The sequence below is a fragment of the Varanus komodoensis genome, unplaced genomic scaffold (genome assembly GCF_004798865.1).
Source record: "Varanus komodoensis strain SLA01 unplaced genomic scaffold, ASM479886v1 scaffold23, whole genome shotgun sequence".
Taxonomy (NCBI): Eukaryota; Metazoa; Chordata; class Lepidosauria; order Squamata; family Varanidae; genus Varanus; species Varanus komodoensis.
Genome location: NW_025335627.1, coordinates 593,224 through 736,642, shown reverse-complemented (window position 1 = coordinate 736,642; position 143,419 = coordinate 593,224). Strand labels below are relative to the sequence as shown.

The 143,419-nt window shown below is 43.1% G+C and overlaps 5 protein-coding genes across 30 annotated transcripts in view; 3 read left to right on the top strand and 2 right to left on the bottom strand.

The window, feature by feature from the left end:
• FAM126B (family with sequence similarity 126 member B) overlaps positions 1-23,770 on the bottom strand; it is a 63,190-nt gene extending 39,420 nt beyond the window's left edge. For 3 of the 20 annotated variants that reach the window (XR_006414922.1, XM_044432139.1, XM_044432126.1), the window contains exons 1-2: positions 23,293-23,770; positions 14,581-16,620 (exon numbers count right to left, since the gene is read on the bottom strand). The gene's annotated coding sequence lies outside the window, so the exon portion shown is untranslated. The remainder of the gene's footprint in view (positions 1-14,580; positions 16,621-23,292) is intronic. The other 17 variants (XM_044432127.1, XM_044432136.1, XM_044432119.1 and 14 more) reach the window with 12 other exon arrangements.
• A 146-nt stretch (positions 23,771-23,916) lies between these two features.
• On the top strand, positions 23,917-32,836 carry NDUFB3 (NADH:ubiquinone oxidoreductase subunit B3). Its single transcript, XM_044432076.1, has 4 exons — positions 23,917-24,149; positions 29,435-29,566; positions 29,649-29,693; positions 32,608-32,836. The coding sequence occupies exons 2-4, from the start codon at positions 29,439-29,441 to the stop codon at positions 32,762-32,764; spliced, it is 330 nt and encodes a 109-aa protein (XP_044288011.1). The 5' UTR covers positions 23,917-24,149; positions 29,435-29,438; the 3' UTR covers positions 32,765-32,836.
• A 14,120-nt stretch (positions 32,837-46,956) lies between these two features.
• CFLAR (CASP8 and FADD like apoptosis regulator) lies at positions 46,957-71,365 on the top strand. 4 transcript variants are annotated; one of them, XM_044431695.1, is made up of 12 exons: positions 46,957-47,107; positions 50,663-50,740; positions 52,619-52,688; positions 53,443-54,158; positions 56,668-56,779; positions 58,690-58,825; positions 59,147-59,235; positions 60,725-60,770; positions 61,258-61,307; positions 62,575-62,650; positions 68,978-69,455; positions 70,321-71,365. In XM_044431695.1, exons 4-12 carry the CDS (start codon positions 53,863-53,865, stop codon positions 70,454-70,456), a joined length of 1,419 nt encoding a protein of 472 aa, XP_044287630.1. In that variant the 5' UTR covers positions 46,957-47,107; positions 50,663-50,740; positions 52,619-52,688; positions 53,443-53,862; the 3' UTR covers positions 70,457-71,365. The 4 variants fall into 4 exon arrangements, with proteins under 4 accessions (XP_044287630.1, XP_044287629.1, XP_044287631.1 ...); XM_044431694.1 differs by lacking the exon at positions 52,619-52,688; XM_044431696.1 differs by lacking the exon at positions 52,619-52,688 and having other exon boundaries at positions 50,663-50,744.
• A 3,112-nt stretch (positions 71,366-74,477) lies between these two features.
• On the top strand, positions 74,478-100,109 carry CASP10 (caspase 10). Of its 4 annotated transcripts, none has more exons than XM_044431691.1 (11): positions 74,478-74,648; positions 80,147-80,490; positions 81,591-81,690; positions 83,654-83,789; positions 84,958-85,040; positions 86,107-86,140; positions 91,465-91,536; positions 93,667-93,752; positions 95,050-95,158; positions 96,779-97,304; positions 98,409-100,109. In XM_044431691.1, exons 2-11 carry the CDS (start codon positions 80,177-80,179, stop codon positions 98,575-98,577), a joined length of 1,629 nt encoding a protein of 542 aa, XP_044287626.1. In that variant the 5' UTR covers positions 74,478-74,648; positions 80,147-80,176; the 3' UTR covers positions 98,578-100,109. The 4 variants fall into 4 exon arrangements, with proteins under 4 accessions (XP_044287626.1, XP_044287627.1, XP_044287625.1 ...); XM_044431692.1 differs by lacking the exon at positions 74,478-74,648 and adding an exon at positions 74,671-74,997 and having other exon boundaries at positions 91,465-91,509; XM_044431690.1 differs by lacking the exon at positions 74,478-74,648 and adding an exon at positions 74,671-74,997.
• Positions 100,110-101,862: 1,753 nt separating this feature from the next.
• On the bottom strand, positions 101,863-131,111 carry FLACC1 (flagellum associated containing coiled-coil domains 1). The gene is made up of 14 exons (XM_044431699.1): positions 130,988-131,111; positions 121,702-121,759; positions 119,245-119,384; positions 116,994-117,014; positions 114,206-114,299; positions 113,805-113,866; positions 112,552-112,649; positions 108,872-108,924; positions 108,180-108,279; positions 107,261-107,364; positions 105,622-105,684; positions 104,252-104,341; positions 102,753-102,862; positions 101,863-102,385 (listed from the first exon to the last, which is right to left on the bottom strand). The coding sequence occupies exons 1-14, from the start codon at positions 131,089-131,091 to the stop codon at positions 102,307-102,309; spliced, it is 1,176 nt and encodes a 391-aa protein (XP_044287634.1). The 5' UTR covers positions 131,092-131,111; the 3' UTR covers positions 101,863-102,306.
• Positions 131,112-143,419: the final 12,308 nt, after the last annotated feature.

Sequence of the window (143,419 nt, the reverse complement as noted above, 5' to 3'; positions counted from 1 at the left end):
GGTACCTCAGCTCACGAACACCTTGGTTCACGAACAAATCGGGTCACGAACAAAAATTTCTGAAAAATTTTGACTTGGGTTGCGAACACCTCTTTGGGTAGCAACCAAGATCGCAGCCATTACCCACCCACCCCCCAAAGTGGGGAGAAGGCCACGATTCCAGTTGCTTTCGTGCAGGGAAGGTGTGCCTGATCAGAGGCGTGCAGCCGCAGTCAAGACAGGAGCAGCAAAGCAGAGCCGTGGGGGAGATGGCTGAGATTCTGCCTGTCTTTCCTGCAGGAGTGCGCCTATGATCAGGCACGCCTTTCCTGCATAAATGGAACTGTGATCGTGGCCATCTCCCCACCCCCAGCGCACCATTTGCGCCCATCTCTCCCTCCCCCAGTGTGCCCGCGATCACGCCCCCCCCCCCAGCACGCTGGGATGACGGGTGCCTGCAGGAATGACAGGCGCGTGCAGGGACGACAGGTGCAATCTCGGTCATGCTGGGGGGCAGGGAGATGGCCGCGCTTGTGTTTGGGGCGGGGGGGCGGGGAGATGGCTGCGATCTTTGTTGTTGTCACTTTGCTTCACATTTTTCTGATTTAAAAAATGATTACAGAACGAATTAACTTTATTTACATTGAACCTTATGGGGAAATTTAACTTGGCTCACGACCAATTTGGGTCACGACCAGTGTCCTGGAATGGGTTAAGTTCGTAAGCCAAGGTACCACTGTACTGTAAGAAATAATAGCCCACAAACTAATGTTTTAAACAAAAGCAACACTAGAGAATCTAGATTTTATTTCAGAGCTATTTTATATTAAATAATAACCAGCTGAGGACAGCTACTCTGTTACATCACATTTAATGTCTCCTTATTGGTCTAAGCAGAAAAATGAAAGCACTCCATTACTTAACATATTAACAAATGGGAACTACTAAAAAAATCACACACTAATTATTAGTGACTAATAGAACATATGCATATTGGACCTGAAAGAGACCACTGTTTCAAGCTCACTTTTGGCTTATTATCTACTTTCAACAGAAATATTGCCACTATGGCAATATTACAAGAATATTAGTCTGCTAAAGTCACTCATTTTGGAAATTACAGAAATGCTTTACTGATTTCAGTTTAGGAAGAAAGCTATTCAAGCAAGACAAGACAAGACAAAACAAAACACACCAGTTCCCTCAAGTGTAAATATTTATCTAAGTAACTGCTGTTATCAACTGGCCAGAATTAGTATATTAATATATCTAATCGTTTAAGACTCTTTGCTTTAAAAAAATTGGATCCCAAGTACTGCAGTGGCAGGTTGCAAATATCTCCTTCAAGCAAGATGCTTGAACAGATGGTTGCATACAACTTCAGGTGATTTTGGATGACACTGATTATGTGGATCTATTTCCATCTTGTTTCACATGCAGATTTGGCACAAAAAAACAACAGTGGTTTCTCAGATGAATGACCTATATTGAAAAAAGCTCACGAAGAATGCAACCTCATCTTTCCTTTGGATTTCTCAGCAGCTTTCCAGTCTACTGACCATGGTATCCCTTCTGGATTAGAAATTAGGGGCACAATGTTCTGGTGGCTCTACTCTTATCAGAATAACTAATTCCTAAATGTGGGCTTGATTCTAATCACTTGGACCAAATTAATGTGCCCCTGCAGGATTCCATCTTGATCCTAAGCTTCTTCACAGCTGCATGAATACATCGAGCAAGATCTCCTGGTGTTTCAGAGCTGTGAATCAAGACTATACAGACCAACAAACAACACTCAACCTTCTATTCTACATCTGAGCCTAGTGGATGTGGAAATATTGGCAAAGGTTACATTTCATGATAAGCCAGGGTTTCCATAGAACCCAGCTTCCTTGTTAACAAGCTGCCAAATCACTCTTGCAACATAGGACAGAAACTAAACAACCAACAGACCTGATTTGTTTCATGTGATAAAGAAACCCATGCTCTCTCCCAAAAAGCCAGAGAAATAACCCAAAACAAAACATGGGTTATTCTCTGGATTGTTGGGAAAGAAACAAGCCAGAAATCCACATTCATGTATCACACTAAGCAAACCATGAATGGAGAGCCCTTAGTTTCACCACTCACACTTGCTGCGGGAACCATCAGACAGCATACACAAACATGCTCCTTGTGTACAACAAGCCAGAACTGATCTGGGACCCTGTGATAGGAGAACTGTGTAACTGAATCAACACTTGAAATAAATAATAGGCTGGATGAGGGGAAAGAAACTGAAGTTCAATCCTAACATGTTGAAGGTACAGTTGCTGGGCTATGTTTGCCAGGAAGTAGTATTATTACATTTGCATTACATTTACTACATTCTGCCTCTTTTGGATAGGAATATATTCCTAATGAAAAATCTGGTTCTCAGTGAATAACTAAGTCATCCTTGTCAGTGGGAACCTAGCTGTCATCAATAAAAAGGTGCTCCGTGCCACTAAGTTTGTCATCCACAGCCCTTCCTTGACTTAGACTGCATAACTACAGGTATCTTTCTCTGATAATTTCTATTAGACACTTTAAATGCATTGTATGTAGGTTTGCTACCAAAGGCAACTAAGAAACGGCAGCTAGTTTTAGTTAAGTAAACAGAACCAGTAACTGTAAGTACATCTTTCCAGTGCTTAAAAAATTCAGCAGCTTCAAGGACTGCTTCTGAACACAATTAAAAGTGTTGGTGATCATGTTCAAAGATAAACATCTTGTCTTTGGAATACTGTCACGAGGAAGGTTCACCAGCAAAACAAACCATTTTTGTGTTCCCTGACTTTTAACAATGGATGTTTTAGCTTCATTTTAACTGTTTTATGCACCTGCTGTTTATTACTATTGATATATTAATGCCATGTTTTATTTGCTGTTGTGAAGCAGCCTGGATTTTTTTAAAAAAGGATGTTTTGGAAATGTATAAAACAAAAGTACATAGAATATACATTTACCAGGGATAATTTTTTCAAGACAAAATGAAAACCAAAGCAAAGGGGTTGATTTTTACTTTTAGAAGTTTTCATCTTATTTCAAACTAACAAATGCACACAATTTGCAAACAGTGGAATAGCCCTTAATTTGATACACTGAAACCTTCAAGCAAAGTTATGCAGCTATCAGAGTTGAACACCCTGCGCCCACCCCAGCTTAAAAAAGCCATAGTGTACCTCTGTAGACCCATGACATTGAGATCTGTTAATATCATTGTCCTGAAGGGGGTACCCCAAAGCAAGGGAAAGAGAGCAACATATAACTCTGCTCTGTAGAGATCCCCCATTTCACGATTGCAAATCTTTGCACTGGTTAGGAATGTCTGTCACAAAGTGATTGAATATAGTACTGCAGGTTTCAGGCCCAACACATATAACTTAAAATTAATTAATGCATGTTAAAAATAATTAGATACACATCTCTAAAGCTCCTCAGGTATCTAAGGTCCACAATCTAGGTGCTAGAGCACTAAAAGACAGACACACATCCCTTTTTATAATAGGCAAAAGATTACTGCTTTAGACTTTTACCCATACTTGGAACAGTTCAACATATACCCATGAGACACAGACATTCCAGCACCACCATGGGGGTAGCCTGTTCTACTGCTGGCTTTATATGCTGCACCAGCACAGAAGTTGCCAACAGCGAAGCTTCTGTAACACTGATCAAACACTGTGGGAGGTTTTGTAGTGGTAAAGCAGAAGAGCATGAGAAGCTCTTAACTGAGTGAGTCTACAAGTTTAAATAGGCATTATATAGTCCTGGCCACCTAACGCCAGCAGTAGTACTTTAAAGTAGCAAAGCAACATTTAATTTTCTGTAGGAAATTTCATGTTGACGTTCCTTGGTCCATAATATGATTGTACATATTAGTATGCATTTTATTATAACTAACCATAACCAAACTTTAACATTTTTTCTTATATAATATGGCAATCAGTTCAAATGATCATTTATGCATTTTTGTTCCTGTTATTGTCTTTTTAAAATGTTTCCTCCTGGATTTACTTTAATGCGTGGTCTTGTATAGAAATCTGGAAAGTGATTAAAATGTGTGCAAAATATAACCAAAAGGTTTATTACCAGGTTTAAAATTAACAGAAGACAAGTATCTTGTGTCAACATCTGAACAGTAGGCAAGATGACTACACAAAATGGTATACTTACCATTTTTACTTCAAACCATTTTAAATTCTCTTTCTCATAAACACACACATGCACACATACTTTATACTATCGGTATAAAATGTAATCATTTTGGAAAATGAAATGAACTGCTCAACTTTCTCTCGCCTTTAGCTATTTCTGATACCACACAGTATAGATCTTCTTGCATGTCCCATCAGAGAAGCAGCTACATTTGTGGATAGGCGTAAACATCATTCAGGCTTATTCAGACAGCCAGATGGACCAAATACAATAACGCATAGCTTGGTGAACAGTTGGAACCACTGATGTTGGCCTCAGTACAAGATCCCTCTCACCTTGACATCTGACTATTCCCCACTCCAAAAATATAGCAAATCAGGCCATGAATGGTACAAAGATGGCACAATACCATAAGCAAAATCATTTTGGCAAGTACAACTCAAAGTGAAGCCACAGTATATTCTATCTTGTGACAAATGTTACATAAAAGACACTATGTAGTAAGAGAAGAATCCTGTTATTATCCAACAACTTTTAAAGTTGAAAAACATGCTCTTAAGTATTATACTTCGAAACAAGAAATTCTAGCATGGTAACAGAGGGTTACCACACAAAAACCTGTCAGCTCTCTGCCATGACAAGGAGCATGTCACAACATGATCACAATTTGGAGGGGGGATTCATATAAACTCAACTAAAAAGGCAGGCTGTCACAGTGCTCTAAAAAGTACTGGCTCAGGCTTCAAATAAAGTCACTGAACACTGTGCCTAGCATTTCCCTCCCCCTTAGGCCTACAATCAACTATTTAAGCCGCTATGGAGCAAAAGAAACCTAAACTTGATTTTAAAACCAAAAAGGTAAAAGTCCATCCCTCACAAGAATGGTTGCAATGTTCAGTTCATAACCAAGATACAACCATGCTGGAGAGAAAGGAAAAAAACCTCACACCGTAATTTTAAATTACTAGGCATTGGCATCAATTATTTAGAAGCTTAAGGAATCAGGCACCAAGGATTTTTCCAGCCATACTCATTTGAATGTTCATGTAAATTATTTATATCAAGAAGATCTGTGCCTAATATGTGAACTGCTGTTCCTGCAATTTAAGTAGATGCTAAGAAGAGGTGCCATAGCAAAAGTTTAGAAACAGATTCATTTGTACACATTAAGATTCAACTACAAAAAGTGCAACTTTGCCATTTAAATGTCAATCCAGAAAACATTTCCTAGCATGCGACAAAGTGCAAGATCCTTCTCATCTTGTAAATTGGATTAAAGAATCAAAAATGGTAATAACCAAATAATTTGGGAACAAATTCAGAGCATTTTTATTGACCTGGTTTTTGAATGTTTACAACAGATTATAAAACTTCAAGTCCTACAATTAGGGTAACTATTAACTTGTGAAACTCTGACCTGGTTCACACATAATGCTAACCTATAGTTTTATTTATCTCCAAAGTTTCAGGCAGGAATTTTCCAGACCTATCTAGAGAGAGCAGGGATTGAATCACGGGTCTTTTGCATGCAGAACATGAGCTCTACTGCTAAGCCATAGCCCTTCTCCCAAATAAACCTTTGAAGAATTCAAGCAGTTCCCAGAATTTTGTTGCCCTTCTCATGGCAGTCAATTGAACAAACTGCAGTTAGTTCTCTCAGTCCCTGAGACAATTTGTATTCCTCCTCTTTTGCATGATTCCTTCCTACATTCCAAATGCCTTAATGGCTCTAGCATATACAGCAGCTGGGCTTTTTGACAGCTCCTGCCCACTTCCTCTGTAGCCTAGCAAAACAACTGTGCAGCATTCTGAGTTCACCCATAATGACAATCTGTGCTTTAAAAAACTTGGGAGTCTACAACCCCAAACCCCTTTCTGGGTTGTTAACAAACTATGGTTCATTAGTGTAACTGGGTTTGCACATCACAACAACACCACGTTCAACAGCCATGGACTATACATTGACCAGATCTGACACTGACAATCCTAATGTTATAATTCCAGTGTTATAGCAAGAAAATCTCAGATTTCATAATAATGACAAGCCAAGCATAACCACCACTATAACTACATAAATTCATTACATTCGTACTGCTATGCTACAAATAGAAATGCAACATTTCTCTTTCTACTAGCAGTATATAAAATGAGACTACATTTTTCTTAAATGACTAGATTAAATAATCTGGTTATAAGCATGTTAAGCTATACAGCTAATCTCTAAACTAAATCCATACCTTTAAAGCTGTACAATATTTGTAAAACATTCCATCTATGGGCTAAAAAAAGGAAACTACACGAAGTATATACATTTCAGTATATACTGTACATGTTTGCTCATTGCTTCCATTTTTAATCAAGTTGGTTGATTGCTTATTATCATCTGAACCGAGAACTTTTTTTACACGTTAATGAATCCAGAGTTAACCCAATAATCATGGATGTTTGTTGTTAACTCTGGGTTGTTTAACTCTTTAAAAACCCAGAGTTTTGGGTACAAGCATCATGATAACCCAGGAAAGGGGTGCTGATTGAAAGCGGAGGTGGTAAGCATGTGTGAGGCAGTAGAATTGCTCTTTGTTGCTTTTCTCTGGCAATTATTGGGCTAAACAACCTACCAGTTGTCATTACCTAAGAATCCAAGAAATATGCTAAGTTTGCTTGTAGGGATAAGTGTAACTAATCTAGTTGCAAATTAACTTAGTTTAGTGGTCAAATTTAGTGGTTTAGTGGCCATAGAAATGCATGAAAAAGCTTCAATGGGAAAGTTACCTAAAAAACAAAGGTTTAAATCTCTGTTTTTTCTTGCTGATTTAAATCATGCTTTGAAATCACCAATTTGAATTGCTTTGACCTAAATTAATACATCCCAACAGGGATATAAGGTAAAGTACTTGACCTTTTCTGGAAGAATGTTTTTGATTCCTTTCTCATGGCCTCCTCAGCCCCATTACCCTTCCCTTCTTTCTCTTTCTGAAAGCTGCCCACCCCACTCCTCCCTTTGTTCACTAGACTTTCTCTAACAATATGCTTTCTTCTTTAGCCTTTTTAAAAGTCATGCTGGAAAAAAATCTCCTCCAATGCCACCACTACATCTAACCAAACTGAGAATAGTGTATTTCAATATGTGAGTATAACTCCAAATAACTCTTAATTGCTTTGGGTGATGCATTTGAAACACAAGACAACATTAAGGGGAACTGATGTTAAACTTTGCAACTGTAAAGATGACTTCCTAATAATAATTTGTAGCAAAACAACAAGAAGTACAAAATTCTTTTCAATGTGGAAAACAAACATTTTTATTTTATTCATGCAAATTACAGAGAAAAGAATTTCAAGGCAAGCCAAGTTATATATTCTGCAGTTTTCCTTGGAAGAAAAGAAGTCCCTGATGCTCTACAAACTCTGGACATGCTTCTAGCAGTAGTGATAATTCTCTTCCTGACACACACACTCCTTAAGAATGATATTACACCACAGCAGCTGAGAAATTTCAACTCCTCACCACTGGCTTTTACTGTTTTCAACAACCAACATCTGGGCAGATGTTGCTCCTGCTCCACCTAAAGTGAAAGAAGAAATGCCTTAGTACCTGGACTGCAACAGGTCACTAGAGGTGTGGTGGGGCAGTTCAGCTTGGGCAGTGGGAACTGCAGAGGCAGAGGGTGATCAGGCATGGGCAATTAAAATTTTTGTGTTGCTGCCCTTTGTTCAATAAGGGCTGTGGGCTCACATGCCCTTTGTTGCATGCATCACTGCTGCAGGTAACCCATCTGTGGGACCACTGACCAATCTATCATGGTTTTGACCCATACATCTCTCAAAGGCTTAATCCAAGGCAAACATGGAATCCTGCCTGTGTGGACTCTCTCATGGCAGTGGCCATGACTTAACTGGATTTCCTGGAGCTTCCCCAGAACAAGTGCAGTCCCCTGCATGCCATTCAATCTCCCTGAGATATGGCAGTTCCCCACCCCTACCCCTTTTCACTGCTAACTCTTGGCTGTACTCTACTATTTTATCCTTTTGTTTCTTAAAGCAGGTTGCCCCCTGAACATAAGTCAGAGATGCCTCTTCTTTCAGCTTAGGAGGTGCTTAAGGTCTGGTCCTGGGTTTAAGAACAGAATCTCCTGTATCTTCCTCCTTTCTGAGCTCTCCTTCTTCTACCTGAACTCTTTCTTCCTCCCCATCAACTCTGTGGGAAAAGAAGCGATTTAGTGCCTCTTTTTCTCTTTATAGCAATCCTTGAGGTGTCGACATTTGTTCACCTTGTTCTTGCATCTTTGTCTGTGGGTACTTCTTCCTCAGGAAGGGTCACTATGACTTGTATGATCAGACTAATAATGCTGCCGGTCTGGCAGAATGCTCTGCATTACCTCCTGTTCCAGGGTGAACTCTTTCCCTTCCCTTATCCTATCATTTTATTTATTTATTTATTTAGGAGACTTCTATGCCGCCCCATTTGCCCAAGCCTCGGGGCGGCTCACATCCATAAATAATCATTTCCACTTTCCTTAAAGACTCTTTTAGCAGGCAGATGCTCTTCCCTGGGTTGTTTTTCCTGAGTGGGCGTGTGCCCTTTGAATACTGATATGGACTCTGAAAAACAATCCTAGCTGTCTTACAATTGATTCTGACATTCATTGGGTTCTGGTGTATGGTGGGGGATTTTTATTTAACATTAGTTCTCCGACCAATAATTCCAGGGGAAATATTTTCCTGTACCAGAAAGGACACCCTCAGCACCATCTGTCTGGGAGCTTGGACAGCATAGCTACTTCTGTGGACCTCAGAGAAAGGATGCTAGCAGTTGGTGGCCCTGATACTGTATACGGCTTTATAGGTGTTCCTGCAGCAAATGAAAATGACTTTCTGGATGGTCTCTTAGCCATTTGCTTGAGTCAATCCCATTGCTTCTGTTGCTCTACCAGAGGAATACCACTTGTAGCCATGTAACCAGCTGCAACATCTCTTCTATCCAAGGGGCATGATCCAGGGTTCGATTGTGGAATGTTTATTGTGAGCAGAGACCTCCTTCATGTTCTTTAAAGAATTTGTCTCTTCTCTTGGAGGGGGTAGCAGTATGATGGAAGACCCACAAATACATCTCCTCTGACATCCAGGTGAGGGCAACTTCTTTCTGGGAAGCACTCTAGGATCACAGCTGAGCCTCCAAGCTCATCCAATAATTGATAAAGCTGCCTAACCTTTATCAGTCAAGAACTTTGCCTACAACTGTTGGGTCCATCTGCTAAGTGTTCTAGGATGCAGACACCAGATGTCTACTTGGGAGTCCTGTATATCAGCTTTTACCATGGCTAGATTTGAGAATAGGATGCTCCAAATCGTGGCGAGTGCAGAATGCAAGCAAAAATTGAGGAACTGAAGTTATTGAACATTTGGGTTAGCATAACATTTTCTGTAAATGAACTTAAGATTGCTGTAGTTGCTTTTAACCCTTCCCAAACAATGTCAAGGTAAGACTGGGAATTAGTTGCCTCCTCCAAATATTAACTATGACATAGTGTAAACTATCCTGCCGCCTGCTTCTGATAATCAGTAACAAACACGGTGGCTTGGAAACTGCAGAGAGCACTCAGCATTGCAGCAACAGGGAAATAACTTTCAACTGTCACTTTTGGTCAATGAGAGAATAAGTGCTCGCAGTGACAAGCTGAAATTTCAAGTAGAGACCTACAGAAATATAATTCCATGTCAGGCAGAAAGGTAAGCAATACCTCTCCTCATACTGCAAGGCACTTACTGCATCTGTGTGTGGGCGGGGGGAGATATAAAGGTCAGTGTATGCTTGGCAGAGTTGAGTACTGTACTGTCTGCAATTGTCTTGGCTCAATTGTCCTTTTAAATCCCACTCTGGTCTATCAGCAGCAACAGCGCCAGAGGTGGGTGCTCCACCCTGAGAGGGAGGGACTAAAACCATTCCTGTCTGATAGCCTAAGCATAAAATTTGGCATGACTCTAGCTTGCTAACAGAGTTCCTAGATCAGACACCACACTAAAACCAGAGATGAAAAGTCCCTGGCTTGTTTGTCTGTTCCTACTGGCATAATGAGCCAAACAAAAATAATTGAACCATGTGCAACAGCATGCTGACTCACTGATGTGCAAACCAGGGCAATCAGAACACATAACAGTATGTAAGCCAACAACAAACCATGGCTTCTGTGGTTTATTACTAGAAGGCAAACCATCATTTGGTCAAAAGTAGAAGTCTGGAATTGGTGACAAGCTACTGCTTAACAAACAACAGAATGGCTTAGAAGTATGTGTGAACACACTGTTATGGCAGGTTTAGGGTGACTGATATATTCTATTCTAGGTACGTCTCAAAGAAGCATACTTCTTGCAATAAGCATACCAATACATATCGAGGACTAAACTGCAAGATGCAGCATTTGTTCACATCCATCTTTGTCCCCCATGTTCTCTTCTCCATCTGTTTTTTTTCCCACTAATTAAGTTTAGACTTAAGTTCCTCAGGGCAGCAAATCATAGCTTTTCTTATGATACTCTTTAAGGTCCTACGTATAATCATCTAAGCATTTCAGGACGACTACTGTAAACTGGACACAATGTCAGGAAAATTAGAGGACCTTATTGTATTCATTGTTTCGCAGAATTCTGAGGGGCTATGTTTAGATAAGCAATCAGTTTACTGCACTATCATGGTGGGAAATATTGACCAAGTGCAAACTTAAAATAACTTATCTTCCCCACCCCTCCATCATAATATAAACTATAATTGAAATACAGCCTCCAAAAGTGTAAAAGTAGATTTAAATAGACAAAAGGCATAGCAATACCCAGGGAATCTTATAGACCAACTCAATATGATCTAAGTGTTGCTTTTAAGCGCTTCTCTTGAGAACAGTTTTTCTACCTTTTCACATGCTCCCACCACCAGTTTCCCTAGGAACAGCCTCATACAGTCATCCTACACTAAACCTGAAACTCTCATCAGCTACATACAATAACCAACCAATGCAAAATAACACCAGTTACCAATCCATCTTTTGTTAGCTCGTATAACAGGGTCAGCTCTTCTTACACTTAACATAACACTATTATGCCATTCAAATTAAAAACGAAATCCTATGGTTCTCACACTTGTAATTTTTCTTTCACAGTTGTTTTCTGATAAAAAGATTTCTAACCTTTTAAAGTTCACAGGCTCAGATATATTAAACATAAAGACCCGTAAAGAGAAATGCTTTTAAAATACACCATCCCGACACACAAACATGCATACAAAAATAGGATGAGTTTTAACTCTTCAGTCATACTTGTTTTTTGGAATATGCCATTTGAGTTAAACATAAATTGCAACATATACAGCCAACTACAGCCACTAGATTTCTTTCCTTAAAACAAGATACTGGTGTTATATGACCATTACTCTTCAGTTGCTGCATACAGTGGGAGATGAAAGCTGGAGAGAGAATGGAGCTATTCTGTTTGCCAGTGATATTTGAATTTTCCTATGCTGGAAAGGGTTTGAGAAGTCTATTCAACTCCTCCTGCTGTAAAGAACTATGCAGCAGAAGCTATGAAAACCTCACATTGCTCAACAAACTTCCAAAGAATTTCTATCCAATGCTGGATAATTTCTGACTACTGTTTTCTGATTCTTCAACTTAGCCCCAGAAGCCAGCTTGTCTTAGACATGGCAAATTTTAGTTCTTAGAAGCTATCCTTGTGAGCCAAGAAGCTGCTATGCATATGTCTCTTTATTCTCCAATTCTTCAGCCACAAGCTCTCTGTATAATTCTCCCCCACCCCAAGCCGCATGTTCAAATTGCCACATGGTCATTAAAAAACCCAGTCAGCCATGTTACTCTCTCACTGTCCCAAGAGAATATGCATATTCTCTTTGACACTCACAAAGCATACTCATTGCAGGGCACATATACTTTACAACTTTTGTTTACAAGAGAGTTCACATTCCTCTACAATCAAGTAATATGGGAGGAATTTATACACACCTCAACTTGCAAAGCAAAGATGGTATATTTAGATGCCAACACTGGTTTCCCCCTCATACACACATATCTGCAAATACACAGATCGTGCGTATGTAGCAAGGATGCAAAGGCATTAAAGAAGGTTTCTCCTCAGTCAGGAATAAAGCAGAGGGCTATTTTACTCTTCACAGCTCAGTGAATCCCTTGAGCTTAACCTTGTCCACATATCTTAAAGCACAATGCCTTTTTATTGACTGTGCCAGTCAAAATGAGTTCCTGATCAAAGCAGTGTTGGACCAAACTAACACTATCCATGGGCAAATTTCACAATTTAAATAAGGAAAGAGCAAAGTATACTTGATGGACATTCAACCTCCTGCCTTACTTTATTTGCTATTCAGCCAGCCCTAGCTTCCAGCTAAAGCTGTTGTTGATACTAGATGAGATCGACCTGGTAACTGTGACAGGATGATGTGGCACAGGATACAACTAGTTTGATGAAGCTAAGCAGTCCTGGGTCTGATTAATGTTTTGCCTGAAGTAACCTGGAAACCCATGTACAGCTCCTTAAGTTTCATAATGAAGGAAAGGTAAAACATAAGTGTGGTAAATAAATGAGAGTTTGTGTACTTATTTTAGGGTAATCCAAAGATGCACTGCTTTGGGTTTTCTTATAGAAACGTCCTGAACGATCTAGTTTGAGTGCAGTGATGTGGGGGTGGAACATTTTCCAAAATGGACAATTTCCCCTTTCATTGGTTCATTAGTGAAAATGAATGGGTGCCAGTTGCAAGTACAATATTGGACAAGCTTGGCAGTTTTGACATTGTAATTAATGGTTTCCGGATGGTTACCCCTAACAAGTATGTGACAGAACACATATATTATAGAAATACATACATATCTCCCACTGAATTGAAGTAGTAAAGACAAAACTGAGGGTATGCCAACAACCGTAGTAGAAGAGCTAAATTCTTCCAAGTGATGAGTGGTGGTCAGCATACCAGGCTGCTAAAATTAGTGTGTCAATTGTCCTCAGTACCTTTTCCAATTCAAAATTTTCCACAAAACCCACATCCCTGCTTGAGAATAGAAGCAATTTTGCTCATTACTGAATAGATGTGGGCATATGTGCATGAATAATGTTAACAAGCAAAACTGTGCCAATGATGAATATTCAGTACTTAGTCAACATGAAGTATAAAAGGAACAGACAGCAGATTAAAAGAATCTTAAAAAGCAAGAGACAGGCTGACACCTTAGCCTTAAGCACACTTTGAAAAATACATTTTTTAATCACTTGAGGACTTTCTTATGACTCCATGGGCACAGATTTGAGGAGAATAAATTAGACAGAAGAATAGTACTCAAGAATTCAAAGGCCTCTCAATGGAAGAAATAATCTGTTCAGAGTACAGGCAAAAAAGAGAAATCATAAACATAGCCAAGAGAAATTTATGCAGAAATAGCAAGTTCTATTGCTGAGAAATTATAATTACTCAAGTTCTAATGTCATCACCTGAACAAAATGGATGCATATTGCATCATGGCAAAACTGTTATGAGTTCAGAACTATTAACATATCTGGGGTGGGGGCTGTAATCAATTCTTTCTTTTCATAAATGGAAAGGAGATCATTGGCAGATCAGCTTTCCAATCTACCCACCACCCTTGCCCCAGTAAACCAGACATTTCTCTTTTAGAAAGTTGGAAAATGGGGGCAGGGAGGCATAAAAGGGGGCTGGATAGAAGGACAGAGAAATACCATTGTGTGAACAGAGCTCTGCTCAGGGGACATTGCTCTAGCCAATGTCACATCCATGATTTTACTATAGAACAGCACAAGCAACCCAAAAATAGGCTACATATGCAATAGTTTCTCCTAGTATTTCTGCTGGCTCCTAGTGCATGCTGCAAAGCCACAGAACTGCTTTTTAGGAGCCTTTTACTTAAGACAGACAGCACTAACGACCTTAAGATTTGCTGTACAAGAACTAAAGGCTTGCTAGGGTGCCACAGGGCAATGCCAGAAAACATGAAATTTCTCTATTGCATGAGAGAGGTTCATCAGGCATTGCTAGTAGGTATGCCAGAATAAAGTGTTAGGACTTAGACACAAGTTATACAGCTCTATCAATTGCTTTTATGACTTTCTATCTGGACAGAGAAAGCCTGGCACACTAGTATAGTATACTAGTAGCCTCCAGTTAGATTATTGTAATGTGTTTCATAAAGACTACCTTTGAAGACAGTTCACTAAATTCAAATCAGAGATACTAACTAAGATTGGCTGATAGGATCATGCGATACCAGGGCTTTGTCAACTGCAATGGCTTACAGCCTATTTCAGAACCAAATTCAAAGCACTGGTGTTGACCTTCAAAGTCCTAAACACCTTGGGATCAAAGTATCTAAAAAGAACATCTCCTGTATGTACCTGCTCAGATGCTTAGATTATCTTTAGAGGCACTTCTCCAGGTACTCCCACCAGAGGAAGCTGGGCAGGTGGCTACAAAAGAGTAGGTCGTCTTAGCAATTATGGAATGATTGCTCCAAAGACATTTGTCTGTTACCTTTGTTATTTTTTTCGCAGCTTTATTTTCCGCCCAGTCATTTTAAAAACCTAGTTTTAGACTGTATTATACTTTGTTCTTTTAAATATGTGTATTGTATTTGTATTTTACATTACGTTTTCAACAGTTTTTTATAGTATTTTAGTCTATTAATTGCTTGTAAGCTGTCCGCAAAACACTGGTTATTGGTAGATTAAAAATAAAAATAGAATACATATATCTTAGAACTGTTTTTCCGGAATAAATGTTCTAGTCAGTTTTCTCTCTATCTATCATTTCCATATGTGTACATATTTAGAGTAAGATATACAATATTCAACTGAAGAATTTGTTTTGGAACGCTGACATGAAACAACCTTAGACAGTTTTAGGCATACATATCAAGCTTTTTAGTCAGTAAATATATTTTTTCTTAAATTAATCTGAAGAACAAGGTATAATTTTTCCTAAGATCAATTTTATAATTGTATCCTTGTTATTGTGAATTCATAATCAAATTACAGACAATATCCGATATCCATTGTAAAGTGACTATATAGGAATACAAACTAGAAATAGCAATAAGACTATATCTTTAGTTATGTGTCTATTAGATATTGGCCAGAGTAAAGATACATTCTTCAAAACTCTCTCAGCTTCTACATGCAAGCATCTTCCACAAGAGAACAATCCCTTAATATGTTTTGACCATCAATCATTTTATACTAGTCATGGACCTTTTATAGAAACATTTCCAACCATGGGCCCCTGGTTGTGTTGAACTACAACTCTCATTACCCACAACCAACATGGCCATCAGCTAGAGAAAACAGGAGGTATAAGGTGGTAGGAGGTTGTATCTGGAGACCCAAAGTTGGGAAAGGCTGTTTTAAGTTCTTCCCATACAGGCCACAAAACTAAAATTAAGTAAGGCTTTACTTCCTCAAGCTTATTTCAAGTATTGTATGTTCCTGAAGTATAAATGATTTCCACATGGAAAAAATGCTCATAGTACCTTAGAGTACAACAGATATTTGTATCTCCCTAAAACAACAGAGAACACACTTCCTATCTGGCCAGGTTAATTAAAAGAAGAGGATGCTTCCAAACCAGAGGATACAGACCATGAGAAGCAAAACACCAAGCAGAAGAACAGAAATTACCCATGCTGTATAGACAAATGAATAATTTCACTAATTAACAAGGAGCAGCTCATATGAAGTTAAGTTCACATATCACTTACATGTGAGCTTTCATTATTGTGCACAAGAGGGGTATTAGTCCTTATTTTCAGATATAGCCATTTTAAAAACAGCATACATAAAAACACAACAGAACAGCTTATGATATATTATGGCCTTCCAGCAGCACATAGCATTGCAACAGATATACATTATACTGTAATACATAAATAACTCATTCACCCTCTAATACCAGCTTAATAATTTACTATGCTGCTGAATAGTTAAATACAATACTGCCTCTTGTTAACTCTGCACAGTTATTCTTCAGTTCTGAAGCCAAGAAGGCAACAGTACGGAAACCAGAGATTCTGAGGTCTGGTTCAAATCTAAAGTCTAAGTGTTCAATTTTACTCTAACGTGTAAAACAAACATTAACAACCTATGAACATACAAATGTGGTTTACACCAAATGGGACTTACCAGATGAATCTGGTATTGTCTACTCTGGCTAGTAACGGCTGTCTTAGGTATCAGGCAGAAGTCTTTCCAATCCTTGTTATCCAAGATCTCTTTAACTAGAGTTGCTAGAACTGAATCTGTACTTTCTGCATATAAAGCATATGCTTCACCACTATGTTACGTGGTCACCTTCTTAGGCTTACACACACATCCTCCAAGAATGCTGCTTACCATGACGACTGGGGCACTGTCCTCCAACAAGCATTCTTCCTAAGCATGAAGCTGCAGAGATAGACAGGAATTATACAACAGTTATGGAGCAGCAAGGGTCATTAGACAATGCCAACTCTTCCTAGCATACTCCTTTGAAGAGGATATAGAATTACTTTTCTGACTGCATAGTATTTTTTTTTAAGTTTTAGCACATAGTTTTAAGTCAATGCTTTTTTTGCTGCTGTATACAAGTATGGTATAGAGATGGGCTGTTAGCACAAACAGAAGTTGTAAACAGATGCATTTCTTGCAGATCAAACAATTGATTTAACATTATAATATCTGACATATGAGTAGCTAGCTCGTTGCTCTTTAATTCCATTCCGTACAGGCCATGACATAATTTTGGGCATTTTCACAAGCTGAAAATTTCTAAATATTATGCGACATTTTCAAGGGGATGTGTATTTTTTCTCTTTTTTAACTGCAAGCTGCTTTGGATTCTTTCTTTTAAAAAATGAGGATATACATATTTAAAGTAATTTTAAATAATCATCTGAAAAGCCAGTGACCCCAGTTGATTTTACAAGTGCAGAATGGAACGATTCAGATATTAGTGGGCACAGAGCAGTTTGTTCATATTACACCAATCCTGTGATGCCTTTATTTTGCTGTGCTTTATACAATCCACAGGGCTACACATTCTATTTATGGTACCTCTGAGGGGTTTTTTTTAGATTTTTATTGAATATTATTGAATTTCATTGTATTCATTCTGCACAGTTGTGTTTACATTGTTCTACCTGCTAATTTGAAAGGGTTCTACTACTCTTACAGATAGCCTAAAATTAAATACAGTTTACCTCCAGCTTATGAAGAACACAATTTGTGCATGAGACTGCCAGTATGCTCTACAGGAGTCAGACAGACAGGAGAAATGAAACATCATACACTTCTGCAACCACCCAACAGTTCATGCTGCCCATTCAGCTAAATGAGGCAATTAGGAAGTATAGAGTTGGGAAGCAGCAACTGGACAGTAGCAATGAAAACAGAGTTGAAGGACCACCAGTATTTATGTGGAGGAGAGGCAACATTTGCTCCCTGTATGGGTTGTAATGCTGATTCTGTGGTACCAGCTCTCAGTAAGAGTTCAAAAGACTGCAAGTTTATTATTCACTTTAGGTTACGGCTATTAGTTATTTATTGTTGATCAGTTACTTTTGAAGTACACAGTGTACAAGTAAAATCTTTACACAAAACACAGAAATCAAGCATCACATTTGGGAGTGGGGGGGGGGAATGACAGCATATCACAATGCAAAAAAATTGTAGCCTTCCCTTACAAGAGGTACACTTTGAGCTATGGTTTAGTAAATACTAGGACCAATTCCAAAAACATACTAAGAAAGGGAATCCCTGCAACCACATTATTTCATTGCTTAATAATTCAGGTTAGAGAGCCTCTAGTCAATTTGAATTCTTCCAGCTCTTCATCTCACCATCTGAGCAAAGGACCACAAGACTATTAGATCATTGTACCCTTGAGCTATGCAGCATGACAAACATCAGATGCAGAGGAAAAAATAGAAATTCACTTATGGAGGTCAATGAAATTAAGGTTTTGTGAAACAAATACAATGTCCAATGTAGATATCTGCGTAAGAAAATGCCTGCTCAGTAAAGTGCTTTAAGGCCCTAGCAACTAGACCTCCTATCAGTCCATTATTTAACTAAACATCATACTTCATTGGAGGATAAGTTCTTCTTGCAAGAAGAACTGTGCAAGAACTTGAGGAAGAACTTGAGGCCATTTTCAATTGCAGTTGTATATCCATAGGATATTTTTCTTCCCTTTATGTACTAAAGGGAATACAACATTAACTATCTTTGCAAATTTCTTCTCTAATCACTTTGGTTTTGCAATATACTCAAAAAAGGTGAAGGGATAAAAAGAAAAAAATTAAAGAGAGAAGCATAGGGACCAAATTCTCTGTCTAGTTTGAACTGCAAGATATCCCTTTATCTACAGAAATGCGGTATTTAATTTGCAAAAAATCCTTTCAAAATTATCTATTGTGAGCTTTGACTCTCCAATAAAAATGGAGAATTATTAATAGTGAAAGTGTCCTTAACTAACGTTTTTGCCTACTGCTATAAGAGCTTTCAATAAGATCAGTAAATCTGCTTTCCTCCAGGATGATCTTGTACAAGGACGTATTTGGAAACTCATACAATAGTATGATTTGCAAAGAGGTCCAGAGTTTTAATGTAATTAAGACGACAAAGTATGAATTGAGATTCAAGCAGAGAGAACCATGAAAAAGTGAGCCCATGACAAATTACCTCATAATTTTGGTTCAACCACATATAAGAAACAGAATACTAATTCATGTTTGTAAAGAATTTCACAAATAATTTCTCATGTGATATAATGAGGGAACTGCTTTTTGCGGAAAAAACAGGTCTAAAGCCCCCTTAAAAGTCACAAAACTGGCGTTAGTTTTGTTATTACTACTCTTCTGAGTTATATGCAAAACCTAAATAAATATGTGCAAATATACATAGATATGTTTACACTACTATTCTATAGAAACACTAAGGACTATTTCCACAGTAAATAGGGAGGAGGTTTCAGAAGTGGTTAACCCAGTTTTTTTTAACCATTTGCAGATTTGGCAGGTGAGCAGTTAAAGAAACAAAGGCAGGGAATACTGTACATATAACATCAGTAGTTTTCCTTTCAGAGGCCTGCTTATCAATTCTCAAAATGTTTTTAAACTCTTATATTTGAAGGCTAGCAGCTTTACCCAATTTGTCACCATCTTTACATGTGTTGGAATGTAGGCAGGGATTTATGGGAGTTGCTCTTCAACACGTCCAAAGGGCAGCAAGTTGGAGAAGGCTGGGATAGGCAGCTTCCAAAAAGGAAAGTATGCAAAAGAAAGGAAGAAAATAGATAACCCAAATGCTCTTTCTCGCCTTTGAAATATGGGATCTACAATTTTTACAGTGTTCAGTTCTGGTCACCTCACCTAAATAAGGGTATTATTGAACTGGTAATAGTACAGAGGAGGGGAATGAAAATTATCAAGGGGTTTTAAGAAGCGGCTGAATAAACTGGGACTGTGCAGCTTAAAAAAAGGGTAAGTAAGGAGAGATGTGATAAAGGTGTTTAAAAATATACACCAAGTGGAGAAAATGGAGAGAGAGAGAGAGAGAGAGACCTTTTTCCTTCTCCCATAACACTCCAACCTGGGGTCATCAGGAGACTGACTGGAGGTTCAGGAAAGACAAGAGAAAGTACTTCTTCATACATCATATAGCTAGAATTTTCAAGATATGTTTTTCAAGGGTATAAAACTATATAGTCTTCTGCCTTAGACTCTTTAGCATCTTAATAAAATGTCTTATATAAATGATCGTGCTAAACCAAAGGTCCTCTCACTCTTATTTTATTTCCAAGACTTAAAGATTTTATACTACACTATAAGATAGATCAAATAATACACATTTATCTGCACTGTCCCATTAATACAGAGAAACTAGGAGAAAAAAGATAAATGCAAAAAGGGCAGGAAAATAGCATTTAGTCTACTGAGCTAAGCAGTACAGAATTGTACAAGAGCAATAGATTAGAAGCTCTCAACATTCTCACTGTCAAGAGCAAGCAATGACATTTGTAGGCAAAACATTTTAGTATTTAAAAAATCAGCCTTCTGCTGCTTCTTTTTGTGTATAGGTTGTAACTCAAAAGCAAGATTAATGACAAAAAGGTGGCAGTACACAGCTACTGAGTAAGCTATGAACAAACTTTGGTTGCAGGAATTCAGGATGAACTCATAGCACCTGAGCAACCACATATAGGTCCTTATGTATTTTTGCCTAATGTTTTCAAAACTGGGCAAAAGAGAATTTCAGTAGAACATCCCAATAGCCACTTGATATACCCATTACATCAAGAGTGTGGTGTAGTGGTTAAGAGCATGGGACTGGGACTCAGACGATCTGGGTTCTAGTCCCCGCTCAGCCATGGAGCCAACTGGGTGACTTTGGGCCAGTCACAGGCTCTCAGCCCAGCCTACCTCACAGGTTGTTGTTGTGGGGATAAGATGGAGGAGGAGAAAGATGTAAGCTGCCTTGAGCCCTTTGTAGGAAAAAGGCAGGATATAAATCGAAAAATAAATAAATAAATAAATAAAATTACGTACTCCCATAGACACCCATACCAAAGACAGAATCAGCCTTTGCACAAGTTGCCCAATACAGACAAACACTCTTCAAACACTGTGCTACAAACAGATCTTGCTGACACCTGGAATAAGGCACACATAAAAACTCAAGTGTGGTATTTAGGCCATGTTCAGTACTAGGATAAAATGATAGCTAGACAGAATGGAAAAGAGGACATAAGCAGTGGCTTAGCAGCAGCTAACTCTGCATTGATGTAAAATTGCTATTGTGTGTGTGTGTGTGTAGCTGCTGTCCCACATTTATCATTTTACTGATTTTGTCAAATACAAAATACATAATGTAGGTTCATGTTTTCTATTGCAATCAGAGAAAATTCCAAGCACATGAAAAGAGGCTAACAGCATGTGTAGCCTTATATTACCCCAGAAGGGAAAGAACATTTGTAATACACATAAGGTATATATCTTCTCCTTATTCAATGCTTTTCAAGAAGTGAAGTGCTGCCTATAGCATTCTTTGTTTGGGGAACTATGAAACTATGAATAAAGACTTGTAGGCTGTTCTTTCTTTGGTACTTTTATGTACTACATTCCCAAGCATCTCCTTCCCTCTATCCCATATATTTAAACACAACAGAATGGAAATCATGGAAAAGTTTTCTGAGTAGAAAGAAGCTTCCTAACTCTAAGATCAAGATTACAAAGAAGACAACGACGACAATGTAGTAGTAGTAGTAGTTCTGCTCAGCCTCACCAGGATCCAAAGGCAAGTCAATACTTGTTTATCATGAACACACTATCTAGTACAATTAGATTCAATGTAAATATCTGTCCACTCCAAGGGGACCTGTTCTGTTAAGGTAGATAGATCATGTCCCAGTACGAAGTACTATAAAAAAACCAGTATCAAATAGCATTTGCCTGGGAGATGAACATTATAGATTTAAATACACTTCGGTGACAACAGAACACAATATATATAATTTAGCAGTAGCTGAATAGATATAATGTGCATAGTAGATCAATAAGCATATGGAGGTATTTCATAGATAATCAGCTGAAAATGCTCCTTTTAACTAGTGGATAAAATGGTTATCACATTTCCATCTTACATAAAACCAAGGCTGTGGAGACAATACAACTCTCACCTAACATCCCAAGAAATTGAGAAATTTGTCAAATTGTTCCTTAAAAAAATAAAAGATATGAACTACTAAATAGAACAGAGCCAGCTAACATTAGTCTTGGGTCTTGTTCCTCACCACACTCTTTCCTATCATACAAATTAAAACACTTTAAGAGCTCACTAAACAAAACTATAGTGAAAACTAACTAAACAAAGTATTTTAAAAGTCTAACACAAATATACTAAATAAATGATTTTGCCTATGTTTAATAAATTATCCTATGAGGCATGCCATAGGATATATGAAAGCAGAACAACTATCACGCCAATATGTAAACTTAGCAAGAAGATATGTATAACTTTATTCTGAACCAGAAAGCAAAAACTTACACTTAGTCCTTGTACCAAAAGAAAGATCAGACAAATTACATAGCCTAGGTACATAAGCAAGCATGCCTGCATAACAGCATATGACTTGCAAGTCAGTATCATCTTCTGGGGGCATCTTAGCATAGCTCTTACTCATCCCTTTGAATACCTTCATACACTGCCTATAAGCAATTATTTTAAAGAATAATAATGTAACAAATGTAATGCCCTTGTGCCTACAAAAAACAACACTTTTGCTCACCTCTCACTGTAGACTATAGAATGGGTTCCTTCTGATCTTCCTAAAAAAAAAAAGCTGCTGCCGTACTGAAAGGCTTCTTCTTTTGCATTCTTAAGTTGTGTGATAGCATTTTCTACTCTTGCTTCATAAACACCTACAGCTTTTATAATTACATGTGTGTAATCTGTCAATTTATATACTCTATACAAGCTCTGAAAGCGAACATCAGTATGTGCAATGTAGCTAAGAGGTTACATAACCTGCAGATACAGAATGTCCCTACCAAATTTGCGTACATATTTGCTTTGCTACATTTCTCACGCTATAATAAGATAATGAGATAACACATTAAAAGCAAGAATTCCCAGGAACCAATACAGAGAGGGATGTGAATGCGAAGACAATTGCTTGACTTTTACCGAGGGAGCAGTTAGCCATCTCAATGAACGATATCACACTGACCAGAACATGGAAAAAGAAGTTCATTTTATTATGAGAAAAGGAAGAGATAGAAAGAAATCATGTGTTGCTACGGTTTTCTGGAAAGGATCAATTTTTAGGATGCAGTGAGGCCTCAAGTGCCTACAAAAAAGGAAGACTGAAGTCGGAGTCTTTAAACACAAATATCTATGAGGTAATTAAAGCTCCCATAAAAAGCAGTGGGACGCCGGGGAGAGGCGAGGGGCACTTGCTCTAGAAACAAGTATATACAGGAACGAATGAACGAAAGGAAGCTAGTCTTGAGAGAAGGTGGGGGAAAGAGGTATGAATGAGAGGAGGAGGAGGAGAAAGGCTCCTCTCTATTTACGTACCGTGGCGATGCGGGAGGAATACCTATGGGACAAGACAACGCCAAGGACATCCCATAAGGCTTGTAAGTAGGATACGGAGATTTTATGGGAAGCAAAAAGACGCTCAAAGTCAAAACGGCAAAGGGAGACCGACGCACCGAATCACTGGCGGGTGCTGCCCGCGACGAGGTCCAAAGGAAGGGACGCTGTCACCGCATCTCCGCTCCGCGAGAAAGTGGCGGCGCTTCAGGTGCGCCCCCGCCGCGTCCAGTCAGTCAGTCAGTCAACCCCTCCCGCCCTCCCGAGCGCGGTACCTCACTTGAGCTACTGCCAGCCGGAGAGCGGAGAGAGAGACGTGCCTACCGATGTCCTTCGGAAAGCCTGTCAGTAACCTCAATGGCCTCCTCCCTCAGGAGCCCCCGCCACCATCGCTGCGGCCGCTTATGTCCCCTTCGCCTTCCTCAGCCCCTTGCTGCCGCCGCCGCCGCCTCCGGCCCTACTCAGTAGCCCCCGCAACGTAACAAGTCGCCCGCCCATTGGGCAGCGGCCCGCCCCCAACAAACGCAGCGTTCATTGGCTTCCTTCCCTCTCCTGGGCGCGTGCTCGTGATGAGGAGGGAGGGGTAGGAGCGATGCAAGCGGGCGAGGAAACAATTCCGCGCAGCGACTGGGAAAGGCGCCGCCTGTCGGAGTGCGCAGGAAAGGGGCGGGGCTTATAGGACCGGAAGCAGTGGTCTTCAGTCACCCACCTGCGGGTCAGAGCGGAACCTTTGGGGCGGTGCAGGGTTTCTCGGCGAGTTTGGCAGTTAGGAGGACGGAACGGTTTCCGTGTCCGGCTAAGCTCTCTGAAAGACTGGGAAAGGGTCACCGAGCAACCAGGTATGGGCGATTTCGATCACATAGACCGCCTCTCTATCCCTGCTCCCGCTCGCATTTTAAAACTGTTAGAATAACGCCGTAAAGTAATTGAATGTTACCAGGCTGTAGCCTGGCCTTTTCCTGAACGGGGTAGCCGAATACGCAATTGTAGCTTCTGTATCTTAAAATGTAGAGCATTGCAGTAGTCCGTGGAGCATATGTAGTAACGAGTTTTACAGATAAATCTATGATGAAACCCACCTTGTATGGTTGTTGTAAACAATATAACGGGATAAATCCATGCATGCTGTTGGGAGGAATGGCAGGATGCAGTTGCGATACATAACTTCACGTAACATGGCAGAAACAGCAGTGGGTTTGTTTAGTCATGTACCAAACATATATGGTTATGTATTTCCGCGCAGGATAGGGAAAACACAGTTACTGGAAGTGTTTGAGGAGATGAATGTTTTAATGGTTGCATAGTGCAACTATGCATATATACAGATAGCCCCTAGAATTCTCAAAGCAGAATAGCCTAGTGGGAACAGTGAGGGCACATAATAGATTAGACATTAGATTCTTCTGCAAAGGTCTTATGTTTTAGTTGCAAACTTGCATTGCAAGTCACATTTCAGGCAAGGTAGTGTAACAATACAAAATCTGAAAATGCTTAGACAGAAGGGTGCTACTTCAGTCTTGCAGGTCACCCAAGAGAGGGAGAAACTGAAAAGCAGAATTCTAATAGTTGTGTTATTCTTAGGAGGGGCTTTTTAAGGTGTTGGCAGGGAGAGGAGGAGGCAGGAAAGTAACATTCTACCTAATCCATTCCACTGACAGGTTTGGATCAAACCTCTTATCTTAGGAGCTTCACAAGTAGTGACCTGACACTTCAAAATGGCAGAAACAATTTTGTGCCTAGACAGTATCTGAGGTGATACAGTATATTTCAAATTCCCTGATGCAAGGCTGGAAACAGCTCTCTCAGAGGGGAAAATGGGTGTGCCAGTCCTCATCAACCTCATAGCCAGAATGTAAAGAAAGTCTTTGGGCTATTGGGTGGTTTAAAAAGTGTAATAAATAAATAACCATGCCAGCTACTTTCTGGTGTCAAGAAAGGTGAGGGATAAAAGGGGGCATTTCAATGGATGGAAGGAGAGTTAGTTGATTCTGAGGCTTCTCTAGCCTCCTTTTCTCCCTCTCTGACATGCCTGAGCTAAATAAGCACAAGCAAGCAAACTCCGTCTAGTGAAAAATGTAGGACAGAAGAGCAGAGAAGCAATGTTTGTTCCCACTGTTTCTCCCACCCTGCACAGGGTGCTCATAAGCCTCTGATTTTATGGCATACAAACACAGAGTGCACAACCCTTAGGACTCACCCTAATCTACTCAGCCAGCTTTGTTATGTCAGGTGCTTATATGCTTGCTGCAGCCCCTGGAAGCTTCCTTATGGCTAAACTATAGGACAAATTCTATGAGTTTGGGAAGAAACAAAAAGTGATCTTTTCTTTTTTCTAAGAAGGTCTACTTAGACTTCATGAGCAAGTGCAGGAGTTTGCAATTAGATGTGTCTGTATTTTAAGCCACTGTGCCATAATGAGAGCCAGTGGTGTAGTGGTTAAGATCGCTGGACTGGGACTCAGGCACCCTGGGTTCTAGTCCCCAAGAACCCAGGTGACTTTGGGCCAGTCATAGACTCTCAGCCCAACCTACCTCACAGGATTGTTGTTGTGGGAATAAGACTGAGAGCAGGAAGAAGAGAATTGTTTAAGCCATTTTACACCTGTAAGAAAAAATGCAGGATCTAAATCTAATAAATAAATAAATAAAAGTTAAAGTGTTGGATAGGAACTTGCAAGATCTAGTTATCGTCCCAGTAGTCCATGAAACTCACTGGGTGACTTTGGGCCCATCACTGACTGTCACCCTAACTTATCTCCCAGGACTGTTGTGAAGAAAAAATTATGATGGAGAATTATATGAACCACTTTGTGTTCTTTGCAAGAAAAAAGGCAGCATATAATTATTTTAAACAATCTCTAGCACTTGGATGCTTATGCCTTTTGAGGTACTCCTAAACTGAACATTCTTTAGTCTTTATTTCAGGTGTGGATCTAGTGTCCATCTTTCTGTACTATTGTCGACTACCTGTGATCACTTTTGAGTACTTGGAATCTGCAGCTGGTACTCAGCTGTTGGAGGTGGCATGCTTCAGACCTACTACATTGCTGAGCATGTACACTGGTTGCACATGGTGATTTTTGACCCGTATGAATTAAATGACTCATATCAACATATATTATGACTCCTTTATATGTTTTCCCACTGTCCCAAAATTCCAAGGTGTAATGAAGCATATATACCTGTAACATTTGGAAGCCATACAAATGTTGACTTTCCTCTCTGCTACAAACTGGATGCAGCAGCCAAGAATACCATGAGCTGGGCCAACCACCAGTTCTGCTTGTGCAGACAGTGAGTACTGCTTGCCACCAAGAATTTGGCTGTTCTGTTAAGAAACCCCAAATTGATGAGGATAGCTCATTTCTGGATCAGTGCAAGTTGCTGTAGCCGCCTTATGCTAGCTCTGCCAACCTGCCCAATTCCAGAAATGAATGTTTTTGCTTGTTTCTGTTCCTAGAGTAACTGCTAAATCTCCATTGCACGAGTGGTTGGTGCTGCTTCTGGCTTGCACAATTCTGTACTTGGATACTGCCCTGGTTACTTGTGGCATTCTAGTGAATATGAAAGGGATGATGTAGTTGTTTGTAACAGAACATTTAATTAAGGTTAAGAAGTAACAACCTCTTAATTATTTCAGTGTTCTTAAAGAATGAGTCCTGGTGACTGCATATCAACTAAGAAACTTTAAGTATTTTCTCAGGACCTGGCCATAGCTGCAGTCTTGATGTGGGCAAGTTGATTTGAAGGTGAAACCAAACAAAATGTGAATGATATTGATTGGATGCAGATGTGTTTCTTCTCTAGCATCCACCACCTCAGTTACTCAGCTTTGTAGCTTCTGAGTGCTCTTGCATTTCTCCCTGCATCAGAAATTCTGAGTGGTATTACTGAGTGGTATTAAATACTGAGTAGTATTATATTTCCACTCAGTTTCAGAAGCACTTAGGACAGTGTGCATGGTTCTCTTCTCCCTCACATTCTACTCACAAAGCAAACCTGTGAGGTAGATTATGCTGGAAGACTCTATTGTATTTGTGATGGCAGCAGCAAAGGACCTTTCACCAGGCCTCAAAAGACTCAAAGAGTTTCATTCAGATCGAGGAGCCCTCAGATAGCTTCAGCTGTTGGGCAGTATAAAAATGAAATCAATCAACAAGAACGGGAAATCTGTAGCACTCCAGCTGTTGCACCCCAATAACTTTCATTGTCACTGTCCTTTGGCTATGCTGGCAGGGGCTAGATTCCCCATCTAGCAATCTCTCAGCTGGAGGCTGACCCTGGTGTCAACTGGCTGGGGCACGCTGGAAGTTGTAGGACGTGTTTCTATCACAGGATTGTGCCCTAAATTATCTTATCCAACTGTGCAATTTTATAGATATCTATACAAAGTCTCATAGTTTTCAGAAGCTTACTTGGGGGTATGTATTTGATTGTAGCCCTAAGTGATAAAATACCTAGCCACAATTTGACAATTTTTGACCAATCAAATGCCCAGCCCTAGCTAAAACACAGATTCAGTAGCATAGACTGCAGGGAGGGAAGGGTGTACAATAGGGTAATATTAGAAGCTGTTCCTGTTCCAAAATGAAACATTCCACCCTATTTTTTTCTAGAATATAATGGTTATTGAAGAACTTGAAGCCTTGTCACTATTGATCAAGTCTTAGGCTTCAGATGACAGTTTATATTCCTAACAAAGCACCCATTAAAATACTTCCTAATTTATCAAAATAAACATGCTGATATGTCCAACTACATTTGTTTGCATAGTTCCATACTTCCAAAATCTGAGTCAAATGAATGTTTTTAACAACAGAAGGATGATGGTCTGTAAAACTTCACTTTGCAATTTCCTTTATGTACAGATCTGGAATATCACTAATTTGATTTGGTACATCTTGTTTGCAAGTAATTGGTGTTTCATGATATTGCACAGCAGGTCTTAGAATACAAATCCTTTAAAGACTAGATTAAGATTGTAACTAATAATGCATATTAAAATACAACTTGCTGTAGTTTAAACTACTGAATAATATATTTTCACTTTTGAAGACAACTTTCCTCTTTCCTTGATTAGTTTTGAAAGACAGAATGCTATTGCATATTTGATGTAGCTGTGTGTATGGGCGTGTGCGCGCACATGCAAATATAGCACAGCAATCCTTCTGTGAGTAAACGATATGAAAAAATCTAAATCTAATACAATCTAATATTTAAAAAATAATACAGAATTTATCATATTGATTTATATAATTGCATTTTGAATTAGATTTAAATGTTTTAAAAACTGAATTAACATATATGGAGTCCTTAGGAAAAATCCGGTTCTTCTCTATTACCCATTTTTAAATCATGTTCTAGCACGGCCAAAATACGAATCTCAAAAAACTCCCAGGTAATAATAGGCTCAGTTATCTGTGGCCTCCATTACTTTTTATGAAACAAAGAAAATAGAGTGCAGTTGCAGGAGGCAGGGGTGAGTCAATTTTGCTTCTTCCTTGCTCAGTAAATTGAGAGCACTAAGGATACATAACCCTTTTTTACTCTCTCCCCATAAATGTAACCCTGTGGGAAGAAAAGTTAAGCTAGTTGCAGTAGCAGCAGATTTCAAGCCACTTGCCTAAATCAGTTGTTCTTCAGGTATGGCACTTATTGCTCTCACTGCGTTAATATCTATGTCATGCACACCAAGCTGTGTCAAAAGCCATTTTACATAGGCATATTTGACTGTGTCTCATCTACCCCGCTGTTCTTTGAAGTATGAGAGGGCATTTCCCTTCATAGTTTAAACTTTAAAGGGTCCGACTGTGATTTGGGTGCAATCTCTTGAGGCTGAGATTACCTTTGCACTGATATTTGCCAGGTGAAATGATAATATTTATAAATAAGGAAGGACTAGTATTAATAACCAAAGATAGCTGCATTGGTCATAAGAAAATGTCTGTATTAGGATTTCCAGACACCATATTCCAAAAACTTTTACTAGACCAGCCCACTGTAGGATAAAATAAAGTTTTGTCCACTAATATTACTGAAATTCATGCAATTTGATGGGACAGGCAAGCAGGTCAGGGTTGTGGATAGGAATATCTTGTGGGAGTGACTTAAAAAATATTTTCTAGAAACATGGGACATGGACATGAACACAGCAAAGTGAAGCTTCCTGATTATAGAATGTGGAAGATAGAAGGTACTCCCTTACAGACGGTCCAAGAAATGTTGGCTCGTCGGGGTCTCAAGGATCCGTGGCTTCGGTAAGAGTTGGCAGAAACGCTTTCTTTCACTTGCTTGTAGCAGCGGCAAACCTGTAATATGGTATATGATCTATCTTTTCAGATTGAAGATATGGGCACTTCTGCATAGAATCACTTACACAATAATGTAGGTTTAGGAATAATCCACCGAGACCCTTCACAGTGGGGCTTCTTATCTCGATAGCAGTAGCTCCTTGTCCTACACTGGAAGATGTGATACATCTTTGCGCTTAAGAATCTGAGGGAGCCATCCCATGGTCCCAGATAGAGTCTGAGGGACCGTCAGATATTTTGCACATCCCAACCTGACGGGGAGACAGCATTCCAACTTTGAAGATGTGTCTTGGTATTCCACCTCCCCTCCCCAGCTATGGGGAAAGAACTGTACCAGCTGCTCGCCCAGGTTGGGAAAGCAACTCAAATGGGCAAAAGGAAGATATTTCATGGGCAGGGAACAGAGGAGACTAGAGAGAACAGGATGCCTCTCCAGTTTCCCTCCTTGCTCCTTCAAAGCATCCCAGCTGGATGAGCAAAAAAGCCAGCCTAGCAAAGAAGCGAGTGCGGGAGAATGCTGCTTTTTCTGCCCTGCATAGGATAACCATAAGCTTCCAAGTTCAGGGGATTACAGTCAACAAGGGCACAATCCACAGGACTGCATGTTTTGGATTACAAGTTCCAGCATTTGTCCTCATTGGCCATGCTGGTTGGAGCTGGTGGGAGATTAAGGGCATCAGGATGGAAAAGGTGGGTCTAAGGTATGTTGAGGCTTAGTTGTGCAATTTTAAGTGAGATTCTGTTGACACAGGAGGGGATGCTTGTCCCATGTGAGACCAGCATGGAGCTTTTCAGAACTTTTGCATTGACCTTAATTATGAAGGTCTTTTAAGGAGCCATGGGCTCAGTGCAGGTACAATTGCAGCAGGAATAAAATAATATTCAACTTAGTAGTGAAGAATTCTAGTCATTTTGAACTAAACCTTGTCCCTTTTGGTCAGGTAGGATGGAAAATGCTGTACTGTGCATTATTTCCTAACATAATGCCTGATATTTCTATTAGCCCCACAGTCCTCTGTGTTTCGATATTAGCATTATATTTTTCATTAGTAATCTGGCCCCAAGTGTCACTTATTAATAATTATCTAAATAGAACCCAAGTGAAATCTGCTAGATGTATAACCACTGAAGTTCTTCAGGTATCAGTATGATGCAAAACAGTATCTCTTACACAGTCTCTTCAGCTTGCTGCAGCAGAGACTACCTGCCTCAACAGCACAAGGGAGTTCTTCGAAGATAGTATAAGCTTGGATCCTGGTGACTCATAAGATGAAGTTTCAGATAATACCTGTAAAGATTTTTCTGATATTTCCAATATAGATGCTCTGATATGTATTTCAACTCAAAAGCCTTCCAGTATAGCTTACAAATAAAAGAAGATAGTCCCTCCCTCCAGTCGTACAATCCAAATAGGCACAACACACAAGCAAAGAGGAATGGGGAGGGAAGGGGAAAGAATGTTTACCTACTGGGAAGTAATCTTTCCGTGTCAATAACTTAAAACTGCTGTGCATTTGTAAGCACAAGGTCAATCTCCTTTAGCGCTAGAATAACAGTGCAATGCAATGAATATCTATTAAAAAATAAATCTCAGAGTGAATGCGGCTTAGTCCCAAACAAATGAGTACAGGATTACCATCTAAATCATTAGTAGTGATTTAGTAACTTCTGTTTGTCTGATGGCTGTACTTGTTAATTCACAGGGCAGGATCCAACAGAGCGCTTAGACCCTGCCAATTCCATTGCACAAACTGGCCCACACCACTTGCACAGCGGTGATCCCGTGCTTCTGGCAAAACACTCATCTCTGACAGGAGGCAGGTTGGTGGAGCTTGCATAGGGGAGTTCCACTGACCTGCCTCCTTCCAGGAACAAAGATCTCTGCTTATTTCTGAAACTTCTCCTAAGAAGTGCTAAATCTCCCATATGCAAGCAGCGAGTCCCACTTGTGCAGTGGAACTGGAGGGACCCTCCACTTGCAGAAGGAAATCAGTAAGACAGAAAGGAATTAGCAGGAGCGTAAGCATCCTACTCGATTCTGCCCATGGTGTCTGAGTGTTAAGTACCAAGTGAGCTACATAGGACTTTGGAAAATGGGATGTTATAAAATCTAGCAATGGCATTTCACTATGGATAATCTGAAAAATGTTCCCATTATGACTTTAAAACATATAAAGAGCTGTTATTTCAATAATTGTATCATTCTAAAGTGGCACCAGAAGCTCAATTAGTTTAGTACACAGTCAATGAAAATTATATGAAGCCTTGTGAATATTGCTATGTGGATTTGGATTAGAGGCCACAAACCATAAACCAGGACACAAGATCTGCAATTAAACATTTCTGTGCACTCCCATAACCTAATGCATTTAGGCAGCGGGGAGGAATTGGGAAACTTTCATTCCATGAACTTCCTTAAATTGACTGTTCTTAAGCATAGTTGCCACTTTTCATTGAAAAAATTGCTTCAGAATGCCTGGATTCACGCATAACTGTAACACATAGAATAGGTTGTTGAATTCTGGATTGTTGTGCTATCATGTGTGAATGCAGCTGCACTAAACAAACCAGGTTTGTTAACCACTAATAGCCTGGGAAGAAAACCCATTGTTTGTTGATGGGTGAGCTATCAGTTATTTAAGCCATGCATCATTATCTGTGAACCTGGAACTGTGAGTTGTTTTGCCGAACTACAGAGGCAGTGGGCACAAGTGAACCCCTCCCCTCAGCTGCTTCTGTATGCCACTTCTGCAATGCTTCAAAGGAATTTGAGAAAGAATGAGGCGTGAGAGGGAAACAACTGAAAGACTGAGGAAATAAATCACAGTTTGTTCAACTGTTGGCTACACAAATTGTGGGTATAGACTGTAGATCAAATAAGCCAAGTGTTACATGGAAACTAGATCAGTGTGCTATTAAACTTGGAAGTGAGTACATAAGAGATGCAGAAATTTTGGTTTTCATCTTTTATTTTTGTTTCTATCTAGCAATGAAGCGTGGAGGTACATGGGTGGCTATGCAAAACCTATCACTTTACTTGAAGTTCTCGGCAAAGGATTCAAATGGGGATTTGCAGCCTTTGTAGTAGCTCTTGCAGTTGAATATACTCTTTTCCCGCCAAAGAAAGATGAAGGGCATCACTGAAGACTCTTATTATGAATCAATAGCATTTTCTGACTTTGCATGAAAAGATGCATATTAAAGTTCTTAAAGACATATGTCTATGTACTGTCTTTTTCTGATAGGAGATGGGATTGAAACTCATCCAAGCAGCCTCTGATTGGTAGACCCTATGTGTTTGACTCCATGTACTGCAGTCCCAAACCATTTAGAGCTTTATAGCTTAAAACGTGCATCTTGTGTGGGCAATATCTCCCAAGCACCAATGTCTGGAACCAGCCATCCAAGTAGGAACAGTTGAATGCAGTACCACCCATTCCTAGATAAGATAGTTGCCCAAGAAAGAAGTTGGTTAATGATGCTGAAAGCCAGCAAGATATCCAGGATTATCTAGAGGGTCACACTTGCCCTATTTCTCCCCGACCTAGGTCATCATACAGGGTGATCAAAACTGTGTCAAACTGGCCTGAACTCTAGCTGAAATGGATTCAGCTAACTGGTCTCACCCAAGCTGATTGCCCACCAGTAGTGAGGGACAAGGTAGAAATGCTTTTTAACAAGCAAACAAACAAACACAAACAAACAATAGTTTGAGGACCTTGCCCAGGAAGGGAACATTTGCCACCATCCTAAAGTTGTTGGGATTGTCTAGGTTCAGGAAGAACTTCAGGAGTGGTCTCCCCATCTCCTTCAGGCTCCTTCAACACGGGACTGCTCCCTTTTTCAAGGAGGTATTTATCACCTCCCTAGCCTCGCCAGCTGTTCCCTCTCTTTAGAAGCCAAGAGAGGCACGGTTCCAGTAAGGAGTCGGTTGCACAAGTCTGTCTGAGCATCTTGTCAACATCCTCAAGCTGGAGCAAGTGAAATGTATCAAAACACTGGACCTGGCTGTGCTCCAGGCACCTTATCTGATTCAAATGTTAAGAACTCAGACGTTTCAGCCCAAGCAAATGCTAGGCAATTCCAGGACAAAACCCCTTGCAAGTATGTTACAGTGGGCCTAGGATAGGTTTACAGGGTCCTTAGGGGCAGTATCTAGTAGGCCCCAAATGGTACTAAAAAGCTCAATTGGGCAGCACATAGAACACTGAATGGAGGCTCTGAGATGCTGTTTTGTTGCTGCTGTCACTGCCCCTAAGTATATCTGACGATAGGTACATATCAGGACTCAACTGCATACACTAGGATTTTGTTCTCCATCTATACAAGCTGTCCCCTGTTTATTCAGTTTTATCTCTGGGGAATACCATGCAGCCGTTTGAGCTCTACTACAGAGCAGGTGCTGCACTATGCCCTACCCTGAAAATGTTTATGATAAGGCATTGACCTTCACATGGAACATCTGTAAGTTAAAAAGTGACCTTCTGCATTTTACAGTGTGTGCCTTGTGGCAACAATTCCATCATGACAGCGCTATCCTTCAAGACCTCAAACCTCTTCAGATGTAGTATTATAAATTCCGTTTTCTACAGAAAATAGCGGATACATCTTTTTCTGAAACAATGTTAAAAGGAAAATGCAAATACAGATCAGAATAAATGCCGCCTCTGAAGGATGCAGACAAGGACTGACTGTACTAAGCCGAACATAATCACATTGCCACCCACATGCATATTTTCATAAGGATTGCAAGGCGTTGGGGAAAGAGCCGGATCTGAACTAACGCCCTGAAGAATTACACTGTGGTCTAAACGAGGATATATAAAAGTTTATGACTCTCACTTTGTCTGAAGAAGCAATGCAAGGTTAAGCAATCTTCCTAAGATCCTTTTTATACATTACTGAGGACAAGTCCCAAGAGGCATGCACTAATAATATACGAGGAAGTCCTAGATCAATATTTCCCAATTAAGCAGCTTCTAGATGAGCTAGATTGCAACTCGCATCATCAGTGACCATTGCCTGTGCTGCCTGGAGCTGATGAACATTCTAGGCCAGTGATGGCGAACCTTTTAGAGACTTGAGTGCCCAAACTGCAACTCAGAACCTACTTATTTATCACAAAGTGCCAACACTGCAATAAAACCTGAATTTGCTGACCACCAGCACAAGGGGGTAACGTTTCACTGGCCACCAGCTTTTGGGCAGCCCTAAAAAAGGCATCTGAGTGTATTTCCTACCTATCTTACCTTCTGCTAAAATCACAATGGATTGTGCAGACTCGAACCCACGACCTTTCAGTCAACCAGCCCAGCAGCACAGCAGTTTAAGCCACTGTGCCACCGACCTCCCACTAAAATCACAGTCCATGCAAATCCCTGGCAGCTCACTGACCTGCCATGCAAAAGCTCTGCAAGTCGCAACTAATGAGTGATGTGGTTGCCTGGCACCCTAAATCTTTCCAAATATGTGCATGGCTGCTGGGGCGATTACACAGAGAGGGCTCTGCATGCCCCTTTGGGCATGGGTGCCATAGGTTCGCCATCACTGTTCTAGGCAAAACATCCTGAAGGCAGTAGGCTGAAGAAGGCGCTCTTCCCTGAAGTTAAAAGGTACAATCCAACCAAAATGATTCTACTGATTTGAGTGGGAGAATGTGCTTGGTGTAGGCATGATCAGTTGGAATTAATGTCTGCTTTCCTTTGTGCCCATTCTAGTTTTCCAGTGAGCCAAGAAAGGCCTTGGAGAATGTTCAGGTCTATGCAAATCTTAAATGCAGGTGGTGAATCAATGATTGTTTTATGTAGCCAACCAAGTCCTGCTTTCTCTTTTCCTCTACAGCACAGGCAAGCTAAGCACACCATTTTTAGTACCTGCTGCTAGAAGCAACAGCTTCTGTTTCTAGTTGCCTCTTTCTGACCCTTTATGTGTATCCTAGCCCCCTTTCAACGGTATGATTCTGTGCTATGCCTGAGCATAATACACAGCCTGCTGCCATTTTGAAAGAGGCACTCATCATCTCTTCATTGTTGGTGGTTTGGTAAAAATGTGTTATTCCTGCACTAGGGATGCGGAGCGATTTCCCTGCTGGGAAACCAAATTTAAACTTCCAGTAGCCTTTCCTCCCCTTTGCACTACATACAACTCTGCAACATCAACACCACAACTTTATTTCTTCAGTTTTATTTTTTCCCCTCTCATTTCTCTCTTTAATTACAGAAATAAGCAAATTGGCATATGACGGTGTTAACTGCAAAATGTGTAAATGGTTATCTATAAAGAAGTTAAAGAACAGAATTTAACATATGCCACTGATCTAAAAGAAAGAAACCATGGCAAGTGGAGGCATCCTCACATGCTTGGCATCACCAGCTGTATAACAGGGAAGGGAGAGATTTATTTAAAACAAACCCTGAAGCAAGTGCTGGTACTGGATTGGCCCTGTCAGAATAATGCTGTGGAAATTATTAAGGTTGGCCAAGTAGTGTGGCAAACTCTCCCAGTGTCCAAAAGGCAGAGTATTTTTTTGAGCCATGCCAAAGCCTTATGGCCCTCAGCTTGATGGGATGAGCACCAGACCTAATAGCCTCGAAGCTGCTTTGCCCAAGTATGTTCCTTAGATAAGAGCTACTTTTGTTTGGAACAACCAAAAAAGCTTCCTTTACTGAAGCAACTTTGCTCCCTGCATCCCCATCCCCACTACCCAGGAACAATGAGAGAAAGGAATTTCATAAAATCCATGGCAAGAGGTCTTGTCCTATATTCTCAGCTGGGAAAGAAAAACTGGTGCTCATTGCTCCCCCAGGCTACGTTAGAGGTTCATTGATATCCAGCCTATCTTTAAGAAAACTGGCCATAGCAAGGATCTGTTCTGCTTAATCAGTTCAATGTGCAATCTCATTTGGGGACTCATTTGAGAGGTGTAATTTATTCATTTGCTTCTATCTCATGTGCAAAAGTTTGGGTAATATCTTCAGTTCCTAACTGCCCTTTGAAATTGGACAGAAAGGCTGGGACTTACCTAAGCCACATAAGTAATCTCCATAGCTGAAGTGCAATTTGACTATGATCTTCCCCCAAAAGAGACCCAGAAAACTAGTTTTGTTGTGAAACTGCACCTGGACGGACAAAGCAGCATGTTTGACATGTTGCATTTTGCTTCTCCCAAACATTTTTTAAAATTGGCCACTCTCAGAAAAGCAAAAGCATGGCTGATGCATCCAAAGCATCCTCACTATGCTCTAGACGTCAATAAATACATTTGCACTGGCATTGGTGCACTGTATACCAGCCAATAGCTTGGTTTCAAGTGGACATCCATAAAAGATTTTTTTCTGGACTGAGTGGTGTGGACCAAATTTTCTTAGTCATGAGGACCATCATCATGAAAAGGAGTGACCTTAGGAACCTATATTGAAAGCTGTTACTTTTATTCTTATAATATTTGCAGGCTTCCATTTGATCCAGCCTCTACCTTGCACTGTACTTATAAGATGGATGTGGCATACAGGCTTGTACCATAAGTTTAAACCAAGATTAAGAACCTGTGGCCCTCCAAACAGCAACATAATGTGTCCCTCTACCTGAAGCATGAGGGATGTGCCGCCAGTCACCTCACTGTCACTGGAGAGCCCCCCTTCCCCAGAATGAAAGACTTTCTTTAGGGGGGGCGGTCTCTCCAGAAAGCCACCCTGGCCCAACTATAATGCTATGATGATTTATTTATTTCTATACTGCCCAATAAGTTCTCTGGACAGTGGCCAACCATAATATATGCAATGAAATACAATATAGAAAAATACAATGTACGTCGTCCTTCAGAGTAAGGCATTGAGAAATGGCCCAGAAGAGAACCTGACTGCTGCTTGGAAGAAAGCTCAGATGCCGGGTGGGCGTGCTGCTCCGAAGAGGGCTGCTTAATATTTGCTGTTGCTGCCCCCAAGGGTCCTCTTAGGGGGTGGAGATGTGATGCCCATCCCTCCTGCTCAACTACCTGCGCCCTGATTCATGAGAAGTTGGCCCTGCCTCCAGATGATGCTGGAACCCACCTCTGCATAGTGAATGGTAAGAAGAACTGCAAGTTGGAAGCTGAATCTGACAACATCTGGACAGGGCAGCCACTGTTTGAACAACTCTGATATAAACACTTCAAAAGGTGCTATAGAGATGCGATTGTTATTCAAAAGGGTCAATGTTCTCTCCTTCTGAAACTTGAAATACAGCTTATCGTACCTTTAAAATGACATACCTTTTGAGGAATTAAAGGGGTGTGAACATAAATGGTTTAATAAAGAAATAGACTTTGTTTGTAGCCTTCTGGAATAATCCATTTCAAAATATGTATATTTTCTTCTCTCTACCAACATGGTTTAATTGTGATCTGAGATCTAAGTCTCGAAAGATCTGTCTCCCAAATGATTCTAGATTTATTACGAGTGGACAGACCTAACTTCAGGCTGAAGTAACCCTGAAGCGAGCAAACACAGAACACTGTCCTCGTCCATTAATTGCCTTTTTTCTCCATTGCCTTAGAACACTGCACAACTGCTGGTTTATGCTAGTGCAATGTCATTAGTGCTAGTTCTGCATCGACTCCCCCAAAATATGCTATGTTTCAGATATCTAGGTTTCACAGGCTTGGTGACAGTACCAGCAGATCTTTTATTACTATAGGTCAATTTTATATCTTTTATATCTATATCAGAACAATCTCATAAAAGCATTCATACATAAACAATGCTAAAAGGATGTTTTGTTTCAAGCTCTTCATGTTCTAACAAAACATTCTTTTTTGGTATACGTGCAATTCTCTATTACAGATTTAATTGTAAAATACTAATGTGTATGTGTGTTTGTTTAAATGGCTTGTCAATACAGTAGGAATTTCCTACTATAGTTCCCAGGAACCAGATCTGTCCAGGGCTGTAAATGTTGCAACCATTGTCCTACAAATAAAAGCAGTTCTCTACAAGTAAAGTGTAGATCACGTTCTACAAGAGAACGTGATCCCTTTACAAGATGAAGCTTCATAAACACTGATAGCCTCAGAGACCTGAAGATCTCACATGTTGAGAACAGAACACAACATGAGACTCTGTGCCAGATAAAAGGATCTAAAAATAGCATAGCTGTCAGTCAGACTTCACTGGCTCGTCTAAGCAAGAAGCTGATAGGCTTTCTGTTTATACGATATCCCAATTATTTCACTATAATCTATGCCTAGTGATTTATTCCGTTGTTTTTGCTGTGCAGAAATCTTAGGCAAATCACCCTGGATGTTAACAACCAGCTCATATGGAAGAGGTGGTCAAGGCATGGAAGTCCCGGGCAGTTTACTGTGTTTTACTTATACCTTACTTTTCAACGATCTTCAAAGTGGCCTTAAAGGTTTGTTTGAAAAAATAATGTGCCATTCTTTCAGTGCTCTTGGGACAGTTTACAGATAGCTAAACATTAAAACAACATAACGATAACCAAAAAGAATAAATGAACAATAACCAAGCACAACAAACTAAACAACTATAACAGAGAATAGATAATAACATTAAACCCCTACAACAGAACATTATAATAAAAACCAATTTAAAAACACAACTCAATCAACAATTAAAACAATGGGAGAATAAAAAAGTTTTAACCTGGTGCCAAAACATATAAAATACAAGTTCCTGCTGCCACCTCCCGGGGCAGTTGATTCTAGAAATGGAGAGCCACTACCAAAAAGGCCCTTCCCCTTGTAGCCACCTTCCTTGCTTCCTTTAAAGGTGGCTCTTGAGGAAGGCCATCCATTGAGGATCTTAGGGATTGGGTAGGTATATAAGGGAAGAGATGTTCCTTAAGCTATCCAGGTCCTAAGCTGTTTGGAGTTTTACACGTTAATATGAGCACCTTGAAGTGGGCCTGGACTTAAGCTGGTAGCCACTGTAGAAAGGGGATCTGAAGATGTAAAGGGGTTTACGTGTGTTCCTATCAGCCCATCCCAGTCAACAGACAGGCAGCCCTGTTTAGCTCCAGCATGTTGAACTGAGCCCAGAGGCAGCCACTTAATAATGTTTGGATGTTACTTATAAGCCGCTCTAGAAAGATCAGTATTCTGGCTGTGGGGAGCACAAGCTGACTCCATCTCTGTGTGTGGACAGCTGCACCCCACAGTGGTTCATAATCTTGAAATTCCCCTCTACAGACAAAGAGATGCTCCATTATATCAGGCATTTGGGACTTTTGATCTGGTCACAGTGAAATGAATGCTTGCAAGATTGTAAGATAATGGATAGATGAAGCCGGCCTTGGACTGGAGCTGCTGTCATCCAAATTGCTGCAATAGGATTCTGAATTTTGCAGAAGTATATCTCTCTTTGCCAAGTTTCATTGTTGGTAAAGATGCTTTAACAACAAACAATGTCTCCAGGGGCAGTTTTAAGGTGTGATGCTGCAATGCCATTTTTAGGCCACTGTGTGACAACTCATTAAATTGTTGTTATGTATTGAAAATTGCTAAATCTTCCTGTGTGAAAATATTTAATGGCATATCCTGGCTGATCAGCAAAACGAGAGATCCTTGTAAATCCTCTCGTTTCTAGAATCAAATTTTCTTTATTTTAGGAATACATCTTGTATGCATTTATCTCAAATCTATAAAGCCAGCTTCTGAGGTCTTTCCACAGGTTTCTTTGACAAGTGAGTTGAGCTGGGTTGAAGTGAGACTAATGAGGTCTTTTCCGTGGTAGCCCCATTGTGGAACGTCCTATGTAGAAAGGATTGTCTGGGCCCCAGTGTGGTCTTTTTATTCTCCAAAGCATCTTAGTTTTCCATTTTACCTGTGTGTTTTTAGTTCCTTCTACAGGAAGTGGCCTTTGTGGTTGTGTTTACCATTCTGTGGCTGTTTTAATTTTATATTTTCTGTGGGTGTGTACAACACTAAGAACCATGGTGGTTTTTTGCCAGTGTTGGTCTGTCACGTTGTCCAGACTCTGCCACGGGTTCTCAACACAATACCCTTGCTTTTTAGAAACTGGGAATGGAAACAACCATCTTTGTTGGTGGTTTCATGGGCTACCATGACAGCTAATTGTGTTGTTAGCACCCAGAAAACACAACTCATCATGAGATCCTGTCCAGAGAGAACCAGAACCAGAGAGAACCAACTGAGTAACATGACAGCTCTGATTTTGCCCCACTGCCAGAGTCACCCCCACTCTGCCCAATTCCTGCCCTACAGATCTCTTCCGGGGCAGGAACAGGTGATAAGCTGGTTAGCTGATCCCCTAAGCACCCCTCTTACCTGTGCCAGAAGGGCAAGAATGAGCTGGGCAGCTGACTCCTTGCTCATCCCCCTTTCTTGTGAGAATGGCATTGCCCACCTGAGCACCTTCTCCCCCGTTTTCGCTCCAGCTTGCCAGAGAAGCATCCCCAACCCAGAACCCTGTGCATGATAGAGACAGCAGGAGATTCAGCTGAGCAGCACCCCGCCCCCAGCAGCAATGCCCCCCAGCAGATTCTTGCCCCTTTTTGTTGCATGCATGTAGCAGGCACAGATGGAGAATCAGCAGAGCAGCCCTGCCCACCAGCATGCCTAAGCAGCATCCCTCTGCTGGAGCACGGAGATCAGGCACCCCCTCCTGGAGCAAAAGGTGCCTGATCTGCACCCTCCTCCTTTCTTCTGCACTTCACAGCATGACCCCTGTGTGTGCAGCAGCGACTGCTTGACACCCACAGTGAGCCAGCCTTGTCCTATGATCACAGCTGACAAAGAGAGACGCCTCATTTCACCCCAGGTGGAATGCGTCCTGGAATACCACCTGGAGGACTAAATGGGGAGGAGAGTTGTCAGACTCATCAAGGAAAAGAACCATGAACTGTTCTAACTGTGCACGGTTACTTGTCAAGATGCGCAAACCCAGCCTTTGCATTATTATATTTGTGCATTGTAGGTTCTTAACCAGCATCTCCAAATTGGTGTCCTCTGGATGTGGGCTACAACTCCTATCAGTCCCAAACAGCAAAGTCAATTGGTGTGATGGCTGAAGAAGATGGATCTTGTTCCCAACATATCTGGAGGGCACAGCACAGGGAAAGTCTGGTCTTAATCTTTAATTCTGTGCCCACAGAATATTGGTTTCTAAACAGTGTACATATGCAATACATATTAATTAAATAAATGCAGCAGGACCCATATCCATTTGTACTTAACTGCAGTTGACCTCGATCTGAAAGAGAAGTCATAAAGTGCTTCCTTTAAGTGAACATTCTCAATGTAATAGGAAAAGGAAAAAAATAGTATGTGGAGGTTGCTAGGATATATGCTAAGGATTAATCTTCTATCTGTGAAATTGTGAAAAAAGAAATGTATATGTACAGTATATAGCGTCCACTATTCTCTACAGTTTCAGGCATCCAGTGGGGGGCTTTGAATGTCTCCCCATGGATACAGGGGTCCTGCTGTACATCCTCAACCTGGTGCCCGCCAGGCATTTCAGATTACAGTGCCCAATATTCCTGATCACTGTCCCAGCTGGCCATACTGCCTGAGGCTCATGGGACTAAAACATCTGGAAGCATCCAGCTGAACAAGGCACGCCTAGAACTAATACTTTCTAGGGAGGGAGGGAGGGATTTAGGTGGGTGCGGGAGGGAGGGATTTAGGTGGGTGCGGAGAGAAGAAAAGGCTCGAATATAAGCCTCCCTAGCCTCTTTTCCCCCACCTCTGAAATGCTACAAAAAAGCCCCTCTGGTAAAAACACAGGGCAGGAGGGCAGGGAGGTAATAATCACCTCTGCTGCTCCCCATGCCCTGCATAGGATGATGGCAGGTCTTGAAGTTCAGGGGTTTATGAGCATTGCAGTCAGCCTGCACCCTAGGTAAGCCCCGGGCACAGTTTCCCAGCACAGTTTGGGCCCTCCAACATGGTAAGTGGTCAGAGGATGAGGGAAGCACTACTTCAGACCTTCTGGAGAACACCAGCTTGGGAAAGGATGGCCTTGAGCAACTTAAAATGAGAAGTTTTTGGGTGAGAATATATATTGCCATGAAGAACACTTTAGCCTGTTCCAGAATTACCATGGACACTGCATTACCAGACCACTGCCCCTTCTAATACCTAAATACTTGGAACTTGACTGGCTTGTTAATGGGCCATCTGGACTGCAGAATATATAAATGATTAACATTTTTATCTATGTAAATATTTGAAATTAGGGTTTGACTGTTTGAGCAAGGAACACAAGAGTCCATACTACACTTTCCTAGTAAATTACACATTCACATCTGTGAGCAAAGTCTCTATCATTATTCTTTGAATTTAAGGAAAGATTTGCCTATGTGACATAAACAGAATGTGAAGAGTGAATAAAACCTCATCTTGTATTTTAAAGGAGAAAGAAAATGAAGTGTGAGTACCAAACCATTGAATTGTCTTGCACACAGTAACTTTGTTGTATTACTTTTTATCCTATTTTTGCAGGCAAATGTTGTTTCTCAATTCAAATATAATACCTTAACAGATTAACTTGGAGTAGCAAAGTAAAGGCATTTCAGGAGAGGGTCCCAGAGTCCACAGATTTCTTCAGAGTTTTCCCTCCAAGGGCAAAGGTAGTGCTAAGACCTTGGAAGAGAAAACCTGGAATCTGATCTCTCCCATTCACTGCTACAAATGGAGAAACTCGTGCCACTTGCTTTCCAAGGTCGCAAAAGCAGCTTCAGAGATAAGAAAGGGGATTTTTGGACAGGGAAAGGAAAAGCCAGGATACGTGTTTCTCATGGTTTCTCCAACCTCACTCCCCAATCCGTACAACCACTCTGGACATTTTCATAGGCCCATCTAGATAAAAAGTGGGGAGGGGGCAGAGCAATGTGCCACTTCTGCCCTGCTGGTGGCAGCACGCCAATGCACTGGATACTCGGATGCTTCTGAGACTTCCACCCATCAAGGGCACAACCCACAACTCAACCCTCACAGTGCCTAACTGAAAGAAATCACATTACAAACATTCTTCTAAAATGGGAACAGTTTATTCCACAATGTATTGGTCAGTCTTTAAGGATGCCATCTTAAGTGAATGCTTGTCACCCTATGAATTCAGAGGATCCTGTGCAGGACAGGAGAAGCATGGAGGGAAAGGGCATCTTCATGGTACTCAGATGGCAGGCTTAGGCTGTGTAAGTGCAGCAGTTTGGAGGAGAGAAGGCAGCTGAGGCACTGCTAGGATGCATCATATACTGACGGCAGCACTCTCCTCCTTCTCTGACCCCCTGAAATCCCCCCAGACCCCTTCTCTGAAGCTGCTCTTGCAGTCTTAAGAGAAGCAACCTGTGCGGTTCTTTCTGCCCCAACTGGAGGTAGGGAGGGGAATCCAGTGTGGATCAACAGCTATGAGCTCAGAGAGCTTTTCCAGCCTTGTAGCTGGGGATTTGAAAATGGCTGTCCAGCAGGCATGGGATGTCTAACATGCCAAAAGAATGCTGCTTTTACTACAACACACACACACACACACACACACACACACGTACGTACTGCCTCTTGGGGAAGGAGACCAACATTGTCTTACAAAATGGTAGTTACTAGTATGGGCAAGTATGATTTGGCAAGTGGAATGTAACATAGCAATATAAAAATAATGGAAAGCTTGGAACGCACTTTGCATGCCAAACATGTACTGTTAATAATAAATGTGCAGGAAAGGTGGGGAGGCATTCATGGCCATTAGTTCTGCATCCCTCTGGAAGCTGATCTGGTGTATGATTACTGTGAGGAAAGTTTGCAGAGTTCAGTAAGGTTTGTGCCCAGGAAGTTTTACTGTAAAAGGGAGGAGGAGGCATGGGAAACCCCCAGAACAGAAAGCTGTGAGCACCTGAAGAGGGGGAGAGAATATTTTAGGGTTATTCTCTTGCTTCTGATCTTGCCTTAGCCAAAATGGTATCATCCATGCATTCAAGCATTTGTTAGGAAACCACCACCACCACCCAAGAACTGGGTGAAAACAAGAGCATACCCAGTGACTGATTTTGCGGCATGGAATATCCTGAAAGAAGGTATGGCTAGCAGGTTGGCCAGGGACACTCCATACTGCAACCTCCTGTTGCAGTCCTGTTTGCCCTTCCTTGGGCCAGGTCTCACAGGTATAGCAGCAGTGACTGCAGTCCAGCTTTTGTTCCTCTTCCATGGCTGCATCAGGTTTCTCAAATAGAAACATTGGCCAGGATTCAAAGAGCCATTACAAGAGTGCCATAAGCCAAGCAAGAAGGTCTGCATTAATTGAGCTGCATCTCCCCCCACTTCCTTCAAGTCTTGTGCCAGGTGCTGAGTGGAGTTTCAAAAGCTGTTGCTGTGGAACAGACTTGTGGACGCCAACTGATTAAAGAAAGGAGAACAGTCTAGGGCCTTCCAAACCTCCTGCGTGAATGTAAAGTAGCTCCTTAGATTTTGGCTGACAGCCAGAGATCGGGGCAAGTAAGACACAAGCATTGTTAGGCATAACCTATGTTTCAAATACTTACTGGGTGCAAGCTTTGGAAGCACTGAGAGCAACAGAAAGGGGGAAAATGAGAAAGAACGTAAGGAGAGCCCTGCTGAGGAGACCAAAGGTCCATCTACAGATCAACCCTACATGCGTCCAGTCAGAAGTACCATAGTGTTCAATGGGGCTGATTCCCATGTAGGCATTCAGAGCTGCAACCTGGATTACGTAGGGTGCTAAGATAAGGCTCCCATTTGCAACTGTGGCAGATCAGGTGCTTCTGGGAAACCCACAAGCAGAACATCAGGGCAAGAGACTGGGATGCCATCAGGGTAGGGCTCTGTGACAGAAATCCAGGGCCTTCCTCCACAGAATGAGCAGGAGAGTGCTCAAATGTAGCTGAGCTGGCTTACCACATTTTGAAGCAAGTGAAGGAATACCCTCAAAAGCCAGAAAGTGAGGAGAAAGGCCTTTTCGAGTATAGACATGACTAACTAAAGAGTGTTCTCTAAAACCATTAGGTCCAGGATAAAATTAGCTAAGAGCTCCAGTGTGTGTACCTTCAGCTATACTGCTTCAGAACATGGAGGATCTATTTGGCCATTCTGTCTAAATGGCATTGCCAGATTATGCATTTGTTTAATTCCCTTTCAAAGTCACTTAAGGTTTTCACCATACCTTATGATAGCATAATTCAGATGTACTTCTCAGTGTATGTGTTTCTTCAGAAGTAACTTGTTTTGTGCTTAGCACAACTTATTCTCACATAACTATACACAGAACTGCAGCCGCTCACACCCTGCATGTATGTATGTATGTATTACGTGAAGAAGTACTTCCTTTCAGCAGATCCTGATTCTGCTAGCACTAGTCTAATGGTATGGTTTGAGTTTTAGCTTTTGTGAGAGAAGCTCATTTAAGAACATTCAAGCCATCCAACATTCAATTCCCACAGCAAACAACCAAAAACAAGCAAGCAGGTGCCACATTTTGCATATTCTTCAAGGGCAGCCCTACAGAGATCACAGGGCAGTAGTCTAAACAGGACAGCTCCTAACAACAAGAAAGCTCCACTGAATTAATTGGAGCTTGCTTGTCAGTTAGATTGCCCTGAGAAGCCTATTTGTTTTCTTAACTTTAACAGCCCCACCCCTTCTCATATTAGATTATTTATTTCAAGGCCCATAAATCCTTTTATTTTCTACAGTGTTTACATCATTGGTTTTGGGTCACATTTTTTTTTGCACCTTCTGGCTAGCCCTATTAATTTTACATTCTTTGCATTGGTGAGTTTTTTTAGGGGACAACAAGGCAGGTCATTCCAAGCACTTTCAATATTTTACCATGAAAAAAAATCTGTATAGATATATACACATATATACACATCACTAGGTTGACCCCAATCCAAATGTTGTCCCATTCATCCCAATGGGACTACTCTTAAGTAGGACTAACAGATTCAATTCACAATCTTAACACCTTTTCATTAACACCTTCCACAATAGCCCCTGATAAGTGTGGGTTTGGGACTCGAGATCTCGGTCCTACTCCTTGCTCAGCCATGGTACCAACTAAGTAACTTAGACCAGTCACAGCCTCTCAGCCCAACATACCTCACAGCGTTATTATTGTGGGGATAAGATTGAGAGCAGGAGGAGAATTCTGCAAGCTGCTTCGAATTCTTAAAGAAAAATATGGTATATAAATCTATTAAATAATGAAATAAATTACTACTCTTTTGCACGCTCGCGCACGGCTCGCCAAAAATTATAACCGTTGCAAAACTGCACATAGAGCCAGTTCCGCGCCTTCGCTGTGCTTCGCAACCTTCTTACGCGCAGCAGGGAAGTATAGTCCTCCTTCTGGGCTAGGGAGGAGCTGCCTTGCGTCGCCATCCAAGCTGCGCGTCTACCCAACCCGAAAGTCCAAGCAGCGGAACTGTGCTCAATGGCGATGGCGGTGACCGGAGTTGCGAAATGCCCGTGCTGAGAACCAGCAAGGGGGAGCTCGGGCGATAGGATCGGGCGCGCTGGATGTGAGTAACGCTGGTCCAGGAGTGACTTGTCCCTGCAGCAGGCTGTCGTGTGAAGCTCACGGCCCCAGGAGGGAAGGAGGAAGCGCGGCGCGTTTGTCTTGCCTTGCTTTGTAACAGCCCATGAAAAAAATGTCAACCCCTTTCAGCGCTTTCCTCGTATATGTAGCTAAAAGCAGGGATGTTTCTAAGAGCTCGTTTCGGTGTAGCTGCTGCGCGGTGTAAAAGGCAGTGGGGCTCTTTTTTCTGTGGCCTTTGCGCAGTTTTCCACAGCTTCCCCTAGCAGCTCGAATCACTGAGTTTAGGAAGTATGTGTCATGTTATCCTCCATTTTAAGTGAGCAATGCAAAAAGGGCGAAGGCTGCTATTTTTCGCATATTTCTTTACGCTGTCAAATAAAAGGGGGCTCACTCCTCAGGCACATAGGATTTATGCTGCAAAAGTGAAGTTTTATGACGGAATAACGAGAACTCCCCACAAAGTGCAGCTACATTCCGTGTGGCGGATCTTTTGGGAATGAAATTGAAAACAAAACTGACAAGATCCATGCTGCTCATACACAAAGCTCTGCTGCGGCCACACTTGAACACCGCCGAAAGGAGAACTGGAGCTGCAGAAAAGGGCATGCAGGCAGACCAGGGGCTGGAGTAACTCCTTCACAGGGAAAGCTTGCGAAGTTTGGGACTGTTTACCGTAGAAAAAAGCTGACTGGGTGGAGACAAGATAGAGGGCTGTGCTCCACGAGGAGGCGGCACTTCTATCCCTCATTATACAAGCACCCAGCGAAGTCCAGTGGTGGGAGATTGGGGGCAGAACGAAGCGCTGTTTCACTCCGCTGGCACAGGGCTACAGGGTGTGCGAGGCTCTCAGCCTCATGAGGCCCGCATGCTGCTGCTAGTATCAGCGGGGGCTTGCCTCGGTATGCCCCTGCTGGGAAGCCCGAGTGGGAATGAGCGCCCTCATCTGGAGGGACACCGTGGGAATGGACTGTGGGACGCGATGGGCGTTTGGTTTGACACGACAGGGTGCATCTAATGCGCGTCTGATACGTGCTCCAGCAGACACTGAAAGCTTGCTTCAGAGCAGAAAAGCACGCTCATATATGTCACGGCTGATGGCTGCTTCCTCACATTAGCCGAGGGGCTAAAACTATTATGTGCTGCCAGAATTATAGATTTTTCTTTTGGTTTTTTATGGCCTTATTTCTGCCTTTTAAAAAATGTTACTAATCAAAGGAGGGTTCTGAAGCTGTGATCAAGAACAAAGGAGGGTGAAGAGGGGGCGCTTAATTATTTCCCTTCTTCTATCCTTGCGGTTGGGGAAGAGATGGGAAGTGTGTTTTAACTTTTGTGAAATTAAGAACCCAGTTCGGTTTATATGTTTCACTCAAAAGTTAAAGTTAGTTTAATGTGAAAGTAAATATATAAATATTAATTTATTTGTGTACCACCCAATAGCCAAAGTTCTTTGAGCAGTTCACAACAGTTTCTCAAAACTACAAAAAAGAATGTTAATGTAAAAAGGTTAACGTAAGGTATTTCCCCACAAGGACTGTAATGCCTGATAATTTACTGGCATCTTACTCTAGAGTCTAGACCCAGTTACTTGAAAGGAATTTTGTCTGGATAGAGCTGTTTACAATTAACAGCACACTCTTATGTGTGATACTCAGTAGTAAGGCTCATTGAATTAAATGAAGTTTACTCACTTGTCAACTAGATAAACAATTGCAGCCTCAGTATACTTGTGATAATTTTTTGGTTTTTTTTTTGGTCATTGTAATTAATAGTGGCCATAGTGAACAGGTACTTTTGCTGGGATTTTGACTAAGGTAATTTATATAACAATTCGTTGTTTCAGTTTAGATTCTTCTCAGTATCACATATAGTTAGTTGAAGCATTCTATTTGAGTTACAGCTACATTCAAGAGCAGGCTTTTTTTGCATATGGGATTTCTTTCTATTTCCTTTAAAGAACATGAAATTAATGAAGTGACTGTGAATCATAAAGATGAGCTGTTCCGTGACTCGGAGGGTCTTGTAAATCGCTTAGGGAAAGCCCCCTCAGGGCGTGGGAGGAGCGAGACAGTGCTGTTCACTCACATACAGGCCACAAAAGCTCCAGCTAGAGTTCAGATTACAGCTGATGGGAGTTGGAGTCTGAAACATCTGGCGATCCTAGCATGGGAAAGGCAGGTATGACCACACTATTTAAATAAAGTATTTACAAGGCAGCTGCAGGAAATAGGTGCCCTTTTGTTGTCATATAAAAGCCAGGAAGCAGGGAGGAGGTGCAAAAGAGCCAATCCTTTCCTTTTTGCTGAGTTGCTAGAGAAAACAATTACATTTCAAAGAAGCATCATGGTTACTGATCTGGACTTTAAAAAAAGAGTTAATATTTTTATCAGTCTGGATTGAGAACTTGAAGTATTTCCAAGAAAAAGAGTCATATGCTGTAAAATACACATGAAGATAATGAAGATCTGCTTCCAAACTTTAATTTACCATGAGCAGGGTATCTTTTGGGGACAAGAATGAGGGCAGATTTTTCAATGTTTTCAGCTTTCCTTCTTGTATTCTGCCTTGATGCCTAGACCTGAATAGGAGCTATATAATATGGAGGAACTAGGATATATGCTTTCAGATAAATCCTTATGCTGTGGGAATAATATAAATGCAGATAAATAGGAATACTAATTCTTAGATTAGTGTTCATCACATGGCTTTGGCAAGCTCATAAATTCAATATTCCTACAAATATAACGTTTTTAGTTCTGATGTTGACTGAGAAAGTTGCATGCTCTCTGACACCTGCACACACACACACACACACACACACGTACGTGGTGGTGGTGGTGGTGGTGGTGTTCTGTGTTTCCCTAAAGCCTAACCAATATTTCAGGTTCCTGGCAGGTCAGTAACTGGCATCCTTACAGGGAATTCCCATTGAGTTCAGTGGGTGTAGAACAAGCAAGCCTCCTGAATCCTGAAACGAAAGTTATGTTGTTCCCCTTTGTGGTGTTCCATGTTGAACACCATTGCTTCTGTAGATAAAATGGTAGTATCCACATATGAAAGGGAGGTATCAAGCTTAAGGAAACCGCAACCTTTGTAGAACTACAAGAAATCTTTAGAAATTGAAACTTATCCAATGAGGGCTGTTGATATCCTTAAATACTATTGTCATCAGGAGATTTTAGTAGCTTAATTGTGCACAGGACTACAGTCAAATGACCAAACTCTCCAAGAGGACATTCTCAGCCAGATTATGTTTATTTACCCCGAAAGATTGCCACCTTTCCATTTGCTCCTGGTGGTTTGTGTCTTTCTTATTCAGTGTGTGAAAGATTCCACTAGGTAACCTTTGGCTTACCAGATGCATCAAAGGTTGTGCTGTTCTGCGTGGCATGAATGGAATGTACAAACTGTTCCTCACATTCTTCACTGAGGACTATTTCCTGTGGGGGTTGCAAGGCAAAGATCCAAATTTCTGTTTCAGTTCTCTCAGTAAAATCCACTTTTTTGTTGCTTGTCTTGATTCTGTGGGATCTCATTTCAGGATTAAGAACAACAGATAAATTGCTTCATTTCACAACTTTCCTGCATGAACAGAAGGCACCATCTGACTGTTTGGTCTGTAAGTATGTTTAATTTAAAGTGGCTTTACTTATTTGTAATGGTAACATTTCACTGATGATTTGGAGTAAGGATGATAAAATAAGGCTTCCTCCCCTTGGCACCTTCATAAGTCACTGGCCCTGTTCTCTGTCAGCATATATAAAATCTAGTAGTGCACTCCTGTCTAGTTCTGTGCCAGTTCTACTGGGTGCAATGAGCTTACTCCCAGGTAAACATGTATGGGGTCACACTGTAACCCTATACATGTTTTGTCAGCAGTTGACAGGGATATAGTCTCAGGTGAGTGTACACTGGATCACAACTTTAGTACCTTGTTGCTTCATTTTGCATTATTTGTGTCTTTTTCATAAGGAAAAAGAAATATGCCCCTGTTGAACACAGGGAAAATAATAAGGGGCATAACTCATGTATTATCTCTTTTCATTCTTGTGCTTCTTGCAAAATATTCAGTGCAGCGCTTGTGAGTTTGTCCCCCACAGACGGTTAAGACTCATAGTAACTTTGTGAGGTAGGAAAATTCCAGAATCCATATCAGTTTAATACCCTCATTAGGGCAAGCAAAAATATGCAAATTTTCCAAGAAAAATTTGCAAAGAAAATGCAAGTTTTTGAGATCGCCAGATATCTTCATCTGGTGAAATATTAGGAAAAGTGGGTTTGGGGAGATCTGATTGGCCTAAGCTAATTTTTTCCACAACTGTCGAATTCAGTAACAAGAAACCACTTATACTGCTCACTTTCCTAGTAAATTAACAGTCTCCCCAGAGTACACAATGAAAAAAGGTAGTAGTTTGTTTACTGTTGGTTTCAAGCAAAAGATTTTATGAAGTGATTTGGTAAGTAGTCTATTATTTAGATTGTTGGCAGACATCACACATCTATGCGTGTATTTGCAATTCTGGTTCAGCCTGTCTGCCTTGTTTTATATTATTGGATCCAAGAGGCAAACAGTTGAGAGTTTATAGTACTGGGAGTGGTGTTGGGGTTACTAACCTTGGATCCTATACTGGACCACCATAATTTTCCATTTTTCAAGGCAGACAGTTTTGTGGACCCATCTGCTTTATCCATCCTATGGGATCTGAAGTTCAAAAACTTCTGACGCAGTGACCCACTTTGCATGTAACAGCAGCGAATCCTGATTTAAGTAATCAGTAATGCACTGTGGTACATATGCAGCTTCTGATCTGAGATTATTCTATGATGCGTGAACCTGGGTTGATGACATTATAACCCAGAGTATTTGGATTTGCATGTCACAGAATAATGTCTACTTGGAACAATCAGAGGATGTATTCCCAAAATGGTGGCACCACACAACCCCAGCAAATTATGAGTTCATTAATTAATTGCCTTGGTTAACAGAATATCCAAAAAGGCAGAGACATACAAATCCCAGGAAAAACAATCATGGGACACATTTTCCTCCTGCAGTGAAAATAAAAGAAAAAGACTCAGTAAAGCAGCATGTTTAATCTCCACATATAGAGATGACCTTGAAGAAAACCCAGTTCTTGCCTTTTCACATTGGATCTCAAGAAAGAGATCCTGTATCTCAAGATGTTTGCATGCTTGCTCGCTCTGCTTCTGTCTTCCTCTCTGTTTTTTTTCTCCCCACACACACAAACTCTAGCAGCTCTCACATTTCAGGGAGAGCTGTGCCTGGAAATAAAAACCTTTAATATGCGGGTAGGCAAAATGTGGAGCCAGACCTGCTGATAAATTGCCAGGCCATTTGCAGTGAATGACCCAGTGGTTTAACAACAGTGACAAGAAAATGCCCTTTCCCCACTCCTAAATTAGGTTGCCGAGGTCAAGAAAACATAATAGAAAATCAGGAATATTTATTAGGATATTTTTATCCTGTCCATTACAGTTTGTCTCTGGATGGCCTACAAAATATCTCTGTATGAACTGCAGTTCTGTTACTGAAAATACTTTTCTGGGTGAGTGTGTGCATAAAAGAGGCACCTTATTTTGCTAATTTATGCACCTTTCTGAATCACTGTTTTACACCAGAGTGCAGTTGGTGGTCCCCAAGGTTCTGGTAAACAGCAAAGTAGATTCCTGAAGCACTGGGTGTTGAACTGCCCGGATGTTAAGTCGTATCATCCTTCTTTTGTCAATATCTAGACTCTGATCAGGTCTTGCTTCAAGGAAGGGCTGGGTAGAGTGTGGTCTTTTCAATGTTGTTGGACTGACACATTCGTTAGCTGTAGGTAGCATAACCAAAGTGAGAGAGAATGGGAGTTGTAGTCTCAACAACATCTGAGGACCACATGTTATCAATCCCTGTTTTAAAGCAAATCCATACCAATGCTCAGCTCACAAGAATGACTGGTTTCACACAACATTGTAACTCTCACTCAAGGGCTGAATATGGGCTGACTGCAGTAGTAGTAGTGGTTGTTATGTGGGTAATTGTAGCTATGATAACAGGGCACACACAGTCCATGAAGAAAACCCACAATTTTTTTGTTAGTCTGTCGACTGTAAGCTGTTCACTAGGCTTGGTTCAGATAATATAACCCATGATTATTAAAACAAAAGTGTACATTCTTGTGTCTATTCTAAATATTATACAAAATTCAGTTTTAAACAACCCCTTAAATATAGACCCTTTATCAAGTGATGTACAGCTACAGTGAAAAAGAACTATTGTGTGGGAGCCTCTGTCAAAATGTGACTTCCTTTTTTCAGGGTTTACTTTTGGATTTTGTGGTTTCATTTCCTGTGGACATTCCGAGTTTTGTGATTAGGAGAACTTTGCTAGAAACTGGGCATTCCATTTTTCATTCAACCTGAGCCTTGGGAAAGCAAGAGCAAGCTGTTTTATTTCTGAACGTTTGAGCAGTTTGTATCTCACCAGACGCCTGCCCGAGTGCTAGCAGTGAACTGGTTGGGTTCTGTATCAGGTGATGCAAATCAGCAGTGACTGGGCCTTTACTATCGTGTGGGATCCCCCCACCCTGCAGAGGTTTTCTTCATATCTAAACACAAGGCACATCTGCTGAAGATCAACAAAGAGGGAGGAAAATACACTTGGTTTGCAAGCAAGCCTCATGAAGTGGCATTCCTGTCTCAAACACACACGGGACTTTAAAGGAGAAGTGGCTTGTGATGACAGTTTACGGGGTACCAGCTGCCCACCTTCACCAGATTGAGCAGGAACTGGATACAGATGAAAAGGAAGCCATGCTCTTCTTGTGCCGAGACCTTGTCCCTGATCTGCCCATGCCGGATGTTCGGAAGCTCTTGTTGACTTTGAGCGAGAGGTCGATGTTGACACCTGTGAGCTTGTCTGAACTCTTATACCGAATGAAGAGATATGATTTGCTGAAGAAGGTCTTGGGGACCAGGAAAGCAGCAGTGGAAGCGAACTTGGCCATGTGTCCTCAGATGGTGTCAAAGTACAGGTGGGTTGAGCAGAGGAGATTTCTCTTTCTCTTAATGTTTAAAATTATTCTTTATATGCTTCTACCTTACCCATTATTTTACAAATTTAGTTCGTAGGTTCTGTGGCTGCAAAAGCCGGCATTTCCAGGAATCACTCCTCACACAAGTGCCCTGCTGGTGCAGACAATCTAACAAAGGAGCTCATGGGGAAACTCAGCTCCCAGTTGCACAAACTGGAAATGCATAAGTTTGTAGAAGAGTGATCTCACTCTTGTTGGTTTGGGGCTCTGATGTTAATGTAAATCCCACAAATGGACTGCTTGCATGGTCAGTAATTTGTGGAAGAGAGCTAGTAACTCAACCTGGGAGCCAATCTACTTTGGCCCAGTCCAAAGGAAGTTTGCTTGCACCATTTAAAATGAAAGAAGTGGTTAATTTTTCCCTAGTGTTTATTTCTCTAGATGAGAGATCCTATCTTGTACCTTAGCTAGTTGGTTGAGAGAGCTCTTCTTGTTTGTACCATAATTCCAACAGCCATATTTAACCATCAGAAAAAATGAATGGCTACACTCTGCAGGGCCCTTGAGCAGGGACAGGTAACCTGGTGCCCTCTAGATGTTACATACTACCAACTTTCATCAGCCCCAGTCAATGTGGCCTCATGATCAGGGGTTGTGGGTATTGTAGTGCAAAACATGGAAGATATCATATTGCTTACCCCTCCACTAGAGTATTTCTCAGTGCAACATCCATGCCTTTTCCGTTCAGAAGAAAACAACTGAATCCATAAACCATGTAAGCCAAGATACTTGAACTTAGGCTGGTTATTGTCCTGTTGAGAGCCATCATGGATGGAGTGTTGGACTAGAACCCAGGAGACCTGGGTTCTAGTCACCCCACAGCTATAAATCTCACTGGGTGACTTCAGGCGCTTCACCCACTCTCAGCTTAGCCTCCCTCACAGAGTTGTGAGGAGAAAAGGAAGAGGAGGAGAACCTTGTAAGCTGCCTTGGGTTTCTTGCAAGAAGAAGAAAGGTGGGGTATAAATGTAATGTAGCAATAATAATCGATTCCACTTGTGCCTGCTGACCACTTTCTTTTGACGTCAGTGGGCTTAAATGTGTTAGTCATGTCTGAGTGGGGTGGTTGTTTCCTCTGGAGAAGATAAATGGTGCTGTCAATTGTATGGTGGCTTCCTTTAAGACTGAAGTCATTCACACACAAGTGCTATAAACACGGGAGAACATGCTTTAGGATCAGTGTGTGTGCCTGCTCGGAACGTGATACTTGTGGCAATGCCGTATCTGATAGTGAGTCAGATGATTGGTTTGCTGAGCCCAGAATTACTTGTGGAGTGACTGGCTGCGGTTCTTCTGGGTTTCACGCAGGAGTTCCTTTACCAGCCCTACCTGGGGATGCCAGAGATTAGACCCAAGACCGTCTGTATGCAAAGCAGGTGGTCTCCTACTGAACTACAACCCTTCACCCTCACCTCATGCAACCTTCCCCGTGTTACATGGTTTTTCCTGAGATGAGAGGGCTGTCCTAAAGGGCTCCCAATACAACCACATCTGTGCTACCTGCCAATTCATTCCCTGCCTATCTTTCAAGGCGGCGTTTTGCTCAACCCTGCCTTGCAGCTTCAAAGTCAGTGTGTCTGAAACCTCTGAAAGCTAAGGCAGGTCTTCTGTAATTTCTGCCTTAACATTTGAGCTAAACATCATGCAGTTCTTCAAACATGGGAAGTAAAAATGTTCCAGGCCCATAAGAGCCGCCCACCTTTCTACACGGCCTTGGTGTTTGTAATGCCAGAGCAGCCACTCAAGCAGAGATGAAAGCAACATCTTCCTCCAGGGGCCAGTAGTTTTTCTGCAGCTCTGCCTTGGGAGCAGCTGGGGCATTCAATAATACGCAATGCAGAAAAGCAGCAGAATTAGCTCCTTACTCCACAGTGAATGGTCCCCGGGGCCTGTGGATTCTTTGGTTATACAGCCTGCTTTCAACAATCCATCATTGGTTTCTTTCCCACTGAATGCTACGGTGATACTAAAATGCAGTCCTTTTGGTCAATCCTTTGTTTATTCCTGCCATTCATGGCTTGCCAGGCCATGTTTCCTGTGAAGCAGGGTGCACTGTGTTCAGCTGGGCTTACTCTCTAGTAAGCACATTTACAATTGCAGGCTGAGAATGGCTTTCTAGTCCAGCCTTTCCCCAAGCTGGGTTCCTTCAGATGATTTTGACTGTATCGCCTAAATCATTACCATTTTCAGCATGATGGGAGTTGTAGTCCATAACATCGGGGGGGTGGTGGGAAAGGCTGTTCTACTTCATAAGCACAGATAATTAGGGTTTGTGTGTTTTACATAGTTCAGTGAAGGAATGTTATTGTTATTATTACATTTTTATACTGCCCATAGCCAAAGCTCTCTAGGCAGTTGACAGCAATAATCATAGAAGGAATAGGAAACATTGGGCCAATGGGAGTTTGCTGAAGGTCAGTTGGTTACAAATTGTCTGTACATGTTACAGAGTTCTGATGACTGAAATCAGCGAAGATCTGGACAAAGATGACTTGAATTCCCTTGTTTTTCTTCTCATGAATGACCTTGGAATGTCCCATGTGAAGATGGCAAAAGATAAGGTACGTTTTGTCTCCCGTCATTTCCTTTCATCAGTTCCAAAATGCAGCTCTGCGTCACGACTTTTCTTACATTACTGTGAGTGTAGCCCTAGAGGAGATGAGCACTGCTTGTGGCCCCAGCCCTTTCACACACACGCTGCTACACGAAGGTGCCCATGTGCTTACAAAGTGTACGTGTGTAAGCCATTCCGTGGCTTATGCTAACTAGGCATTTGGGGTGGAACCTAAATAAACAACCTTCTCTAAAGGGGAGAAAGGTGGAGAGGTCACTGTAATGGAGCACGAAAGGATGGTGCTGGAAGAAAGAAAGCAAAATGGTGTGCTTGGTTCCTTTTAATGCAAGTAAAACAAATTCCACCAGAGGAGGAAAGGGAAGTTACTGGAGGCACAGATTGTGCTTCTTTTAATCAATCCCTTCTTTGTTCTCACAGTTCAGTTTAGTAGCATGAGCTTGTGCATATTTCCTTGTAGCTAAGGCTCACTGGGCTCAATGGGGATTCCTTCCTAGTAAGTGTGTTTTGGGTTTCAAACTGATAATGCTATTTCTAGATCAGCTTCCCTAGCCTGCCTGCTTGCCTCCAGATTTTTTGGACTACAACTCCTATCTGCTCCACCCAGCATGATTGTCAATAAAATAAGTAGCTCTCTTGAATATCAAGCATGTTAACAGACTTGAACTGCCATTGCTATAAACGGATTTGGCCTGACATTCCCAAAAGACGGCATGTCCTGCTGTATTAAACTCAGCAGGGAGTTATTCCACCAACAGCATAGTAAATCTGGACAGCAAAAGATAAATACGTTGCCTGGTAGCCTTAACAATCTGAGAGTCAATTTTTTTCTGCAGGTTCACTGAAATATAAGCATACTATAGCCTTCTCTTAAAAATGGATTTGTTGCCTTTGAAGTTAATTTTAATGGGATGTTTTCTGTGTTTTGTTACCTGCTCTGAGGATTTGGAGTGAACTCACAGTCAACATGAATGCATAAAAAGGAAACTGACCCTTCCTCTCCCTCTCTTCTTGCCTCGTTTTAGAAGAGTCCCTTAACAATGCAAGACCAAACATCTCTTAATGATACACTGTCCTTACACACTATTGATGTGTGTCCCAGGGGCATTCGATAATAAGAAGAGAAGAACTGCACTGATGGGAAAACAAGGTCATTTGGGGATTTATCTTTATCAGCAGCTGGGGAAGCCCTTTGAATTCCCGTTCACTCATATGCAATCCTATCTGAAGGTGGAGTTCCATGGTTGGTGGAGAAGAGGAAAGAAGTGCAAAGTATTATTTTAAGGATGGCTTTCAGTCACTCATGTAAGAGCTTCAAGCCCTCTTGTTTCTCTTGACTTAATGCTGACAAGGCTTCCACAGCCCTTTTTCCCATTCTCAGAAGGATTCGTCTTCAGACAAGACCCACTGGAATCCAATCACCCTCTCCCAAACTAGTGCCCTTCAGATGCTTTGGCTTGCCAGACCCAACATCTCTGGCCATGAGCCCTGCTGGCTGGGGCTGATGGGAGTTGTAGTCCAATACGCAATGGGAAGGTGCCAAGTAGAATTGGAGGGAAAGAGCTGATCTTTGAATTTGGCTCACCAGTGAATTGTGGACAAACTTAGGATGAAGCCACTGTGTTGATCAATTCCTAATCAGTAAAATGGAAATGAATATGATTTCTGTAGCAGGGTTAGCATGGCTAGGATAATATACTGGACACATGAGGCTGCTGATGTAGGAAACAATAGGTTCAGCAGTAGTGCATGGAAATGACATGTCTGTCTTTCTATATTCTGAATGTTCTAAATAAAACAGTATTGTTCCCCATTCTGTTTCAAGGGCCCACCTGCAAATTTCTTAAAGATGTGCATTGCTTGGTCTGCTGTCTAATACATTTGTTCTGACTTTCCTAGAGTTTCCTGGCAATAATAACTGAGCTTGAGAAGTTAGACCTGGTGTCACCTAATCATCTGGATTTAATAGAAACTTGCTTCTTAAACATTCACAGGAAAGACTTGGCAAAAAGAATCCAGCAGTACAAATGGGAAGGTAAAGTGAAGCAGTTTTGCTATCCAGTCTTCTAGACTGGTCAGCCCATGGGGTTAGTGGGGTTTACCCCCACGAAAATGAGCAACAGGATTACAGTTGCATGGTTTCAATTGGTATGCTTTGTTGCAGGGCAACCTCAGATCCCAAGACATTTCTTGTGTCAGATGTGGCTTAACTTTTTTGGTGGAGTGAAAACATTTGTACAGTAGTAGGTAGTGTAAGCACAAGATTTCAGGGATGGAGAGAGGCAGAGAAGAAAGTTACGATCTATGGAAAGGCCACTGTTGATAGCATTTCTGAAAGCCTCTGTTCAATTTTCAGCTCCAGTGCACCCCACTGGCTCCTCGCTTAAGTGTGCGAATGCACTTCAGGCATCGTTTCCGGAGCTGTCTCTTGCTGACCCTCCAGGGGTAAGTGTGTAGTAATTCAATACACTGAAAGTGTTGCCAAATGGTTGCTTCCAGGAGCAGGGATTTTCTGAGGTGCAAAAAGCATCACTAATGACTTAGCTGTGAGTTTTGGTTCTTTTAAAGTAGAGGTTGTGTGATGCGCTAATGCAGCATCCTGCTTAGAGTTTGATTATGGAAGCCTTTTCCAACCAGCCCCCCCCCCCCCAATGATTTAGACTGCCACTTCCAGCATTCCTGACAACTGGCCTTACCGGCTGGGGCTGATGGAAGATGGGGTCCAAACATCTGGAGGGCTGGTTAGAGTACAGGCACAATGTGTAAAGTGAAAGTATAATGGTGACTGGGGATACAGCACCATCTAGGACTTGAACCTGGATGAACATGCCAACCTGGCCTGTATCAGAGATCTGGTTAGATGGAACTAGGGAAGAAAACCTTTTGCCAGCTCTGCCTACCTGGGTTCTCCTTATTGCATGATTTTATTAACATTCCATCATATCCCTCTTGCAGTATGTTTTCTAAACCAAAAAGCGTCAAACAGGCTTTACTCATAAGGACAATTCTGCAATATCATTTTGGTTGCTTTTTTCTGCTCCTTTTTCAGCTCCACAATAGCCTTTCTGAGATACCCAAAACCGAACATAGTGTTCTAGAGGTGGCCAAACCATGGATTTCAGTAAGGCAGGGTTGAATAAAGGTATATATTTACTACAAGAAACTCACATCATGAAACAACAGTATAATCTGTTGCTTAGTTTCAGATTAGGAACAACTGTCTTCTCCTATGCTGATACAAAGACAAATGGGAATGCTTTTCTTATACAAGCATATAAAAGCAGTACAGTTTAGTATAAAGGAACAGATCAAAGATGATGATGATGGTTGATATGTGATTCTTATGGGGCAGATATGAAATGAAAAGCTATTATTACTAAGCATATATGCACCAAATTGAGATCAAAGTTCCTTTTATGAACTTTTTTTTTTTTGCAAAATTGCAGGGATACCCGAATTATGAAATACTATTAGGAGGGAACTTCAATAGAGTCCCAAATCCAGTATTTGATAGAAATGTAAAAGGCAAAGTTAAAACTCATTACATTTACCTTTTTTGAGGGATGTGACGACTTTAGTTTAATTGATAGTTGGCAATTTCACAATCCAGATAAAAGGAGATAACTCATGGCCTTCCTGGTGTTCTGGTCTAAAATTCCCATTATCCTGCACCATTGGCTATACCAGCAACAGCCGATTTGTAGGCCAAAACATCTGGAGGACCAAAAGTTGTCCGTCCTTGATAGCAAGCCTACATTATACTCAGCTTTCCAGATGTGGGTATACCATGCATTCATATAAGGCTGTAACCATACCAGTTGTTTGTATTTTCTATTCCTTTCTTGATCATCACTAGCATGGAATTTGCTGCTTTTGCTGCTGTAGTCGGTTGGATATTACAGGGTTGTAATGCTGTATTGTTTGTAATTTGCAGATTGTGAACAAAGAAAGATTGCTAAATGGAGCACGTGCTGTTCAGGGTAAGGCCTGTTAATCCTTACAGCCTTGAGCTGCAATCCCTTGCTCATTTACTTAGGGAGAAGCCTCATTGAACTCAATGGAACTTACCTTTGAGTAAACATGTATGGATTGCCACTCAGAGATGCACTTTCTATAATAAACACACTCTAGATTTTTGTCCTCTGTGTGTTGTATAAGACAGCCGTGGAGATGAATTGGGATTTTCCCATGTCTGTCTTGCTGGGAGAACTGCCTCCTGTTATCCATGGCCACACACAGTAATCAAAGTAACACAGTTACCTTTCCCTCATTTACTTTCCTATATTTTTAAGATGCATATTTTAACAGCCACAGGTCATTTGCATGGTTATGACATACTTTGGCTGGCTCAGATGTTCCTTATGCTATATAGCTGTGGGGGGGCTATAAAAACACCACCACTAAAATCAACATTATGGGACAATGTAGGCATACCACAAGTAACCACCCCAATTTTTCTACCTGCAGCAGAACAGATTCACCTGTCCATACCAGAAACAGGAGGAACCCTGCCACAGGTATGGCACACTTTAGTGGCAAGCCTCACCTTTTGCTGACCCATGGACCTTTTCCTTTCGGTACAAAAATGCCTCAATGCTCTAATGCTTTTAACTGGGTTAAAAAGTTAGGCAGTTTAGAAAGCCACTAATTACATCCTTCATGCCTGCATTATTTTTAGTGCTTTTAAGCTCAGCTGTTCCCATTGATTGATGTTTGGATTTATATATGGCTCCCTACTCCAAATGGAGTTTTCCTGTACCCTGATAAGTACTGAAGAATTAAAACATGCGGACCAATGGGTGAAAGTGAAAACGGCAAATCCATTATCTTATTATTTATTTACATGTATTTATAGGCTGCCTATAATCGCTGAGGCCCTCCTAGGCCACAACAGCATCTTAAAGTACTGCTGTGATCACCACTGCCTGCACTTGTCTGCTTGCCATACCAGTTTATTTTCATGACAGTTTGTGAGCCTTTCACAGGGTGGGAAGCCTCTTGGCCTTGGCTGGAGGTGGCTGGTAGCATCTTTAGATGCCTCCTGTAGCCTCCATGCATCACAACAACGGAAAAGCAACACCTTGCAGTGTTTAGATGTAGGGCAAAAAGGGACCATTTTCACAGTTGGGAGCTTCTTCCCAATTCCTGTGCAGTTGAACAGTATTCAAAGGACGGCAGCCCAGGCTGAGCTGTTGAGCGGTGCAGGTGGTTTCGGTCTGCTTGCGGCAGCAGGCAGGATTCGGATGCTCTGGCCTTGCTTCTTCTTGAGGAACTGAGCCTGCATGGCTGGTTCCTGTGCCACCTCCCCAGGCCTCAGGTAGTGTTTGGGTGGGCAGCATCTCTTGGCCTTGCCAGCTTCCCCCCCCCCCCCCCGACAGTCCTGCTGATTCTGTGGGAGCTCCTGGCATCAGGGCGAGTGTGGAGGAGAAGCGACGGCACCTGCACAAGGTGCCGCTGGGGCACTCGGCCAGCTGTCATTGGCCAGAGCAGCCCTCCCTTGGGCTGCTCTGGGCAAGGGCTCCCTAGTCTCTTGGCTTGACCATGGTTTAGTATGTGCTCTGGTTCGGGTGGCATGCTTAACCCTTAGGGCAGGGGGTTGCTGAACACTTCTGGGAGCCATAATTAGTTGCAGCATTAACCCCAAGGAACTGTCACTGGCACTTTCCAGTCGCTCGGGCTGGGCAGAGCAGAGGTAGGGATCTCCCTTGGCCATGGGAACTGAGATTGGGAGGTCTGTGGAATGGGGAAAAAAGCAACACAGTAACTCTGCCCTCCCCTTTGCAGGCATCAGGCAAGTATCGAATGCAGAGCCAGCCACTGGGAGTCTGCCTCATCATAGACTGCATTGGCAACGATGCCGGTAAGTGCTCAGGCAACCCAGTATCTTCTTACTGCCAGAGTCTACCGTTTTCCTCCAGAAGTGTTGGACTACAACTCCCATCATCCCCAGCCAGTACATAATAGTAAAATGCCAAATAAGAATGGAGGGGGTTACCCTAACCCTAATATTTCCCTGTGGGCAGGGTGACTAGTAATACAAGAAACTAGCTAGTAAAAGTCACTATTAATTAAAACAAGAAACTAGCACATTAGAGGACACATTCTTAGCTTAGCTCACTCCCTGCTGTGCTTGTTTTGCTATTACTTTCTTTTTTGAACTGATGGGGGCTTATAAATTGGTGTCTCCCCCTCCCTGCACCAAGTCTGGAGAAATGCCATTCATTCATCTGCCTTGAAAATCCACCCCTTCATTTGCACCTGAGCTAGAGCCATTGCGAAAATTTTGGCATGCTATAATGGATGTACCTGAATGATCCAGGTTTACAATTGTGAATGCAGAACTAGATTTCAGTAGCTTTTCCAGTGTAATGGATTCAAAGCAAGATCCCCTTTGATTTTGTAGTTAAGTTTCTAGAGTTGTGTTTTCTTGAGAGCTGTCCTGCGACTTTTGCTTTCAGTGAAATTGAAGAAATCATCATTTGTCATTTCCTTCATATATTTTGAATTTTACTTCTTGTGAGGCAGTGTTTCCTAGAGGTAAAACACAGAATAAACCTTGCATTTTCCCTTGCCACATTTCTCATGGAAAGTCCCATGTGACTTCTTACATAAGCCAAACCACAGATCTCTTGAGGGCTTGAAGCATGATACTGCAACAAATGAGTGGTTAAGAGGCATACATGCTGAGAAGGTTCAGTGTGAGCCACTTCACGCGTCAGGGAGTCTGAGAGCAGACGGGGAGGAGGAGAGAGGAGTGCCCCTCTCCTTTTTCTTGGTTGCTGTGCTCTCAGCAGTCGGGCACAGCTCACCTCTCTTGGCATAAATCGTGAGGTGAAGAATGCAAGAGGCGGCAAGTGATAGGCTTACCTGTCTGCCATCTGTTTGAGAGTGTTGTGCTAATCAAATGGTATCTAAATGCTTTAAATCAGCCTTCCCCAACCTGCTGGGCTTCAGAGGAATTTGGACCACAACTCCCAGAATTCCCATCCAGCCATTGAGTGGGAATCCTGGGTGTTGCAGTCCAAATGTGTCTAAGAAGGCACAAGGCTGGGGAAGGCTGCTTTGAATAAATAAATCTGGGTAGACAAGGGGCAAATAGAGCTTTAAGGTTCTGGATATAAAATGAAGCCAGGCTTTCTGAACTCAGTGCCTTCCAGTTGTGTTGGAATGTAGCACTCATCAACTGTACCCATTCTGTCTGGGGATTATGGGAATCACACATCTAGAAGGAACCCAGTTCAGAAAGCCTGATCTATGCTAGTTCCTTTGAAAGTGGAACATGGGAAGCTGCATTGTATCAGATGAACTCCTATCTTTCTGACCTGCTACTGCATATTTTGAGTGGCAGCAGCTCTCCACCAGAGAGAGCACTGTTTCCCACCTTCTACCTGATCCTTTTTCCACCGGGGACACGAAATGTTCAACCTGGGACCATCTGCATGCAAAGCTTTTGCTCTGCCACTGACTTATGGTCTCTCCCCTCAATGCATGAAGAGAGCAACAAGAAGAAGCCTGGAATTTTTATGCTGACTGAGCTTGAGTATGGGTTGAGTACGTATTTTCACTGAAATGTGGGTTGTCATTGAGATGCATTGTCTGAACCCAGCTGCACTAACAAGCCATGAAGGGAACCCATGGTTTGCTGTTGGAGTGTTAACTGTGAGTTGTTGTCTGATCCCAGACGAGATAAGACAAGAGTTCATGTTTCAACAGTAACTCACTGGTCAGCAGCAACCTATACCTCCACGCTTGAGGGTGGGTTATTGTGTTGTCTGAACCCATCTATGTAATTGCATCCCCCTGCAATATCCGTGTCTCTGGTGGTTCCAAACGTCCTGAGCTGCACCCTATGCATTCAGCTGAACATGCAGTTTCCAATCGTGGGGAGAATTCTCTGCATGTTCAGCCAAATAAAAAAAGAGTTCCCCTTCAGGCCTTTTGGCTCAGTCTCGTCAATGGCAGAGCAAGCAGGGATGGGAACAGTGGCAGTTACTGCCTAGCCTTGCTCCCCTTGGTGGGAATAATGCTGGAATAGGGCTGACATCTTTCAGGCATAGATGGGAAAAATTGGAAGACTATCACAATGTTAACAAAAGGTCTGTGCACAATTAAGATGCAGGGGTAACTCTCAGCGTGGTGGATTAGAGCGTGTCATTGCAGATGTCCCTTATGAATCGAGTGGCTGGCAGCTGCTCTTCATTTTATCATCAATGATTAAAAAATAATCCAAGTCACTAAAGAAGGAATATACTAAGTAATACAAGTATTGATAAAATGTCAGGGTGGATGGGGATGAGAAGAGTACTGAAGTCACTAAATAGGACAGGAATAGGTGTTAATAATAAAAGACCACAAAAAAGCTAAATATGAAAACGTAGCAGTTCAGAAATTACACAGAGTGCGGTCATTTCGATGTGTCTTTTGAATGCCTGACTGCTTGGGGTTTTTTAGCATCTCTAGAAATGAATCAGTACAGGACTTAAAAGATCTTCAGTGCCGAGGCCGCATTTCATTTCAGTTTCAGCTCTTTTCCATTTTACCCCTAGAAATCAGCTAGGATTATGTGCTCACTGGGCATGCCCAGCCTTCCTTGAGCTCTTTTGGGGCGGGGGGTTTCCTCTCTCCTCCCAAACATTTGTTGTACTTCTGCAAAGCCTGGGGGTTTTTGATGTCTGTTGATACCTCCTTTTTGTGTCTGATGGCCAGTGCTATTTTGGCTAATACAGTGGCACTTGAAGAATGGGTTTGTTATTATTGGTCACAAAGCTATATATTGTCAGCTGAATGTGTCCAGCATATTTTTGAACTCTGCCCTGAAATCAGAAAATAAGGCCCACTCCTCAAGGGTTCTCACTGCTATAAGGAGAAGCCTTCTGACATAGTTCCCAGAACTGGCTTAAGAGCAGTGCCATGTTGCTAACGCTAGTAAGAATGTCCGGGGATTACCACCAAGAGCAGGGACTGCTCAGAATTTGGTGCAGGAGTTTGTCTTTAAGACAAACGTGCAGCCCAGGAGATGTACTGTGCTTCCAAGGGTGCCTTCCCTTGCCCCATCACTATTGCCACCCTGCAGCAGTCTTGATAGGGAATGCTCGTTCCTTGCTGGTAGTAACAAGGGGTGAGTGACCCATATTGGAATTGCTGAGATCTGCATGCATGTGATTGTATGCATATATGTTTGGAGTCCTTGTATGTGTGTGTGACTCTCTGTCACCCCCAGGCCAACATTACTTAGCATTACCTCTGGCCTGAAAAGTTTCCATGACTGCATGCAAGAGGGCCACACCTCAAGCTTCTCACAGTCCAGAGAAACTTGGGCACCCCCCAGGCCCACTGAAATGTGTAACAGGGCACAGCCCCACAGATGAGTGCTTGAAGAGCACTGCGTGTAAATTTACTTGGAAGTAAGTTGCACTGCATTCAGTGGGGTGCACTCTCCGATATGCCATTGCCTAGGATCGCAGCCTGATGCCGTTTAGATGCACTTCCTTGGAAGTAAGTCCTAAGAGGGGGTCAGGTGGCACACTGAATCTCATGACAAGCCCAGTAGTTTTCAGAAGTAGACCGCTTCTCTCCAGCTATGGAAAATAAAACTGAGTGCAGTCAAATGGATTCAACATGCATGAAATAGACTTTATTCCCAGCTACCACTCAGAGTACCGAAGTAGATTCATCTGATTATATTTAGATCCTTTTCTCTTAAAACTTTTTCAGTTGCTGAAAAAGCAAATGAGTTTTGAGTATCTTGCATTCCTTGTATGGAAAGCGTCATGAGACAGTGAAGACAAGGTTACTGGGGGTGTATGATTAAAAAACATTCTAGCTTATTCAGATAGACAGGAAATACATGCAGCCGGTACATAGCCCCAAAGGGATAACCTATTTAGTACACCGCTTAGGGCAGGGAGTGGGGGAAGACTAGTTTGCAAGAAGCACCTGATAGTGCAAAGCATTGACTGGAGTAAGATCAAGGAAAAGAAAGGAAGAACTGCCAGGGCCCCATTCTAACAGTCTAAAACTGTTCTTGTCAGTGTCCCACTTCTGGCAACCATATTATGGCACAACTTTGAATCATTTAGTCCTGACGGAAGGTTGTCTGTTCTCTTAGCTTGGAGGGTGATAGAAACATAGAAACAGAGTGAGTCAGAAGGGGTATCCTGGGCCATCTAGTCTGACCCCCGGCTCCAGCCAGCTGCGCTCATGACGTGCCCACCATGTGCACGTCCAGCCTATCCTTGAACACCCGCACCGATGGGGCCTCAAAAATCTCCCGTGGAAGCCCATTCCACACCCTCGGGGTCCTGACTGTCAGGAAGTGCTTCCTGGCATCCAAATGGAACCTTGGTTCCCTGAGCTTTGCTCCGTTGGAGCGCGTCCTGCCATCCTCTGCAGGGGAGAACAGGCCTCTACCACCTCCGTGTGACATCCCCTCACATACCTGCATGTCGCCAACAGGTCCCCTCTGAGTCTCCCCTTCTCCAGGCTGAAGAGACCCAGTTCCCTCAGTCTTGCCTCATATCCCTTCCCCTGCAAACTGGCCACCAACTGTGTGGCCCTACGCTGCACTGACTCCAACTTGGCTATATCCTTTCTGTAATGAGGGGCCCAAAACTGAGCACAATACTCCAGTTGCGGGCGCACCAGAGTCGTATAGACTGGTAGTAATACCTCTCTCAACCTAGAATACTTCTCTCGATCTAGAATGGGGGCAGGGAGAAGTTTCTGCTTCTTTTCTCAGCATTTATCACCTGTGCTGATAACCTCCAAGGTAAAATGGCTCCATATGAAGTTTCATACTAGTTTAAAAAACTGTTTAAAAAACACCCTGGGGGTGGGGAGGGAGGGTTAGAGGGGAATCCAAGTTCCCTTTGGTACAAACTCTGAATTCAGTCAATAACCACGATGCAATACTGCCCTCTACTGGCAAGGCTGTAACTTAGTTTATTAAGAAGTACTGTAATTGCTCCCACTAGAATAGCCCTACACAGACTCTGTAGCTGTATCCAGATGCCTTCTGTTGGAAAATGAACATGGAGACTGAATGGTGCACCATCTTGTAATAAATTCCTAGGACCAGCACATTTTCACTGCTCTGAAACATCTGGTTTATTTAATCTCCCAGTTTTAAATTCTCACACTTTTACATTGGTGTTCTGATATTATTTCACATAAAGATTTTCCCATGTGAAACATCTTATCCTCTAAAGCAAGAGTGGGGAAGTTGGGGCCCTACAGACACAGAACTCCCAGCACCCATCAGCCCCAGCCAATATGATCAGAGATCAAGAATGGTGAGAGTTGTAGTCCAGCATCTGGAGTATTGTAGTGATACTCAGGAACGGACAGACAAGGGAGTACTTATGGCAGGCCTAAACAGTGTGATGATGCTCTGAGGTAAATGCAGTTCACAAAGCACGGCTAGAGGCCCCTCTATCGCTCTTAAATTTACAAAAACCAACCCAACATCATTTTGCATAATCTGGTTTGGTTTTGCTAGATAAGCAGAGGAGCTAGGCATAGTATAGGATGCGAATGCTCCAGGCTCCAACCACTATAAATCTCACTCAGCAAGTCTTCTCACTTCTGAGATGTCATTAAGCATTGGCCATAGGTGTCCATAAAGTTACAGTCTCAGAGGTGGAATCTCATACAAGGAAGCTGAGATTTTCTAAATGGACTAGATACTGCCCCAAAGGCCTCGCTTTATACTTTTCTGCACTCCATTGGAATGGTGGCATGTGCACAGCCTTGATTATATTTTTAAATTTATTTCATATTTCTAGTCACTTTTCTGTAAAGTAAAATATGTGCAAAAATAAAAATATTTCATTTTTTCTTTCTTTTAATTAGGAGAGGATATATTGTTGTTAATTTGTTTTATTGTGGAATGTTTTAAATGCTATTTATAATATTATATTGTTATTTTTATTGTTATTTTTATTTCTGTAAGCTGTCCTGAGACTGCTGCAAAGGACGGCATATAAATGTTTAAATTAAATTAGGAAACAAAATTGATAGAAAGACTGCCATAACAAGTGGTAAAGCAAACAGAAAGGGGCCAAGCAGCAGAAATAGCATGAAATTAACTAAGATAGTATCAGAGAACTGCAATTTTACTCCAGTGACAAGCAAAAAAAAAAAAGTCGACTAAACACTTTCTTGGGTGTTTTCTTCTTTCTTTCTCTAGTTATGATTGCAAAGTCCTTTAAGGCACTGTGTTTTGAAGTTCGATGCCACTTATTCTTGACTATGGATTCCATGATGCGAGAGTTGTATGAAGTAGCAAGACTGAGACAACACAGAGACTACGACTGCTTTGTTTGCGTAATGGTCAGTCGAGGTGACCATCAGGGTGTCTTCTGCACAAACCACAGCGGTCCAGGATTCTCTCTGGAAAGGGTGAAAAGCTTTTTCACTGGTGACCGGTGCCCGGATCTCTCAGGAAAACCAAAGCTCTTTTTTATTCAAAACTATGTTGAGCCTGGCAATAGGCGAGAAAACACCAGTCTGATTGAGGCAGACGGAAATCTGTGTACTATCCCACAAGTTGCAGATATTCTCTGGAGCCAAAGTATGTCGGATGCATCTATTCTAGAGAGATCACCAAACTCATCTTCCTACTATCTGACTGCCCTAACTGATCTGTTGATTGATCCACACAAAAGGTAGATGATTGCTTTTAGACATTGTTTCTATTTGTTCTAATTGAGCAGGGCTGAGTTTATGCTGCAGTTCTTCAGGGGCATGGAAAATGACTGGGAATTTAGCTTACTGAAAGCAGAATAGATTGTTCAAAATAGGATCACGGTGTCCCTTTTTCTTGTGACATCAAAATATACGTGGTGCAGAATTCAGGTTTTCTTGGGGTAGAGCATTTTTATGGCTTGGGCACAGAATTTCCATGTTCTTTGTCATGGTCTCTGTGCATCACACATATATGGGTGCCTGTGCAGTGCCTGTTGCCAGGAAGATTTAACAGCTTTAACTGTTTTGGTGGGACCTCCACTCCCACCCCCCAGGGTAGCTCTATTTAGTGCTTCAGGAAAGGGATGAAGCTGACCTAACCTGGGGGACAAGCCATACAAAACAGACAACTCTGAGTCTCTCAAGCCACAGTCCTAAGTAATACTTACTTGAAGTAAGCTCAGTTGAAATGACCAGGGTTTATTTTTGTGGAAACATGATTTAGAATTGCTTTTTTACAGGGGAAATGTTCAGGACAGTCTCCTCCAGAGAAAACAGGAACTCTTCAGATGACAAATCATGTATGAGTGCAAAAACACTTTTGCAAAGTACAGAGCAGCCTTACCCAACCTAGTGCCCCTCAAATATTTTGGACTACAACTCCTAGCATTCCTGAGCATCAGCTGGCTGGGGTTGATGGGAGCAGAAATCCAAACCATCTATTGCAAATCAGGTTGGGGCAGGCTGTTTGGAAAGTGTTTTAAAGTTTTAAACTGAAACCTCTTTCTTTTCTCTCCTCCCCCCCCCCCCCCCGCCCGACATATCCAACCCTTTGTCCTGACACAGAATGTTGCCTCTTCTGGATATTCTTGTGGAGCTGAACAACAGAGTTTATGAGTGGAACAGAACTAATCTTTCACAGCAGTGCTCACTGGTATTAAAGCATACTCTGAGGAAAAAACTTTTCCTGTCTGGCATCTAAAACAGTGGTGGGTGAGTTTCATAAGGCCTTCCTCAAGAGCTATCTGCAGGTATCTCTTGAAGGGTTAAGTACATGAGAACAGGTATTCAGACATGTTTTGCATCTTTTTAGGCCACTCTGTCATGTAAACTTTCAACAGATGCTCTGCCAAGGGATGCAGCTGATAAATAACAATTTCAGTAGCATGTGCTGTAACATCACGTGACAGTAAAGCTTAGGCAATTGAGGGTACTGCCTTTTAAGTGGATCATTTGCCACAAACCAGTGGATGGATCATGGAAAGCATGAAAGTGGCAAAATGAGTAACTCAGGGTGTGATCCTGTGTTGGCTGGAGCATGCTAGAAATTGTAGAAATTTTTCCCTATTAAAACGTAGGGAAACATAGGATTGCCCCTTTACTGTTCCGGGATGAAGTCTTATTTTATTGTATTTTGCATGTAAGATTTTCTTGGGCAAAGGTTAAGTGCTGTTTAACACCACAATTTATTCAAATACGTAGCATTACTCCTTTTTCTTATCTTTTTAAGGTACTCAAAATTAAGGCAACAATTCCTTCAACATATTTTGCCATTTAAATCTGAGTACTTGATGTGTCTGTCTTTAAAGAGCAATGTATCAGTTCCTAGCTTTTGGATCTATGAACCTCAGCTTGTTTTTACCCTGTTCTGGTATAAAGCTGTTTCTTCTGTGTGTTTCTGTGGAATATATGGCCTCTGGAATTGCAAGGCAAATAGTCGTGGAAACAACCTGGGTGGATATCCACACACAAGACTCTGTGAGCCCTGTCTCTTCTCTGTAATCTGAAGACAATACGAATGCTAAACCACTATTTGAAATAGCAATGCACCAATTTTGAACTAGTTTAATTATATTTTGAAAATAAAATAAAATTTTAATTTTAAAAATGATTATACATGCTCCTCTTACTGTTATGGGTGGCTCAAGGGGGTGTTCATAAAGCAACCTAACTAGGTTCTTGGGTTGGTTGGTTGGTTGGTTGTGGAGGGAATATTAAATATGTGTATAGAAATATATAGAACTGGTTCATTTAGTGAGATTGAACCATTTGCAAAAGAAGCAAATTTCTATCCAACATCGGCTGATTAGGCCAAATGTGATCATGGAAACCTGCTGGCCCCACATAAACCAAGACTGTAACTCTGGCATGGTTGTTAGTTCATGAATCCTGACTTGTTTGGATGCAGTAAACTATTTTTCTGAGTTTCTACATCATGCTCCCTGGATTGTTTATCTACTCATGTGAAGTTAAGAATTAAATGAGAGTAAGATGTGTTGAGCATTCTGCTGCTTTACTGCTATTCAATAAAGCCAGACTTCATGGACTGTTAGATGCAAACACACAATCTATCGGCTGAATTCACACAACGCGACAACCCAGCCAGCAAATAAGCTGTGTACTGTGGGCTGTTCATGGAACAGATGATCTGATTCACTCTCAGTTGTCCTCCGGTATCTCAGGGGACTTGGTACCTTAAGCCAGCCTCTTTTTCCCTGATCTGCTTGCAACCCTTTTTGAATTGCCAGCACTGCAGCTTTTCCCCTTTGCAATCTTTTCCTGATCTCTGCCAGTGACAGCCCCTTCAAATTGTCCAAGCTGCACATAGGTAAGGTCAACACTGCTTTGTCCCCTATTCTTTAAATTATGCTCTAGATGTCAGAAATGTGCACAAGCGTTTTCATGGGGGGTCACTAGTTGGAGGTACATGTGTGTGCACTTCCAGGCAACCCAAATGAAAAGTCTTCCTTGCTCAATGTCTTGGTAAGTGTCTGTTGTCAAAGTGCAGCAGGTACTAGCAATGGACACTGATCAAACAAGGCTGTAAATGGGCTATTTTGTTATATTTGCATCTGTCAGGAAGCATGTGGAATATTCTGAGCAAGGGAGAATTGAACAAATTATTTGAAATATTCAGCATTAAAAACATGAAAGCTTATTCCCATTTATCAAAAGGAAAAGGCAATGTTTGCCTCATAATACGTGAGGCAATCCTAAATGGGATCAGGGAAGAGCAAAGCAGCCTATCTACTGCCTCATCCCAAAATCTGGCCAGAGTGGGTATGTGGTGTTGTTGTTTGTTATGCTATGTCATTCGCAAAGCTGTGCCCAACCCATCACGACCCCATGGACAACATTCCTCCAGGCTCTCATGTCCTCCAGCATCCCCTGGAGCCATTAAGCTCTCGCTGACTGCTTCAGTGACTCCTTCTAGCCACCTCATTCTCTGCCATCCCCTTCTTCTTTTGCCATCTATTGTTCCCAGCATTAGGCTCTTCTCCAGGGAGTCCTTCCTTCTCATTAAGTGGCCAAAGTTTGAGTTTCATCTTCAGGATCTGGCCTTCTAAAGAACAGTCAGGGTTGATCTCCTCTAGGACTGATCAGTTCGATCTCCTTGCAGATCAAGGGACTCACAGGACCCTCACAGGACCCTCCAGCACCACAATTCAAAGGCCTCAATTCTTTGGTGCTCAGCCTTCCTTATGCTCCAACTTTCACAGCCATACATTGCAACTGGGAAAACCATACCCTTGCCTATACAAACTTTTGTTCGCAGGGTGATGTCTCTGCTTTTTAGTATGCTGTCTAGATTTGCCATAGCTTTCCTCCCAAGGAGCAAGCGTCTTTGAATTTCTTGGCTGCAGTCCCCGTCTGCAGTGATCTCGGAGCCCAGGAAAATAAAATCTGTCACTACCTCCATTTCTTCCCCATCTATTTGCCAGGAAGTGATACGACCAGACACCATAATAATAGTGCTCTTGATGGTGAGTTTCAAGTCAACTTTTTTGCTCTCTTTCATCTGCATCAAGAGGCTCTTTAGTTCCTCTTCACTTTCTGCCATTAGAGTGGTATCACCTTCACATCTGAGGTTGTTGATATTTCAGTTGTTTAGTTCACTGGATTTTTCAGCACCGTTGTCCCTTTTATTGCAAATGCCCTCCCCCACTGAATTATAACTTAAGATTGGAATGCAACAGGAACATTTGTGGTCTAGACAACTTTGAGTTAAAAAGTGGTGCCTGCTTTGTATTTTCTGCTGAATAAACTTTCTAAGTTTTGTGTTTGTGTGTGCATGCAAAACCAGCATGCATTATATCCCAGCAAAAGATCCCAAACAGTTGGAGGCAATCTGGCAGGCGAGGTTCTCCTTTTGTGGTCTTGCTCCCCAAGATGACCTGGCATAATAGCATCAACCCTATTACATAACTCCTGTATATTCTTGTAAAACTGCTCTCCAAAAGCTGTGACTTTGTTCACATTCCCTCCACATATGCTGGTTTGTGCCTTCCACCAGAATGGTAGCTTATAGGAGACAAAATTCTTGGGGTTCAATTCTCTTTGCTAACACTGAACAATAAATTAACTTTTTCCCCACATTTCACTCCCTTTATCTTCCTCTGCGCTGTTCTTGTCGGGAAACTTATATAGCTAAGTGTTTTTTGGGCAGGAGTCCCACCCTTCCTGTTCCCCGAATGCGCGGGAAGGGAACCTGTCCCTTAATGCTTTTCCATTGCTACCGCGCCTACTTTGCTTCTCTCTCTCCGCCTTTAGGTATTCTGCATTCTTTCTTTTCTCACTCCTTACCTCAAACAATTCTCTGTTCCTCTTCAAATCCTGTTTTCACCCTTTTCTTCAAAATATCTACGAAAAACACAATATACATTTGGCCCTCCACATTGGCGGGGGTGTTACCCAAACCTGGGAAGCATCCTAAGGCGGGGAGTTTGCCCGGCCAATATCAAGCCAGTCCAGGCAGCGTCTTCAGAGCGAGGCAGCTTTATTCCGGAAAAAAGGGTTGCTCTGGTTTGTGCAAACTCACCGGCTTGCGAGGCTTCCCAGATTTGGGTAACGGGTTAGGAGCGCAAGACGTCCGTGAAAGTGGAAAACCCGCTAATAGCTCTACTTCCCTCGCAAAAAATGACCTTAACTCTCAGCATTGTTGTCCACGCGTGTCCTGGGTTGCCCCGTCCGTGCCTCTCAGAGTTTGGCCTGGTGCAGCAGGACTTCCTTCTTCACTTGTTGCCTTCTGATACGCTTATACTCCGCCGCCCCTTCCCTCACCAGCTCCTCCTCTGTCGGGACTTCCCTCTCCGGGTGGGCAGGGCGAGAGGAAGGGCACCATTTTTCGACTCGCTTTAGGCCGCAGCAGGAGGATTTCTTGGCCATGCGTTTCGGTAGGTTTCTTATCTTGCAAAAGGGTACCAGCAGGGGACGTAGTTTCTCCATGGAGCCTGGGAGGAAATTCTTTTACCAGCCTGGCTTCGTCTTTTTAGCCGCTCGTAGAACTACGTAACGAATTACGATCAACTGGGCGGGTTTTGCAGGCTGAAAAACCAGGAAATTTTTTTTTCTGATGGGGAGCAGTTGCGAGGATTTTGTTTCGCCCTTCCTACGCTTAGCTGCGGGGAAATCTCATGTGGTGTGACTTGATGCACACGGCAAATTAACTTTCTCTAACAGAGCGTTTTTAGTATTGTCAGTCTCTTTCGAATGGACTGTGGGAGGAAACTCCGAGAAAGTTAGGTATGTATTAATCCTTTCCCCGTCTTTGGACTTTCTTAGACCTAAAGCTAAAGAATTGTCTAGAAGTTTGTGTCTGGTCAAGGCAATCAAACGCGAGTTTGTCCCCCAGAGGAGGGGGAAAAAACCACCCCATCTCTGGTTTCCAGGAAATCAGCCCCTTTGCCGTTTAAATTTGCAGGCTGCAGAGGCGCTCCCGCCAACCTGAATAAGGAACGTGTGCTCCATTTTCGCGGGAGCGATGCAGGGAAAGTTGTAAAAGTTCTCAAGGAATGAGAAACGGACCAGTGGGAATTCCTATGCACCGAGGAGCTGGAAGGGAAAGGAAGTAAAAAGTGGCAACAGGCCCCTGGTAGCAGAATGAATGCGGAGCCTTCGATAAGGGTTTCAGCTTCCCCATAAAGGCGTATTCCTAAACTATTCCACAGATCTTTTGGTCCTGTAAAATTGATAGGGTCTCCTGGCCTGCCCTTACTACTAGGACTGGCACCTGTTCCGTTAATTCTATGAGGGTTGTTGTTTTTTTTTAAATTATCACACATTTTAATTCCTGTTGCAGTTTTTAATTGGCCTGAATCAGAATGGGACATTCGTCGTGAAGTGCAGGGGGAACAATTCTCGCCCTTGTTTTAGAGGTCTTGAGCATCCATGTGGCAGCATCGCAGACACCATCTTAGAAGGGGCCTCTTTTACTCTGTGGAAGGTTGCATTGCCAAGACGGCACCTTCCCTGCCCTCTTCAGTCTTCAAAAGCACTTCTATATTGTAAGGTTTCATTTGTGGAAACAACTAGATCGATTAATTCCTCAAGGAAGCCCTTTTGGTTATTCAGACGGCCTTTTAAAACTTCCAGTTAGAGTTTTGAAGCCGAGCATATTTAGAAAGTGATGGGTGACATTCCTTTTCCTCCAAGCTGAGAAGACACAGCCCTGTTTTTTAGACTGCTTTGAGACCATGGCTGCTTGTGTGTGTTGACGCAAGAGTAAGTCCTATAGCATTAGAGGGACTTATAAAATAAGAATTTAGAACTTATTTCAGAAAATCCTGGTATTAAGACACAGTTGGGTGCACAGTGATAGGAGAGCTCATATCGCTGAACTTCGAAGGCTGTATTTGTAGTTCCTTAGAAAGCCAGTTGTCATTAATTTTAGAGTAGCAAGTGGCACTTTAACATGGGGGACTTCCTGTGTGAATTGGCATTTTGTTATGCTTCTGTACATGCGGCTGGATCTAAATTTATTCTGCCTTCTGGGCCTGCTGGCACCCACCACCTATTTCAAGTAGAGCATTGAGGGCTCACTGTTGTGAGTTATAGCCACGTCCAAGTGGAAACGCTAAGACCGGGTGTAGTGGAGGAATAAAACACAGTAATTGTCACATACTGCCCGCCCCCAAAAAATCTTGTATGAAGGCCTATTTTTAGAACAAAACAGTGCTTTTTGTATGGGCTTCTTGCTTCCCAAATCAGGTAGATGTGAATTTGCCCTCTAAACATCTCTCCACAGATCTCTGGGAAGTCTTCAAACAACTGAGATCTTAGCTGAAAGGGAGCAGGGAAGAACCATGTTTCAGGATCCTATTTCTGTCCACATTGCCATTGTGGGCCACCCACAGATCTGCTGATCCATAGTTTTCATAATTCCGTATTGCTGCTCCAGCCTCAGCCACTGTGGACACTGATCAGGAATTATGGAAGTTACAGGCTAAACATCTGTAAGCAAGCAGATTGCCTAGTTCTACTCTAAATCTGCTGTCGTGTAGCACTCAGGGTGTCTTTAAGGATGGGTTTATATAATGCATCAGACTAAGACTGTGAATAGACCCAGATTCTAATCTCCATTCAGTCACAAACCTCACTAGGTAGCCTTAGTTCAGTCACTTCACAGGATGGATGTGTGGTTAAAAATGCAATGGTCTGAATGTTGGCTGTTGAGCTCCTTAGAGGAAAAATGAAATAAATAAAACTACATGTTGGTAATATTTAACAGGTAGTTATTAGTGACATTGCAGGCAGGGTTTGGAAGTTGTAGGAAGGTGCAAAGAAGACTGCAAATACCATCTTTGTGACTCAGCTTGGCATTTTTTTCTCCCTAATGTTGATGTCATACAATAATGGTAGGAAAGTGATTTGTGGAAGATAGACTGATTTAACTGAAGGTGATTTAAACTAGCAAGGAATAAAGTGGATTTAAATCACTGATTGAAATTAAGTTTTCTATTGGAACTTTTCCATATGTTTTCTGAACAATGGTGCAACTCCATTATTCTTTGCTTCCTGACGTGATGCTGGCACATAAGAGCACTGACTGCGTTTCCTTATCCAACTTTGTTCTTGTGAGAACACAGTTTATTTCTACACCTAAAACCACCCTTCTGTTTGCATTTCTTCCTCTTCTTTAATTCTTTGTATCATCTTACATATATTTTGTTGCATGGTTCCCTTTGTCATAAACTCATTTTCAGTTCAGTTCTTTGTTACCACTAACAGTGTTTACATGTAATACTAAATTACACTTAACATGATGTGGAGAAGCAGAAAAGAGCCCATGTGAATTGTTGGGTTGACATGATTTTCCCTCCAATCTCCTCTCACTTGACCAGGAGGAGAATTGATCCAGAATTCAGTCTCATTTTAGCAGCACCTGGCTTGTTGTTGCACAGGAAATAGGCATTGTGTCTTAAAATAATCGCTACTTTACTAGAGATATAAAATGTCCCATAATTTTGGAGTCACAAAAAAACAAAACAAAACACAGCACATTTTCCTTCTACCATAGGGATAAACAGCCATTTTAGGAGAAATTGAAGTATATATTTTCTTACCGAACCTAAACTTATTTTATTGCTTTCACAACATTAAAAACACCATCTATAACTGTGCTCCTCTAATCATGTACTATTTGCATATTAGAACACTTTTAGAGTGATTCTATGCATTATGTGTTCTGTTCAGGGTGCAATTCTTTGGTTGTCAGGCTCTGTGTTTACTGCCATAGGAAAAGTCAGAGTCCCAGTTGCAACCTCAGAACACTCCCAAGCTCAAAACTGGGACATCAAATCCAGAATGTCCTCTCTCTGCCCTTGCAAACCAGCATGGTGCTGAGAGTTGGTGGGCAGGTGCCCCAGCCTCTCTTCATGAGCACGGTGGAACCCTTAGATAGCCAAAATTGGCCACCCAAGTATTTGGGAGGGAAATTTCTGTTTCCCTCCCAAATACTTCTGTTCTCCTCCCACCATCTATTAGATGCCCGTAATCGTATAAACTCAGAGGACTGTGGAGGAAGCACATTGGATGGTGCCCTTCGTGGAGCATATTCCCAGAGAATCATGCCTAGGACAGTCCTAAAGTTTGGGGGGGTTGGCCAGGCACAGTGGAATGCACTGCTTGTTTGGCATACCGGGGCCCATCTTGACGAGTCTTCAGAAGACAGCAAAAGATACATGGTAGTTCATTTCTCTGCTTTTTAAAATGTGGGATTTCTTTCCTGACAAGCTGAAATGATTTTTGCTGAAGTTGTTCAAACATGCATTTTAAAAAAATCATGTGTGCAGTGTTTTAGATATTGCTGTTCTTTATTTGTGGTTAATTTTGCTTGGAAGTTTTTTGCTTTATTACTTTGACGTGTGTTTTATGATACCTATAGAAAGCCACCTTTAGAAGGATTTTATCCTTAACAATAGCCTACCAACAATAGCCTACCCTGTAAGATCCCATGAAGATCATTGCAAAGTTTGTAGATTTGTCCTTGACAAGCAAGCAGAGGTCATTATGAGTCCACCCTGTTTGTAACAGAGATTTTTACAAAACCTCTCTGCTTGTGTCTGTTTGAATAGCCACTTCCTTTCCGGCGTTTGTTAGGTGTGATGTTCTGGCATTTCTGTGACAACTGGCAGGGCCTCAAATTATTAATTGTTGCTGTTCTGCAGTTTGCTGATTTTGCCAGCTGTTGCATTAGGCCACTGCTCCACAACCAAGAACCCTCCAGTCTGTTGGCCTTGCTGGCTGTGAATGATAGGGCTTGTAATCCAAAACATCTGGAAGTTGGCAGAGTAGAGAATACTGAGTTAAGCTATGAGATTTATATTTGCACTAATTTTATTGATAATATATGCCCGCCCGCCCCTTGAGGTCTGCGGGAGAGGCCCTTCTCCGGAAACCCTCCGTGAAGGAAATTAGGAGGGTGAGTACTCGGAGGAGGGCTTTCTCTGCGGTGGCGCCCAATCTGTAGAATGCGCTCCCCAGAGAGGTCTGCCTGGCGCTGTCGTCATTTGTTTTTCGGCGCCAGGTGAAGACCTTTTTATTCAAATGTCATTTTAATTGTTAATAGTATTTATTCATTTTATTTTTTGGCCAGGGCGACTTAATTTATACTGTTAATTTATATTATTTTAAGGAACTTTATTTATGGATGTGAGCCGCCCTGAGGCTTCGGCGAATGGGGCGGCATAGAAGTCTCCTAAATAAATAAATAAATAAATAAAAGCTTCCGTTGCCGATTTTAGACACAAAAGTGTGTTTTCATTACAGAAGACATCAAACTTAGTCTGGGAAGTATTAATAGATTGGGAAGTACTGTTGGTATGAGATGCACAGTGCCTTCTGTTCTTGTTGTGCTCTGAGAAAAACTCTGTTGCGTATGTACTTTGGGTGGGATGGTATAATTGTGTAACAACCTGTGGCAGAACATGGCTTTGATGTTTTCAATATGTCTGAACATAGATCCAGTGTCTTTATGAGCATGTTCTGTCCCTCGGTGGAGTTGTCACTTTCCAGAGGTGACACTTCTGGCTTATCTTTTCTCCAATTCTTCTTGTCTGATCATTTGTTCAGCTATTTGTGTTCAGCTTAAAATGGGCAAAATTGCTTAGCTCGCACCAATGCCTGCTGTTTCTGCCAGGTGTCCCATTTTCAGTTCATTTTGTGCATTTACCATTTACCTTTGTTTGGTTAGTCTAATGAAGAGTTGTGAAGGTCCTAGGTATGGGGGGGGCAGAATTTTTTAAAAACCCCTTCCAAATTTTTCTGCTTTCCCTTGCCCCATTTTGTTAATATTCTTTTTTCTAGACCTTCACTTCTCTAATCAGCTGTATATTGTCTGTAGCTACCATTTTGCCTTTTATACTTCAGTGATTTTCTCTCTCTCCTCTTTTAGAAATCATAGCTCCTAAGGAAATCTGCCATCATGGAAGACAGTGATAGCATGACATTTCGCAGACAGCTTCTGGTTGTCGATGAAAACCTGGGTCAGGAGGATGTGGAAGCTCTTAAATTTCTCTGTAGTGACTGGATCCCCCTAAAGAAGCTGGAGACTGTAAAATCTGCACAGGACATTTTCCAGCTACTGATCAATAAAGACTTACTAAGTCAGGAGAACATATTTGTTGTTGCAGAACTTCTTTACAGAATGAAGATTAACTTCCTGCTCCCTAAAATTGGCTACACCAAAGAGCTAGTTCAAGCAGAGCTGTCTGTGAAAGGCAAAGTCTCTGAATACCGGTGAGTATTTCACGAAAGCCTGTGTGTGGCACCAGTTAGCACATTGGACTAAGGAATCCCCTGTGCAAATCCCCAGGTAGCCCGGCAATTTACTGAGTGACTTTGAGCCAGTCATTGAATCTCAGCCCAGCCTACCTCACAGGGTATTTGCGAGTATAAAATGGAAAGGAGGATCATGTACTGCTTTGGGCTTTATGGAAGGAAAGGCAGATATAACTGTCTGAAAATTATTATTGCTTGAAAAGCATTGATTGGATATTATTTCCTTCCTTTTGCTGGGTATGGAGCATTTTTGTTATTTGGATTTAAGGGAATACTTTGGGCTGCTTGGGCAGAATCCGGGAGAGTGCTTGCTCCCCTGTTGATGCCTCTTGTTGTCACCACCAGTTCCAAGGGGTGGGTACTGTGGCTTCTGCTGTTCAGGTAGGCCCACCATTCATACACAGTGAATTTAGCACATCCAAGGGCAAATGCTGAAATGAGTGGAAATGCTCATTTCTGAAAGAAGTCAGGTGGGTGGAGCTCCATTATGTGGATTCTGCTGACCTGCCTCCTTCCATTTCCACTTGTTTTAGGTTGCTCTGGAAATACTAAAGTGCCATTGCACAAGCAATGGCGGTAGCTTGCACCACAGAGCTGGCAGGGCATAGAAAAGTTGGTGGCACTGAGGGACAGGTATGTATCCTCTTGGATGCTGTCCTGTGCTTGAATAAGGTTCATGAGACTTTCCGGTTCAGAAGAACTGTGATGGTTTGGGTTACAGTGTGGTGCAAGACTGGGACTCGGGCAATTTGTGTCCTGGCCCCCACTCAGCCATGGAACTCATTGGTGGCTTGGCCAGCCAGTCATCAAGCAGAGTGAAGCAGCTGGTTTGCCTCATTGGCTAGAGACACATATTTGCAAGACAGAACCGTCCGTTCGTGGTGGATTAAGATTCAAGTCTCCACCTTGGTGATGTCTGTTGGGAAGTGGGCACTGCTTTGTCTTCACCTAAGGCAGCAAAATATGCCAGGCCTATGGTTGAGGAGGGTGTTGCAAAAGGAGGATAAATGAAACTTATATAATCCAAGGTAGCTTCCCTTAAAAGACTTGTCACACAGACAGATGCTGTATGAAATATCAGAAGGGCTCACTAAGGAAGATGTGAAGACTGCCACATTCCTTCTGAAGGACCATCTTCCAAAGAAGCACTCTACAGTGGTGAGTAAAGATTGAGGCAGGGCTGTTGAACTCCTCCAGCACTCTGGCCAAATTCCATTTTAGAGGAGCTCTTGGGAGCAATGTTCTGGGAGTAGGCGAGAGAGACAAAGACAAAATAGACAGGTCAAACCCCCCCCCCAAAAAAAAATCCAGCGTATTTTAACTTAAAGCTCTAATTCTTGCACTTGGGGAAGCATTGTAACCTTTTAGAAGAGGGTGGGGGAAGCTCAAAAAAAGCCTGCTAGTGGCCTGGGATACTAGTGGCCTGGGGAAAATGCCCAAGGATGCAATCCTAGGCATGTTTACATAAAATGAACACCCAGCGTTCCCCAGGTACCTATGCTGGGAATTGTGGGGTTTCTTTCTGCTTTCACACACATAAAATTCTACCCTAAAAGGCTGTTGATGCCGATGCTAGATTATGTGGTTTAAGAGGATGCAGGTTATAAAAAGAGGGGTTAGGGTTAGGCTTGGAGGACATCAGCCAACAGTGTGTGAAAGCTTAGTCCGTAATAAATATGCCAGTCTAAGGTGCTGCAAAAGATACTTGGTTGTTTTTGCACCACACATGAACGGGACTGCCCCTCTGGAAATAGTTTCCGGGGTGGATTCTGTTCACTAGTAGTATATGTCTGACCAAACCTCATGAATTTCAGAATAGGGCTGGGACATAGCTTCAGTCTGTACTTTTTTTTTTTTTTTGGAAAGCAAAGGAATTGCTGGGATGTTAATTGAGTGAAAGTCACATGGAAGGGGCAATCAGCCATAGAGGGCACTGGCATTGCAGCTGCATGCATACGTAATACTAACTAACTTACGTTTTATTGTTGTTGATTATATATATGTCATTTTATCTTGTGTAGTTTAACTGTATTTTATTTTTGTTACCTACTGGTAATTTTATTGTAATGGCCACCCAGGGAGTGTGATGCTAGTGGGCAGCCTTTAAGCAAATTTAACAATAAATAAATAATACCATTAGAGTGAGGTCCCCACAGGGTGACTGTTGGGTTGCACTGCCGGTTCTTCATAAAGGGGGTTTTAGTACAGGAACCTGGTGAAATGGGCACTTGGTACACCACTTAATAAAGGGCTTCCAAGGTGACTGCAGTCACATCCCTTGTCTGTGATTACTCAGCATTACCCTCTGTTTAAAGGGTACGTTTGGATGCTCTGAAATTCTGAAACCTTGCTTTGAGAGGATTATACTTAATTTATTCAATCTCAGGCATATTTTATCCTGTTACAGTACTTTATCTCCCCTACGCACACATGCACACACACACCTTCCACTCAGAAACTCACAGAAAAGAGAAAGGGAAACAGCCATTACATTAAAATGGTAAAACATCCTGTACAATAGTACAACCATTAAAATTGTGCAGTTTACACCGTATCAAACTGATTAAAACTACATTGGCAAAAGTCTAAGATGTAGCGAGAAGTATGAAATCAATCACACAAACTTTATCATATATAAAGTTTGTCAGAGCAGGTCTAAAGCCAGGCTTGGCAGATTTCTCCAGATAGCTTGTACTGCAGTTCTGGTGTCATAGTTCTGATGCCACCATGAATGTCCCGTCCCTTACACCAACTAATCCAATCTCCATGATGGTCAAGAGAGCAGGACTTCTGATGGTAATCTTAGGACTCATGAAAATTCTTTTGGCCCCAGGAATTTATTCAGAACCCCTGAATCTCCACAATTTTCTGGAACCACAAATCACTGTGTCAAAACAGACTAAGCTTGCAGCACTGCAGGGAATTATTAGACCCATTCATATGTTGGTTCCAGGAATAATTTCATCACTTCAGTTGATTCAGGAGCAGAAGCAACATGTGGGGATTTCTGACTGCCTTTAAAGCTTGTGCAGACAGTAGAGAAAGACTTGATGACTCAGCGTGTGATGATGTGAGTGTCAAGTTTCACGGGCAGAATGGATACTTTTGCTTTTGTTCCTAGTCCTCCCTAGAACTGCTGGTGTCCATGGAGAAGCAAGACCTTTTAGAAGAAGACAACTTGGAAACACTGGAAAAAATCTGTCTCAAAATATCACCTGACCTCCTGAGGAAATTGGAGACATTCAAAGAAAGAAAAGGTGTCTGATTTTTTAGGATGTATTGTCCACCCAAGCTCACCAAAACATACATAGTTCTTGTCTTGTCTGAGGCAATTGACTATGTAACTAGGGACCAAAGCAGGCAGATGTGTTTGATTAATATATGCTTACCTTTTTGGCTGTAAGTCTGGGAGGGTTAACTTTTTATACTATAAATGAAGCCCAGGGAGCAGAGCAACTGCTACACCCACTTCTACTTCGCCTTGTGGCACACTGCTGGTTTATGCTGTTTTCTTCCTGTTGGCCAGGCTGGAGGAAGGCAGCTTGAAGTAGCAGAGGGTGGTGAAGGAAACTGGGGAGAGAGGCCACTTTCTTGGTCCCATCAATAGATTACCCATGTTGCTGAGATGCTCAGAAGCTGAGGACTCCTACTGAGTCAGTCTAGCCCAGTGTTATCAGCTCTGACTGGCAGCAGCTCTCCAGGGTGCCAGGTGAGATATTTCCCAGTCCTACCTGGAGATGCCACAGTTGAACCGGAGAGCTCCTGCATACCAAGCAGGCATCCTGCAGCCTTTGCAGTTCCCTGGCTGTGATAGCATGACCAGCTGAGAGCATCTGAAGACAGGGAGCTCTTTACCGGGGGCAAGTAAACCTCTTCATGGCCATCCCCTGAGCCTGAAGACCCTCTAGTTTGCTCACCTGCTACCACAAGGGAAGAAGAGGGAGTCATTTGCTTTTTGATTATTGTTATGTATCCATATTTCAGGGTGCTTTTGTTGGATGTGATTTGGAGGTACATAAAAATATACCTCTGATTATTGGTTGGCTGTCTTTACCTTAGGGACAAGATGCCTTAGCACGGCCTTCTCTGACCTGGTACCCTTGGGATGTTTTCAACTGCAGCTCCCTCTCAGCAAGACAGCATGACCAATGGTTGTGAATATTGGGAGCTGTAGACCAAAAGTTTAGTAGGCTGCAACTTCCTCAGATAGCAGAAACAGGCACTTTTAAACGGGTCACCAGGATAAGCTAAAATAAATCCATTCTGTTTGTTCATAGTTGAGGGTCTAGATATCCCTCTGCTTAACCCTTTAAGCTGACAACTGGGGAATTCCATTCTCATAGGATGAGCCACCCATGCAGAAATAGTTCTGATCAAGCAACACTTCTTAGACTTCCTTACTGTCTGTTCTCATCTGTTTCTCAGCATTGAAACAGAAAAGCAAAGAAACTGCACTCTCCTCTGTGCGTGGATTTAAAGAATCATCTTTCGGAAACATTTCAATTCAGGTATGCTGTCAGGAATATTTTTTTCCCATCCAAGTACTGTCCTTAATATTCCGTCTTTAGTAGCTACTTTTAGGACAGCCTTTCTTGACCTGGTGTCCTCCAGAAGAGTTGCTTTGTAATGCCCATCATCCCTAGCAGGCATGACCTTAAGCCATACCTTTTGCTTTTTAGGCAGTTCTTTTTTCCTTTCCTCTCTTCCACTTCCTTTTTTGGGGAGGGGTCTTGCATACGCAAGATGGTTAAAACTGGGGGCTGGCAGAATGCAGACTGGGATCAACAGGTAGATCTCAAGGTTATTTGCAAGAGATCTCCAGATTTCTGACTATTAGAGAAGAGACAGGAAGCTTTGCCGTGACTTGCATTATGTGAGTTCTCTTTCAGCCTCAACATCTCTCATTGTACAACAGGTGTACTAGCTGGTCATTTTTGACTAAGGCTTTATTCAGCTCTGCCAGCTAGTTTTAGTTTTGGAATGACAAACTAGAATCCCTGATCGGTGTAACTCACAAATATCATTCTCAGTGTATGGGTCATGCAATGCATTGGATAATTGATTCTGCTCCATGAGCCACCCCTGGTTTAACTGCATGTAGAAGCTAATGTTCTTTTTAACCACAATGTCCCTCATTTCCCCATTTTTTTTAAAGCTGAAGCTAGTTCATTTGATGAGATTAGTGATTCTAGAGCTATTAAAATGGGATGGTATAGTGTTTTCTAAAGATGCAAAGAAAAACTAAATGTTGCTTGCCTGTGAGCCTCCCCCTCCCTGCCAAGAGGTGAGCCAGGGGGGTGGTCTGAGAGGCCTGTCTAGCTACAAATAGCAGGTGGGAGGAACCAAAGGTGAAAATGCCCCTCTCCTTCCTCCCACCCTGCTGAGCAGGGCTTCAGATATACAGAGGGGGTCCTCTATGCAGCATCACTCGTTTAAGACTGCAGTATTTGGCTTCACTCCTGTGCCCACTTGCCTGCGAGTAAGTCCAGTTGGTCTCAGCGGATCATGCCTCTTAGGAAACAATTCGCAGGATTGCGCTGTTAATTTATCTTACTGGGTTTGTTTCCCCTCCAGGAACCGTCTGTTGAACAGCTACCAAGGAGTCACGGTAAGTCTTGTTGAAAGTAGCGTGCTGCGGCATTTGGGCGTTTGGCGTAAGGCGACTCTTGCGATTGGGTCAGAGTGTCCTACGAAGTCCTGTCACAAGAATCGTGGCAAAAGATGGCAAAGAGCACCATCGCTTACCAGTTCAGGGGTAATAGAAAGAATTGTGCTGTTCCACGTTTGTGTGAGCCACAATTGCTGGAGATGGGAGGAAGTAAGAGATTGCGATATTTATACATCTGTCTTCATAAAAAATAAATGAAAACAGTGTTTTAGAACATGTAACAAAATAACTAGGAATAGTCTTAGCTAGTCAGAAAAGTTGCCTGTGGGAGACATTCCAAATGATTGATGGAAAATGCAGGAGAAATTCCTTGTTTCTAGAGGGAGGTTATTCTGTGGGTGAAAGGGCCCTGCCTCTAGCAGCTTGAGGCTCATACTACATAAACGATGGGTTAAATCCAGAACCATTCTTCCACAAGCAAGAGCATATCACTTGCAGAATGGGATGTCCCATCCTCTACCTGCCTTCCTGCTGCCTGCCCTCCAGATCACCTCCAGATGGTCCCACAACTCCTTGAAGAAGATCTGGAGGACATGCAAGAGGCTGCCACAGAAAGGAGCGAATAGGCGAGTCCTGTTTGGAAGCAACATCATGCCACTGGCAGAATGACAGGACTGATACAAGGAGAGATGGACAGTGGGGGAATCTGAGCGCCAAGCAAGAGGGGGCTTTATAAATGGTATAGGGTGTGAGTTCAAATGAGAAGCTCTGTGTGCATCCTCAACAGTTCTGACCTCTTGGACTGTAGGTTTTGCAAGTCGTAAGAACATAGGTATTCTCAGTGAGGCTTGCTCCAGTAACCCGTTTTGATTTCCGTTTAGAGGTGAGATGGCGTGCGATCATTAGAATGCAGTTTTGCATTCTGAAGAAGCCAGTTGTGTTCTGATGAGAGTATCTGAGGTTCAGCTACATTTGTTAAGATGCTTATGTAGAGAATGTAGAAGTGCTTGCTTAGCGAATGCGCATAGGATTGTGCTCTAGCAATTCCTTCTGTTAATAATCAGAAGGGAACTGTTTTATGAGATAGTTGACACAATGGCCATATCCACATGGCACTCTAAGCCGTACAATAATTGTGGTTCGTTGAACGGCCTGGGCTCAGTCTTGAAGATGGGCGAAGAAACCACAGCTTGTTTCCTCAGTATGGGTTTGCCCCCTCCCCTTCTGCCTGCTCCTGGCTGATAGATACCAAAGAAGCGCCTGGTGCTCCCAGACGAAACTGACCTCACCATGACACCAGCTTGTTTACCCTCAGAAAGTTGGGCAAACAAAGCAGTATACACTTCTTAGAAATAAATTCAGCACACCCTGAACCAGACAGATTTATGAGACATGCCCAACTGTGGCTTGATTTCAGAATTGGTTAGCTCTTTCTGACCACCATAAAGATCAGGAAAAAGTTATCCCTGCAAGACTCCTTTTTGCAGCTCCGTGGGATTTTCACAGAACTAATCAGGAAAGGGGCCATAGCTGAGACATAGGTATTGCATGCAGAAGGTCCCAAGTTCAATCCCCAGCATCTCCAGAAGGCAGTAAAAACTAGCCGCAATCCTGGAGAGCCACTGCCAGTTAGTGTCAGCAGTACTGGGCTGAATGATATGGTATGACTCAGTCTAAGGCTAACTGAGATTTGATTTTGTATCTTATGGTAATTTTGTGACAGAGGGAAAAGCACACTCTATGCTTTCCAATAAAACGTTCTTAGAAAGACTTGGCTCAGTTTTCCTCAAATGCCACCCTGTGAGCAGGACAAGCCTACTTCCATTTCCCCACCCCCACAACTTTTACTGTTGTGTTGCTTGCTTGGTAGTTGTGAAGTCGCGTCTGACCCATCATGACCCCATGGACAACACTCCTCCAGGCTCTCCTGTCCTCAACCATCCCTCGGAATCCACCTAAGCTCACCCTGACTGCTTTAGTGACTCCATTTATCCACCTCATCCTCTGCTTTCCCCTTCTTCTTTTGATGTCAGTTGTTTCCAACATTAGGGTCTTCTCCAGTGAGTCCTTCCTTCTTATTAGTATTTGAGTTGCATCTTCAGTATCTGGCCTTCTAAAGAGCAGTCAGGGTTGGTCTCCTCTAAGACTGACTGGTTCGATCTCCTTGCAGGCCAAGAGACTCGAGGGAGTCTCCTCCAGCAACACAATTAAAAGGCCTCAATCCTTCGGCACTCAGCCTTCCTTAAGGTCCAGCTTTCCCACATTGCAACTGGGAAAACCATAGCCTTGACTTTACGCACTTTTGTCGGCAGGGTGATGTCTCTGCTTTTTAGTATGCTGTCTAGATTGCCATAGCTGTCCTCCCAAGGAGCAAGCGTCTTTTAATTTCTTGGCTACAGTCCCCATCTGTGGTGATCTTGGAGCCCAAGAAAATAAAATCTGTCACTACCTCCATTTCTTCCCCATCTATTTGCCAGGAAGCGATAGGACTGGATGCCATGATAATAGTTTTCTTGATGTTGAGTTTCAAGCCAACTTTTGCACTCTCCTCTTTCACCCGCATCAAGAGGCTCTTTAGTTCCTCTTCACTTTCTGCCATTAGAGTGGTATCATCTGCATATCTGAGGTTGTTGATATTTCTCCCAGCAATTTTAATTCCAACTGGTGATTCATCTAGCCCTACCTTTCTCATCCTGTGCTCTGCATATAAGTTAAATAGGCAGGGAGCCAGTATACAGCCTTGCTGAAGTCCTTTCCCAGTTTTGAAGCAATCAGTGATTTCATGTCTAGTTCTCACTGTTGCTTCTTGACCCGCATATAGGTTTCTCAAGAGACAGATAAGATGGTCTGGTACTCCCATCTCTTTAAGAACTTGCCACAATTTGTTGTGATCCACACAAAGGCTTTAGCATAGTCAATGAAGCAGAAGTAGATGTTTTACTGGAACTCCCTAGCTTTCTCCATGATCCAACATATGTTGGCAATTTGATCTCTAGTTCCTCTGCCTCTTCGAAATCCTGCCTGTACTTCTGGTAGTTCTCAGTCCACACACTGCTGGAGCCTAGCTTGTAGAATTTTGAGCATAACTTTGCTAGCATGTGAAATGAGTGCAATGGTGTGGTAATTTGAACATTCCTTGCCATTGCCCTTCTTTGGGATTGAAATGTAAACTGACCTTTTCCAATCCTGTGGCCACTGTTGAGTTTTCCAAATTTGCTGGCATATTGAGTGTAGCACTTTTACTGCATCGTCTTTTAGGATTTTGAATGGCTCAGCTGGAATACTGTCACCTCCACTAGCTTTGTTGTTGCTCAGACTTCCTAAGGCCCATTGAATCCACAATCCAGGATGTCTGGCTCGAGATCAGTGACCACCCCATCGTGGTTATCAGGGATGTTAAACTCTTTCTTGTATAGTTCCTCTGTATAATCTTGCCACCTCTTCTTAATATCTTCTGCCTCTGTTGGGGCCCTGCTATTTTGGTCCTTTATTATGCCTATCTTTGCATGAAACGTTCCCTTCATATCTCCGATTTTCATGAAGAGATCTCTGGTCCTCCCTATTCTATTGTTTTCTTCTATTTCTTTGCATTGTTCATTTAAGAAGGCATTCTTTTCTAGCTATTCTCTGGATTTCTGCATTCAAGTGAGTGTATCTTTCTCTTTCTCCCTTGCCTTTCGCTTCCCTTTTTTTCCTCAGCTGTTTGTAAAGCTTCCTCAGACAGCCATTTTGCTTTCTTGCATTTCTTTTTCTTTGGGATGGTCTTAGTTGCTCCCTCTTGTACAATGTTGTGAACCTCCGTCCATAGTTCTTCAGGCACTCTGTCTATCAGATCTAATTCCTTAAATCTATTTGTCACCTCTACTGTATATTCATCAGGAATATCATTTAGGTCATACTTGAGTGGCCTAGTGCGTTTTCCTACTTTCTTCAATTTAAGCCTAAATTTTGCAACAAGAAGCTCATGATCTGAGCCACAGTCAGCTCCTGGTCTAGTTTTTACTGACTGTATAGAGCTTCCCCATCTTTGGCTGCAGAGCACATAGTCAATCTGATTTTTGTGTTGACCATCTGGTGTTGTCCATATGTAGAGTCGTCTCTTGGGTTGTTGGACAAGAGTGCTTGCTATGACCATTGTATTCTCTTGACAAAATTCTACCAGCCTGTGCCCTGCTTCATTTTGTACTCCAAGGCCAAACTTGCCTGTTATTCCAGTTATCTTTTGGCTTCCTACTTAAGCATTCCAGTGCCCCATGATGATAAGGACATCATTTTTGGTGTTATTTCTAGAAGGTGTTGTAAGCCTTCATAGAACCAGTCAACTTCAGCCTCTTCAGCACCGGTGGTTGGGGCATAGACTTGGACTATTGTGATGTTGAATGGTCTGCCTTAGATTTGAGATCATTCTGTCGTTTTGGAGATTGTATCCCAGTACTGCTTTTCCTACTCTTTTATTGACTATGAAGGCTACTCCATTTCTTCTGAGGGATTCTTGCCCGCAGTAGTATACCTGATGGTCACCTGAATTAAATTTACCCATTCCTGTCCATTTTAGTTCACTGATTCCTAAGATGTCAATGTTCAGTCTTGTCATCTCATGTTCGACCACATTCAGCTTACCTTGATTCATGGATCTTACATTCCAGGTTCCTATGGTGTAATGTTCTTTACAGCATCAGACTTTCCTTTCACCACCAGATACATCTGCAACTGAGGGTCCTTTCAGCTTTGACCCAGTCACATCAAAGGGCTAGAGCTACTAGTCCTAGCCCTCTGCTCTTCCCCAGTAGCACACTGGACACCATCCGACCTGAGGGGCTCATCTTCCGGTGTCATATCTCTTTGCCTGTTGGTACTGTCCATGAGGTTTTCATGGCAAGGATCCTGGAGTGGGTTGCCATTTCCTTCTCCAGTGGATCACATTTGTCAGCACTCTCTGCTATGTCCTGTCTGTCTTGGGTGGCCCTGCACAGTATAGCTCATGGCTTTGTTGTGCTACACAAGCCCTTCGCCACAGCAAGGCAGTGATCCATGAAGGGAACTGTGGTGTTACCACGTTCCAAATTCCTTTACCACAAGCTGTACTTTAATCTCTCCTTTACCAGGAGATGGCTTTTGCCTGCCAAAGAATACACACACACTCTTGCACATTAAGAAAGCCACCTTTTTTTTTGGTTTCTGTTTTTGAGTTATTTGAATTGCCCTCTGTGGGTGATACAATCAGGATGTTAAGGGTTTAGTATAGTTGTTGTTAAGGCCGACTGTTAAAGTTAATGGCAAGTTTGCAGCAAATACTGTTAATTCTCCTTTTCTTTTCCAAATAGATTCTTACACTACAGAAACTGGGAGCTTGAGGGAACATACTGAAAGTATGTATTCTTCAGCTGAAAATCAGGGTCTGTTTGTGAGGTTTTTCTGTAGATGTTGGCTTTCATTATTTCAAGCTTGTAGTTAGGGAGGAGAACCAAAGGAGCCTGAGAATTAGAGGAGCAGAGCAAAGCCCTTTAGTGAGGGTCATTTTCCTGTGTTGGCTAAATTCTAAGAATGAAAGCAGATTTTCTTGGTGGAAAGGCTGAGAACAAAGCCAGTAAATAAACACTATATGAAGAGAATGAGACTTCTTCGAGTGAGGAAGCAGGACAGCACTGTTCCCCCCCGCCCTTTCTCTGCCTCCTCTAAACACCCACCATTCACTTTGCTGTGTGCTAATTTGGATGTTAATAGCAGATAAAGTCATGTATGGATCAATCAAGAACTTTTCATTCGGTTCCTCAGGACAGGTTTCAGACAACCCACACTGAAGGGTTGAGTGAGGGCTGCCATTGATCCATGGCTAATTGTATTATCTGAACCAAGCTGTGCTAAGAAACCATGGTTTGTTAACCATGGACAGTTCACAGTTCACAACCCAGCAAGAAGTTCTGGGCTCTCTTCATGGGTGGTTTGTGGCTAACATGTTAGCAATGCTGGGGCAGACAACATGATTTCCCATCTTTCAACAACCACCCATAGTTCAATGACAACCTACCCTTAACATCTGAGTATGGGTTATCATGTTATCTGAGTGTATATCTGAATGTGTTGTTGTTGTTCATTAAATTTTTATACTGGCCATAGCGCTCTGGGCAGTTTACAGAAGGTATAAAAACAATAAAATAAAATGCTTATAGTCAGTGAGAATACAAACAAGCCTGACATTTCATTCATCCTGGTCACAGGGAAGATGCGGAAGGGTGGAGTGACTTTCACTGCAACCCTATGCATGTTTAGACAGAAAAAAATAAATCCTGCAGCTCCTCACATTCTACAGCCAACTCTACTGGCTGAGGAATGCTGAAAGGTGAGGGACGTATTTCTGTTTAAACTTTAAAGATTACACCTTCCCATAGGTCAGGACAGAAAGCAAAAAGCTCAGTTGCTTACCTGTAACTGACATTTTTCAAGTGGCTGTCTGTGCATGCATTCATACATATGGGCTTTGAGCCGGTTGTCAAGACATGGAGACGTGCAGAATGAAGGGTCTGTAAAGACATGCTCCTGCCTTCTGAGGTGGGGCTTAGGATGGAACTCTCCTCGATTCCAAGGTTCATAGTAGGGGTCTCAGTCTTGAGGGTGCCTCCATATCCTTGGCAGGGAGGTGGGACAAACCATCCTGAACACCTGTCCCAGTCTGAGCGTGGGGGATGGGAGTGGCCGCTACAGCAGCTGGCTCCATCCTGGGCTGGTTGCAGTCGTCTCAGAGGCCTGGCTGGCATGCCACCAAGGCTTCGGGAGGCCAAGCCAACAGCTGTGGAGATGTGTCTTGGATCTCTCCTTCTGATACCAAGGTTGCTAACATTGGTTCTGGCCTTCGATTGGATCCAGAGACACTCTGCACTAAACCCAGAACTTCGAGATTTCATGCAAAGGTTAATATGTCTACTAAGAGAAATAAATATTGCCAGTAATGGGAAGCCACATGGAGAATGTGATGGGATACTTTTGGTGCATGTTCAGTCAAAAATCAAATAGCTTTAAGAAAGCTAACAAGCAAGTAGAAAGTTCTATCACAATAAACATACTTCAATAGAATCTACTTCAAAAATACCTTGATTCCTTTGCTGGTATGATTCCACCACCACCCCATCCCTGCCCCCATTGGACTTGCTATAACCTGGAGTAAATTTTCCAAGTGAGAAGTAGTTATGCTGGTTAAAAATAATTAACTTCCTCCTGCCTAGAAGCATTTAGCATCTGAGCTGCAAAATGACCATTACCATCTGTCAGCTCATGCTACTGTTGGTAAAAAGTTCTGTTGGTGGACCAAGGAACCACCTTTTAATCTGGAAAGCAAAATGTCTGTCCTTGAGTATATTTAATTGCAGTGAATATGAATGAGGGAAGCAAAATATATGGTGAATAATTTTAATGTGGTTTTTTAAAAATAGGAATGTTTTAATTATTGCCTGAAATTGTTGGACAACTAACAGAAATCTAACAAAATACAGCTAAAGCAAACCAGGATTTTGTTTGTAACTCTCTTTCAGATGTCAGAGTAGGAAATGGGTTTGTCTGCTCAGGAGCCGGCTCACAACCACCTATGGCATATGATGAATCCAAGACTCCAGCAGAGGTTTGGCATCTTTAAAATGGTTTCCTGGAGCCCTTATAATCAGTGAATGTGCAGTTACTTACATCTGGCCTAATCTAAATTCTAATTAGTTGATATTTAATTTCGGCCCATTCTTAAGATTTAAATCCTTTTTACAACAAGAATAGATACCATGTGGCCCTGTTTTGTCCTAAAATCTGCATCACCTCTAGCCAGGATAACCAGTGGTAGGAGGTGCTGGGAACAGTGGGCAAAATTTCTCGAGGGTCACAAATTGCCCGCCCCTGCCTTCTAGCTTAATGTTGCTCCTCTGCTTTAATTGTGATGGCACAAATCATGGCTTGACATGGTCTGTTTTGTTGCACATAAACCTCCCAGCTCTTGTCTCTTTACTAGAGGTGACCTGAGTAGGTCTGTGCTGATCTCCACTGACGAAGGCGGGTGGGGCTGTGTGACACAGATGACATAGGAGGAAATTCCTCGCGGGGCTGTTACCTTTGCAGGCCACAATGTCTACGCTGAGCGTTCAGCAGCACTTTGTTCTGAGTTTCACGTGATGCGGGGGGGATGGAGGGGTTATTGCTTGACAGAAGGGGGTAGAGTTTTTTTCAGAAGCACTTCCTGCAGTTTGAATTTGAAAACTGTGCATGGGTTGGCATCCAGAATATACCTTCTACAAGAAGTTTCATCTCTCCAATTTTTGGAGGACCCCTCACCCCCAAGTAACACACCACAGCTCATCCCATTCTGCAGTCTCTCCTGTCCCTTTGTGGAACATTCTCAGGGACCGGGAGGAGCTGCCATAGGGAAGGACAGACTGGGGAAGTCCATTTCTGGCAATGTAGCTGAGCCAGCATAAATCTGGATCCGACCCACTAGACCACCCTTTGGTCTGGCCAGTCATGACTAACCACAGGCCAGAGAAAGCTCCTAAAAGAAATGTGTTTCCAGGAGGTGTTTAAAATGCACCACAATTTCTTTCTGCCAAACTGAATGGAGGAGAGGGTTCTAAAGGGTGGGCACCACTACTAAGACACACTTCTGAAGTGTTGCATGGTTATACTCCCTTGGTTGTGGAATTGCAATGAGTCATCCCTAAAGGTTGGCTGTTCCAGTTGCTTTTCTACTAGGAGAGCAAGGCAGCTGATGTGAAATAAACCACCTTTGCCAAAACAGTTAGTTAGAGGAACATTTAGTTTTGTCACGTCAATCCTCTTGAGAAGTCCCAATGACATATCAGTGTGCCACCACCCTTGAATCTAGTGTTCACACTGTAAAGTTAAGACAATAAATCTGACTTTCCCCACTCACTCCACAGAAGTCGGCTCTCTATAAACTGGATGGCAAACACAGAGGATACTGCCTTATTTTTAATAATATCAATTTTAAGGGTCTTGGAAAAAGGAATGGATCTCAGAAAGATGCCAGTAAGTAACTGCAAAGGAAATGTTTGTATTTGAGTGGCGTGTCTTCCTTTGTTGCTTGAATGCAGCTTTCTACAACCTTCTTTGCTTATATAGAATGGAACAGGGCATTATTCCAGAAGTGTAATTTTATATTGTTTCATGCTGTGGAATCTTTTGGGTTAGGAAAAGATAAGGAAGTCCTATTACATAATCTGATTGCATAAGCTTGCACAATGTTGGATTCAGAACTAGGCATAGAAGAAAAACCCACAGCTTCATAAGCAAAAAATATATGTCAGACTATGCTTTTATCTTTCAGAGAGGGGTTACTCAATGAAATTTATGTTGGTAGACATAAAAAGAAATACGTGCAGTGGATCAGGCTAGGTTTGGCATTAACCCTGTGGGAAGGAGGAGGGTCGCGATGGTGCATTTTACCCACTTCTCTGAGACGGAACACTTGCTTTTGCTTCAGCTGGCATAAGCTAGATGGACAACGCTGAGATGCTTTTTTTGAGAGCAGAATAAGGAAATTCATAAGCAAACTGCTGCTGTGCAGAGGCCACATTGTTTGTCAACACTCAGTTCTTGCCCTATAATTCTTGTTGATATTATATTGAGACGGTCAGCGTCTCCGGCTCATTTTGGTCAGCTACACATAATGCTGGAAGGGAATGCTCCCTTCATAAATGGAGCAGAGGGGCCATGTTCAGGAATGCAGAAAGAGTGTGCCACCCTTCCTGCACTGGGTGAAACAGTCTGAAGGAGGCTTGGGAGCAGAATGTGGGTGCAGGTCTTCCTGTGACCGAGAAGCAGTCAGGGTTCCCAAATGCATGTCAGTGATCGTTGAGCTCTGCCCTCTCCAGGCATTTTTGAACTGCAGTACCCATGACTCCCAGGCAGGGAGCTGGTTTGGTAAGTCACAAGCACCTGGAGGTTAGTGAAGGCTTAGAGCTTGAGTGGAGTCCGGGGGATGGTGGAGGACAGGAAGGCCTGGAGGAATGTTGTCCATGGGGTCGCGATGGGTCGGACATGATTTCGCGACTAACAACAAAGTGACGCTTCATGGCAAGCCACGGGTGAGCAGGCATGTATGTAGCCTTGACTGCTCCTCGCAGCTGCATGCTTCCTGTTACAACTATGGCTTGTTTTTGACAGGAGGCAACCTATTACTTGGCAAATGCTTTGTACTACAACTCCTGTCAGTCCCTGCAAGGATGACCAAGGGGAAAGATGATGCGGAATGTAGTCCAAAACACTGGCGGATTGCTAATGTGTCATTAGTGTGTGTGTTTATTATGTCATTTCTGTACCACCCAAGAGTCAACGTTCTCTGGCCCATGTACAGCAAGTCATGAAATTCAGCAAGTGTTAGATAAGTTTGGAAGAGATAAATGGTGGGGGTCCTTGTATATTCTACTGGATTATCAAAAGAGTCGAGTAAATGAGACCATTTGAAAGTGATTGTATGAAACCTTTTTTCCTAATAATGATAGAAAACTGATATTAAAAAGTAAAGGTATAGACTACATCTGCTGCATGTTTCTGTAGGTGCTAAATGAATGCACAACTTTTTATTAAATTAGCATCCATGTTTTTTGCTAACCTCTTTCCCTCCCTCCTTCCCTTCCCTTTTCACAGCGGAACTGCAACGTGTGTTTACATGGCTTGGGCTAGATGTGAAAAGATACGATGACAAGACATCAACAGAAATTAAAGAACTTTTGAAGGATTGGCAATCTTCTCAAAGCTGGAAAGACAGGGATTGCCTAATCTGCTGCATTCTGTCTCATGGCAAATCTGGAATGATTTATGGGACAGACGGATGTCTTATTTCCATCCGTAGCATCATGGCCCATTTCACAGCCAACCAGTGCCCACTGCTGGCTAAGAAGCCCAAACTCTTTTTCATCCAGGCATGTCAAGGGGAGAAGTCACAGCAGCCTGTCTACCTTGAAACAGACGCCCATGATACTGTCTTGCTTGGAGCAGATGCCCAAAGTTCCGGATTTGTCTCGTCAGAACAGCTGACTTCAAGTATACCAGCAGAAGCAGACTTCCTTCTTGGCATGGCCACAGTGGATGGATATCTCTCTTTCCGGCATGTGCAGCAGGGAGCATGGTATATTCAGGCCCTTTGTGACAAGTTGTGCTGCCTGGTACCCAGGTAATACAACACGGGGCAGTCCTTCCCCTGTTTAACCCAGTACCTTGGATAAAACACCAGTTTTTTGCTTCCAGTTTTAGTCATACTTAGAGCAGGGCTATTGAAAGCAACAGGTCTGTTCCAAGTGTGTTTAAATCTGGATCTAACCTCAAGTGTGTATTCATAAGTTGTTAGTAGGGCACTAAACCAATTTTATCCAACTTAATTTTTACTTGGTTAATTAATATAGTTTATTTAAATCATCATCTTGCTTTTACATTTATATTCTCCTATCTGCGTATCATTGCAGTGTACAATCAATTTTATCATAAACAATTCAGCAGCAGGTAAAACCCACCATGACTAAAAATTAGAGGAAGTTAAAATGCCTTTCATATTCAGCATCAAAAAGCTTGCGCTCTGGCCACCAGGCAAGCTTAGAGATAAAGGGTGTTTCACAGCCAGGACAATACTGCTGGGAAATCCCTTGCTGTTATACTGTGATGCAGATAAAAGAGCTATCTGAGGAAGATCAGGCAGGCAAGGGGAACACACAGGAGGAATGTACTCCTGGAAATTGAACTGTATGTTCACAGCTTTGTTGTGTAAAGTTGTTAAGGAAGCAAGGTGCAGACTCTCTATTTGTGGGCTGCAGGCACAGGAAAACTGCACTTGATGGCATCCTCCTTTTTGTGCAACATCAAAGCAACGGGATGATAAGGTATAAGCTGATAGGTCTCATCTGACCACTGCCCATCTGCCCACAGCAAAAAGTTAAAGTCTTGACCAGGACTAATCCACAAGCAACCTGCCAGGGAAAAGGTGTTGGCCAGGTCAGGCTAGAAATGTGGCTGAAATCTTAAGCACAACTTTGTGGTGTGTTATTTTACACACTGGGTAGGAGAGGGGGCCAGATTGAGAGTTCATGTCCAGTGTTGTCGTCTGCCCCTTGAACAGGTGATTGGCAGAAGTAGCTCAAGCTGATCTCCACATCCAGGACTGCAAATAGGCACATGCTTCCCTTCCCTTAATATGGTGTGCTAGTTCATTGTGTGTTGGTAATGTAAGCAACAAAATAATAATGGCATTTTAAAATCAACTTTTGCCTTTCAATTCTCTCTGCAGAGGAGAAGACATCTTGTCTATTCTTACAGAAGTCAATGCAGATGTGAGCAGACGTGCAGACAGTCGAGGGCTAAGAAAACAGATGCCACAACCAGCCTATACCCTCAGGAAAAAACTGATATTCCCTATCCCCAAAGAACTTCCTCCATCATTGGAACAGCTGCAGTAGCAATTATGGGGGAGATTTGATCAAGGATTGCTGGTGACCACGAGACACCTGCTTTTGTTGGTAGAGATGATGAATAAAGTACCACCTTTTTGCCCTTTCATTCACATGTTTTGCACACATGAAACATTTTCCCTGGCATTTATCATGGAGAAGTTTCATAGGTTCTTTTTTGTGGTCACACATGTGGCTCACTTTTCCTTCTGATATTGCAGGCTTTTCCTCTTTGAGGAAGTCTGTCAACCTTTCGTCTGTTCTGTACATTTCTTCTCTACAGTCTTTCTGCCATCTGTTTTCTCCTTTATTTTCACACAAATAGCGTGTTCCTCTGTTTGTTTTTTTATCATGGTTAGTCTAGGTTTGAACTTCCCTTTAACTTCTTGGATCTTCCAGAAGAGGTTTTATCCTCTTTTGTTGTTATATCTCTTTGTACAGATCATTCTAATAGTTCTTCTGGTCTTTCTGTGATAGTCACTGAAAAGTTGTTTTCAGGATTCTGATCCTACTTCTGTCACCTTTTGCATTTGTTTCTTGCCCGTCCTTAGCAACTGTGTGTCTTCTGTCATCCATCTAGGCCAGTGGTAGCAAACCTATGGCTTGCATGCCGCAGCAGGCACACAGAGCCCTCTCTCTCTGCCAGTACGCAAGCCAAGTCGCCCCAGCTGCTGAGCATCAGATAACAGCGCACATAGGGGCCATGGGCATGCTCGGGAAGGAGTAGCGGCGCCAGGCAATGATGCCATGAGCCACGACTCGTTAGCTTCAACTTGTCCGAGCTTTCGCATGGCCAGTCAGTGCGCTGTCAAGGATATTTATATATTTGCTTGGACTGGCTGTGAGTTGTTTTTTTCTAAACTAAAACCTCAGTATTCAGGTTTTATTGCAGTTTTACTTTGAGATAAATAAGTGGGTTTTGGGTTGCAGTTTGGGTACTTGGTCTCTAAAAGGTTTGCCATCGCTGCTCTAGGCTTTTTCTTTTTTTTTTTTTTTTTTTGCTGCATGAATTGTCTTTTGGTGTTCTTTCCTAATATTTCTGGTTTCAGTCAATTAAGTTGGGCAATGCAAATTTGTTATGTGGATTTGAAGTTGCTCAGGGATGTTACTTAAGTTGTATTTTGGCACTTTGATTCTGTTGGCAATCTTTTTTACCTTGACTCTGATTTTTTATATTAAGGGTTCATGGTCCTTTCTGCAATTTATTCCTAGTCTTTCTTTGGCAACAAGAATGCAGCTTCTCTATCTTCTGCTTCCAGTTATGTAGTCTATTTGATTTCTGTATTGACCATCTGGTGATTTCCGTATATACAGTTGACTGGTACACTGTTTGAAGTATGTGTTTGTGATAAATAGATTGTTGGCTTCACAAGAATCTATTTTGCTCCTTTTCTTATCTCCAGACCAAATTTCCCTACTACATTTGATTCTGCTTTGTTTACTACTTTTGTGTTCCAGTCACCTAGGATTATTACCATGTCTAGTTTTGGTGAGTTATCAGTTTATCAAACCTGCATAAAAGTTTTTGATTTCTTCTTTAACATCTGTTGTTGGAGCTTAGTTTTGAATGATGGCTATGCTGGTAGGTTTTCCAATCCCCCATGATGATAAGGACATCATTTTTTGGTGTTAATTCTAGAAGGTGTTGTAGGCTTCATAGAACCAGTCAACTTCAGCCTCTGAAGCACCAGTGGTTGGGGCATAGACTTAGACTACTGTGATGCTGAATGGTTTGCCTTCGATTCAAAGAAAGATCATTCTGTCATTTTGGAGATTGTATCCCAGTACTGCTTTTCCTACTCATTTATTGACTATGAAAGCTACTCCATTTCTTCTGAGGGATTCTTGCCCGCAGTAGTATACCTGATAGGCATCTGAATTAAATTCACCCATTCCTGTCCATTTTAGTTCACTGATTCCTACGATGTTGATGTTCAGTCTTGCCATCTCTCGTTTGACCACATACAGCTTGCCTTGATTCATAGATCTTAAATTCTAGGTTCCTATGGAGTATAAATCTTTACAGCATCAGACTGTCCTTTCACCACCAGATACATCTGCAACTGAGTGTCCTTTTTCAGGCAAGTGATTTTGGCCCTGCTCTGGATGGGGTTGCACTCCCCCTAAAGGACAGGGTCTGCAGTTTGGGAGTGCTCCTTGACCTGGAGCTGTCTCTGGAGGCCCAGGTGGTAAGGAGCACTTTGGCAAGGAGCGCTTTCCTTCAGCTCTGGCTGATCCATCAGCCGCGTCGCTTACCTTGGTGAGCACTGCCTAGCAGTGATGACACACACTCTGGTAACTTCCCGGTTGGATTACTGTAACGCACGCTACATGGGGCTGCTCTTAAAGATGGTCTGGATACTTCAGTTGGTTCAGAACAAAGCTGCCAGATTGCTTTTGGAGGCCGGTCGCTATTCTTATATAACACCAGACCTTTATCAGCTTCACTGGCTTCCAGTTGAAGCCCGTGCCCAAGTTAAGGTGCTGGTATTGACCTATAAAGCCTTAAATGGCTTGGGACCAGGATACCTGAAGGAACACCTTTTTCCCTATATGTCCAGCTGCCCCTGCTCCAGGAACCCTCCTTGAAGGAGGTTAGGCGAGAACATACTCGGAGGAGGGCCTTCTTTACGGTGGCGCCCCAGCTATGGAATGCATTCCCCAGAGAGGTCCGCCTGGCACCAATGTTATATGCTTTTTGGCGCCAGGTCAAGACCTTTTTATTCTTCCATACTTTTTATGTTCAACTATGCTTTTATGCTCAGTTTGTGGATCATTTATATTGTATTATTTGGGTATCTATGTATATGGGATTTGAACTGGAAGCCGTCCTGAGACCCACTGGGTATTGGACAGGGTAAAAAATTACCCAAATAAATACATAAATTAAACATGCTAGGCTCGTGAAGCAAGGCATTTGGGAGAATGACAAAACTGAACTGAAATGGTTGGCAAGGTAGCTACAAAGAAAGGGGTACTACCTCAACCCTTTAAAAGAATTGCCTCAATAAGAGCAAGAGAAAAATATACTTGATTTAACAGAACTTTTAAGAGCATCTGCAAGCACAGTTGGTCAGCTCTCCCTCTTTGTACATTCTTGTTTCAAGGAATAAATGATTTGAGCACTAAAGTCTGCCTTCCTATGTTTTCCTCTCTAGACCATTTTTTGTGGTGGTCAGACCAATTGCTAAACTTGCTAAACAGCCACAACCTTAGCGGAGACCTGTTCCACAAAAAGTTGCTATTGATATGAAGCAAGAGCTGAAACCCACTTCAAACGAACATTCACTTTTAATAGAGATCAGTTGATCCCTCTGTATAGCATCTTAAGCATAAGGCGGTGTGTTTTTTTAAAAAAATCCACTGATAATCAGGACAGTTGTTTTTTGCTTGCTCCTGTTCAAATTCTTTGGATATGTAAGTTACTACATTTGGCTAGAATATGCCCCTTTTATCAACATCCTCACTGGAAGGGAAGGTTGTTTACATGTACAAACAAACAGGTGATGTATAAGCAAGCAAGATCCTCATCTTGCTTTCATTTAAGGACAAGAAAGGTTTGGCTACTCAGCCTCAAAGAGGAACACAACACAAGACGACCTGGCAGTAGCCAGTACAGATTCATCAACATAACGACCAAAATGAGCAATAATGTCCACCACTGGGATTTGGCCTTAAATGCAGAGACCTGCCAGCTTGCCATCAGTTAAACACCTGCCAGGCTTTTCATATTCAGTCCTAGTTGTTTGGCTCAAAGATGGTGCTTCTACGGGACTGTCCGTTGAATATCTCTTCATTCTTCTCAATAAGTTTGCGTCTGAAGAGAAAATTAATAACTTCGTTTGTGTATCAGTATATCTAACCCTACACAGGTTCATACTGAACACTGATTTGTGGCATGTTGGATGAAATTTTGCACTGAAGTAGCCCAGCACGAGCAGTAGCTAGCTAGCTTATGCACAGGCATCGGTAATGCTCCAAGCTACAAATACAGAAGGGGGCTGGACTGTTCTGGCATGCACTACAGCATAAACTGTGCTTCACAGATGATTCCCCAATAAAACCTTTCAGACTGAAATTAGCAAATTAAATGGGCCTTACTTCTCAATAGACTGCATTGTAATCCATTTAACAGAGTTTCTCCAAGACCTAGTGCTTGGCCTTCACAAGGTTACTTTTCCTACCTCAAAAGTACATTTTCTTCTACCAAAGTAGCGAGATTAATTCGATGTTTCTCTTCAAGCATTGCAATGCGTTGCTGTATGTTTTTCTCCATCTCTGCTAAGTTGGTTTTCTGTAAAGTAAGAAAGGGAGGGCTAAGAGTAAGATAGAAACAAAGAAAACCCCTCATGCCATTGATCTCAGGCCAACAAGTCATCTAAGTATGACAGAGTTAGATGAAGAATTCATCTAAGTGAGACAGACACCACTACCTCTCAGCATCTCTGGTACAGTGTGCCCATCACTTCATAGCCCTTAAGTGCGTAATTCTCATGATGCCATAATCCAAGATGAGCAAGAGTCAAACAACAAGTGGTGAGTCAGATTGTGCCAGACTGTCCACAGCAGGGGTCTCAAACTCGCGGCCCGCGGGCCAATTGCAGCCCGTGGGACGATACTTTGTGGCCCCCCACTTGATATCAAAGTTTAGTGATAGTGCGGCCCGCGTGTTTTTCTCACACGCACCTGCGTGAGTCATTACCCTGGGCGCAATGTTCCCTCTAAGCTGCGCGCCAGGACGGGCAGGGATCGGGGGAGGGGCCCTGCGGCCTTCAAAGCGCCGGCGGCGCCCGGGCCGGTCGTGGGATGAGCGGCCCACCACCACCGCGGGGGTGGAGTACTTGATGCGGCCCAGCCTCACCCAGACTCCACTTCCAGCGGCCCCCAGGTCAGTTGAGTTTGAGACCCCTGGTCCACAGCCTCGGCCTACCAGATGAAGGCAGCCAGCAAAAACAGGAGAAACAGTCCAAGCTCCCTCTTGCTAACTAGAGTCTAAGCAGATCTGATCTGTTGTATCTGCAAAACACTTTGCAAACAGCTCACAGCAGTCTTCCAAGTAATCCCCCACTGAGGGCCAAGGTGCAATAGATCCGTGCTCCAGGAAGAAGGCTTCCATTCCAGAAGCCCCAGTAAGGCAGCGGTTGGGAGGGCAAAGGACTCCTGTTGAAGGCACTACAGCAGTACCTGTCCTGGCTGCTCAACAACTACCAGGCAATATAGTTAAATGACTGTGCCACAGAAACTGTAAGATAAATACAACTATGCATAAAGCATCACAGGCCCTGGGATGGCAGAGCTCAAGGGAAGCACCTTCTGCCATCTGCAAAAGGAGACCAGGCCACTGGGCAGATTTTTCCATGCCCCAGAAGGACCACCCGGTCAAAAGGGAGATTAACCTGACCCCATCTGTTGGCCAGAGAAGCAGCAGCTGCAGGGCAGAAAACACACTTGGCGCCAATTGCCAGGTTTCCTGGAAACTACAGAACTGACCGAAGACACTGTTAGCATTTGCATGTAATTACTTTTTTAACTATATTCTCAGCTGCACTGGAGCACTATTCAACCAGAAGCCAGACAATAAGTTTTGTAATAAATAATATAAATAACATCCCCATTGCTGGTCAATGAAACTCTGCTATGTAGGCATTTATTAAAAGGCTGATGATCTGCTTCTCCTCCTCACCTCATTCAGGAGTTCCAGCTCTGTCTTGTGAAGAGATGAAGCAATGGCATGCAGGGTCTCATTCTTCTCCTTCAACTCTTCCTCCAAAGACTTTTATTGGGTAAAAACAATTGTTAACTAATACATTTTATGTTTGGCATTTATGCTGTTGTTCCAAGGAAACTTCAATTTACAGCAATTTTTAAAAAAAGAATGCAACAATTAAAACCAAGTAAAAGCAAACACTGAAACACATACCCTCAGAACTATGTTGCCTCTTCCAACTAATCAAAGCCCTCAAGCTAGAGGTACATCATGCGGAGGCCAGAAGAAAGGATTGCTGATGCACTCCGTAAAGCCTAGATGCACAACTAAAGCCCTGCTCTTGCTTGCCAATGTTTTGTTCAGCATTATTTGAACAAGTTTCCAAATCAGAGCAAAACAACTAACGACAAATTCTTTTGTTTCCCAGGGCAGGCGTGTGGTGGTGGAATAGCCATGCATCTTTCTCTGGCTCGTCCAGTAACAATTTATCCTCTCCAATGAGCCTGCTGAGTAGGGCTCTCAGTCTCAAAGGGTCCTCTAGTCCACACTTGGCCATGAAGTTTGGTGGGTGACTTCAGGCCAGTCACTCATTCTCAGCCTGACCTATCTCACAGGGGTGTTCTGTGAGGATAACACTGAGCTTTGTAAGCTACCTTGGGTTTGTCTGTTCGTTTATTTTTCGATTTATATCCTGCCTTTTTCCTACAAAGAGCTCAAGGCAGCTTACATCATTCTCCTCCTCTATATCTCCACAGCAACAACCCTGTGAGGTAGGTTGGGCTGAGAGTCTGTGGCTGGCCCAAAGCCACCCAGTTGGCTCCATGGCTGAGTGGGGACTAGAACTCAGATCGTCTGAATCCCAGTCCCACGCTCTTAACGACTACACCACACTGGGTTCCTCACAAGAGGAAAAAAGCAGGCTATGAATGAGATGGAATAACACAATGGCAGTAGCAATAATGATAGAAGACCAAGTGGCAAAAAGCTAAAGCAAAACCCCAATCAGGCAAAGGGGAACCAACTGCTGGAATGCTGGAAAAATGGCAGACAGTTGAATGGGGGATCCGGAGCCTGGCTGAGCCAGAACACTCCAGACCGCAACATTTTGTTGCAGTTCCCACTAATTATCAGTGGGAGTTCAGGACACTGCACACTGCCTCTTGTTCTCTTGCCCCCCACTACATCAGTCCAACCAGATGCCCCCCAGACTGCAGCTCCCACCATCCCCACACTAGGAGGGCACAAGGAGGGGAAGACTGCCCTCTTCCTCCCTGGATCTACAGCGCCCTTCGCATGCTCTACAGATGTTGCGGATGCCCAAATGCAAACGCGTCAGCCATACTTGCCCTGATCTTCTGGGTCTGCTCGACTATGGTATCCATGGTGTGCTGCTGTTGCTTTTGAAATTCCTGGAAAAGAGAACCTGTTAGGTTTGTGCAGGAAACAGGGCAGAGGACCCACCTGCTTGCCAGCAAACTTAATTCAACCTTCTCTCACCAGCAGCCTGTGCAGCCCAGGAATGCATCCTGGGTCTGGGCTTGACATGAGCCAAAAACCCTACCTGGCCTGAGGCCACATCACCTGAAAGAGCACAAAGAGCTCTTGTGTCCTGCAGAGCCTTCTGTGGGGAGTTCCCCTTTCAGAGACGTGCTTGGTGGTGACATGAAGCAGAATGTGTTCAGCAGCCATTCCCACAGGATTCCCACAATCATTCTCTCCCTGCCATCTTCCAAGACTGCTACAGTGGTACCTTGGCTCAAGAATGACTCAGTTCAAGACCAAATCAGGTCGCAAACAGAAACTTCAGGGTACAACCTCTGCATCGAGTGACGATCCTGATAGCACCCCTCTCCCCCCACCCCACCCGAGCGATCCTGCCCATCTCTCCCCTGAGCGCACCCATGATTGCGCCCAACTATGGCTGCAGTTGGGATTGCGCTCAGGCAGGGAACACGGGAGTGATCTCAGTCGTGCTGGGTGGGGGGGGAGATGGCCGTGATCTTTGTTGTTCTTTGTCACTTTGTTTCAAATGTGATAAAAAAAATGGTTACAGAACAAATTAAACTTATTTACATTGAACCTTTGTTGGTTTGGGTTTGTTTTGATTCTTTACTTGTTAATATTTTAATTGGATTTCACTGTGTTTATAGCTTAAATGTATTTTAAATTATCTTTGTAAGCCACATTGAGTGCCATTTTTGGACAGAGGGGCAGAGTACGAGTCAGGTCTAAACAAACAAACACACTTCCCTTAAATAGTTTCTTCCTCTGCACAGTTATGGGTTTTGTGGTATGTCTTTCCCTTTCTTTTTTTTAATTGCCCTTCTTTTAAAAAAATAAAATAGCATTATTTTGTATAAAAGCAGCAGTGAAAATACAGACAATGTCAACAACCTAGCAATTTAAGCCTGCTATTGCAGGAAGTAAAACTTAGCAGTTAGGGGCCGTGTGTTACTCATGGGTCAGCAACCCGCGGCTCCGGAGCCACATATGGCTCTTTCATCCCTCTGCTAAGGCTCCCTGTCGCTCAAAATATGCGTCACAACTGCCAATGTGCAACACCCACCGGCACGTGATACATTGAGCTTTTCGAGCACTGGTAGGCCAACCATGGATAAATCCAAGAAAAGAAAAGTTTCAGAAGAAAACAGAATGTTTAATGGTACATGGGCAGATTCATTTGCTTTCACTGCTGACGAGACTGGTTTTCCAGTCTATTTTTGTTTAGGTAAAAAATGATATATGTAGTGTTATCTTCATTTTAGATGTCAAAAGGGTTTTGTGGCTCCCAGTGTTTTCTTTTCTGTGGGAAATAGGTCCAAATGGCTTTTTGAGTGTTTAAGGTTGCCAACCCCTGCCCCAGGCCATGCACACAGAAAGTAATAATAGGAACAGAACCTGAAAAGGGAAAACTTTTAATTCAAGGTGCAGTAGCCCCTGAGAATGTAATAAATACAAGTGTTCTTTGGTTGGAACACTGCTTACCTCTCTTTCTTGTTCATAGGCTTTACCTATCAAAAAACTGTTATTCTGAATAATTTTCTTCTGTTCCTCTATCTCCAACTCAAACTTCTTTGTCAAGGATTGTTCTGGGAAAAAAGATATTTTGGATCCATGTTCGTCATGAATGTGTGTGCTGTGTCACAGAAATTCTCATGCATTTTATTATATTGCAATGTGCATATGTTAAAAGTCCACAGTGTAATTTATCAGCTAATCCCTAATGGAATACTGGTGGTGAGGAGAGTGATGCTCGTTTTCACATTAGGTGAAAGCTATTTCTAGGTGCTGCAAAGCTATTACCTTTCCACATTCTGCTGAATGCAAAATTTAATGGTGGTCCCAATGGCATTTCAGGTGGCAGTATGTTCCCCGCAGAAATCCAGCAATGCCCATTTCCATGGGAAAAGCCTTAATTTATTTCCTCAGAAATGCTCCACTGTTCTCTGTGACTAGCCCCTGCAGCTTTGAGTGGCTTCCTGTTCAAGTAAATGGCTGCAGGCTTCCTGCATCAGCTGTCAATTAAAGTGACTGTTCCATGTGTGGGCGAATCAGTGCCTTGGTCTTCAACAGCCAGAACAATTGCTCCATTATTTTTAATGTTATGTTGGTCTTGCCAAGAAATGAAACATTCAATGGGTAATCATTTTGGCTGCAAGCAGGACATCAATGGTTAAAAGCTCATCCACTCATCTGCCTCCATAAGGGATGGAACCGAATAAACAGAAGAATCTAGGTCCAAACTAAATATTTGGATACGGAGATATTCAGATGAACACGCATGCGATTTAAATGGGGGCAAGTGTTGAATTACAAAAAGGAGATGTAGGAGTCGAGGTTTAGATCATTTCCACACCAAAACAACACAAACAACCTGCAAAAAGGAGGATGCTCTTTCACTCACTTTGTTGTAACAGTGCTTTCTCTCGTTCAGTCCTCTCACTTTTTTTCCATTCTGCTTGCCTTCTTAGCCACTTTTCCTCCATTTCATCAGAAATGCTGTCCTAACAAATAAAGAGAAAGGTCAGTGGTTACAAATAGAGGGCAGCAATTCTGTGCAATCTTCCACTTGCAGATAATTCACTTGCAGACTTCAAAGTCCTTTGGAAGGAGATTCGTTGTGATGCAGGAAGAAGGGGGGACACTGCACCCCAGAGTACCCATGGCCTGATCACCCGCCTTTTCTAGATGTGTTTTTGGAAGAAAGGATGGTGTCCTTGTGGATCTTTTTTCCAAGTTCTACCCCCTTTGATGCAGGTGCATCTCCAATGTATGGGGTATTTTCTAAAAAGGTGGCCACACCTGGGGGAACATTCCAATTCTGTTTTTATTGTGCCTTTGTAAAGTGTCCTGGAAGCTCTGCTGAAGGACAGGACAGGAACAAAATAAAATTCGAAGGAATTCCAAGGAATCGAGAATCACATTATCTGTTGTGTAATCCTGTATTTATACAATACTTCATGCAGAAACAGGTTCTTGTCCATAAAGGCTAATGTCACAAACAATCTGTTAGCCTTTAAGGCTCTGTAAGACTCACAGTGCTTCTGGGTTACAGCCAATGCCTTTAGCCATTTTGAAGGGAATGGAAATCCTTACCTGGTACACACGAAATGCATTCTTCAGATACTTGTACTCCTTTTGCATCTCAGCTGAAGGGGTGGGGGGGGGGAAGAGGAATAAAATATTTCACATGCCCCAGCTGTAACATTTCACTACTGAATTAAGTGTTTATTCTGCAATTGTTTTTCTTAATGTGCAGTAAGCAGCCTGCTCATTGAGCATCATGCAATTCCTGGAAATTAATAATACGTTACCAGTTTCACTCCATGCATTTCACATTAATCCCCTAATTTTGAAAGACATTTTCTCTTTTGGAATACACATAACTGAGCTGGACTTTCTCAACAATTTTCCACTCACATACATGCTGAAGCCAATGGTGTCCTTGTCACTGATTCCTAAAAATATCGCAATGTCTCTCTAAACCAGTTCCAGGCATTGAAATATTAAATCAAAGGTCTCTTTTCTTCTTGGCTTCATGGGTCAAATTTATTGTAACTGGAATTTTTTCTTTGTCATGCCATGACCTGAACATTCATTGACCCAGTCTATGTGATGATAACTGACAACAGAATACAGTATTTATTTTAGCTGACCAATTTGTTTCTTTATCTCATGACAACCATTAGGAGACAGTAGCATGTCCCCAAAACTGTATTACTGATGGGCATGGCTCTGTAACTGGATTTGTGCTATGTAAGATTTCTAATGTATGGCAGCCAGTGACACACAGAAGACATACAGCCTCCAGGAAAACCAACTCTACTCTACTCTACTCATTACAAGCATTTATACCCCATCCTTCCGCAGAAGTGCTCAGAATGGCTTACATAATATAACAATTCTAAAATACAATATTAAAACTACAATTATTAAATCATTTAAAATTGAACATATGCACAAAGAAAAAGAAACTAAAATAGAAAGTTCAACTGTAAAACAAATAAAGAAAATCTTAAAATATCTAAAATCCTTAATTCTTAAAATGATGGTTAACTAAAAAGGTCTTTACCTGGCACTGGAAAGAGTATAATGTCGGCGCCTGGCAGACCTCTATGGGCAGCGCATTCCATAGTCTGGGCGCCACTGCGGAGAAGGCTCGCCTCCGGGTAGACACCCTCCATACTTCCTTCAAGGAGGGTTCCCAGAGCAAGGCCTCCCCCACTGATCTTAAGGGGCGTGAGGGCATATAGGGAAGGAGGTGATACTTCAGGTATTCTGGACCTAAGCTGTTTAGTATCTGGACCTAAGCAGTCAATCCTGACTGCTCTTTAGAAGGCCAGATACTGAAGATGAAACTCAAATACTTTGGCCACCTAATGAGAAGGAAAGACTCCCTGGAGAAGAGCCTAATGCTGGGAACAATAGATGGCAAAAGAAGAAGGGGGCAGCAGAGGATGAGGTGGCTAGATGGAGTCACTGGGACAGTCGGTGTGAGCTTAAGTGGACTCTGGGTGATGGTGGAGGACAGGAAGGCCTGGAGGAATGTTGTCCATGGGGTCGCGATGGGTCGGACATGACTTCGCGACTAACAACAACAATAAAGCCATTTAGGGCTTTATAGGTTAATACTAATACACCTTGATTTAGGCCCAGATTTCAATTGGGAGCCAGTGCAGCTGATAGAGGACCAGCGTTATATGAGAATAACGACTGCCCCCGACAGCAACCTGGCAGCTCTGTTTTGTACCAGTTGAAGTATCCGGACCGTTTTCAAGGGCAGCCCCATGTACAGCGCATTACAATAATCCAAACGGGAAGTTACCAGGGCATGTATCACTGTTGCTAGGCAGAGCTCGTCTAGGTAAGGACGCAGCTGATGGACCAGCCGAAGCTGGAGCAAAGCGCTCCTTGCCACTGCTGTCACCTGGATTTCCAGGGACAGCTCTGGGTCAAGGAGCACTCACAAGCTGTGGACCCTGTCCTTTAGAGGGAGTGTTACTCCATCCAGGACAGAGCCAAAATCACTTACCTGGAAACCTGAGCTGCCTACAAAAAGGACTTCTGTCTTATCTGGATTGAGTCTCAGTTTATTGGCCCTCATCCAGCCCATTACCTCAGCCAGGCACTGGTTCAGGACAGCCACTGCCTCACTTGGATTAGATCGAAATGAGAGGTAGAGTTTGGTGTCACCAGCATACTGATGACACCATAGCCCAAACCTCCTGATGACCTCTCCCAGCGGTTTCATGTAGATGTTGAAGAGCATGGGGGACAAAATAAGAGCCCTGAGGAACTCCATGGAATAGCTGCCATGGCACAAAGCTATAGTCCCCCAGCACCACCTTCTGAAATCGACCGGCCAGATAGAAGCAGAACCACTGACAAGGAGTGCCCCCAGCTCCTAACCCGGCCAGCCTATCCAGAGGGATACCATTGTTGATGGTATCGAAAGCCACTGAGAGGTCCGGGAGAACCAACAGGGATGTATTCCTCCGTCCCTCTCCCTGCATAGATCATCATACAGGGTGACCAAGGCAGATTCAGTACCATAACCGGGTCTGAAGCCGGAGTGAAATGGGTCCAGATAATCCGTTTCATCCAAGAGTGCCTGGAGTTGTCCCGCCACCACCCGCTCCAACACCTTGCCCAAAAAGGGAATGTTGGCCACCTGTCTGTAATTGGTGGCCGCCTCTGGGATGTATCCAGGGATGCATTCTTCAGGATGGGTCTGATCACTGCCTCCTTTAAAGGGGCAGGGATCCAGCCCTCCCTCAGTGAGGCGTTAATCACCTGCAGGACCCAGGGACCAATCCTGTGGCTGGCTTTCATAAGTAGCCAGGAAGGGCAAGGGTTGAGGAAACAGGTGGTTGGCCGTACCATCCCAAGCATCTTGTCCACTTCCTCAGGCTGCAGTAACTGAAACTCATCCATCAATGATGGACCAGACGGTGCTCTGGACACCTCCCGTTTTGGAATCAAATCAACTGTGGAGTCCAGCTCATGGCGAATCTGAGTAATTTTCTCCTTAAAGTGCTGGGCAAAGTCGTCACAATGGGCAGTTGTTTTGGCCAGTGTGTGTTAGGCCGCGCACCACTCGAAAAAGCTTTTCCATACATTTTATATCCAGGGAGATCTGAGTCTCATTGGTAATAACGGTTTCACTAGGATTCTGAGATTTCCATTTCACCTCTCTTCTAAGCCTCAGCACTCCTGCATCTCGGCTTTGATGCTTCAAAGGTTAGCAAGCAAACATCTATAGTTCGCGCTCCTTTTAACAGGCTTGTATCCTGCAGGTGAGTTTTCCATGATGGCTCCAATTGGCTCTCCATGTTGGGAGTCACCACTATTTATTCCATCCTCAGTTCTGAGGACGCAGAATGTTCAGGTCATCCCTGCTTCTGGCATACCTTATCCAACTCCGCATCAGTGTTCCCTCCATAACAAGACAGTTTAAAAGCTACTCTGTGAGAGTCTTCCATTTTGAACAGGGAAAGGAAGGGGGCAGTGGAGAAGTGGTGGGAGGGAACACGCACCGGATGTTTCCCCTTCCTACCACCCCATTCCTCAGCTTCAAGTTATGCCCCTCACTCTCCCACGGTTTCGCTACAAATGTGCCTTACCATTGGGAGTGGAGAAAGTACAGGCAGACGTGGGGCAGCCCATCTACCACCTTCCTACTTCCAACTGCACTTTCCTCAAGTATTTTATGTGAGTGTTCACAAATGCCAGCATGCAGCAACACACGCTCGTGAACCACCAGCCAAGAGTCTTACTCAGCTTCTCTTGTGCGGTTGCCCTCTCATTTCGCAGCTCTTTCTTATACTGCTCTTCCAAGGTACACAGTTCCGATGCATGAAATGCTTGAACCTCCCTGCAAGGAGAAGGGCGTTTCCTCTCACGTTCTGCCAGGCACCATGGCATGCATTTCACCATACCCGGATTCCTGCCCAGTGTGGGCTTTGCCTTGGATCTGCATTCTTCAACCTGGTATTCTCCAAAGGTGGAGAACATCAGCCCCCATCTGTCGCAGGCAGCACAGCCAATGGTCCAAAAGACTGGGAGTTGTACTCCAAAGTATCTGGAGAGCACCAGGTTGGGGATAGCTGCCATAAAGGGAAGTGCCTCTATTCCTGCAAGTCAGGGAATCTGATATCAGCCCATCCCCTCTCATTATTGTACTCCTCTGCTCTGGATGCTCCCCGCCCCCGACAAACCCATTAGCAGCCCTCTTTGGGGATGAGGGAGCTCAAGTGAGTAAGGGATACTGCAAGCAGCTGCCCTGGCTTATGTGTGCTTTCTGCTAGGGCAGAAATTGGTCTTATTCGACTATGCTTTTGGCTGGAGTGAGGGACTGCTTCCCAGAAAATTCAGGCACCGGTATAGGGGAAAGCTATGGGGTGCTGAGTGCAAATCAAGCTGACTGCTACAGAGTCAGTCTCTGAAAATTATATACCATATGTATCAGTGTATAAGGTGACTTGCATATAAGATGACCCCCAATTTTTGCTTTGTTACTTTTGGTTTTAAGGGCCATCTTATACACCGATATACACGGTATAAAGCACACCAGCATAGCAAAATGAGTGGCCTCAGTCACCACTGGAAGACAAATCATCGGGGGATTTACATCAGGAGCAAAGCAAAGGTGGAAAGGATCAGTACATCCTCCCCAATAATCACCACCCACAGCCCAGCAGCTCCCATTTGCATAAATAAAAACTGTGTGTGCTGAATGCAAGGACATACTTAACATTGCACCTAGTTTGGCACTAAGAAAGCAAATGCTTACTTTGGAGGAAGTTCTACTAACTCTTTTGGACATACTTGTGAGCAAACACCCACAGGACACAGCTACAAGCCACATGCTGTTTGTTTCTCCTTTCAGGGCCATAAACAGGTTGGGTTGCTTGGTGTGATTCATCCTCTATGCTTGAAATTGCTTGGTGTGATCATTCTCTGTCCCTGGAATCAGGGAGCCTACACAAGCTAAACTTGGCATAAAAGCTATAAAATAATATAGTCAGACCTCATTTTCTTTTCATGTTCCTCTTGCATCTCATTGCATTTTTCCTCCATATCTTTCTCCAGCTAAGAAAAGCGCAAGAAAGATGTACTAATTTAATAAAGGATACATTTTCCTAAAGAGACTTTTCTATAAAGGGTCTTTTGAGAGGAGTTCACTGCACATGGGGCATCTTTCTGGGATTGGCAGGTTCATCAGACACACCCCATCCCACCCCCATGGCAATTCTTATAGCAGCTCCATCTCTGTACCAGATGTGCTTTTCAAGCTCATTGCACCTGACAGCAATTGCTTTTCAGGAGAGGTCGCAATGATCCCTTCCTGCCCCGGAGTCTCTCTCAAACTGCACCCTTCCGAAGTTGCCAGCAGAGTGTGCCTTCCCTGCCGCCACTCAAGGGCCTCACCTGCTTGTGGGTGGCCTGGTGATCCCGCCGCAGTTGCTCCATCATAGCGGTGAGTTCGGCAATCTGCTCCACCAAGTCAGTGATAACATCCTCCCTGCAAGATGTTGTGTTCACACAATGAAACCGTGAGGCAAACTAAGAGGAGGGGCTGGAGGAACTGCTTGACAGGCAGAAGGTCTCAGACTTGATTCCCTGCATCTCCAGGAAGGGTAGAAGAACTGAATCCCTGGAGAGGCACTGCCAGTCAAGAGTTGGCAATACATCCTGGGCCAACTAGCTTCCTGCTTTCCCAACTGTGTGATGTCAGAAGGATCCAGCATGGGAAAACCAAGAATTATAATTGGAAGTTTCCTTAGGATTCCCTGCTCTGCCTGGAAGCAGTTTGCCTTCTTCTCTTTCCCTGGAAGAGATCAGAGCTGGCAGGACTCTACGTCAGCACACTCTTTTTTTTTACAAAAAGAGTATTATTACAAAAGAGGCCAAGTTCAGCCAAACACTGGTTGAAGCCTCATGACAACAGGAAGCTTGATGATGGAACCAATTCCTTCCTTCACTTGAAGGCCTTTGGACAGGAAATGGACAGCTACCTCTTAGAGATGCTCTAGCAGTTGATTTCCTGCACTGAGCAGAGGGTTGGACTTGAGCTGCCTTCCTTGCCATTGCACCTTCCAGACATTTCGGATTACAACTTCCACTGACCACGCTAGCTGGGAAGATGGGGCCTGAAGTTCAGAACATCCGGAGGACATCGCATTGGGGGCAGCTGGACTAGATGACAATGATGCTGGGACAGGAAGAAGAGCAGATGATCCAGCCCAAACCCCCTGACAGGCAGCAAGTTCAGGCCAGCCCCGGCAAAGAAAGCGATAGCTAGGAGCTCTCTGGCACACACCACTAGCAATGCTGGCCACTTGGCAGGCTTCGGTGTGAGAAGGACAAGCAGAAAAAGAGGGGCAGTGTGGTGTAGTGGCTCTACAGCCTACCTTACAGGGTTGTCTCACAGGGTTGTGGGTAAAATTGGTAGAGAGGAGGCAGATAATTATATAAGCTGCCTTGAGTTTCTCGGAACAAAAAAAAGGCCAGATATAAACATTATAAACAAATAAAAACTACTCCGAAGAAGCAAGCTCTCTTAGGATAGGCGGCTACCCCTCCCTTCCCGCTCACATAATCCCATTCAAAGGGACAGGCATGATTGTTACACACAGGTGTGCTTGCAGGGATGAGAAAGTTCTGCTTGTGGCAGAACTTCTGTGACAACTAAGGGCTAAGCTAAGTTTCATGTTAAGAATACATGAACTTTCATATGTTGAAGGCAATGTGTGGGCCCCCAGTCTGGACTGGAACCAGGAAGCATGGCTAGGAGGATTCTACACTGCCCCATCTACTTGCCTTCCTCCCTAAATTTGCTTCCTGCTGCAAAGAAACTAAAGGCAGGGGAGGAATCCATTGCTGTCAGTTGGAGTTTTGTATTTGGCCTCTTCAGCCAGAAGCAGAAGGGAGGAAGCAGGTGGGTGGAAAGGCTAAGTAAGGCTCCCCTCTTTGTGCATGCTGGTCCCAATCTAGATCTGGCCCTTGCACACTTACTTGAAAATAAAAAAGTTGGGATTGCTTCCATGTTACTTATATAACATGTTCAGATGACCAAAGTTCAGCGAATAGAGGTTTTAAATGAAGAGTAACTTCTAGAGGCTTAAAGAGAGGCATTTGTACACCTTTCTGAACTCACACTGATCTGCTCTGCCGAAGATAAGGAGGAACAAATCAAACAAGGAGGGGCAGCTGTATTAGTCTGCTACAGTAAAATCAAAAATTGTGACACCATTTACAATTAATCTTAAAGACATATGCTTATGTGGGATACAGTCCACTGCATCAGCTGCATTAACGCACTGTGTGTGTGTGTGTGTGTGTGTGTGTGTGTACACACAAAAAGCAAATGTGTCACATGATAACAGAAGGTATATTTCACAAACTGGTATAGAGTAAACATAGCTAACTGTGAATCAGTCATGAGATAGAAAGGAACAGTGTGTCATTCCTTTGCAAGACTCCAGACTTTTTGCAATCTTTGCAAAACTCTAGACTTTGCAAAACTCCAAACACAGTGACTATTAACAACAGTAGTAACTTGTGAAAACACAAATCCTTCAACTTTTTAATGCTAATTGAATACCTGCTTTGGGAGAGAAAATCATGGTCTAGTTGGAGCCCTAAATGAATAGAGTCAGGCTTGCAGATAATTTACAATTCAGGAATGTCTCGTGGGAGACCGGGAGACTTTGAATTAAATTGTGGAGACAGCTGGACCAGCAGCAGCCGGGGGCGGGGCGGGGGGGGTGTCAACAGGTGCTCTCCCCACCCCCGCTTGGCTAGGCTTGCCGGTGCGCATCCATTGCTCCCTGTCATGCTGATATTTGCACCTGCTTCCCACGAAGCAGTGCACTGCCCCACCAGGGGCGCAGACAAGAACGGTGCCACACACCCGAAGGGAATGCAGAGCCGAGAAGTGCTAGTCCAAAAGCCGCATGGGGGCGCATGTGCGTGTGCATGTGCCTGAGAGGTAGAGAGGCGGGCAGATGTCTAGCCAACTTCGCCTAGTAGAGGCTCTCCTCAGGACATTACTCTCACGCTGCCATGGTAATGCGGCCTCCATGACTCCTTCCGCAAGCAAGCTGCTGTCAAAGCAGGCTTGGCAAAGTGCCACAGGAAGGGCAACGCTGCTCCGTTTCTAATCCAAGGGAGGAGACTGTGGGTGGCGGCAGAGGGCGGGGGAGTCTGTACTTACGTTTCAAGCTTCGGCGGAGTGCTGCAGCAGGGTTTAAAAGAAAGAGAGAGAGTTGCTATTTTAGGCACCCTTCCAGTCAGTTCACACATTCACATTACAAAGCCCTTGTTATCCAAGAACTGATCCAGCTTTCCTGTCCCTCTAATGTGTTGGACTATAATATCCATTGGCCGTGCAGGCTGCGAATAATGGGAGATACAGAGCAACACAGCTGGAGGGTACCACACTGGGGAGAGCTGCATTTGTTTATACTTATGCCAATAACGACAAAATTCCAGAGATTATGATGACTTTGCCAAATCTTCAGTCACCTGTCTGGAGACCTAAGCTATACAGGAACACATCCTACAGGCTGGATGTGGCCCAATGGTACTTCCTGACGCAGCTGCTGAGTCCCGCTAATGCGACAGAGGGCAACACCCCCTCCAGCAAAAGGACAAAGCAGGATGAATGTGGTGGTCCAATGTTCAGATCAAGTCATTGTGTTTTCTGGATGAAATTGTGCAACCAGTCATATTTTATCTCAATCTGTAGGCAGCCGCATCCCAAAAGCTATTTCATACAGAAAGCACTACACAAAAACTTCCAGTGAAACACTTTGGGTTGAACCCCAAGTGTCTTTCCACAAATAGGTCCAACCCAATCAAACATCAGCATATTAAATATTTCATTGCCATTTTCAGGTTCAACCATGAAGGCTAAACATGATGTGAGGAATTAAGGAAATATTTTCTCAATGCCCATGCAGTTCTTTATCACCATATCACAGACTGGTGATTCTAAGGTTGAGAAAGGGCACTTAAGGCTGCCTTACAATATAGTTCAGTGCTAATATCACAGACTGAGGCTCAAACTGAGTGGGGTATTATTTGTGTTGGGCTTCGGTATATTAAACTAGTTTGTTGATGAAGGGTTTTTTAAGTATTTGGCTGTTTTATTTTGTTATATTTTAATTAACATTCTGCATTTCATTATTGCTACCTGCCTCGAGTGCCATGTTTGACAGAAATGAGGGATATAAACATGAACTATTAGTGCAAGACCCTGCAGTACAGTCAAGTCTTAATACTACAAACTGGGGGCAAGCTGAGGCTAAAAGAGTGATTTATGACAGCCCTGCAGCCTAGTCTAGTTTTACTATCAAAAGTTTGAATTGGGCTGCATCTGGTTTCCAACCAGAAATCCTTCTTGGGAAACACCCTCATGTTACAGCAAAGTTCAGTCAGCTTAAACCAAGTCCCACCCTCCTCAGTTATATGCAGGGACTTGTGTGCAACCACTACGCACTCGAAGTACTATTTACAAAATGTATAAACTGTTTTATATTTAAAAAAAAGATTCCAGAGCAGTGAACAGCAAAGGAAGAAAAGTGAAAAGAAATAAAAAGAGTGGAACATTGAAAATCAAGTAAATAAAACCATCTGAAATGACTAAGAACTACAAGAATGGAAGGGAGGAACAAACAAAAAAGAAAACCCTAGTCAGGAAGAGGAAAGATCTTCAGTCTTTGCTGCTACTTTCTATTTTAAGGAAGACTTGCTGATATCTAATCACAGTCATCCTAAAATCCTAGATTTTTTCACACAGAGTTTTTATGGGCAGCTCTCACTTCAGATGCAGCACAGGAAAAATAGAAGTCTTATTTTGAAACTGGATATTGCTTCTGTATATTAACCTAGTTATAATGAATCTATGGCTGGAGATTCTTAGATTATCCTTGCCTTTTCTGCTACCCTAACCCTAATCCTTTTCTTGAACAAGGATGGGATTCTCTTGAGAGCTGAAGCACCAGCAGGAAATGTGAATCTGTCTCATGCATTCCTGGTAAACAGTCTGGAAGGCCTCCTGAGAGGACTTCAATTCATCTCAAGACAAATCACATAGAGAGTCCTTAATAAAATGAGTCTTTTTCCTAAGGGTATCTGGGACGCAGATATTCACCATTACATGATTGGTCTCTGCACCCACGTCCCCTGAGGCAAAGGGCATACCAATACAGAAGGAGCTTCACATCATTAGCATAATTACTGAATTATTATCTCTATTATCACCACCATCATCAATTATCATATGTTACCAAAAGCAATAACAATATCATTTATTGCATTGTAATAGCAATAATAGAGGTTTGCTATTGATATCACGATCCTCATCACTGTTCCTTGCAGAAGCAGAAAACCTGCAGAAAATCATGTTGCAGGTGCAGCAGCTCTGAGCAACACCATTTATCCTTGCCATTGTACAAGATTACCGAGGCACAGTGGGCTTGGCAGATTCTTTGGAAGGTTTCTTCCGCTCAAAGAATTCCTCTCCAAGAGTGACATCAATGTGTTCTTTACTGCGAACCACGGTAAAACCAGGAATGACCTCCTCTTCAAACTCCTTTGATATCTGGGGTGAAAAGAGACTGAACTCCAGAATCCTCGAGTATAACACCAAACCAATGATATGTTCTCTAAAAAGGAAATCTCAAGCTGTCTGAGGCATTTTTATACAATATTCCACTTTCTGCAAAGGCTGAGCCAGGCTGCCACAGATGAATAGGGTGCTCAGGAGAGCTTTTATCCATAGGGCCGCCATAAGTCAGAGATGACTTGTTGGCAAAGAACAGTAACAACCATCCTTGAGAGATTAAGATTTGGCTAAAAACATAATCTGAAAACAGAGGGGGTATACAAAATAGCTAATGTGGTACTTTTGATTTGACTAATTTCTCAAGGTTAGAAAATATAAATACTTCTAATCTATATGTCTCTCAGCCTCAAGGTGCTGCCGTAATCAACCCTGGCTACTGTAATGTTTGGCTGTTGCAGAACACAGCAATCCTTCTCTGCATGCATCAGCACCACCTTCTAAACTCTGAACTGGCTCCCCTTTGTTTTTTGGGCACCATTTGGGCTGATACTGATGTATAAGGGCTTACAGTACTGTGGGCCTCCGCCCTTGGCTTTCTCTGCTCTGGTATTTCCGTAATTTCCATCTGCTGTGTTGCCTACTTCTTTGGCTCAGTCAGTGCAGATGTGCCAAAGAACAAACACATACTTTTGTGGGCAAAGCCTCCATCTTGTCTGGCTCAGCTGAAAAGCCTGGCTCAGTGGAGATGATGGGCAAAGGACACCTCAGAACATCAACACCAATTTATGAGCAGGAGTTTGTTATCAAAGAGCATAACAAGGTCTGCATTCCAAGATCTAACTAGCTTGTGTGCCTGCAAGAATCTGCCAGCCCTGCCTGCACCCCCGCTTATCAGTAAGTTGCTTAGCTACAGCTGGACTAGCTAGGGTGAGAAACTTTCGAGTTGTTTAGATTGCAGGACTGCAAGGTATCCGCAGCAAAGAGTGTATAACTAGGTACTTAGTCCAGCCTCCCATTGTTCAGACACCAACATTTCTCACAGGCAGCTTTGCTGACCACCCGTTCCAGCTGATTGAAGCCTGACTTGAGGTACAGTTCATGCTGCGTGTTAGCTAACTTGTATTTTGTACACAATAAAGAGCTTTCCTCCTTGTAAGTAAACCTGGATCTTGCATATTATTTCCTCAGTATCTCAAAGAACTCTGAGTTTACTGCAGGGGGCTAACGAGGGGCCATACAGGTACTTAAAACCTTTAGCAGCTTTAAACTAACTCCCATAGGCCCCAGCCTGTGGTAAAGGATTATGGAAGTTGTAGACTGAAATATTGGGAAGGTACCAGATGACCTATTCTCATGGGTTTAAAGGGTCTCTTGACACACATGGAGAGGCATTCTCGCTGGCTGTCACTCCTTCATTCTGGAAATCCACCAATGAACAAGCCTGGATACATACAGAAGAGCTGTAAAACTTCATTCTTTGGGCTGGCTATCAATAGCTCCAAGCATATGAAACTTTGGCAAGGGATAGACTAATAACTGAAGAAGAAACAGATAATGCAAGAATCTAAAAGGTGGCACCCTGTTCATAGAATGAGTTTGATTTACAGAGGCTCCTGAATATTCTGTACTGGTTTCATTCTTTGTCCTGATTTTTGTATTTCATGTTTTAACATGATTTTTAATGTGATTTAAAAATACTGCAAGTCACCAAAGACATTTCCTGTGCAGTCTGACAACCCTCCTGAGCAGATTTTCTGAGGCTATAGGAAAGGGGAAATAAGTGAAAACTCTCTCTGCCTTCTTTTAGCAGGCACAGAAAGCCTTCTTTTAGTGAACGGGACTCTGATCTTGGTATCTGAAATTATTATTATTTTTTTATTATTATTATAACATTTCTATGCCGCCCCTTGCCGAAACCTCGGGGCGGCTTACAACACGATAAAATACATTGAAATACAATAGCACATAATAAATTACCATTAAATACAAAAATACAAAAAATACATTGATTTACAAATATAAGATTAAAATTATCAGTATCAATCAGAATGAAGCCTGACTAGATATTTTCTTCTATTCTTCCAGCCAAGAGCCTGTAATGTATAGTCAAAGCGGCAGAATTTTATGTCTTTGAACCAGGAGATCTGTGTTCATGACCATTTCCCCCCCCCCAACTTTCCCTCTCTTCTCTAAAGTTAAACATTATTTACTTTACAGGGCTGTTGCAAAGAAAGAACCAGTTAAAACATTTTCCATAAGGCAAATACAGTCTAAGTCCTTAAATGATAGCAATGATACAAAATAAATGTAGCAATGATAGAAATAAAAATGAGGAAGACTCTATCTGACTCACATCTCGAGGCTTCCTGCTTCTTAGTGGTTGTATATAAGTTCTGGCAGGCAATATTACTCTGGAAGAAGAAGGTAAGGTTAATTAAAATCAACAAGAACAAGTTAAAAATAGCCATGTCAGGCCAACATGCTCACATTTGATTTCAAAAGAGTGGCTTATTCCAAAAGGAAATACAAAAGGGACCAAAGCCAAGACTATTTGGGCTTTTCTCCATGTGATCCCTTATAATTCTTCATTCAAGAAAGTCTGTGGGAGTCTTTCACCAATCGCTGTCATCCAACCAGGGCCTCTCCTGCATTTCCAGCCATTTCTGCAGCTTTTTAAAAGCAGTAATACAGTATTTTCTTGAATGATGTCAAGATTTACTATAAAAGCATTGTGTATAGTCTAAATCTGCTCTCTATTACAGCATTACCTTGTGTTATGGAATTGAACATATGGAAAGGCAGAGACAAAACCCTAGGTGGCAGGGGACTAATGTAAAAGGAAGTTTCCTCCCACTAAGATAATGGAAGAAGCAAGCCTCAGTGAAGCACAGGGTTACATGCTCATGTAAAGAAGCCTTTGGAAGTTAACTGGAAGCACAGCAGCAGTTCACCTGGAATATTTACTATAGATTAGGAAAGCTGCCAACAGTGCAAGGGGATGCCAGCATGGAAAAATAGCCACCGAAACTACAACAAGCAAACAGGGCTCTTTCAGAAAAGAGAAGCCTGGCCAAATAATGAGAACAGATAGAAGCACACATTTGAGCATATAAAAAGCTAATACTACAATATGGCAGGCAAAAATTAGTATGTATTTATACTGTATTTGTAAGAAGTTATATAACTTACATTCCCTCAAAGTGGTTAGCAAAAACACACAAAACAAAAAGTAATTCAAAAAGGGAAATGCAATAAATTCAGCAAAACATACCAACATTGTAAAAGGGCATGGGCCTGCCCCACCCCACCCCGCTAAGAGTAAACCAAGAATGGATTGCTAAAACTATTAAGACCAACAAGTAAAAACAAAACAAGAAAACAGCCGGGCGAGGACAAGATTATACCCTAGGACAATTAGGAAGTTACAGGAGCACTAGAAAAGGGCTGAAACAGCTGCTTGTGTTTGTCTTTACTGCAGAACATGAACGACTGGAAGCAGAACTTGAGCAAACATTTTTTTAAAAAGTGGGCATCTAAACAAAAACTGTTTTAGATACATGTGTGTCTGTCTCTGTTCAGATGGTGCGCACTCCAAGGTTCTTAAAGAACATGGGTGTGAATTTGCTGCTTTTTTAAACAAATTCATACAATTAGTCACTAAAATTGCTCTCCATTCCAGAAGACTAGAACAGCCAATGTAACGGAGATTTTTGAAGACAGGCCTAACAGAAAGGGATCCTGCCAATTACAAGCCAATTAGATTAACAGCTGCTTGGGTAAAATAGCCAAAAGCATCAGTAAAGATAACATTAATTGTTATCACAGAACAAGCAGGGCAAAAAGGGTCAGCCAGGCTTCCCCAAAGGCAAGTTCTGCTAGTTCTACAAGTTTGGAAATGTGCATGTAGAGAGCAGCAGTCCAGGAGACAGTCTATTCTAGGGGCAGCATCTATCTAGTAGCTTCGACCCCAGCAGATCTTGCGGTACAAGTGCAGTTCACTGCTTGCACAACATTTCTGCTAGCAATTCCTAGAGGAAGCCCTGAAATGAGGAAAAATGTTGATTTGGATGTTGGATCAGGACAACTCCCTTATATGAGCTCTGCCAACCTGCCCCATTCCAGAAACTAGCATTTTTGCTACTTCCTGATTCCCTCTGGAAGAATTCACTCTTCCTTCCACAAGTGAGAGTATCGCTTGCCAAGCTGTAGCGTGCGACAGAATCAGCAGAAGTCTAAGTGCTCCACTGGATACCACGCACTTGACAGACCTCTGAGTAGGCACAGCAGATACGGAGTAAGGAAAATGGTTCCCTGGTGGATTAGTAATAACAGGAAGTACATGGGGTGAGTAAGACAGTTCCCATGATAATGGGAACTGGCACAGGGGACTGAGCTGCGTAACTTGTTAAATTATCTGGAGTTATGGATGAACGGTGAAGTAAAGTAGATGGCACTAAATTATTCGGGAGCTGGTGATCTGTACATATTTATGTACATCTGATGGACTTCAGAGAGTGGTGAAGGTCATTTATTTATTTATAGCATTTTTATGCCGTCCCCATCACAGAAAGCCTCGGGGCGGCTTACAAAGATAGACAACATAGAATAACATTAAAAATTTGGAGCATCTCGGCAATAGTTTAAAACCAATAAATAAAAACAACAATTAACAATTAAAATATCATTTAAATAAAAAGGTCTTGGCCTGGTGCCGAAAAACAAATAACGATGGCGCCAGGCGGACATCTCTGGGGAGCACATTCCATAGGTGGGGCGCCACCACAGAGAAGGCCCTCCTCCGGGTACTCACCCTCCTAATATCCTTCACAGAGGGCTCCTGGAGAAAGGCCTCCTCTGCCGATCTCAGGGGGCGGGAGGGCATATATGCACGTAAGCGCTCCATTAGATAACCAGGTCCCAAGCTGTTGAGGGCTTTATAGGTGATAACCAACACCTTGAATTGGGCCCAGACTTCAATGGGGAGCCAGTGAAACTGACGGAGAACTGGGGTTATATGAGAACAACGCCCAGTCCCCATCAGCAACCTGGCAGCTCTGTTCTGCACCAAACAGTATTGCATCTGCTCTGGGTCTGCAAGGCAATACAGGTGTGTCAAGGATGGCACAAAGTGTTTTCCTGGTTAATCATACACTCTTAAAACCACTGGCAGTGTATAAGCTAGCACTGGAAGATGTGAATAATGAAAAAAGTTGAGCTTCAACAAAAGCTATTTTCAAACCAAACTAAAACCTGATTTATTTTATCCATAGACCTTGCCACATATTGGAACATAAAACATTTAAGCCATTTGTTACAAGATTCCCTGTAAACTCAATTCTATATGCACAGGAAAACTTACCTAGCTGTACCTGGAGATTTCAGAGGAAACTGATACACAGTTTGGTCATTTAAAATCACACCTAATGGAGTTGATCTAATAAAAAAAAGTTTAGAATGAGATCAAAACTCCCTTAAGCCTAAAATGCTTTTGGCCATTAAGTTCTTAGAACTGCAAAGGTATTGCCTTATGGGGTATTCCAGAAGGCTTGGCGATTGAGAGCTTCTCTATACAAGGCATTTATTGTGTAATCATAATGTGTCATTTCTTCTTCACCAATCACTGCCTTGTCGTGGTGAAGGGGCTTGCGTAGCTCAATGAAACCATTGAGCTATGCCGTGCAGGGGCACCCAAGACAGACAGGTCATAGCAGAGAGCTCTGACAAAAGCTGGTTCACTGGAGAAGGAAATGGCAACCCACTCCAGTACCCTTGCCATGAAAACCCCATGGACAAAAAGACAAAAAGATATGACACTGGAAGATGAGCCCCTCAGGTCGGAAGGTGTCCAATATGCTACTGGGGAAGGGCAGAGGGCTAGTACTAGTAGCGCCAGAAAGAATGAAGCGACTGGGTCAAAGCCGAAAGGACACTCAGTTGCAGATGTATCTGGTGGTGAAAGGAAAGTCCGATGCTGCAAAGATCTATACTCCATAGGAACCTGGAATGTAAGATCCACGAATCAAGGCAAGCTGGATGTGGTCAAACAAGAGATGACGAGACTGAACATCAACATCTTAGGAATCAGTGAACTAAAATGGACAGGAATGGGTGAATTTAATTCAGACGACCATCAGGTATAATACTGCGGGCAAGAATCCCTCAGAAGAAATGGAGCAACCTTCATAGTCAATAAAAGAGTAGGAAAAGCAGTTGTTGTTGTTAGTCACGAAGTTGTGTCTGACCCATTGCGACCCCATGGACAACATTCCTCCAGGCCTTCCTGTCCTCCACCATCCCGCAGAGTCCACTTAAGCTCACACCAACTGCTTCAGTGACTCCATCTAACCACCTCATTCTCTGCCGTCCCCTTCTTCTTTTGCCATCTATTGTTCCCAGCATTAGGCTCTTCTCCAGTGAGTCCTTCCTTCTCATTAGGTGGCCAAAGTATTTGAGATTCATCTTCACTATCTGGCCTTCTAAAGAGCAGTCAGAGTTGATCTCCTCTAGGACTGACCAGTTCGATCTCCTTGCAGTCCAAGGGACTCGCAGGAGTCTCCTCCAGCAACACAATTCAAAGGCCTCAATCCTTCGGCGCTCAGCCTTCCTTATGGTCCAGCTTTCACAGCCATACAACTGGAAAAACCATAGCCTTGACTATACACACTTTTGTTGGCAGGGTGATGTCTCTGCTTTTTAGTATGCTGTCTAGATTTGCCATAGCTTTCCTCTCCAGGAGCAAGTGTCCTTTACTTTCTCGGTTGCAGTCCCCATCTGTGGTGATGTTGGAGCCCAGGAAAATAAAATCTGTCACTACCTCCATTTCTTCCCCATCTATTTGCCAGGAAGTGAGAGGACTAGATGCCATGATCTTAGTTTTCTTAACGTTGAGTTTCAAGCCAACTTTTGCACTTTCCTCCTTCACCTGCATCAAGAGGCTCTTTAGTTCCTCTTCACTTTCTGCCATTAGAGTGGTATCATCTGCATATCTGAGGTTAGCAGCAATCTTAATTCCAACTGGTGATTCATCTAGCCCCACCTTTCTCATGATGTGCTCTGCATGTAAGTTAAATAGGCAGGGCGACAGTATACAACCTTGCTGAACTCCTTTCTCAATTTTGAACCAATCAGTGGTTCTGTATCCAGTTCTCACTGTTGCTTTTTGACCTGCATATAGGTTTCTCAAGAGACAAATAAGATAGTCAGGTACTCCCATCTCTTTAAGCACTTGCCACAATTTGTTGTGATCCACACAATCAAAGGCTTTAGCATAGTCAATGAAGCAGAAGTAGATGTTTTTCTGGAACTCCCTAGCTTTCTCCATGATCCAGCGTATGTTGGCAATTTGATCTCTAGCTAATCTGCCTTTTCGAAACCCTGTCTGTACTTCTGGTAGTTCTCGGTCCACATACTGCTGGAGCCTAGCTTGTAGGATATTGAGCATAACTGTGCTAGCGTGCGAAATGAGTGCAATGGTGTGGTAGTTTGAACATTCTTCGGCATTGCCCTTCTTTGGGATCGAAATGTAAACTGACCTTTTCCAATCCTGCAGTCACTGTTGAGTTTTCCGAATTTGCTGGCATATTGAGTATAGCACTTTTACTGCATCATCTTTTAAGATTTTGAATAGCTCAGCTGAAATACTGTCACCTCCACTAGCTTTGTTGTTGCTCAGACTTCCTAAGGCCCATTTGACTTCACATTCCAGGATATCTGGCTCGAGGTCAGTGACCACCCCATCGTGGTCATCAGGGACGTTAAGGTCTTTCTTGCATAGTTCTTTTGTGTAATCTTGCCACCTCTTCTCAATCTCTTCTGCCTCTGTTAGGTTCCTGCCATTTTGGTCCTTTATCATGCCCATCTTTGCATGAAACGTTCCCTTCATATCTCCAATTTTCTTGAAGAGAACACTGATCCTCCCTGTTCTATTGTTTTCTTCTATTTCTTTGCACTCTTCATTGAAGAAGGCATTCTTATCTCTTTGAGCTATTCTCTGGAATTCTGCATTCAATTGGGTGTATCTTTCTCTTTCTCCCTTGCCTTTCGCTTCCCTTCTTTCCTCAGCTATTTGTAAAGCTTCCTCAGACAGCCATTTTGCTTTCTTGCATTTCTTTTTCTTTGGGATGGTTTTAGTTGCTACCTCTTGTACAATGTTGCACTGTTGTGAAGATGAAACTCAAATACTTTGGCCACCTAATGAAAAGGAAGGACTACATGTAGGAGACCCTAATGCTGGGAACAATAGATGGCAAAAGAAGAAGGGGACAGCAGAGAATGAGGTGGCTAGATGGAGTCACTGAAGCAGTCGGCGTGAGGTTAGGTGGACTCTGGGGGATGGTGGAAGTACAGGAAGGCTTGGAGGAATGTTGTCCATGGGGTCGCAATGGGTCAGACATGACTTCGTGTCTAACAACAACATCTCACCTAAAGGTGTCTTATTCTTCTCCTACTGTTCTCAATCTCATCCCCACAACAACAACACTGGGAGGTACATTGCACTGAGAGTCTGTGGTTGGCCCAAAGTCACCCAGTTGGCTGTACAGCTGAGCAGGAACTAGAACTGAGTCCTGGTTCCAAGCTCTTAACCTCTACACCACTCTGACTCTCTAAAACAATACCCCCTCTCTCCTGGGAGGGAGAATGGAGTATATTGCACACTGTCAGAAAATGCTCTTAGTCCTATCTTCTTCTGTGGCTAATCTGTAACATAGCCTTTGTAAAAATCCACCCATGTAGTATGAACAGATTTGAGGTTTAGGCCACTTTTGCTTTACATCCAAATATGAATCAAACCTACAACCCTCAGATCCGGTGATGTTTCTTAAAATTCATCTGGGACAATTTGTATGGTGTTCTCTTCCATTCCAAGATTATTGTCATTGATCCATTCTGATCTGTTTAGAGCTAAGCAGTGGCTCCTCCCCACATACATTTTCTGGTAGGAACCTTGCTTCTGAAATCTCTTAAGGATCAGAGCTAAGGTCCATCTAGTCCACCACTCTGTATACTGGATAGCAAGATCAGGGCTGGGCAATTGATAATGCCATTTGCTTTTCTGTTTGTTTTTTAAAAATGCCAATTAAAGAATTATCTGCTGGACTATACATTTCTGTGCACGATTGAAACAACTTTTCTGCTGCTTTCTTCCAATTAGCAAAAAGTTTGCAAGACAGACAAACATCCTGCAACATTTGACATATTAAGGAACAGTTTTCATCGAGGACAAAAAAGGAGGATTCTCTGTTTTTGAATAAATTAACCAAACTTTCTTGACTGTTTCACCATCAGGCATGTCTCTGAACCACGGTGAAGAATTCAAACATCAGTTTCCTCTCTGAACTGAGCTAAAATTGACGCAGTGTGTATTTCTTTCCTAGTGCCACTATCACACCTGTGAGAAAGCAGCATGACCTCTTGGTCATCTTTCCTGGAACTGGCCAAGTGCCAGAGTCTATGGAATCAACTGGTAATTTTTCACCCAGGAGCTGATCTTCTACATCTTCAGCTGGTATTTCTTCCATCTGCATTTCTGATGACACACTGGGGATGAAATAAATTATGTGTCTTCCTCCATAACTTCAGTAACTGGGCAATGACTAGGTGCATCATCTCCAATTTCTGGTTGCTGATGTTCTTTACACTAAAAAAAAGGGTGCCTGCACTTTCTCAGCTCTTGAGAAGCATCTGGGCTTCTTTAGCCAATCTGAAGGAAACTAAGGAAGGTTTCTGGATGAGCTCAGGCAGCCATAAGCTTCATGTGTGCAGGACACGTACAAAGTGATAAGGGAAGCTGAGGGCATCAGAAACATTTGGATGTCACGCATAGCTTGTAGCTGATAAAGGTAAGAGCTTGGGCCAATGGTGATTGGTAGAAGTAGTTGCAAACAAGCATGTTAAGAAAAAATGTAGCCAACCAAAGCAGAGCCTCTGAAATCCTTTGTGCAGAAAGCTATATAAGATGCGTGAAAGGTATGAATGGGGCCCTCTGCAACCATTAGATGCAGGAGACCTTTATTTTGCATAATAAATCTTTTCCACGCTTACTCCCTTGTTGTGTGTCATTAGGCTGGTAGGCCATGGCAGAGCCCCACCGAGGTCAACAGTATGCCAATGGAACCTATTCCGGAGGGAGGCCATGGGCTCTGCCATGGAGGCCTTCAAGAGGCAGCTGACAGCCATCCGGGGGGGCGAAGTACCTTGGAGTTCTGCACGAAGCAAGCGGTGAGCCCCAGTGGCCTTCTGGGCCCCTTCCGAGTCTACCCTTTCATGGTGAATACAAGCAGCGCCGTCCTTTCCAGGCTTCGCGTTGTCTGCCGCCCGCTTCGCTAAACAGAGAGGCCTCACAGGCCGCCGCCTTTTCCCGCTCCCCTCCCGCCGCCGCTACGCGCAGCCGCACACGCACACGCAAGGGCCGCGAGCTGGAGGCCGGGGCAAGTGCGCAGCAACGCAAGCTTTTGTCGGGGCTGTTGCGTTTGCTGCTGCTGCTGTTGGCACCTAAAGCGCAGCAAAAGCAAGCGAGTTCGGAGACTGAAAGGGGGAAGGAAGAAGATAGGTGACAAGCAAGCGGAGTAGGCAGGCGGCAGATGTGGTCCCTGCTTCTTTTTAAAGGTCCTGCAGACGCACATGTGGAGACTCTGAAAGCGCATCCTTTAAAAAGCTGAAAAGTAACACGGAGCGAACCAGAGAGCTGGAAAGAGCAACGATATCTCGCTCCTCCCCGTTGATTTCGGATATTGCATTTTCTCCTGCTGCTTGAAGCAAAGCTAATGAGTCTGAGGACTGTAGGAGAGAGAAGGGACTAAAGCAGAAAGCTGGAAAGCAAGACAGACGTTTCTCTCCTTATAGGCAGGAGAAATGGTCTGCTTTTCCCACTATTCTTCCCTGCCGAACACTCCCATTCTCCCACTCCCTCCCTCGGTGAGTGTGTGTGAGGCGTCTTTGTGTGTCACGCCCTTCCTGCCCATGCAAGGGGGATTTTGCAACAAAGTGAAAAGTAGGGAGGGGGAAAGTACACAAAAGGTGGACATGCTTTTCCTCCTTCAAGTAATTTCTTCATTTTTCCAGCTGCTGTGTGGTTTCCCCCAGCCACTGTAGTGTACCCCTCTGCTGGGGACGATGCCTGGCCTCCCATCCAGACTAGATACTAATGATAGGCCAAAACATCTGGAGCTCCGCAAATTGCCATCTTTGTTTTAGATGGATACGTCTTAACTTGACTTTGATAACTTTTGAGTTATTCTATAGAATCAACTTTTCTTGTAAGGCATTCTGAAAAGGCATTGCAGGAACAAATATAAGCTACCCATGACATATATTCTGTATAAACTGTCAGCCATGCATAATATTTATAAATGGACACAGACAAAAACTGAGTGTTTCAAGAAAGCCAGTTCATTCTCCCCTTTTAGTTTTCTAATTTTCTTTCACACTCAACATTTTGTAGCTCCAGGTAAGCACGGAGTATGCTTAGTACCCACTGTTAGGCAGTTTAGGAAGGGATTCCTTGGGTTTGGCAGTGTTAGCAAAAAGCCTTTTTTAATTCTACCAGCCTTGGGGTCCTTCCAACTATGAGTTTGTGTTTTGGCTCTATTTTGTTGACTTTCCATCCATCCACTCACAGTGTCCCAGTATTTTCTATTTACCTGTGCTTCTGATTCAGCTGGCCTGCTTTGGCTTTCACAAGCCTTTTACATCCTATCTTCCAAGGATCCCAACAAGGACAGTATAAGAAGTTAGACTGGGACATATTCTTGAAATTTGTGTGGTCAAAAACCTGCAGGTGGGAAGACAAAAATGCTTAACATTTGCACCCCTGCACTACTGTGCTTCTATGAGAAAAAAGGTACTTATCTAAACCAGTGGAACAGGCTCTATTAAAGGGAGGATCCTCTGCAAGGCAGGAAACAGATGTACTTTCTCTTCTAACACAATCTCCAGCAACCTAGCAATGTTCAGAAATGCCCATACCAGCCAAATGGGTAGGGGTGATATGGATAGTCCAACGTATTTGGGTGCCACATTGGCAAGGGCTGCTCCTCATACTTACATTAACAACTAAATGAATTAGTTGTTGGTGTAAGTATGGAGCACACAGCTGTAGTAACAGGTAAGTTTCCCATTCCTCTGGTCCAATTGTAGCCCTTGATGAATCTCAGCTCTCCCTGAAGAACAGAACTTACTGCTGCTGGACAGATCTTTACCATCCTTGCCAAGAATTAAGTTAGTAATGCATCATGGATCCATGTTATGGTTATAATAGGTGTCATTCACTGTGTACAACTAGTGAATTGACCCAGATACCCAGATAAGTGCCCTTGAGAAATGATCATGTGTGGCCTAAAATGGGGCAAAGGAGGTAAGAAGGAATTATCTCCTTAGTGATTTAAGATAGTGTTTCAGCACATGGATGCCCACACCTATCATATGCAGCATGGGTTCTCAAACTACGACCCATGGGCACGGCCCGCCATGCTCATTTATCCAGCCCGCCTCAGAGCTTTTGGACTCACTCAGAGAAAACAATCTCTGAGCGAGTCCAAAAGCCCTGCGCTGGCACAGGCACTCTTTGAAACTGAGCAGAGAGCCAGCACACATGCCTAATTGTAAAAATTCAACTGCGTGTGTGCTGGCTCTCCCTCCCCAGTCCCCTCCATTGCATGCATATACAGAGCGGGAATATGGAGCGGGAAACAGAAGAGAGTTGGGCAGAAGGGAGAGAAAGACGAAGATGCTAAAAAAGATTGAAGGTAAGAAAAATATAACTTTTAAAATCTATTTTTAATTACGTGAGCCACATCCCTGGGCTGTGGGCCAAGCCGCCGCTGCCTCGCTGAGCCCGGGGTCATCTGCTCGACAGCAGCGGCTTGCCCATAGAAGGCTGCCCCTGGGCTTGGCAAGGCAGCTGGGGCTTGTGGCGGAGGCACGGGAGCCGTGGCCTTCAATGGGCAAGCTGTCGAGTGGCTGCCCTCAGGCTCAGTGGGAGTGGCATAAACATTTTAAATTATTTTTAAAATTTTAATTATTTTTAATTAATTTTAATTTTAATTAAGTTTTAATGTGCAGTGTGCATAGGAATCCATTCATATTTTTTTCAAACTATAGTCCAGCCCCTCAACAGTCTGAGGGACAGTGAACTGCCCCCCCCCCCGTTAAAAAAGTTTGAGGACCCCTGATATACAGGGTGGGGCATAAAGATCTTCCACATTTCAAGGGGGCACCAAGAGGCTGTATAGAGAGGTGGGGTAGGTCTCATTCAGTAGTTTAGACTCCACCGTTTTCAGTACTTAGCATGAGTTGGACCAGTGAACATCAGGGCTTTGTTGCTCAGGTGAATTGCGAGAACAAGTATTCTGTGATAGCGACACAGAGAGTGTTCTGTACACACTTCATGCTCGGTCGAAATGCAACTATACCAGATTCAGAAAAAAGATTTTGCCATGGATTTCTAATCTTTGGGCAACTGGATCCACGCTGAAAAGAAAATCCCCTGGCAGACTTAGGACCGTTGGAGCACCAGAATACGTGGAAGCAGTAAGAACATCCATTCAGCAATTGCCAAGGCGTTCCGCTCGTAAGCATGTCATGGCACTGGTGATATAAAGTCAGGGTTTGAGGAGGATTCTGCATGCTGATTTAAAACTGCATCCTTACAAAATGAAGTTGGCCCAAGAATTAAGTGAGAGAGATCATGCCAACCACAGGGCCCTAAGTGCGGAAATTCTTGAACAGGTTCCTGCTGCAGCTGTTCTGACTAGCGATGAGGCTCACTTCCATATCAGCGGAGCTGTAAACAAGCAGAATTTTCCCTACTGCTAAACATAACCCTCATGAACTCCACAAATGACTGCTCCACTCTCCTTGTATAACTGTTTGGTGTGCAGTTGACAACTTTGATGTGATCGGCCCATACTTTTGTGAGGAAGGTGGATCAATAGTCACTGTGACCTCCAACTGGTACATTGAAATGTTGGAGACCTTTCTGTGCCCCAGACTGGACGATGTGGATGCAGAACATGTGGTTTCAACCAGACGGGGCTACAGCTCACACAGCATGTTGTTCACTCGAAGTGTTGAGGGAAATGTTCTCTGGGCATTTGATCTCTTTAAGGGGAGATGTGGGGTGGCCAGCACAGTCTCCAGATTCAAGCCCATGTGACTTTTTCCTCTGGGGATATCTAAAGGAAAAGGTTTTCAAATATCATCCTCGATCTCTAGAGGTTTTGAAGGAAAGGATCAGACAGGAAATCGACACCATTCCGCCTGAGATTACCCGGAGAGTGATGGAGCACTTTTGGGAATGTCTTCAGTAATGTATTGCCAACAGTGGCCACCATTCGTTTGATATGATTTTTAAAACCCATTAAAACAAACCTGTTTTTATGTACTTTTCAGAAATATATGAAATTTCTTTCTAGATAGTTTCATTCATTTTTTATACCCCTTCAAAATGTGGGAGATCTTTATGCCCCACCCTGTATATCTGGCTTGAGAGCCAATCATAGACTTTGCTTTGATCTTAAGGACTCTTACTTATCTATTAATCCATCCATCACAATTCTATACCACCTAACAGCTGAAGCTCTCTGGTCCACAAAACAAACCTTAAAAACATACAATTCCTACTTGCTTACTTTTGGGTACATGGGTTCTGTACTGTATCACACAGGTGTCGAGGAGGCAGAGTTAAGCAGTTACTTTGGAAGCACACTTTGGCCGATAGTCAGTTCTTATGCACAATTGCTTTTGTAGGGTAGGAGATGCTGCACTAGATCAATTATGCCAGTGGGAGTGGATTTCCCTCCTTCCCATGGCAGCCCATCCAGCTCCCTGAAATGATATTCAGTGAGTCAAGGTGGCCCTGTTGAGTGGGGTCCACTGTGGTTGAGGGAAGCAGAATTCCCACTAATTGGGTGGAGGGAACTTCCACAAGTGTGAGGCTTCCTCTTAAAGAGCAGATCCTGGGACCAACAGCCCTGGCCTCTGGATGGTTTACAGTAATTAAGACAGTTGGATGGAATACAGTAGAGGTTCTAACTTTACTACAATTTCAAAGCTAGAAGTTAAAGTGTGCAGAAAGACATGCAAAAACAAACAAATGTATTTTTATACATTTATAAAAACAGAATAACTTTGCACTCTTATATATTATTCAGTTATTATAATAACAGTAACTCCACACTTGAGTTTGATTATGGTCATGTGATGCAGCAGGAGAACAAGGGCAACACATGACTGAATAGGGCAACTTGTCACAGCCGGAGACTATTTGTGTGTACCACATTTCAGGCTCAATGGGCAATTTCAATTACAGTGGTACCTCGGCTCACGAACGCCTCAGTTCAGGACCAAATCAGGTCGTGAACAGAAATGTCTGAAAAATTTTGCCTCAGATCACATACTCCGCATCTGGTGACAATCATGACCGTGCCCGCCTCCCCCCAGCACACCCGCGGTCGCGCCCATCTTCCCCCCCATCATGCCTGCTTCAAATTTTTGTGATTAAAAAAAATAGTTACAGAATGGAATAACCTTATTTACATGGAACCTTATGGGGAAATTTGACTTGGCTCACGACCAATGTGGGTCACGACCAGAGTCCTGGAACAGATTAGGTTCATGAGCCAAGGTACCACTGCAGTGGGTAGTCAATTCAGATGACCACCTCAGTCCCCAAGTGACTGAGGACACTGAAAACGCATCAAGAACGACTTACCAATTTAGCTTATCTTACTGCTTGGCAGATTATGTCAGTCCCAGGTATTTAAACATGAAGTTTGTAAATCTTTAAGTCAGGGAGTGTGCTTCTAACTCCTGCTCTTGATGATTTTAACTTTCTTCCCTCACCATGGCAACAAGTTGACTGTATTTGGCGCCCTCCATTCTATTTTTAAAGGCACAGCACACACTTTAGCTTGATTCCTCAACTGTCATGTGGCTGGTGCTCCTTCCCCAACGAAAGCAATCACTCCAGCAGATACTACAAAGGTCTTTATTCTAAACAGCTCTTCATGTAACATCGAAACAGGATAGAAAGTTGATCTCTCATTCTACCTAACTTCACCCCACACTTTGCTTATGAACCCTCTGAAACTGCACCCCCATGGGCAGGGCACTTTGAACTCTCTCTTGCCACCTTTCAGTCAATCGGGATTCCAGCTGTCCCAGTCTGCATGTGCGCTTGCAAGAACAAGCATCCTCAAATCCCTCTTGTCCCTTATCAATTTGGCTCTCACACTTCATATCAGAAGATTGAGATTCTGTTCTCACGTTTACTCCTAAATCGTCCTGTTCCCACACCACTGTTTGGTCTACTTGCAGTTCCTCATTATCTGGCCCATTCTTACTCTCACCATCTATGAGACTGGGGAATAAAGTCTGTTCTGCTGAAACCAGAAATAACTCTTCATTGATGCTCTGGTTCTCATGAGAAGTTTCCTTCCCTAGTGTGTGCGTAAGAGACTCTTCTGAGTGCACACGCATGACATCAATATATTTATGAGCACAGATCAATTTCATTTGTTCCAAAAATGATGGGGTGTTAAAACATGCTTGTAAATCCTGAATTTCTCAAGCCATCAGAAGGTAAACCAGAAGAGTAAGTTAAAAGGGAGCACAGGGGCTTGCTACACAGTGGTAATGTTTGGGCCTTTGAACTAACTAAAGGAACATGTCTTTGATTTTTTTGGTTTTTATGTGATTTTTTAAAAACATATGTCAATAGTCACTTCACCCCCAATATCTATTTTGCTTCCCATTTTTTGGGGCAGTAAAATTGTTTCTGCTAAAATACCATGTCTCCCATGATGTCCCTGTATACTAGCCTTAATATTTAGCAGCTTCTTTCAAGTCAAGCTACTGCTCCCACCCTCTTTTTCGCCCATCATCAGCATCTTCAAAGACTCATTGTAAATAGGCAGGTTGCTTACCTGTAACTGTCGTTCTTCGAGTGGCCACCTGTGCATTCACACATTATGGGTGCTGCGCCTGTGCAGTGCCTGCAGCTGAGAAAGATTCAAAGCTTTAATGGATTGGCGAGAACTCTGTGCCTCTTCCCCACTGTAGAATAAAGAGCGGAGTGCCCACCATTTCCCCAGTCTACTGAAGACCATCCAATCACTCCCTGATGGAATCAATGAATAAACAAATCTACAGTGACACCAGATTATTAGGGATGCTCAAGCAGGGAGCATACATTTTAGAGTATACAACATATAGAGGCTTCAACATTAAGGAACAACAGAAAGTAATTTCCAACAACCCAGTCACCGACACTGAGTGGGGCTGACGGGCGGGTTGTGTGAATGCACAGATGGCCACTCGAAGAATGACAGTTACACGTAAGCACCCTGCCTTTCTTCATCGTGGCCTCTGTGCATCACGCATTATGGGTGATTAGTAAGCTTACCACACCCAGAGGCGGGATGGTGTCGTCACTGAAGAACCGAAGAAAGAACTGCGCAGCTGAAAGAGCAGTCCTGTCTGGCGCAAACATCTAGCCAGTAGTGTTTGGTGATTGTGCAAGGGGTAGCCGCCTTGCAGATGTCAGGCCACGGGATGCCAGCAGAAAAGGCAGAAGAAGCCACAACAGCTCTCGTGGAATGTCCTTTTGGCATTTCCAGCAAGTCCAATTTGGATAGGCAGTAAGCAAGTTCAATAGTTTGAACAATCCATTTAGAAAGTCTCTGAGATGTGATCGAAGAGCCCTTATCATGCTCAGAATACTTAACAAAGAGGTGGTTAGTCTTTCTGAAAGATTCTGTACAGGATCGATAGAATGCTAAAGAGCGCCGGACATCGAGTGAATGTAGGAAGCGTTCTATCGATGTCGAGGGTGTAGGAAAGAAGGTCAGCAAGATGTTATCTTGATTAATGTGAAAGGGAGAAATGACTTTAGGGAGAAAAGCCGGGTCAGTGCAAAGAACCACCTTTTCCTTGTGAAAATTGAGGTAAGGGGGGGCGGGGGTTGACTGGTAGGGCTCAGAGTTCCCTAGCCCTTCTGGCTGAAGTAATGGCTACAAGGAAGGCCGTTTTCCAGGATAAGAGATGTAAGTCGGTAGTAGCTAGTGACTACCAGGAGGCTTAGTGAGCGATCTTGGGGGGTGGGGAGATGGCCACGATCGATCGCAGTTCTGTTTCTGCAGGGAAGGAGTGCCTGATCAGAGGCGTGCAGCCGCAGTCAAGACAGGAGCAGCAAAGCAGAGCCGTGGGGGAGATGGCTGAGATTCCGCCTGTCTTTCCTGCAGGAGCGCGCCTCTGATCAGGCACGCCTTTCCTGCATAAATGGAACTGTGATCGTGGCCATCTCCCCACCCCCAGCGCACCATTTGCACCCATCTCTCCCTCCCCCAGTGCGCCCATGATCACAACCGTCTCTCCTCCCCATCCCCCAGCGCACCGGGATGACAGGCACCTGCAGGGATGACAGGAGCGATCTCGGTCGTGCTGGGCGGGGGGGGGGAGGGGGAGACGGCTGCACTTGTGCTTGGGGAGCGGGGGAGACGGCCACGATCTTTGTTGCTGTCACTTTGCTTCACATTTTTCTGATTTAAAAAATGGTTACAGAACGGATCGACCTTATTTACATTGAACCTTATGAGGAAGTTTAACTTGGCTCACAACCAGTTTGGGTCATGACCAGAGTCCTGGAACGGATTAAGTTTGTGAGCCAAGGTACCACTGTAGATCTATGTCCGGTGGGCCCCGTACTTGGAAGAGATACCAGCAGATCTGGCAACCCAACTCCCACTCGTGAGTTGTCGACATACGTCTTCTGAGAGCATCCGCCTCTTTGCTTTTGGTCCTGGCAAGGTGGACAGCTAGAGGGGTGATTCCTCTGGGGATACACCAGTCCCATAGATGGAGGGCAAGGTGGGCCAGTGGAGCAGACTTTGTACCGCCCTGCTTGTTGATGTACAACACAGTAACCACATTGTCCGAGGCTATCTGGATGACTCAGTCCCAAAGGGTAGACTTGAAGGGCCAGAGGGCTTTGAAGACTGCCAGAAGTTCCAGGTAATTGATATGCCTGGAGGTCTTGTGCCCCTGCCAAGCACCTTGAGTGCAAAGATTGGCACAGTGTACTCCCCATCCTGTAAGGGAGGCGTTGGTGTAGAGTGTCAACGTCGGCTGTGGCTGTCGAAAAGGTACCCCGATGGAAAGGTTGTCTTTGATCGTCCACCATGACAACATCCAAAGAACAGAACAGAAGCAGGCGGCTAGAGTTGACTATGAGGAGGATCGTGCTGCGGTTGGAAGAGGCAGTTGCAAATAGTTGTTTACATAGTTGTAAAGGTCTCGTGCGCAATCTGGCATTGGGTACCAGACACCATGGAGGCCATGCTGCCTAGTAGTTTCTGTATGGAAAGCGTGGGAACAATCCGACTCGTGGAAATCCGATGAATGGAGGAGTGCAGCTTGTCCTTTCGAGCCTGCAAAAGGAAGGCTCTGGCTTGAAGTGAGTGAATGCGGGCTCCAATGAAGTCGATGACCTGTGAAGGAGTGAGGCAAGATTTCTCCAGGTTAATACATAGTCCAAGTCTATCTAAAAGGTTGCAGGAAATAGCGATGGCTGAAAGGGGTTCTCTTTGGAGGAAGAGACAATCAGCCAATCATCAAGGTAAGGGTAGATATGGATGCCTTAAAGCCTCAAATGGGCACAGACAGGAGCCATACATTTGGTGAAGACCCATGGAGCAGTAGTGAGGCCGAAAGGGAGAACATTATACTCAGAAATGTTGGTACTGACAGTGAATCGGAGTAGCTGCCTATGAGCAGGGTGAATACTGATCTGGAAGTATGCATCCTTCAAGTCCAGAGATGCGAACCAATCCTCTCTCCTGAGCAGCAGAAGGATATTTTGGCGGGTGGTCATCCAAATTTTTTTTGTCTTGCTGAACTGATTCACGTCACATAAGTCCAATGTGACCACCATCTTATTTTGGGACCGTGAAATATCTCAAGTAGAAGCTGTGGAGCCCCTCGGAGCGAGTGTGTTATTGAATCGCTCCTTTACGAAGCAGTTGGGAAACTTTGTCTTGAAGGACCAAAGAAGGAGACGTGTAACGGATTGATCCCGATGGGGGCACAGTGTCAAACTTGATTTTATATCTGTGCCCCACAATGGAAAGTACCCACTTGTCAGATGTGATGGACTCCCAAATGAGGAGTCGTCCTTGCAGCGGTCCCCAAAAGGGAGAGGGGAAGGTGGGTAGAGGGAGAGAAGAAAGGTTCGCGCATCCCATCAACACTGTCACTTGGTGTCAGGACGGCAACGGGCCTGTTGATAGCGGGGCGCTGGTTGCTTGCGGTTCCACTGCTGGCAAGGCTGAAATTGTTGACGGGAGGCATATTCATGGTATGGTTGGTATCTGTAGGAGTGAGACGGTGGCCACTTATGTTGGCTCTGAGTTGGGATCTCCATCCAGCAGGTGGTGACACGAGCTTTGTAGATGTTCTCTAGTTTGTGGCCAGTCCACGTATTGAAGAGTCTGGATCTGTCAAATGGTATACCCTCAATGCGTCTCTTTGTCTCACCAGGAAAATTACACTAGTGCAGCCACACATGCCAACGGAGAGGGATGGAACTGATCAGAGCCCTCAAGTCACAGTCGACGTGATGTCTTGCCATGCTCAATTGCTAAATGGCCAGCTGCATGGCTTCGCGAATGAATACATGAGCCAGGTCCCGTTGCTGCTCAGGCATAGTCAATGTAATGGACTCAAGCCTTTGCATAAGAAAATATTGATATCTGGCCATGGTTGCCTCGTAGTTTGAGATCTGCAGACCAAGGCCCATTGCAGCATAGATATGGTGAGACATCAAATCGATCTTGCGTCCCTCCTTGTCTCGGGGAGTGCTCCCTATTCTCCCAACCCTGTGACAACTCGATGACTATGGAGTTAGGCTTCTGATGTTTCAAGAGGAAGGGGATGCCTTGTTCCCTAACCTTGTACATTGATTCATAGCATCAAGAGGTCGGATGTGGCTGGTTCGGATATTTCCAGGTATCCGTCATGGCCTGCTGGAGAGTTGTAATTAGTGGCAGAGAGATGGCTGAGGACTGTTCCTTGCGGACGATATCATAGAAATTGTCCATGCTGGGATCGACTTGGTGCTGGACTTCGATCTCCAGGGATTTAGCCAGATGTGCAAAGGCTGAATAAGATTCCTCTGGAGAACCTGGACCCTGGGCTGAGATGACGGCATCAGGTGAGTTGGAAGCCTGCTCCGAGTCCTCCGAATCAGAGTCGTATTGATATGGGGGACTGGAGGATGAACTAGCCGGAGATGGTCTGAAGAGAGCAGCCGCTGATGTTGAAGGGGCGTCTCTCTGCATTGGGCGAGGACAATGATGATGCACAGAGGGCATTGGGTAGTACCCGTACGGTGGAAGATAATCCCATGGGTAAGACTGGGACGGGTCAAATCCACTGCAGGGCATCGGAACCCAATTCCTGGAGGGCTGGTCTGAAGCATGCTGATGGCGGCACGTGTCTGACTGAGGCTGAGCCCTTGGAGACGCCTCAGGTGAGGACGGCATTGGTGTCGGAGAATGTGCTGTTGGTTGACCAGTTTGAGATAGGGGGGTGGGGGGGGAAGTCCCAAATGGATCCATGAACCCCAGCCTCAGAATGGTCCAAAGTCTATGGAGCTGAGATGGAGTTCCTCTGAGGGGACCCTGGCAGGGTCACTTGCATCATGGCCTGGATGGTTGGGCTGGACAGGGTCAGGACCAAGACAGCAGACAGGACTGATGGAGCGGTCGAGCCCGAGTCCCTCCGTGGTTCTTTGGCAAGCTTCCTCAGCTTGCGGTCTGACTTGTTGGTCTTAGCCTTCTGGGGCTTCTTTGGAGCCAAGGGCTCATCAGACCCAGTATGCTTCCTCTTTTCCTTTTGTTTTTGAAAAGGAGAACAAGAGGAGCGGATAGACTCCATGAAAGTCATACCATCGGCCAATGGATGAGGAGGACACACTATGGATGCTGAAGTGGTCTGAGCTTCAAGCTGGTCAGATGCAAGCAAGGCCTGATCCCAGAGAATTTTCTGGAGACAATTTTCACAGTTTTCCCGGACTTCCTTGGTAAAGGATTGACAGTGGCCACATTTGTCACTACTATGCCCTTCCCCTAAGCCAGGGGTCTCAAACTCAACTGACCTGGGGGCCACTGGAAATAGAGTCTGGGTGAGGCTGGGCTGCATCAAGTACTCCACCCCCGCGGTGGTGGTGGTGGGCCGCTCATCCGGAAGGCCGCAGGGCCCCTCCCCCGTGCCCTGCCCATCCTGGCAATCGGCCCGTGGGCCATGAGTTTGAGACCCCTGCCCTAAGCAGAGAAGGCACAGATCATGAGGGTCTATGGGGGTCATTTGGGCCCCGCACTTGGAAGACTTCTGAAACACTGCTCACTGAGCCATTGAGAGGAAAAAGGATAGCAGAGCGAGAAGTAAAGAGTAACAATAGAAGGGTTTTTTGTGGGGGAAGGGGAAAAAAGGGGGAAGAAACATCCTAAAGTGTAGCTTGGAAATGAGTTTTCTTAACAAGAGAGAAAGAACGAGAAAGTTTAAGTAAGAATGGTAAGTATAGCAAAAATACAAGAGAATAAGGAACGGCTCAAGGCAAAGCAATCGGCGGTCGAAAGATGACTGGGGAAATGACGGGCACTCCGCTCTTTATACTACAGCCGGGAGTTCCCACCGAAACCGTTAAAGCTCTGAATCTTTCCTGGCTGCAGGCACCGCGCAGGCGCAGCACCCATAATGTGTGATGCACAGAGGCCACGAGGAAGACCTTCCAATTCCATCATAGTCTTGTCAAATTAGATGACTGCAGTTTAGTTTTGATTTTCTCTCGTCTTGCTGCTGCCTGCCTATTTAATAATCCCTTCAAAACTCTTTCAATCTATCACCCAGTTTTGCATACATCAGGGAAGCTAGCCATGTGTATGTTTAAGGTATTTTTTTATCTAGGATAATTTTACCTAGGATAATCTAGAACCAAGCCATGAATCAACTTGAGCTCCCTTTGAAATGTTTAAGTATTTCAAATCCCTTCATATGCCACATCACAATTTGCATTTGGTTGTACTGATGGTGCCCAACAGGTTTATTTCAATATTTAGACTATGTTTCTGTTTAAAATAAATTAGTATTAGGTAGCTCTGAATTTTATTGAGGCAGATGATTCTTTGTAACTGTTCTACCAAATCTTGAGTGTTGTGTGCTTAGGGAGCCAGAGTCTATATGTTGTAGTCTCAGTCACTCATACTTAATACTTTGTTTTCATTAAAAGTTCCTGGGTTAATGAAGCTGGAATAAATGAGCATCCTTGATGGTGCAGTTCTCCCAATTGTCCTCTAAGTGCTCATAAGCCTCCAAAGTCAGAGACTGAGAGGCATCCAGCACAGAACAGGAGAGGCAAGCTCCATCTCCTTATCTGCAACTCAGTTAAATGGTTTATTTGGGCCATCCAGCTGCAGTGTTTTGCTAGGGGAGAGAAGGCAGCTGGAGTGGCCTTAGGCTACCCCATTCTCTCCTCACCACTTCCCACTCCTAAAGTTGGTTCTGCAGCCTCAGCAAGGCAGCTGACTCCTTCTAAGCTAACTGTAAGGGACAAGAGAGGCTGAGCATGTAGTTACAAATTCTGCTTCCAACCTTGGATCTTGGAATCTGCAGTATCCTGTGGCTCTCTAGACACTGAGTAGCGGCCACAGGATTGCTGGAGCAGCACATTAAAACACTCATTCCAGTTGTAGCAAAGTTGGAAAGAAATTACTGCACCACTAGAACTGTGTACATTGGTAGATTTTTATATAATTATCATTAGAAGTCTACTTGCAGGAAGCAAAAGCAAGTGTAGCCAAACAGGTACCCTGGATTTTAGGAAAGCTAATTATAGTATCATCAGAACAGTGATAAATAAGGTCACATGACAGGTGACTGTAATGAGAAAAAGGGTGCAAAAGGGTGGATGGCAAAAAGCTAACAGTTGACCAAAGGGGGCAGAAGTGAATTCCTATTTTGGCTCCGTCTTCTCCCAAAAGAGGGTAAGATCTGGTAAAGGTGAAGTGCAAGCTGGAGGG

Coding starts and splice junctions, on each gene's coding strand:
- NDUFB3 (XM_044432076.1), top strand. CDS start 29,439: ATGGGACATGGACATGAACACAGCAAAGTGAAGCTTCCTGATTATAGA. Junction 29,567..29,648: donor CTCAAGGATCCGTGGCTTCG/GTAAGAGTTGGC, acceptor CTATCTTTTCAG/ATTGAAGATATGGGCACTTC. Junction 29,694..32,607: donor AGAATCACTTACACAATAAT/GTAGGTTTAGGA, acceptor GTTTCTATCTAG/CAATGAAGCGTGGAGGTACA.
- CASP10 (XM_044431691.1), top strand. CDS start 80,177: ATGGAAGACAGTGATAGCATGACATTTCGCAGACAGCTTCTGGTTGTC. Junction 83,790..84,957: donor GACATTCAAAGAAAGAAAAG/GTGTCTGATTTT, acceptor TCTGTTTCTCAG/CATTGAAACAGAAAAGCAAA. Junction 91,537..93,666: donor TTCTTCAGCTGAAAATCAGG/GTCTGTTTGTGA, acceptor ACTCTCTTTCAG/ATGTCAGAGTAGGAAATGGG.
- FLACC1 (XM_044431699.1), bottom strand. CDS start 131,091: ATGTCCCAGTCTAACTTCTTATACTGTCCTTGTTGGGATCCTTGGAAG. Junction 121,760..130,987: donor CAGCTGAATCAGAAGCACAG/GTAAATAGAAAA, acceptor TTCTTCTTCCAG/AGTAATATTGCCTGCCAGAA. Junction 117,015..119,244: donor GCCAAGCCCACTGTGCCTCG/GTAATCTTGTAC, acceptor ACCCTGCTGCAG/CACTCCGCCGAAGCTTGAAA.
- CFLAR (XM_044431698.1), top strand. CDS start 53,863: ATGACAGTTTACGGGGTACCAGCTGCCCACCTTCACCAGATTGAGCAG. Junction 58,826..59,146: donor CCAGCAGTACAAATGGGAAG/GTAAAGTGAAGC, acceptor TTCAATTTTCAG/CTCCAGTGCACCCCACTGGC. Junction 62,651..68,977: donor CTGCATTGGCAACGATGCCG/GTAAGTGCTCAG, acceptor TTCTTTCTCTAG/TTATGATTGCAAAGTCCTTT.